Source organism: Miniopterus schreibersii, assembly GCF_964146895.1.
Source record: "Miniopterus schreibersii genome assembly, chromosome: 15".
Classification (NCBI taxonomy): domain Eukaryota; kingdom Metazoa; phylum Chordata; class Mammalia; order Chiroptera; family Miniopteridae; genus Miniopterus; species Miniopterus schreibersii.
Window position 1 is genome coordinate 30,152,068 of NC_138115.1, and position 116,588 is coordinate 30,268,655.

At 49.7% G+C, this 116,588-nt stretch overlaps 1 protein-coding gene and 1 long non-coding RNA gene across 3 annotated transcripts; one reads left to right on the forward strand and one right to left on the reverse strand.

The window, feature by feature from the left end:
* Positions 1 to 25,105: 25,105 nt before the first annotated feature.
* Positions 25,106 to 44,327, reverse strand: LOC308567961. Of its 2 annotated transcripts, XR_014000417.1 has the most exons (4): positions 43,997 to 44,306; positions 29,689 to 29,878; positions 28,065 to 28,183; positions 25,106 to 25,409 (listed from the first exon to the last, which is right to left on the reverse strand). It is a non-coding gene; the product is annotated as an uncharacterized lncRNA (long non-coding RNA). The 2 variants fall into 2 exon arrangements; XR_014000418.1 differs by lacking the exon at positions 25,106 to 25,409 and having other exon boundaries at positions 27,299 to 28,183; positions 43,997 to 44,327.
* SLCO2A1 (solute carrier organic anion transporter family member 2A1) lies at positions 44,280 to 109,342 on the forward strand. The gene is made up of 14 exons (XM_081160204.1): positions 44,280 to 44,513; positions 73,448 to 73,585; positions 75,137 to 75,299; positions 92,389 to 92,616; positions 93,517 to 93,615; positions 95,123 to 95,259; positions 97,030 to 97,105; positions 97,617 to 97,781; positions 98,843 to 99,032; positions 100,654 to 100,819; positions 103,088 to 103,251; positions 105,405 to 105,469; positions 108,032 to 108,155; positions 109,096 to 109,342. The coding sequence occupies exons 1-14, from the start codon at positions 44,418 to 44,420 to the stop codon at positions 109,214 to 109,216; spliced, it is 1,932 nt and encodes a 643-aa protein (XP_081016330.1). The 5' UTR covers positions 44,280 to 44,417; the 3' UTR covers positions 109,217 to 109,342.
* Positions 109,343 to 116,588: the final 7,246 nt, after the last annotated feature.

Here is a 116,588-nt window from a genome sequence, read left to right on the forward strand (position 1 = left end):
GCATGGTGGTCGGGGGTAGGAGCGTGGGTAGCTGACTGAACTGGGCACACTCTGAGGGATCCAGGGCTATGAACCTGGCCTTAAAGGGTGAGACAGTGTTACAGGAGAAAAGAAGGCTGAGACAGGAAGATGTTTAAGCAGAGGGAACAGCACGTGTGGTGTGGAGCAGAGCTGGATCCAGGTGCTCACTGGCAGTGGTAGGATGCAAGCCAAAGAGAGTGGTAGGATGCTGACGTCCCTGAGCTGTTAAGTTATAGCTGACACTGGAGTCCTGGTTGTCTGTCCCAACACCCCTGGCCTGTGTGCCTGCCACACCTTGAGCAGTCTGGTGTTCTCAGTCATCAGACATGTTTGAAAAGACTCCAGGTTTCTCTTCACTCAATCAGCAACTCTCCATTTCTCCTCTGGGGGAGACCTGAAGCTCAAAGGCTTATCTCCATTATAAAATCCTCTCCCACTGTATTGCAATAAAGCCAGCCTCAACCCCATCCCATTCCATCCCATGGCCACCTGCATGAGTACTACTAGGAAATTCTGTTAGGTCAGGTTTGGGCCCTGATGGAGCTCATGAGGGAATGGACTGGTGAGGGGGTATGGTCTTTCACATGGAAGTAGAGGTCAAGGACCACCCCCTTCCTGGACCAGGCTTATAGCGGTGCATCCATAAGGCATCAAGCTTTCATCTCTTGTGGCAGCCCCAGGTGCATTCCTCCTGCTGACCTGGTCCCTGCCTGTCCTCGGCCAAGAGAGCTGGCCTTGGGTCAGCCTCCTAGTGCAACTTGGAGTGGACCACATGACACAGACAAGCAGGACTGATATGTGGCAGGTACACTTTATTGCTTCCTTTATCTTTGTTTGTGTCTATTTTCTCTACCTTGCTCAAGATAATACCTCCTGCTATCCCAGTAGCCTAGTCTGGTAAGGGCCAAAGCACCAGAAGGAAAGTGGGTGTGACCCCTGTTTCAGAAAGGGGATGAAGAGGAAGAAAACTGGAAAGCTCCGCTTGTCTACATAACAGTCCTGCTTGTCACACAAGATAAAGGTGGTGGTGACTTGTTTTCGGACAGAGGGCTGTGCAGGCCACCACGCAGCAAATTACTTGCTGGCTAATTAGCTGGAAGGCCCATGAAGGTGGGGCCTCTGTAGATCATGTTGGATCCTCTGCACCCAACAGCATACCTGGCACATACTAGGTGCTCAGTAAATTTGACAACGGTTTAGTAATTAAGGAACTGCTGGGTGAGAGAGGGCTCTACGCCAGAGCACAACAGGAAGGCTTTTTTGTATGAAGCCACTGAGGTTTAGATTTATTGTAGCTGTAAGTCTATCCTGACTGATGCAGAAATTGGTAAAGGAAGTGGAGTCTTGCTTAAATAAAATCCTAAGATATGTGGCATTGGCTTAGTAGTAGGTGATAAGCAGTGAGGACACAATATTTTTTTTAAAAAATTGTTCATTAATTTTAGGGAGGGAAGGGGGCAGAGATTTATTGTTCTGCTTATTTATGCATCCATTGGTTGATTCTTGTATGTGCCCTGACTGGGGATCAAACCCACAACCTTGGTGTATTGGGACAATGCTCTAGCCAACTGAGCTACCTGGCCAGGGCCCAAGGAAGCTATATTGGGGCCTGGAGGGTCCATGTTTTAGAGAAAAACCATTTGATAAAATGATTGCTTTTGAAATGTGAGAAGAAGACCACGTGCCTCATGAGTCCTGGGTACCGTGGGAAAGGATGGGGAGCAGAGTTTCAGTAGGTGTGGATGTTACTGGCTGTGATGACAGGGAATTACAATGGTCATATGCATTGAGGGAAGACTCCGCCACTATAAAAGTAGAAATGAAAGGAAATTGAGAGATTCTAGAAATTTGGCACCTTGAAGGAAGGGAAAGGTTGATATTTTAAAGCACCATGTAGGAAGAGATGGGATTTTTAAAAGCTTTGAGCAACAAAGGCTCAGTAAAACATATCAGTTAAATAAAGCACTCAGGAAAAGCATTTTAAGTTTGGTCTTTTTGTTCAAACTGGATAAGCTCAAGGTACCTGCCTTTACATTGAAAGAGGCGAGGGAGGGGTGTGAGAAAGCACTTTGAGATTTGAGTATTATGACCAAGAAAGAACCTTGGTTATGATTAAGACATGGAACTGAAAGCAGATAGATTAGTAGCCCGTAAGTGTTTGGAGGAATTAAATTTTGTAAGCTACCGCAAGCCCAGACAAAAAACAGCTTTGACTATTCAAGACTCAAAACAATCATTAGAGTGGCAGGTGGTGCAGTGAGAGGTGAGCCCGAACCCTACATTCCTCCACGCACAGAACATCCTGGGATGTTCTGTCTGTCAGCAGCTAAGGTGTTGGCAGCAAGTTCCAAGGAAACAGGCATAACGGACTGAACATGTTGGCTTCCCACAAAGCCTCTGACTTATAAAATCATGGGATCTACAGCTCCACTTGGCTCACTAATAGACATTTTAAATGTATAATATGAAAAGGTAAACATTTGTGACTTCTGATTCTGACGAAGATGGATTAACAGATCAGATTTACTTCCACCCAAAATAACTAAAACCTGGGCAAATACAAGAAACAGTGTCATTAAAACATTGCATGTTAGGCAATGAAGAACAGTGATTCCTGAAAGATGGGAAGCAAGTGAGATGAACCTTGTTGTTGGCCACAGTTTAATGCCTGGAGGGGAACCCAGGGAGAGCTTAGCAGTCTCTTCAAGTTGAGAAGATGGAGTTGGGAGACAAAGGTGACTTGAGTTCGCAGGGCAGATCATGAGAGAGGAGGAGTTGCAGAGAGAGCTCTAGAAATCTGCAGAAGTTCTCTGGAATATTCAGCTGAGTACTGACCATGCATGTATATGAGGAAATGTCACAAGGCAGAGGAAAGTATCACATAAGGGACCAGAGGAGATAGCCCTGTAGTTCACAAAGGGACAGACATAATGCCTATTCTCATCATCTAGAGAGGAAAATTTCATAATTCACAGGACACCAGGTAGAATATACAGACGAGTTTGCCTCAGTAGTAGGGAAAATTAGCCCCAGGATAACACTACTTGTGTTCTATCTAGTAAAGATTAAAAGCAAGATCTGAAGAATTAAACTGGCTCCAAGTAACTTAATCATGTCCCATAACAAGAGGCAAACATTTTATAAGAATACGAAAACATCTAACACCCCAAAAAGGTAAAATTTAAAATGTCTCCCATACACTCAAAGATTGCCAGGCATACAAAGAAACAAAGACATGATCCATGATGAAGAGAAAAGTCAATCAATAGGAACTGACCCAGAAGTTACATAGATGATAGAATCAGTAGGTTGGGACCTTAACAGTTATTAGAACTATGATTCATATGTTCAGGGGAAGACAGATGAAAGATCAACATGTTAAGTAGAGTCATAGAAAATATAAAGAATATTCCAATTGAACTTACAGACATGAAAACTACAATGTATGAGATTTTAAAACTACACTGGATGTTACCAAAGTCAGATTAGACGTTATGGAAGAGAAGATTAGTGCATTTGAAGACAAAGCAATAGAAACTATCCAAAATAAAACACAAAGAGTAGAAATACTACAAACAAATCATCAGTGGGCTATGGAACAACTTCCAGCATCCTAACATACATGTAAATCAAGTCCCTGAAGGAGAAGAGAGGGAGGAGGTGAAAGAATTTTTTCCAGCTTTATTGAGATATAGTTGACATATAACATTGTGCAAGTTTAAGGTGTACAATGTGTTGACATATGTATTGCAAAATGATTACCACCATAGTGTTAACACCTTTATCACATCACATAATTACCTTCTTTTATGGTTAGAACATTTAAGATATACTCTTAGAACTTTCAAGTATATAATACAGTATTATTAACAATAATCACCATGTTGTACATGAGATCCCCAGAACTTGCTCATCTTAAAACCAAAAGTTTGTACCCTTTGACCAACATCTCATCTCAACACCCCTCCCCCCACTCCCCAGCCTCTGGTAACTACCATTCTATTCTGTTTCTATGAGTTTGGCATTTTTATTTATTTTTATTTTTCTGGTTACTCCTCACCTGTGTTTATTTTTTCCATTGATTTTATTTAGAGAGAGAGGAAGGGAGGGAGGGAAGAAGAGGAGAGAGAAACATCGATGTGAGAGAGACGCATCCATTGGATGCTCCCTGCACATACCCTGACCGGGGTGAGGGATTGAACCTGCAACCCAGGTACCTGCCCTTGACTGGGAATCGAATCTTTGACCCTTCAGGGCTCAGCTGATGCTCTAACCACTTAGACACACCAGCCATAGCAAGTTTGGCTTTTTTAGATTCCACATGTATGCGAGATCATACAGTATTTGTCTTTGTCTGACTTATTTCACTTAGCATAATGCTTTCAAAGTCCATCTTTGTTGTTGCAAATGGCAGGCTTTCCTTCTTTCTCATCACTGAGTAATATTTCATTGTGATCATACACACACAGTGAAGATATCACATCTTATCCATTCATTGTTGACAGACACAGGTTGGATCTCTTAGAGATCCTATTTTCATTTCCTTTGTATATATACCCAGAAGTGGGATTTCTGGATCATACGATAGTTCTATTTTTTTTTTTTAAAATGTTTTTTGAAGAATTGTCAGTTATTTTCTAAGCTAGATAAACACTACAAACCCAGATATTCAAGAAACACAATGAACCCCATGCACAAGAAATGAAGAAAGTGACACCAAGGTTCTTCATAATCAAATTGCTCAAATCAAGAGATAAAGAGAAAATCTTTAAAAAGGCTAGAAAAAAAAAAAAAGACAGATTTCTCATTAGGATAATGTAAGCCATAAATAGTCTAATATCTTTAAAGTACTGAAAGACAAGAATTGCCACCCTAGGATCTTTTACCCAGTGAAAATATCTTTCAAAAATGAAGTGGTATGACATCGCTTGAAAGTAAACTATGACAAATATACTTTTGCTACAAACTCTAAAGCAACAACTAAAACAGCAAAGAGTTATTATAAATCAACCAAGGAGGAGACAAAAAATTCTAAATTGATTCTAAAGAAGGAAAAAAAAAAAAAGAACAATGGCCAGATGAGATCTGGTTCTATTAGAGCAGAGAGCCTATCCTGCATAGTACAGCTAAGTAGGCAGATGGGGATACAATATAAGTGGCTGGGTGGGTGGTAGGTAGGCAGCTGGTGATGAGTTGAAGGTAGGTGAGCAGATACCGTTATCCCTAGGTCTCAGATTCCTCCGAGCTTGGAGCCCTGATTCTTGGTCCCTCATACTCTCCTTGACTAATGACTATTTCATTCCAGCTCAGTTTCTTCTCACGAAGATTTGTAAAGAGCTGTGTCATGAAGGGTGGATAACATTTAGGCACATAGGAAGGGGAAGGGATGATGTTTCAGAAAAAGATAAACATGAAAAGATATAGAGCCAAAAAAAATTATTCGGAGAGAGCTTAGATACCAATTAGTATTGAATAAAGGGGTAGGATCAGGAAGCTATGAAAGCAAAAAAGTTGAATGATGAACCCTTGTACAATGATTGAAATGAGTGCTACTACTGTTAATTTATTGAGCATATACTATGTTCCAGGAGATATACTAGAGATGCTACATGTTTTGTAGCTACCCTCTGAAGTTGGTAGTATTATCCCAATATTATAGGTAGGTAGATTGGCAAAGAGAGGCCAATTAACATGGCCATGGACATACAGAGGGTGAATGTCTCATCTGGAGTTCAAACCCAGATCAGGGTGACCCAACGCTGGCCTTCGTTGCTGCCTCATGGAAATTACCTTCTCCCTGGGTGGACCATGCAGTGTTTGGAAGGTCTTACTGTCTTCGAGGTGCCCTTCCTGGGGATGCAGCTGCCTTCGCTTCGGAGGGAAAGAGGTGTCTCTCTCTGCCTCATGTAGGGCAGGGTCCAGCCTGGTGTGTGAATGTTCTCACTCCGTGTTTGGGGCTCCAAAGGCCGCACTGGAAGGACTCTTGTGCTGGGTGCCAGGGACACAGTGATGAACAAGACATAGCCCCACCCTCACAGTGCTCTTCATTTAGTGGTGAGATAGACATGCAAATGGCCAGTGGGCAAGGATTGAGCAGCAAGAACTTGGAGGAGGGACCCACCCACCCCTGGGGGTGTGGCAGGCAATCAGGGAAGGCCACAACCCAGTTTCTTAGGAATAAAGGTTGTACCAGTCTTGACTGGTTTTTTAAGGGGGGAAGACTCAGAGGATTTCCTTTCCCAGTTCTGATAAGTCGAGCGTTGTCATCCACTTCTTACCAGACCCACACCGATGTCACCTGGCCGTCCTGGATGAGTCAGCATGGTTGGATGGAAGACTGGCTCAGAGCTGTGGCTGTCTCATCCCCAGCGCAGCACAAAGGAAGGGGCCCTGATGGGCACCCAGCGTGCACTGTGTGCCCCGTGCTGTGCTGGCCCCCCAAGTGTGTGATTGCTTATTGTCTGCAGCACTGCTCTGTAGGTCAGTGTTATGACTCCCATTTTAGAAATGAGCAAACTGAGGCTCAGAGGGGTTGCATTTTGTCCCAGACCATGCAGCTAGGAAGAGGCCAATCCTGTATTTATTTGCACAGGACTTGACAGCAGCCTCCAAAGTGTGAGCGCTTCCCACAGAACTCAGCATCTTTCTTTATGCGCTCTGACACTCTCAAGCACGGGAACAGTGACATTTGCTGTGTCTCCCTCACAGTCTCTGGGCAGTGAAGTGTCCCAGAAACCAGGGCTGTGACTCAGAGTTCTCTTAGGCATATTTCTTAGCCTCCAGGGGAGTTTAGGGGGGGAGGCCAACTCCTATGACAAACAAAACTCTCGGGGTGGGGGGCAAGCCCCAGGCCCCTCACTGCCTGCCTAGCAGGAACCACACTCTTGTTGGCCAGTCACAGGGGAGTCAGCCAGACTGACCTAGAGCCCCTCCCCAAAGAGCCTCCCCTTGCTGCTGGCAATATTCTAAGGCCCACACCAGTGCTAATGACAGTTTCCTTATATCCAGCCCTTCCTGGGCGCCAGGCGAAGTCAGGGACTCTCTATTAAGTCCCTCACCTCAAATCTCTGAGGACGTCAGAATTTCCATCCTTATTGTATAAAAGAACAGGAGGCTCAGAGAAGTTACTTTTTCAAGGGTACAGTGTCTGATTAAACCAAACTGGCCCCAAGTCATGTTCTGACCCTACAGTCTGGTCCTCCCTCCTCCCCTGCTCCCCTGACCCCATCAGGAGCGGGGGACCTTCATGCTCCAGAACAAACACTGCCCCCTGAGGTCGTCCTCTGGACAGTGGGCACTCTGCCCTGTGCCAGGCTAAGCAATCTGCTCTCTCTTGGAGACAAGAACTATTAGCAGGACACTGGAGTGCGCAGTCCAGCAGGGATAACCGGAGAGTTTAAATCAGGTGGCCGGGATGTCTCATGGCCAGAGGCTGACCTCCCAGCCCCGCCTTCGAGCCACCTTTTCACATTTCCACTGGAGAGAAGGTGAGGTGGGGACAGTTAGAGCTGGTGCACATTGTAATCCCCTGATCGTGTCCCACCCCAGGGCTTCTGATTCAATTGGTCTTGGGTGGGGCAGAAATATTATTTGTAAATATCTCCCCTGCCCGAGGGGACCCTGATTTGCAGCCCAAGGGGAGGTGCAAATTCCTGCTGACGTCTGTCCTCCGGCTCAGGCTTACCCACCAAGCAGGAGGCTCTGAACTGGAATCCAGTGCGGTGTAGGAGCTGTGGGGCCTCTGCCGAGTCCACTCCCAGTGCCCATGCTGGCGGGCTGGGCCATCTGGAGAGCCAAGGGGTGCCTGAGACCTGGGCTCTTCACACAACTGGACAGAGGCTGAGCATGTCCCGGGAAAGCCCATTCCAAAGTCCCTGGCTAGCCTCTCCCTCTGGGACTGAAGAATTTTGGTGCTTTGAACTTTTTGCCCTGGAAGGCTGGCTTTGCCACCCTCTTCATTTGGCTGAGTGCCCTCTCCTTTTGCAGCCATGAAACCAAGGACCAAACAAGCAGGGCACTCCCAGGAGGGCTCCTAAGGTGCCAGGCATCATCCATTCCTTTCTTCCTCTCTCCATTCATCTTCTGTCCCTCAGGCCTCTGCTGCTTCTGCATCAAAGAACTCACGGGTGGGGACATGCACATGACACCCCTCAAGGGTGGCAGACAGCTGAGAAGCTGTGACAGTGTGTGCAGGATGCAGCGGTGTGGCGGGAGCAGGCAGGCCAGTGTGTACACAAGTGTGCACATTGGCCAGTCTGACCTGAGGTTCTGCTGGAAGGTCTCAGATCTGACGCTCGGTCTGTGTCCCTGCTCTGCCCTAGAGACACCAAAAGGGGATGCAGGGGGAGTGTGAGAAAGGCTAGGAGTGTGTGTGGGTCTCCGTGAGAGGTGGTGTGGTTCCTGCACTAACAGGTGCCAACTGTTTCACTCACGGCCCCTCAGGTCCCTCACGTAGCAGGGATTTCCTGTCTGGTGGCTGCTCCTCCTTTGCCGGGGCCCTGCTGGCCCAGCTGCTCACAGAAGCAGGAATCCTGGGGAGACCCTTTGTTTCTTCTCACCTGCCTGATCTCCCTGTACTCCAGCCAGACTTTCCTGGATGGGGGCTTGAGTGCGCGGGGTTGGGGGAGGGTTATGGCCCTGTAGTCAAGAAGGTTTGGAAATGCTGGGATGCTGGCAGGTAGCTTCCTGCGAGTCACGGAGCTGTTGGGCCAGCCCTGAGGAGCCTGAGCCCTGGTGGGGGTCCCCTAGGCTCTGAGCCCTGATGCAGGTTTCCAGGCGGGTCCCTCCGGCATCAGGTTCTGTAACGTTTAACTAGAAGCCTTCAGCAGTGGGACTTTGTCTCAGGCACTGCAGTTCAGCCAGGGTGATTTTCGGAATGAATGAATCAGTAATTGCCTGGCTCCCTCCTCCCTGCACCCCTTGCCCTGGCACACTGACAGTCTCTGAATGAGTGCCTGCTGACCATCTGCTGACCATCTTCTGCATCCACCCTTCACTTATTTGGGTATTTGTAGACTGTGCCCTCTTTGGGGCTTCTAAGCCCACTCTTTTCCTTTGGCCACATGCTGCGCTTACTCTCCACTTGGTCCCCCCCATTCCATGTGCACCTCCTGATTCTTCTTCCATCAAGGGCAGTGGCCTGCAAAGGACAGGGCCACTCAGGTGGTTCCAGGCTGGCCAGCGTGCCCGGGAGGCCAGCACGTGGCAGGAACTGATGTGGGTTTGCTGCTGGGCCCTCGGGGACACACTGGAGGCTGCCTTTCCAAATAGGGGTGGCGAAGCAGGGCCAATCTGGAGACCCAGAGGAGGAAAAGTGAGCACGGAGGGGAGGGGCCATGGGGGTGAGGGCATCAAAGGTCACAGCCCTTCCCTGTGGTCTGGGAGGACTGGAGCCCCTTCCTTGTGGGCAAATTTACAGCAGGACCAGGAGTCTGGCCCCTTCCCACACTGTCACATACCCGTGGCTGCAGGCCTGGAGAGAGATGGGCAAACAGAGAGGGAGAAGAGGGGAGGGCCGACATGAGACAGCTGGGCCCAGGAGGGCGCAATGGCAGGGTCGGTGCAGGCTGAGAGGTACCGTGCGGGTCCCTAGTGGATTCAGAGGTGGCCGGGAGGCTGGGGTCCAGAAGCCGGACAGCCCCCGAGAGGACACGCTCCTGCTTCCTCCCAGCCCCGGGGGTTCCAGTCTTCCGAGTGTCCTGGCGCCCTTTTGATATCCATAAATCTGATGTCTTTCACATGACTGACAATATTTTACCTTCTCTTTCTGCTAATAACTTCCAGAAAGTAAATTAAAAGCAGATTGTCTCCTTAGGTATGGGTGTGGGACAAAATGTTCCCAAATGTTGTTTAGGATGAAATTCCCACAACCTTTAGAAAAATCAGCTTCGTTTCAATAGGATTAAGTTTTCTCCTCACATATGCTGCACTGTTCTCATCCTGTCAAATACATAATTGTTATGTATTTGGATTTCCTTAGTTAAATTTAAGAAGGCCAGGAATAGTACCATGTTGTTTAAAAATACTTTTTTACTATGGAAAATTTCAATCACAGAAGTAAAGAGTAAAACAAATCCTCATGTGCCCATGACCAGCTTTAATAATTACTAACAGACGACAAATCTTGTTTCATCTCCAACCCCCACTCCCACTCCTTCCCCTGACTCATATCGTTTCATCTGAATACTCAGTCTTTTTCTTCAAAAACATAACCACATGCTAGTATAACACCTAAAAGCTGGCAATTATTCCTTAATATCATCAAATATCCCATCATGGTTAAATCCCCCAGTTGGCTCATTAATGGCTTTTACAGATGGTTTGTGTAAATCAAGATCCAAACAAAGTTCACACATTGATTGCATCTGGTTGACATGCCTTTAATGTCTCCTGTCATTAATTCGGAGAAATTCCCTCTTTTTTTTTCTCCATCTGCTCATTTATTTATTGAAGAAACCAAGTCATCTGTCCTGTAGTTTCCCGTATTCTGAACTTGGTTGATTGTGCCTTCTTGGTAACATTAACAGATTACTCTGTTCTCTGTCTTTCCTGTGAATGGTAGTTAGAGCTGGAGATTTAATCAGATTCATGGGCAGTTTTCTATAAGAACATTTCATAGATGGTATAACTTAATTCTTATGTTATCACAGCAGGAGTCACATACTATCTGTTGTCTCTGTTTTTGTGAAACATTCCTTATAGAGTGATGCATTGTAAAGTTTGCATCAACATTTTAGCTAATGGTTTTAAAAGACAGTCATTAATGAACATTGCCCAGATTCATTATGACATTAAACTATGCAAAATGATGGTTTTCAATTTCTATCCACCCCTTCTGAATTTATTCAAATTCTTCTCTAACCAACTTTCCTACATCAATTATTGAGTTACCCTGATATACAGTATGTATAGAAATTGCAATAAATGCTTGTGTGTTGTTTTTGTTTTTTGTTTTTTTTTACCAATTTTCAAAATAATGAGCTCGTATCCTAATGACTGCCTAAGGTGACCAGTAAGATGGTGAGAGTCTGGGATCTTGGCTTACTAAGAGCCACCAAGTTAGCCTGCCACATTTATGGATGTCAGCGGAAGACATGCAACTCCCGGGTCAGAGACAAAGGACCTTTACTCAGCATGCAGAGTGAGCTTCATGCTTAAATCAGTTCCCCTTGTCTCTCAAGCGCCCTGGGGGAATGCTGTACATGCAGTGTGGTTTCATCGAAGCTGAAAAACACAAGTTTGAAAGTGAGTCACGTTTGTCCTGGAGGAAGACATTGCTCAGCTTTGGGGACAAAGTTCCTCTCTGCTAACATAACACTAATAAAGAGAGGCCAGGAACTTGCATTCTTTGCATACCCAGTAAGAACATGGAAGGGTGATCAGGGCCATGGCCTGAATTCAACTGAGGGTTTTGTTTTTGCGCTATGTATGGACTCAGTTGTTTTAAATATATTTAACATATTTTATTCCATTGCAGTGATTATTCTATTTCATGCTCAAATTGTCCCATCTCTGGCCACTGAGACTGGGGTCCTGTGATCTTTTGACATGACCCCAATGGTCTTGGGTGGCACCCTTGCTTTCTAGTTAAGCAAAGTGTTACATGCTCACCTTGTAAATTCCCTGCTTTAGACCTAGACATTTCTCTAAGAAGCCCTTTATTGGAGGATGGTATTTAGAAACCAAAATCTGGGTGCTGGGGATGCTTGTTGCTACTGGGTGGGCCCTTGATTCTAGGTCTTTTCAGAGGACAGAGCTAGGAGAGGTGTTTGTTCTAAAATATAAAAATAAATTAAGAGTTAATATAACAGATTAAACTTTAAGATTACAGAATTAGACAAGTTTTTGCATTTTGTATTTGCATCTCTTTTATGCTGAAAATTTTGACTGCTGTTAACACTAACAATTATTTTTTTATCCTAATATATAATAGTTTCAAAAGAATACTAATATCATTACCACAATATGATTACAGAAGTAACCAGTTTAAAATTTCTTTGCAATTATGTCTTATTTGGAATATTCAGCCAGATTACTGCATTTTAATTTTTATTTATTTATTTTAAATATATCTTTATTGATTTCAGAGAGAGGAAAGGAGAGGGAGAGAGAGAGATAGAAACGTCAATGATGAGAGAGTCATTGATCGGCTGCAGCCCACAACTCAGGCATGTGCCCTGACCGGGAATTGAACCCTGATCACCTGGATCCTAGGACAGAACCCTGATTGCCTGGATCCTAGGTCGATGCTCAACCGCTGAGCCACACCCAGCCAAGCTACTGTATTTTTAAATTCCCTTTAATAATTCTCTGTATGGTTAAGCCACCAGTTTTATATCCAGTTAGGTTCATTTGTTTTTGTTTTTTTCCTGTGTTCATTTTCTCCTGACTTAATTTTGTGTAATTATTCTGTAAAACATCTACATGATTTAAAGTCAAAGGTATAAGTTCTGGTAAATTCAGAGAAATTCAGCTTCCATTATCTTCCCCTCCCCTAAATCCTTTACACTCTCTCCCCAATAGGAAACCACTTGCATTCCCCCTTCAACTGTTCCTGCTTTTGTTTTAAAATATAGACAAATATGAATATATACATGTATATTCCTCAAGTCCTATATAAAAGGTAGTATATTATACCTTATCTTTTTAAAAAATTTTATACCCTCTAGATTATACCAAGACTGTATTTAGAAACCCTGCTTATTCGTTTTTATAGCTACATAGCACTCCATTATATTGACACACTGTGGTTTGTTAAACCAATCCCCGATTGCTGAAAATGTGGATTTCCAGTCTTTTGCTATTATAAACCATGCTTCAGGAAATAGTCTTCCAATATGTTATTGTGTAATTTTTCTTAGTATCTTGCTCATAGATTCCTAGAAGTCGGATTGCTGAATAAAGGCATAAACATGTAATTTTGCCGGATATGACCAAATCCCCCTCCATTGGGTTTGTGCTGTTATCATTGAATACATTTAAAGGGTGATGTGATAGTTTTATTTGATATCAGATTATATATATATTTAGAGCAATTTAGACATAGGATGAAACACTTAAAAGTTGAATTTTGAGAAAGTACAAAGCTTTTCAAGAACATTTTCGGGCTTCTCGAGCAAAATTTTAAGACAGGTGGTGCAAGACAGTGTAGAATAATTGGTTTATGTTCATGTTGCTCCTGGGTGAAAGGTGAGGCTTTGCTATAAGATAGACCTGTGGTCCCTGCCTCTCTATCTATTGGCCGAGTAACCCTGGATATGTCATTTAATGTCTCTGGGATCTTGGGGAAGCATTTGTGGGCAGTGTGAGATGAGATAATGCATGAAAAGCCCCTGGTGCAAAGTCTGGAGCCGGTGGACCACCATGTGGAAGAAATTATCACTGACTTGTTCTTGCCAGGGCCACACTGATCCTCCCAGTTCTCACAGATCTAAGTGGAAGAGCAGCTATAATAGGACTGAATGATCAGGGAGTAGATTGAGCAACTTGTCCTGCTTTGCCCCGAACCTTTCTGGGTTTAGCTCTGAAAGTCCCGTGCCCTGGGAACCCCCTCAGTCCCAGGAAAACTGGGACAGTTGGTCACCCTCTAGGGAAGACGGGCCTGGGCTGAGGGCCGCAGGGACCTCTGCCAGAGGCTGGAGACAGCTCTGCCTGCTGTTCTCAGAAGATCGTGTGGCAGAACAAAACGAGCTGCAGTCACAGAGGGGGCCAGAAATGTTTCGAAGTTAAATGGGGTCCTCGTCTTGAAAGGGGAGCTCAGAGGTCTCCAGCTCCTTTCTCCTAGTCTATGGCTGGGAATAGTTTTTCATAAGGCCTTTGGCCTTTAGGTGTCAACCATGACTGAAGACCCCCTTGCCTGTGTCAGAGTGATTGAGGTTAATATTTTTTTGATGACAGTAATGAGGGGTATGTTTAGCCTACTCACTATTTCAAAATGTGGATTTTAATGTCATAAAAATCGATTCCATGAAACCATACTTAGCCATCCCTCTTCACTGGGTAAGTCATTGTTTAATGTTGACCAATTGAGAACACGGGTGTTTGGCAGCCTGAGATTCGGGACTCACAGCAGGACTTCTCAAGCCAGATTCGTGTCATTCAGCAACAATTATTTCAACATTTTCATGAAAGAAAAATGTCCTTCCATACTGCTGGGTGCCCCAAGATTACCAAGAAGTAGGCCTCTCAGCCAGAAATTCAGGAGTGTCCTGGGATCCACTGACCCACCTCCGATGTTCTGGGACTGCTAAGCCTCCCCAGGAGCATGGCCTGCCTTCAGCTCTCTCCTTCCTGCTAAGGACCAAGGAACAGTCTAGGGTGTGGCACACCGGGCACTCAGAAGTTTTAGCCCTGATGGACTTATGACATGAGTCATACACCACATCTCGTTAACTGCCTCTGAAATTGTAATTTTCGTATTCAGAATAGCTTAACAGTTTCTTCAAGGACGCTCTGTCCACTGGAAACCCATGCAGTCGCCTGCGGCCCGTTACCCCCTCCCCTGCTTCCTTTGATCTGACCATCCCCATTCCATTTCCCCCCGGTTTCAAGTGCATTGTGTCCCATCATCCCTATGGGGTATGTTTGGCCAGTTGGTGGCTTGTCACCTACAGCACCCAGAAAAGTGAGGGAAACTTTCCTGTGGAGGCAGCCCTGGTAAGGATAACCCCAGGCCTGGGCAGAATGCCCACCCCCAGCCCAGGTCCACCCCAATATCACTCAAAGGAATTTGTCTCAAGGTGGGAGGCCGGCCCCCAGGGGCCTGTAGGACAGGAGCCAGCACAGCCTGTGGGTTGCCCTGTGGACCTATTAGCACGGCTGCCTGCCTTCTGGCGGGAGAAACAGTTTCAGAGGCCTTGGAGCTAGATCTCATTCAAGTGTCTTCTCTGTGAGTGTGAGAGTGCATGTGTGTAAGTGCAAAAACCCGTGTGCGTGTGATGCTGGCTGCACACGTGTTTCTGACAGCACGCCTTGTGCATGGTGCGAAAACCAGACCTCATTCATCTTCTAGCACTGAGCACAGGGCCCGGCAGGCAGACAGGAGGTGCTTGAGATCATCTCTCCTTGGTCCTCCAGCATGAATCCTGCACTTTAGCCAATCTCAGGGATTGTTTCCTAGATTATCAGCGGTTGCTCAGGAAACAAGTTTGTTGTTTCTTGTTGAATTTCGTTTCTTCTACCTGGAATATCGTCCCAAGCTCATCTTTGCCTGTTGAAGTCAAGGGCATGCTCTCTGGCCCTCCTTCTCTGGAATGCTTTCCCTGACCAGCCGGACTGGCCAAAGGCCACAGAAAGCCTTCCTCTGTCTCACGCAGGACTGCCTGGACCCTAGCACTCACACAAAGTTATTCCACCCTGACCCTAGCCCCCATCCTGACATCAACACCAGAAACATGACATTGTACATGTAGAACAGTGCCCCACCCTGTCCCAGTGGCTCTCGGTGGCACCTGGAACCAGAGGGCTGGGACCAGCCTGGAGTCTCATCCATAGATCTGTGGTCTTCCATGGTGAGTGTCTCTCTCTGAGCTGGGAACCCTCAGCGGGAAATCTCTTTTTCTTGCTATCTCCTGGGTAATCTTCTCTCTAAACTCCTGAGAAAGAAGGAGCTAGCAACAGGCATGAGATTGGCCCCCAAATCATCCCCATGCATGTGGGCTCCTTCTTTCCACAGCTGTCCCGAGCCCGTCAGCTGTGAGCAGAGAAGAGGCACTGTGGCCACCTGGAGCTGCCCTTTTGGTGTTTACTCACTTATCATCACCTATTCAGCTGATTCACGGAGCTCCTTCCGTGGGCTGCTGGACACTGGGGATAGAGCTGTGAACGACACCATGTCCAGGCCTGAGGAGCTGATTTCTAGGGAGGGAGATCAACAATAAACAAAGAAGCAACACACATAGAGCTCATGTGTCAGCACTGCTGTGAAGCCAATAGAGGTGACTAGTGTGCAGTGGGGAGGACACCGCAATTTCTCAGGATGGTCAGGGAGGGGTCTCTAATGAAGGGGTGCCTGAGAAGGACTGAAGGAAGTGGGGAGGACTATTTGTGAATAGGGCCCTGGGCCAGAGGGGACAGCTGGGCTGTGCTAAGGACCTTCAGGGGAGAGGAAGGGCCCAGTGTGCTTGGGAGGGATGAGCGAGGGGACAGTGGTGAGATGAGGTCAAGGTAAGGGTGCTGGGGTTGGGGAGGAGTGAGCAGCAGATTGTACAGGCCGCAGAAAGGACTTTGGATTTTACTCTCTGTGTACTGAGAAGGGTCCTCTGGACTCTGGAACATTCTAGAAGAGTGACAATATCAGGCATACATTTTAGAATGAGCGTTCTGCAGCTGTGTAGAGAACAGAGTGTAGCTGGGGCAAAGGCAGAAGCTGGGAGGCCAGTGAGGAGCCGCGGCAATGACCCAGGTAGGAGAAGGTGATGCTTGGGCCAGAGTGGCAGCCAGGGAGGTGATGGAGTTATCTGAAGAAGTGACTGCTGCTGGGCTGCTAACATTCCTGGGCTGAGCTACCTACCTTTTGGGGCTCAGGCATTATAAAACTCTTTCCTAGAGTGGTTAACCATGAACTTGAGTGGGGAGGAAGCATGAGTGCCATTGACTGTTGTGCTCACAGGCCAAGCATGGGACCTGGCACATTGTAGGTTTCTGGTAAGACTCAAATGAACAAACAACATGGATTGTTGAGGGCGGGGCGAGGGAGCGGGGACTGCTGTACCATCAGCACAGCGACCCTGCACCTGGGCCGCCTAGGTGAGGCTGTAGAACACACAGGCGGGTTCTGGCGATGACGCACCGGGGCCTGTCCTGTGCCCTGGGAGGGGATGGTACTTTGGAAATAACCCTTAGTGTTAGAAGCTGTGGATCAATGTGCCTCTGAGCACCAGCCCAAAGCCCACCCGATGAGGCTCTTCCAGGAGTGCAGGGAGGCTGGGAGGACCCTTCGAAGATGGATGGGAAGACTGGGGGCCACTCCAGGTGGTGTCCAGACTGACCAGAGGACTTAGAAAAGGGAGCTGTGCCTGTGATGACCAGAGGCTCTTTCAAAGCAGCCAATCTCCTGTGAACAGGTGATCAGGACTTTCCCAGGTGTGATGAGCCCAACCTGGCCAAGATCAGTAAGGCAGCACAGGGCAGGGGTTCCCATGAGAGCCCAGCCCACCTTTCTGCCCTCCAAAGGGGTCAGGGAGAACCTTAGTCCCTAGAAGACATTGGGAATAAGTCTCACTTTCATTTAATGAATATTTAATGAGCACCTATTTTGTGCCAGGCACAGATCAGACCAAACTCCTGCTCCCATGGAGCCCACGCTCCAGAGCATTATACATCTTCTTCCCCCATACTTGGGGAAGGTTCACCTGGAGGCGGCTGTGTCTCTCCTGCAGCCAAGAGGGTGATTGAGTAGGACAGACAGGAACGGAGAGGCAGGCTATCGGGAGCACTGTGAGCATTAACCAGGCCAGCTGGCCACAGACTTTCTTAGCTACAGATTTTTGTTTTTAAAGAATCTTACCTGGAATCCTATACAAACTGTGTTTTATTAAAGCTTAACTTTATTTGATGCCTTCCAATGTGTGGTATTTAATTATTAAGCCAAATGGTGAGATCAATAAGGCAGTTTTGATCAATATAACCACTTGGAATCCAGGGTTAGAGAAATCAGTCTCATGTTGACCTGGGCATTCAATGCCTTCCCACGTATCAGGGTTTCTTAACCTCAGCACTGTTAATATTTGGGGCCAGGTTCTCCTTTGTCATAGAGGCCTGTCCTGTACATTGTAGGATGTTTAGCAGCATCCCTGGTCTCTACCTACTAAATACAAGTAGTAACATTCCCCTCAGTAGTGAAAACTAAAAATGTCTCCAAGCATTGCCAGGTGTCCCTTGGGGGCAAAATCACCCCAGTTGAGAGCCACTGCCATCTATTTTGATTGCAGAAGTACTTGCAATTGGCAAGAGTGGGTTTTGTTTGTTTGTTTGTTTGTTTTTTCATCAGCTCTCTAAACACTCCTAGGACCACCTTTAGTTAAACAAACCTTTCGCCCAGCTGGGAGTGGCTCAGCGGTTGAGCGTCGACCTAGGATCCAGGCAATTGGGGTTCGATTCCCGGTCAGGGCACATGCCTGGGTTGCGGGCTGCAGCCGATCAATGACTCTCTCATTGATGTTTCTATCTCTCTCTCCCTCTTCTTTCCTCTCTCTGAAATCAATAAAGATATATTTTTAAAAAATAATAAATTAAAAATAAATAAATAAATAAACAGACCTTTCACTCTAATGTCTGTACAAAAGGCAAGTTAATGCAATGGCCCAAGTTAATGTGTTGGTAGTTTTCAATGTACTAGATTTGTATGTAACACAAATGTGTTACATTTGTGTGGGTGTGTTGTTTTTATTACAGTTTTGAACAACAGGCAAATCTTCATATTAAAAGCATTCAAACCAAATGCTGGCAGACCCCTAAGCCCTTGGGAGGCGGGTTGGTTCAGAGACACTGGTTTCGCATTAGGAGGCGGCAGCAGAGAGGCCGAGAGTTGATGACTGCGGGAGAGCAAGGTCACAGCGTCTTACTCCCCGGGTTCATCAGACAAAGCCTGGAGGGCACAGGGAGCCAGAGGACTGAGGGCCTCTCGAGACAGGACCCACAACTGGAGAGAAGACAAATAAGACAGAAGGAAAAAAGGGCCTCCCTCCTCATGCAGTTTTAAGAAAGAGCCCATAATCTTGGTGATGCAGGGCCAGGAGGTTAAACCCAGAGTAATCATAATGAAAACAATCTGTGCACTACTGATGCTTCCAGAAATTCCCGGGAGCAGGTCCAAGGTGGAGAACCCCAGCGGAAGTGCTGCTGGTTGGAACGGAGAGGGTGCTGGTGGATGCGGGGCTGGAGGGGAGCAGCTTTCCCAGCTCCCCAGAGCGGGGGGCGCCGGCCACTCTGGGGGTGGTAGGGTGGGGGCCCTGCAGGCTGCAGAAACAACAGCTGGCTTTAATGTTCCAGAAAAGAATAGGTTTTCACTGGAATCAATTTGTTCTCTCTCCTCCGAAATTGGGAGCCAAGTCCAGGGTTTGCTCCTAGGAAGTCGGCCTCAAATGTGGTGGGACAGCTGACCCAGGCCAGCACTCACCATACCCATGGGGTTTGGTAACAGACACAGCAAAGCGTAAGGGAGGCCTGACTGGGGGACCGACAGCTACCCACTGACTGTGGCCTCGGCCTCTGGGGCAGCTCTGGAGGGAGCTGGGACACTGTCCACAGGACTCCCGAGCACCTTCCTCCCCTCCCTCACAGTCACTTTGAGGAATCTCATCCTTGTGACCTGACTGACCTCTTTCCACAAGTCAGATTTTGGTGCTGAGAGAGACCTCAGTGGTAACGTGCTCCAACTCCTCATTTAACAGACTCTGAGGCTCAGCCGGGTTACTTTCCCAAGGTCACTGCCGAGGTGTACTGACCACCAGCTCGGTGCTCCCTAAAACCACCACCTGCTTTCTGATGGGGGAGGGTGACTTGTCCAGGGCCTTTCAGCTTTACCGTCCACCCTGCTGGCTCCTGAGACAGCAAGCGTGGGAGCGAGCGTGTCCATGGATGTACACATGGGGGGTGGTCTTGGCATGACCGAGAGAGTGAATATGGTACTTGACGTGTCTTTGTAAACAGCTGGCACAAAGTGTCCAGACAGACACTATGTGAAGTGTTGGGACCAGGGGACGGGCTGGACAAAGGGTTGGGGGCGAGTGCTGAGAGTCAGGCAGTCTTGTGTGGGACCCAGGAGAGTCCTTGGTGGTCTGTGACTTGGGTGGTGCTGGGCTGGGGTCAGGCCGCTCAGAGGAGTCCCAGGAGAGGAGGTTCACAAAGGATACTCAGAATGTCGGCTGGTGCTGAGGGGCCAGGGAGGACTCCCCCACCAAGAACAAGGCTGGGAGGCTGCGAAAGGCTGAACAGTCCACATGGACTGCAAGCAAGGTTTATTTGGGGACTATTTAGTCAACTGCCAGACATTTATTGAGCACCGACTGTGTGCAGGTGCTGTGCTAAGTACTAAGGACAAACTTAGAGGAGTCTTGAGAGTTTACCAAGAGTTGGTTCTGTTCATTTCCCAGCAGACTTGCAGAAACCCAGTTCTGGGGTACACCATGGGGCCTAAGAGGAATGAAGCATGGTCCATGCCCGGGAGAACTCCCTGACCTCAGGCAGACACAAAACAGCTTGCAGAGGGCAGTGGTAGCTGCCTGGGAGGGGCCCCTGCCTCGTTACCAATCCCAGCCTAATCCTAACTCCCACATGCCCACCACCAGGGGTCCTGAAGCCCGATCCTTGCGCACCCCCACCCCAGGGAGTCTCTAAACTCCCAGAAAATGCGTGTGCATTCCCTGTTCCCATGAAAGTTTCTCCTTAAGGACCAGCAGCCCCTGTGCGAGCCCGAGTGTCTGTCTGACAGGGGAGTTCAGAGCTCAGTCTCTCTGAGCTGTGACCCTGCTCTCCCGCACTGCCACCTGTAGTTCACAACCAAGGGTGCGCAGAAGGTCTTCAGCCCTTGCCTGACTCGTTCATTCTCTGGGGGCCCCTGTGCTTTATGGCAGAGGAACCCAAGCTTAGCAACTTCTCTGCTTCACATTGAGGGCTGTCACCAGCTTACCTAGGCACCAGCTACAGTTTCCTCTGTACAGACCAGACCACTGAGGCTTGGAGAGGGTACCTGTGATGCTTCAGGTTGGGATCCCTCTAGGTGGTGTCCTCCCCACGCCCAGGCCCTGCTCTGCTGCTTTCCTCACAGCCCCCGCCCCTTCCAGGGGAAGACTTCCCTCCGAAGGCAGGCCACGTGTGCTCTGCTCCTTTATGAAGGGAGTGGTTTCCAAAACCAACTGTAGAGTTTCCTGAAAGCCGCTCCAGCTGCCCCCCCAACTTCAAGGGCTCAGCAGGGCCCTGTCCAGCAAGCGCTGAGCCATCACTTCCCCGGTAACGGCAACCGCAACGGCAACGACCTGTGCTGACCCTGGCCTCAGGGGTCTTCCTCTCCTCATGGGGAGAATGCTGGGAGGAGGCTGTGAGGAAAGCCCCAGCCCTTCTGTGAATCATCCTGAGAAAAGTGGACACTCCTGTGTGGCCCACTCAGCGCTGCGCTGTGACCACCTTTGCCTTCAGCAGGGCCTTGGTACTGGAAAGAATGTGTCTTGGCTCCTGGGTCTTGCAGGAGGCAAAGGCCAGCACATTCCCGGGCTCAGCCCTTCCGCCTCCCAGCAGACAGAGGCCTGGGTCTCCTCCTGAGCTGTGCAGGGAGCTGGCAGGGTGTGGGGACCAGCAGCCTTCTCTCTGCCAGGCAAAGTTCCTGGTCTGCTTGGTCTCTCTTGGAGCTGCTGAGTGGGAAGAGACCTGGGAGCCTCCCTCCTCAAGGGTGCCGCTGGGCCCCATACCACCGCCAGCTCCCAATGCCTCGATGCCAGCCATTGAACTGGCTGGTGAAAGAGCCTATTTCTCTGCTAGTGGAAAAGACACACAGTTCTTGGTCCTGCCGCCCTCTCTGAACATCCCAAGTCACCCTGCCTGGTCTCCCCTCGAGGCACATAGGCCTTCTCTGTCCTTCACAGCCTCTCCCACCTCTCTCCTCATGCCTTCCTCTTGCCAATTCCTGCCCCAGCTCTCTCCTCACTTCCCTGGGAAGCCTTCATGCACCCAGGATGGCTGGTCCCTGTGTCACGTGCCCTGCCCTTTTTTCCTCCAGAGTGCTTTTCATGGTCATGGTTACCAACCTGAGACTGATCCATCAACTGCCCCTCTCTAACCACAGGAAGGCTAGGACAGTGCCTATTGCTGGTGTGCCAGGCCAAACCCAGTAGGAGCTGCTCACCTGTGTTACTGGGAAGTGGAAGGTTCTAGCAAGATTGGGGTTTCCAGAAGGCACTGCAGTGAGGCCCTGCTCATACTCGGGGTGGGAGGAGGCATGCATGACCCAGAGAAGGTCGTGTGGGAGGGGGCAGGGCAGGGCGCAATGTGGGGCTCACACTGAGAGGGCTGGCTAGCCCAAACGGGACAAAACATCTTAGAAATTTGCCGGGAGAGGAGAGACCTGTGAAGGGGGTGTCAGTGCCCTGGCGGGGGGCAGCCAAAGGTAGATTCCAGTCCTTCGTGCAGTGCCCCGAGGGTCTCTGCCTTACAATAGAACTTCTTCCTTGCGGGGAGATGGCAGTGGATTCAGAGGCAGTGGGTTCAAATCTGCTTCCACTTTCTCTCTGGAGACCCACTTTCCTCACCTGTAAAGTGAGGACGACAAGACCTAACTGATGGGATGATTGGGAGGTCAGCTGAGGAAACACTCTCAGAGGGCGAATCAAATGTCATTTTGCTTTTATCTTCTCTACAGAATCTCAGGCCAGAGGGGAGGGCCAGGAGAAGGGGGCCCTCCTGACCGTGGACAGCCGCCATCTCTGTCTGGGCAATTGTCCTCCAACTGATGGTAAAAGACTGCAAACCCTGCTCCTCTGACTCGTGGCTCTGGGAAGAAAGCAGAAGCAGGTGCCCGCTAGCTTGGCAGAGGTGGGCAAGTCCTGGTCCCTTCCCGCCCTGCTGCTCACAAGCGCTCACCTAGCCCTCTCCTGAGACCCCGCATGGGGCATGGGGCATGGGGCATGGGGCATGGGGCATGGGGCACGGGGCATGGGGCATGGGGCATGGGGCACGGGGCATGGGGCATGGGGCAAACACACACAGATGGACCGACACGGCTCTGCCCTCTGCAGGTTCACTTTCCAGGGCCCAGGGAGGCCTGAAGAGAAGCGGACTGGGGAGCAAGGGTGCGTGTTCTCAACAGCTGAGTGCGGGGCGCTGCAGCTGGCCGCGGGGCTGCCGAGCTGCGTCCGGGATAAGAGCTCGCTCATCAAGCAGGCCTCCGGGCTGAGCTGTGCCCTCTGAAATCCATACACTCAGTGCACCACGGACCGTGATCCTACTGGAGACGGGGTCTTTAAGGAGGATCTACTCCCCATACGGCTGGGGCCTTGTAGGAAGAGGGATTCGAGACACAGGCACATCCAGAGGGAAGACGATAAAGCCAGGAGAGGCCTCGGAAGAAACCAACCTCGCCACCTTATGTCGGGTTTCTAGTCTCCAGAATTGCGAGAAGATAAATTTCTGTTGTTTCAGCCCAGCCTGTGGTGCTTTGTTAGAGCAGCCCCTGGAAGCTAATGCGGTGGGTCTGAATGGATTCAGTGAGCGTTAGCAAGCCCAGAGAACCGAGCTGCTCTGCTCCTCTCCCACCCAGAACCCCCCTCCCCCTCTCATGTACACACGGGCCCCAGACATCAGTGCCCAGTGCCCCCTGCTTTCACCCCCTACCTCCCCGGGACTTGGGGACGTTTGGTTAGGTCTCTCAGCCTGAAAGTAGCTCACGAGGAGTCCTGCTGGCCCCTTAGGGAACATCTTTGGGCAGAGACTTGCAGGAAGACACTCTGTTGAGGTCCATGAAAAGGGGGTTTCTGGAAGGGTTTTGGTCACATGGATTGAGATGGAAAATGCAGTTTCTGCTGGGCTTTGTTCCTTTGGCAGTCAGAGGAGAGAAATCTGTATTCTCTGGAAAGGGCCCGGCAAACTCCCAGGGCCCTGTGCCCAAACCCCCTCTTCCCTCCGGTGCTCTGGAGGCCTGTCTGGGCACACTGGGCTGTCGAGGTGAGAGAGCTGTTTGTGTCAGGTGCTTGCCTGAGCCACTGTGACTCAGGTCATCCCTCTGAGAGCTCAGGCCTCCAGAAGCTGCCAGGGATGTCCTCACTTCTCCTCTCAGAGATCATGTCCATGGAGACAGCTCATTTCCAGACCCTCCTTCCTTGTACTGGGCTTACTTAGTCATGAGATACACTGGGATCTGCTCCCCTCTCCCAGAATCACCCAACCTTGTCCCCCATTCAGGCCCCCGTGCCCCTTAGCTGCTTTGGTCAGTAATACAGGCTAATGGTCAGGGCAATGAGACCCACATATCAACGTTGTGACTATTGACCCTTGTGGAAGAATTTCCAAGTCAGATGCTGGGGTAGAAACCTTGGTAGAAAATCTTATTTCTCTCATCTGCAGAGTAAGGGGGAGAAAAGAAACAAAACAAAGTCACCCACATACACTCCCCTTTAAAATCTAGGCCTGCTTGGCATAGGTGGGGATGTGTCACCCTGCCGTAGTGTTTGGAGGCCATCTCCTCACTTGACTTGCTCCTAACTTAGGAAAGGGGAGCTTTCTTAGCACACACCCCATGCCAGTGCACCCTGGGGCCCACGAGGAGAGGGGTCCAAATTCCAGCCCCACAGCTTTGCTCCCAACTGCCTTCTGCATTGAAGGAGACTGAAGGGCAGCTGCTTTTGGGCAGCTCAGGGGACAAGCTCCAAAGAGACTGTTTTGTCAAAGCACTGGCTCCATGGTAGCTGCTGGGTGCAGGGTCTCAGATCCAGGGGGAGCCTGTGTGTCACTGGACCGTGTTCAGAATTCAGACTGTAGCTTTGGGTGTGAATATTCAGTCCAGGTCAAGCACTTTCAATGAAAGGTTTTGGACTTTGCTCTTTCCTTCATGCTTCTTCATAAATACGGTTGTTTTCTAACAGAAGCTGGACAACATGCAGATGTCAAGGTCTGTGACCTCTAATATAGTTGTGCAAAGGATCAAGTTGAAATGGGCTTTTCCTGACAGATCCAAGAACAGATTAGTAGCCCTTGCTCATGGGTGTTATGGGGCTGAGTGACCTTGAGACCCCCTCTGTTCTTCTGGCAGCAGGAAAGGCTCCTGGGAAGGGAGATGACCAGGAGCTGGTCCAGGTCCCCGCATGTCTCAGGAGTCCCCCGAGGCCTCTCAGTGCAGACAGCCTGGGCAGCCCAGGCTAGGAGGTCCCAGAGAAGGGAGCCCCATCTCCTGTAGATCTGCCGGTATTTGCAGCCAGAGTTCACTGGAACCCACTCCCAGGGAATTTCCTTCTTATTTCCTTCTTCGCTTATAGCGAAGGCAAATAACCAACTAGGAATGTAGTCCAAATAGCTGTTTAGGGAGTTTCCTCGTTGACACCACACATCAGCTCTCCACACTCCCTGATGTCCCAGGAATCAGAAAATCCTGACTAATTTTGTAAAAATCCAATTATGCTTACTAGATGAGTCTTACAAAGTTGGGAAAATGAGAAATATGTCCAGCAAAGATTTCCAATAACAGCAGTTGGAACCACACTGGACAATCTGTGGTCAGTAGAGTGTCTGCCCCACCCCCAGAGGCACCTATATTGACCAACTACGGTCGCTGTCCCAACCACAGCTGTCTGTCCCACCCAAGGCAGCTGCTCACTGATAGAAAAGATAGGAGCTAGGCATGCAGGTCCAGTTTGGTCAGTGCTGGGAATTTCCTTCTCATTTCCTTCAGAGTGGATCCACGCTGGCTGGAAGAGAGAGAGGGAGAGAGACTGCAGAGGTGTGGGGAAGTCATCGTGAGAGACTGGCCAATCCAGGTGGAAGCCCCACATGCCAGCTTGTAGGAGCAACAGGGTGGGTTTCACCTTGGTAGGGCAGTTTTCCTGGGCTACCTTTATACTGATGCGTTGGGCTCCTGACAACTTGGGATGGCATCCCAGCCCTGCACTACTAACTATAAGGCTTTGTGCAAGTCACAAACGTCTCTAAGCCTCAACATCCTCCTCTCAAAAGGACAGTGATGAGAACCTATTCCACAGGCTGCTGAGCGTCTCATGATAACGCACACAGAGCACCTGGCACCATGCCTGGGACCCAGGCAGGGCAAGCCCTCAATAAATGCTCACTATCATCATTATTAGGGCTGCCTTAGTATTAAACCCAAACCCAAGCACTGACTGCAGGTCACTGCTGGGGTCCTGCCCATGTATCTCTGTCTGTCTGTCCTTCCTTTCTTCCTTTCCAATGAACAGCCATCACTGCACTAACTCGAGTGTGTCTGTGTTGCTTGCATCTTGGAAGAGCCTCTTTAACATTGGAAATACGAAGAACTGTATTGATGTGCTGGAGCCCAGGTGGTTAGGATGTCCGGATCCTCCAGCACTCTGTGTGTCAAACACATGGGAAAAGCAGCTGGCCGGGGATGGCCTAGCCTCTGAAGGGCTGGGTCTCAGTGCCCGTTGGGTCAGTGCAAACCATGAAATGTGGTTATGGGCACTGCCCCGCTCGTGGAGAGAGAGGCTGTGGAGGCCACTTCAAGACTGGAGTGGAAGGAGGGAGCCGGTGTCCCGGCCATCAAAACGAGGAACGGCAGCACCCCAGGGCCTGATGTCCATCAGCAGTGAGGCCATAAATCTGTGTGTGTGTGTGTGTGTGTGTGTGATCTGGACATGAGTGTGGACATGCGTGCTTGTGCCAGGATGGTGTGTGTGAGGGCGGGCTGAATGGATGGGGTGTGTGCACAGTCTTGTACCTGGGAGAGCTGTGATGGGGTGTCTCGAGCGTGCGTACCTGAGGATGGGTGATGTGCACAGGTGTGAGTGTGGTCCTGTGTGCACAGGGCCACGTGTGCCCAAGCATGTGTGAGACTCTGTATGTGGCTGGTGGGTGAAGACACAAGCCTTTGCCTCCAGGGACTCGGCTGGCCTAGTGCTGACTGGGGTGGGGTGGCCCACTGGTCACCTGGCTGACACGCCTGTAATGACAACCTCTATGGGGCTCACTGTCCCAGGAGCCAGACCATTCAGGACAGAAAAGGAGGAATGAAGAAGTCCCAAAGGTTTCTGAGTATTTTCATTTCAAAGGACACACAGTGACCTTTGCCTCTGTCGCTGGGGCTTGCTGCTGCTTCTTTGTCCCTTCCCCCAGGGGCCAGTTTCACTTTTGTTCCAGTTGTTTTTACTTTCAAATTCCCTTGATTAAACACCGAGAAAGGTGAGGCAGCGGTGGGGTGACGTGCAGCGTCCTCTCAGGTGCCTTAGTGAAGGCCTCGGCCAAGAGCCACCCTGTATGGAGACAGCAGGCTCAGGAGCCGCCTTGGGTGGATATCTGGCTGTCATGAGCCAGCCCGGCCGACCCCGTGAGGGAGGCTGTGACTTCCCAGGGCACACAGAACTGTGGCTCTCGGGGCCTCCGCACTGGTGCTGAGAAAACAGCGCCCGAGAGGAGGCGTTTGTCCAAAGTAACACTGAGACTGGCGCCAGAGCTGGGACCGGATCCAGCTGCCAGGCCCAGTGTTGGTGGAGGACATCTGGCTGATTGGCCAACAGCAGGTAAAGGTGGGAGCTGACAGTCTGTGCCAGAAAGCATGGCTCCCAACACTTTTGTCTACCCATGTGACATTTGGGACATACTTATTACTGAAAAATATTTGTGGTTTATTGGAAATTCACATGAAATGGGGTGGGCATCCAGTATTTTTTCTGGCAACCCTAACCTGGAGCCTACATCCCCTGGTGTGTGCTGTCCGGTGTCAGAGGCTCTGCAAGTAACTTGTCACTAGTAGTAAAGAATTTAGGCTTGTCAATGATGGAATAATGCCTCTTTCTTGGATTCTAGAAAGTCCATACAGTCTCTGGCCAATCTTATCGATGCCCAGGCCCTCAGTGTCCTGGAGGTCACGTCAGTGCATTAGCTTATGTGGCAGTTACCAGCTGCATAGTGCTCCAGGCTTTATACTTTCAGTTTCTTTTGCTTTTCTTTCTCTTCTTTGCTTATTGTTATGGACTGAATGTGTGTGTCCACCCCAAATTCATATGTTGAAACGTAACTCCCAAGGGGATGGTATTTGGAAGTGGTCATGAGGGTGGAACCCTCATGAATGGTATTAGTGCCCTTCTACGGGACCCCAGACAGCTCTCTCACCCCTTCTACCAATGAGGCCATGGCAAGAAGGCAGCTGTCTATGAACCAGGAAGCAGGTTTTTACCAGATGCCAAATCAGCTGGTGCCTTGGTCTTGGATTTTCAGCCTCCAGAACAGTGAGAAATAAATTTCTGTTGTTTATATGCCACCCAGGCTGTGGTATTTTGTTATAGCATCCCAAATGGACCAAGACATTCATGAATACATCCTTAGCAAGGAAGAAGCAAGCCTGATGAAGGCAATTTGGCAGGAGCACCCACCTTGACATTGAACACAGATGAGGATGATGCTGTGAACATCTTTGTGAGTGATTCCCACATAAGAGCAGAGCTGGACTTCAGTGTGACAATATCCAGGTTAATGACACCATCATACAGGTCTGTAAAGTAAATAATAAATAAGGTTTCTTCATTCTCAGTCTTCAATAGCACTTTGAAGCCTTATTTATAACTTGTGGATTGGAGATATGCAAACAAAATCAATGTTTATTGCAAAATATTCCATATTTGAAAACTTAGATTAATCCTATTCATTTATCCTGTAAAGGGTCACATTTTAAGCTGATTTGTTTACTCATCTGCTTGTGAAATGCTTTGGGACAACTGTTCCAAATATGATGTCTGTGGCACGCTCTGCTCCGTTTTCCTGCACAGTGTTTTGGGGATGTGTCAACACCTCGGTCTGTCCTGGGAGGGGGTCATAGATTGAATTTCTGCCTGCTCCCCAACTTGGAGCATGTCTGCAGCCACATTTCCCTTGACACTAGCCTTGGCTGAAATCAATGGCAGGCTGGCTCACAAACCTGCTAGAACGTCATGTTTCTTCTTGTCGTGGTTTCCCTAAAGATGCCAGGTCACGAGCTGGGTCAGGTGTTGCCAACGCTAGTGAGAAGAGGGGAGCTGCACTGCCTTTTATTCGTGCAGGCAATGGGCCAAAACAGGAGGGCCACGGGCAGATCCGAGCCTTGGTAGACTGGACAGAAAGACTTCCTGCTGGCTCTGCCCTCAGGAACTCTGCTCCAAGAAGTCACTTTGGCATTTTAGCCCAGAAAGGGAAACCTGGGGCTGTGACTTGGGGCCACGTGGCCCAGATGGGCAGCACTGCCCAACCCCATCTAGCATGAGCTGTGCCCTGCCTGGCTGGACAGGGGGGACAACAGTCATCTACTAGAAAAACACATGGGGATCCTTCATGGACAGGGACCTGGGACAACATTGCCCAAAGAAAGGAGGGGTAGTTGGCATAATTTTAAGTACACAAACAGTAGCATTTTTCTAAATGGTTATGAATTTTTTTCAAATTTATTCAAAACTAGAAAAATGAGACACCAGACGCCACAATAATCATTTATTATATGATCGAGCCTGCAACCGAGGTACATGCCCTTGGCTGGAATTGAACACAGGACCCTTCAGTCTTCAGGCTGACGCTCTAACCACTGAGCCAAACCTGCTAGGGCTATTTAGTTATTTTAAGTAAGATGGCTTCATCTGCCCAGATAGCCCGCAACTTCCTTAAGGGAAGGGCCTGTGCTACATTGGTGTGGATCTGGCCTGAGAGCCTGGTCAACAAGGTGAACCAGACATGAAAAGAAGCAGAGCTGCGAGTGGATCTTTCTAACTCTTGGCTCCACAAGGCAGGTTTGTTTTACATATTGGTGACTAAATCAATTCTTTTTTTAAAAAAAATCTTTCATCTGCCTTTTATGGACCCCTGGCCCCCACCCATTGCCCCTTTTTGTTCTCTAGTCTTCCTTTGAGGCCCCAGATCTCCTAGGAACTGAGGGCACCACTTGATGGGACATCTACAAGGGGAGTGACCCCCCTCACAGGAATCAGATGCCTGTGAGCCTTAAGTCTCCAGAGAAGGGGGGGCAGCCCTTACATCCAGGTGACCAGCCATCAGAGGGTGGGGTGGAGCCGATGGAGGGGAGCGCTGGGTCGCCTGAGTGGGCAGGGAGCCCGTGTCCACGGCCTGGGAAGTTCATTTGTGAGTCGCTGAGTGAGCACTCCATTGTTCCCGAGCCGCCAGCTGCAGGCTGGAAGACGATTTGTTGTTTTGCCCCATCTGAGAACTTTAAAAGGGGAAGGATTAAAAGAAACAGGAAAAACTCAGTTTAGATAAGAGTAGCCAGGAACACATTAGGTCTTCTGGAATGCACAGATTATCCTGGAATAAATGCATTCATTTATTCAACAAATATTTGTCAAGCATCTTTTTTTTTTTTTAACCCTCACCCAAGGATATGTTTTTACTGGTTTTAGAGATAGAGGAAGGGAGAGAAAGAGAGAGAAACATTGATGTGAGAGAGAAACATCGATCGGTTGCCTCCCATACACACCCTGACCAGGATCGAACCCACTACCTAGGTGTGTGCCCCGATGGGAAGCAAACCTCAACCTTTCGGTGTCCAGGATGATGCTCCAACCAATGGAGCCACCAGTCAGGGCGCTGAGCATCTTTTGAGTGCCAAGCAATGATTCATTACTGCTCCCTGGGCTTTATGAAAGTGTGGCTATTTTGAATGGTTGAATCAGACCTGGGTCTGGCTAAGGAAGTGAGTACCGTTTTATTACAGTATTTACCAAAGAAAATATCAAGTATTTTTAGACTCCGTCCAAAGAAATTCAACCCCTGCCCCGGCAGCCTCATGCGTTCATGAACACACACGCGTCAGATCTCCGAGAATGAGCCCCTTCTTCCTGTGCAGATACCATCAGCCCTCGCAGGCTGTGGGAAACAGGGCAGACGTTTGGCAGGGAGCTCGTTTATTTAGTCCCTCAAGCAGGCAGAGGGCAGAGAGGCAGGAGCCGGGAGGCTCTGAGGCTCTGCCCCTGGGGACCGGTGCTGGCCTCACCATTCAGGTTGTCCTCACGTTACTACATCAGCAAATGTGTTCGCTCCGTTTCCTCTCCAGGGCTGGTTTGTGCCCCATGTGGATACTCTGTTTGACTCTCAGCCCCCAAATGTGGGTGTTGGGGAGGGAGCTCAGGGGTGCTAGAGGAAACTGAGAAAGTATTCCCAATGTGATTGGTAACATTTTTAGGCCTTTGCAGAAGAATGGCTATGTCCTTTTAAAACACCCATGGATAGGGCATAGAGAAAATGCAACAGTCAGAAAGGAACGCCTTGAGTCTAACCTGGGAGCAGGCGGAGCACCCTCTGATGGCATCGCTGCCAGCCACCTGCGCCTCGCACACCGTAATGATCATTAATACCTATTTACTGCTCTCTGGCCATAGAAACAATGACCAAGAGTGAGTTGGAAAATGAGCCAAGAGTGAGTCCAGGCACAGGAACAAGCCAATGTCAAGGGATGTGCCATTGTCACTGAGCCACAGTAGAGATCCAAAACCAGCCCTGCAGCTCAGGTGAGAGTGTTCATGTTTGTAGGAGCCTGCTGAGCACTTGCCTCTAAAACAGTGCTCCTCAAGGTGTGGCCACCAGGCCAGCAGCAGCCTCACCTGGGAGTTTACTGGAAACACAAAGTCTCAGCCCCAGGCCAGACCAAGTGCCTGAGATGCTCCAGGGCAGGGCCCCAGGGATCTGTTTCCAATGACACCCATATGTGAAAACCACCCCTCTACAAGGACACCTCCCATAACCCCCTCCCCACCCCCCATCACCTTCCCCACCACAGCCTGCACCAGGACTGTATTGTCACATGTACACTACACGTGAGAACAGAAGATCCCAAAGTTCAGCCAGTGACCCGAAGCGCTGGACTCCCAGGGCGCTGATGCTGCCCATTGGCCTCTCTCTTTACCAACGTTCACTAAAGCTCCTCGGTGGTGAGAAAAGCCAAGCGGCAGAGGTGACTGGACCCTCAGATGTGCTCCCACAGAGACCACGTGGGCCAGCCTTTCATATGACCCGGGACAGTCTCTCAGGGACGGATGGAGGAAGGAGGGCTTCGCAAGGTATGCCAAGGCCAGGGAAGAGACAGGTGCCTGCTTGTAGTGAGATCAGTGACGCTAGCTACGCAGCTAAATCTCCCATAATTGGCACATGAGCTACATAGGATTCGAGGTGTTCAGACACACCAAAGGGGGGGAGAAGCAGCTGGAGGAGAGGAGGCTCTGACGGCTTCCACCCTCTTCCACCAGCAGCGTCTAAATGCCCCCTCCCCTCCACTGGAGCAAAGCTTTTGCACAAAGAAAGAATGGCCAAGACTCGCACCCCACACAGTCTGTGGAAGTTTGCAAGGGCATGAAAACGTGGGCCTTGCTGACTCGGGGGGGAATGGGAACTTGAAACGGACAGAAGAAGTTTTAAAAAGACAGAAGTGGAGAGGAGTGATTGAGGGTAGCGTGAGGTACAGAGCGGGGGCCATGTGGTCACGTAATGCTCATGGCGGGGACATCACATCTGCGCAGTGAGGCTTTCCACTCCTGACACCGGAGCCTGGCTCCAGAGAATGAGTCACCTTAGTCTGGGATGCACAGTGCCAGGATCATTACCGCCGCTGTTTCCCACTATTGTGGCTGCTTGGCTGTGAGGAGTGGGGGAAACGTCTGGCAAGACTGAGCTTTCTGCCTTGGAGTTGCTGGTGGGAAACAGGAGGGGAAGGATGCGGCTCAGGGAGGAAGAGGGAAGCACTCGGCTCAGTTCCAGGCATCTGTGGGCTGGCAGGTGAGGCCAGGAGGCCCGAGTCACAGAAAGTTGGCGTGAGCCCCTGGCGGCAGCAGGTGGGCACAAAGGTTGCTGAGTGGGATGGGGAGGATCACAGCACAGGAGCATTGGTGTCGCATTGGTGTCGGAGGGGCGTGTGGAGCACGCTGGTGCTGTGCGGGTTCTCACACCTGAACGTGCATCAGAGACAGCGCGGTGCCCAGAAGCAGCCGAGTGTGGGCAGGAGGGGCCGGAGGGTGGTGTGTAGACTGAGGGAGAGAGAGGGAGGGAGAGAGGGAGGGAGGGAGGGAGGGAGAGAGGGAGCGCCCCCGGGGAAGAGCAGGGCTTTGGCGGAGCGCCCACCACGATCTGAACCCGGGTGTCCAGGGCATATCAAAAAGGCCCTTGGTGAGCTTGTCAAGGGCAGTTCCACTGCGCTGGTGAAATCTCTGAGCCAGTGTGCAGTGGTCTGAGCTGAGAATGGTAAGTGAAAAAAGCAGGGACAATCTCAGGAAGTTCGACCATAAAAGAGTACAAAAAACAGAACAGTGGCAAGAGGAAGCTGGGGGAAGAGTCGCTCTGTTATTACCGCGGGGAAACGTGCAAACGTACGTAAGCAGACTTGCCTGAGGAAGGGGTTGGAAACAGAAAGAAAAAGAGTTGAAGATGCCTGGGAGAGGGTGGAAGTTTGAAGGAGCAAATGACTGCCCCCAAAAGCGAAAGGGAGGGACCTGGAGCACAGCCCAAGGGGTTGGTCACTCTCAGATGAGAAGAGGGACAGCCCTTCCACGGGGTTCTCTGGGTTCCAAGTGGAAAGGAAGTGGAAATAGGTGGGGACGGGCAGATGGGAGAATTGAAGGCATTAAAGCACTGTGCGCGTCTGTGACGCGAGGTTGGAACGAGGCCAGAGCAGCAGGTGGGCGGGCCAGAGGCGGAGCGGCTCCGGCCCCAGGAGGAGGCGGCTAGTGTGGGCACGGGTGACCGATGTGGACGGGAGGTAAAGGTCTCCAAAGGGGAGGAGGTCAAGGACTGAGGGTGTGGGGACAGGAGGGTGATCATGTGGTGTGGGTGGAGGCAGAGGGGAAAAACTCGGGGTCAGAGCAACAGCCTTAAAGAATGGGGAGCGGGGCTGGAGAGGGTGGATCACAGAAATGACGAAGGGGCCGAGGGGGGCTGGGCTGGATGGCTGAGCCTCACAAGAGGTGGGGCTCAAGGAGCAGAGGCATGGAAGGGTCCTTAGGAACCCAGGAGAAAGCCCACCCCCGCCCAGCCACTGCCTGGTCCAGGGTGTAAAAGGAGCAGCTCTGCTCAGGGGGCACAAGGAGTGGGCCTCAAGTGCTGCCATTTCCAGCTGAGATGCTGGTGGAGGGAGCAGAGGGGACAGAGGCTGAGGAGGTGGGGGGTGGGGACAAGACCCAGGGCTCAGGGTAGGCTGGGAGGGGCTAGAAGGCACTAGGCAGCTGGAGCAGTGGGTCTGGGAGGAAGCACAGAGTGGCCTGGGGGTGGAGGAGGCAGAGGGTCTGGATCTAGGGTTGAGCTTGAGCCATGTCCCCGACCAGGGTGGGTGTCTGGCTGCTGGACTGGCTGGGCACAGGCTGGAACCACAGGGGCCCAGAGGCTTGGCAGGGCTCACTGATGCCCTGCAGGCCCCGAGGCTAGGAAGGAGGCAGGGGCAGAGGGGCCCCACCCTGTGCCCTGAGTTATGCTGGGCATACCCTGAAATGAAGCCCTGGTTGGCCATGTTCTCCTGTTGCCCTGGATGCCCTCTTCCCTCCTTCTGCCTGGATAAGACCCCGCCTCTGAATGCAGGTCCCACCCTCTCGCAAGCATTTCATCCTCATATATAGTTTCGTATATATAGTACTCAAATAAAATTTGTCGGTGTTTTCTAATTATACACCAATCAAAGATGTATCACATATGTCTTATGTGGGTGTTGCTGTATCAATATATTACGCATATTATAAATACATAAAAATAAAAATTAAAAATTATAAGACAGCCCTGGCTGATGTGGCTCAGTTGGTTGGAGCATTGTCCTGTCCACCAAAAGGTGGCGGGTTCAATTCCCAATCAGGGCACATACCTAGGTTGCGGGTTTGATCCTGGTTTGGGCATGTACAGGAGGCAATCCATCGATGTTTGTCTCTCACATCCATGTTTCTCTCTCTCTCTCATTCAAATCAATAAGCATGTTCCCAGGTGAAGTTTAAAAAAATTATGAGACAGAAAATAGCTATAAGTAGAAGTGGAGATGTATTCTGCTCATGCCCTCGGGATGGTCCTGTGCCCAGGGTAGGCGTGCTCCCTTTTGAGACTGCTGAGGTGTGTCGTGCGCTGCCGGATATGCTGGTGTCTCATTTTTCCTCCCTGTCTCCTCTGTGAACAAGCATCAGGTCATGTGCACACCAGGTGCTCAGTAAATACTTGTGAAAGGGACAAATAAACAAGTCACCCAAGAATGTTTGCCAATAGAAGCAGCATCCCAGCATGGCCAATGGCTAGGTCTTTGGAATCAGATGGGTTGTAGTTCAAGTTCCAGCTCTGCCCCTCACTGGCCCTACGACCGAGGGCAAGTTCTCAGGCTCCCTGAACCTCAGTTTTCCCCCCAGTGAAAGGGGCACAGTGACTGGAGCTCCCACAGGCTGTTGTGAGGATGGAGCACGCAGCACAGGGACTGTGTTCTCAGTGAGGGGACCCCCCAAGGAGCAGCAGCGGGTCAGGTTATCCATGGCAGTGCTCCAAGTTGGACAGGAGAGCTCCAAGTAGAGGAGCCCTCGCATGAGAGTCCAAGGTGAATATGAACTTCAGCAGAGTTTAAGGCAGGGCTGGACCAAGAGCAGCTTCCCTGACACCCATCCAGCCAAGGGACCAATTTGGTTTCAATTCTGAAAATGCTACTTATGGCCCGGCTGGGCGTGGCTCAGCAGTTGAGCATCGACCTAGGATCCAGGCGATCAGGGTTCGATTCCCGGTCAGGGCACATGCCCGGGTTGCGGGCTAGGCAGCCAATCAATGACTCTCTCATCATTGATGTTTCTATCTCTCTCTCTCTCCCTCCTTTCCTCTCTCTGAAATCAATAAAGATATGTTTAAAAAAGAGAAAAAAAAAAGAAAATGCTACTTATGGAAAATTGTTATGTGACCAAGTGATTTCTTCCTTCTCTTGTTTTATACCACGTTTATAATATTTGCTTCATTATAAAGCAATATTTATCATAAAAATTAGAAAAATATTGAAAAATGAGGTTTTAAAAAACCCTCGTATTCCCATCATGGAAAGATCATCTTTATTAATAGTTTGGCATATTTTCTCATTAAAAAAATTCTATGCATCAGCTTTTTGAAAAATATAGTTACAAATATTTTATGTTTGTGTAATCCATAAATCTGTCCGATTTTTTATTTGACTTCATGACATAACCGTTTTCGTCATTATTACAGATTCGTCATGAGTATGATTTTTAGTGGCTATGTACACCCCGAGAGCTGTTTCTCCGCATGTTTTCAGAGCCCTTTGAAGCCCAGCCGTCTCCCCATGGTGCTGGGCAGTCCTGCCTCTGCGCTTGTGTCCTCAAGGCCTGACCCCAGCAGAAAGGCAGAAGCAGCAACTCCATACGTGTCCCCCAGCACAGGGACAAGGTTTGTGTTCCCAAGACCTGGGTGCCAGGCCACACTCACCTCTCACAGGATGGGTAAGCCCCTGACCTCCTAACCTTAATTTGCCTTCTTTGAAATGAGGGTAGTAACAACCCAGACCCCCTTGTATGGCAGCTACGAGGTTCAGGGAGATCCCGGCTATGAGGCCACTCTGGGAACTGCCTGGTGCTGACCCAACCTTGGTTTATTGGATTCTTCGAAACTGTGATGCCAGCAACAGGATGACATCCAGCTCAATAAAACTCGAAACATAAAAAGAACCTATTGGCTCACAGAATTGCGAAGTCCAGGTGCAGAGGCCCAATGGGACCCAGCGCCTGAAGGACTTGGTCACAGGTCTCCGCCCCACATTCCTGCTTCTTCAGTGGCCAAATCCTGGGGCAGATTCTCCCTTGAATGCTCCAGACCCAACCCTGAGGAAGGTGCCCACACTGCTGGCAGCACTGGGAGAGAGCACCCTGTCCTGACTGCTGCAACAAAGGGCTCCTGAGTGACCTGGCTCCATGCCTTCCCATCTTGGTGACATCAGCCGACCTGGCCTCAACACCTAAGAGTGAGGGCATGGTACCCGAAAGGAAGGTCAGGTGCTTTCACCTGCAATGGGACAGACTCAGGGAGGGGCCAACAGCAGATGTCCATTTTATGGACATCTAATACTGGGGCAAAAGGGAGGTTCTCAGAGCAGGTGAAGCCAGGTGCACCTGGGCACTACAGTCTCTGCACATCGGTGTAAGAAAGGTTCTGTCTCCCCAGCCTCAGCCTCCTCTCCTGCTGGCGTCACAGGGAAAGCCTTGAATACTCTCTCTCTGAATCTGAATCTGCACCAGTGGGGCCACGCCCCCAGGTGCTCCCTCCCTGTGACCCATGAACTGGGAGGAGGCCTGACTCCCAGTAACCTCGTCAGGTGACTCACTGCACAGTGAACACAACCCAGGGTGTGTTAGGGACCCCAAGCCCAGGGCCCCATAGAAGGTCATAGGCCCCAAAGTTTGCAGCTGAGAAAGCAGAGTTGATGGAACTTCCTGGGTGAGCCAGCAGGGAGGCGCGGGGGGGTGGGGGGGTGATGACAAAGGGGGAGAACAGAGCTGCAGAATAAATAGGTCATTATCAGAGTAATCATTGGCTGCTGGTCTGGTCTGGGAGCTGGGTAGGTCCCAGCATCCTCCCCCCCAACATTTATTCAATTGGGAAATAAAGTATAGGTGTCATAAACTCATCCCCCCCAGTCCCTCACACCTGAGGTGGGGAGAGGCAGGCCCTGACAGTGGAACCCCTAGTCTGTCTCCTGCCAGTGGCATCCTTCTATCTGCTCCTGTGTTTGCACTTGGTCCCTGCCCTGAAGGCTCACAATCCACTGATATGGGGTCAGTCCAAACAGCACAGGGAGGGTGTGTGCGCTGCAGGGCAGGCCACCCATTCCCTTTCCCGGAGTGAGAAACAGGCTTTGGAATACCCTTGGGAGCGAGGAGTGGGTGCTGAGAGTGCAAGGGAAAGAAAACAGAGAGCAGTGACCTTTCCAGTAAGTGAGGAGGCCGCAGACGTGGGCATATAAAGGGGGGGGGGGGTGACACACAAGACTGAGGAAAGAGGAGATTCCTTCCAGAAGCAAGGGGGGATGTCAGGTGGGAGTGGGAGCCCAGACCTAGATTCAGGACCAGGGAGAGGGTACAGGGCAGGAAACAGGTGCCCCAGAGTGATTATCAGAGTAATACAGGGTGTGGGGGAACTTTAGAAAACGAAAGAGATGCTCAAGCACCTCCCTCCTTAGGGCTCCAGTGAGCGAGCCCTGCTATGGGACAAGGTAAGGGAGAGGTGAGGGAGGGAGGGGCACCTCTGAGCAGGAAATGCCAAGAGGGCTTTAAGGAAGCCTGTCTGTGGTATGCGTGTCTGGGGGGGGGGGGGGTGTCCATGCCGCAGCCATGGACCTGGGCTCCCAGGGAAGAGGACTGTGCACACAGAGGGAAGGCCCTGGGAGGAGGTGGAATCCCAAAGGTACCCCCTGATCCGCAGCTCCATCCCCAACATTAGGGGAGGGTGGGGCTCCAGCTAAGCTTACTTTGGGATGGGTTCAGACTTGGCCCCTGCCTTCTGTGACCCCCATTGCACCCTTTATGCCTTCAACAACCTCTGGCCTGGGATGGCAGGTGACAGTCCTGCTGCCACCCCACCCCTCATTCCGCTTCCTTAGAGGGGGCTTGGATTAACTGTCTCCCAGGCTCTACTAAGCAGAAGCCTTTGGGGAGACGTTCTTATGGAAGAAGCAAGGCCTCCTAAGGAGAAAAGCAGGGAACAGCTGAGAAGGGAACAGGGGACCATGAGGAAGCACTGCTGAATTAGGAGAAAACAATTGTAATAATGCTGACCATTACTGAGGACTTGTGAGTCCAATTTGTTCCTCTCACAGTTCTAAGAGGCAACTGCTGCACAGAGAGGTAAAGCGACTTGCCGTTGATCACACAGCTGGTAACTTAGAGCAGGAAGAGAACAAGAGGATACCCTCCCCTTTTGGACCATGCAGTCCAATGCCTTGATTATACAGGTGAGGAATCCAGCTCTCTCCGGGAAGGTGCCTCCAACCTATGGTCCTAGGTGCTGAGTTCCTTCTCCAGAACTAGAGGTGGAAGACTGGGGTTTAGATCAAGGCAGCCACGCCCAGGGCATCCTTGGGTCAGCCCCTAGTTGGCAGTCTGAGCTCCAGGGCTTCTTCTGGGCTACAGGGGACAAGGAAGACTTCAGTGCCTGGGTGGGCTCTGCACCTGGAATAGTCATTCCATTCCCCTGGGGCACTGGTCTCCCCCTACAGGCATCAGGAGGGGTCACTGGTGAGGGAGAAGAGACCAAAGTGGTGAAAATTCAGCATAAGGAACAATTTTTTAATATCACAGGGAAAATTTTCTAGAGGCATTCAGATTACCCTGCTGGCAAAGAACTTTTTGCAAAAAGTTAACTATCGAGTCACTATTTGTTAAATATAGATGTTAGAGATATCTCCAACATTCAATACGAGCGGAGGTTTAAATAACTCCTGGTGGCCCACACAGCCACTAAGAGAGATGGTGACGAGCCACTCTCAACATGTAACAATGCTTATTGTAAAAAAAAAAAAAGTAGGACACAAGTGGTATACTGTGATTTTTCTAAGTAAAAACATGCTTATGGGAAAGAATTAGAAAAAATAGAAAATTTAGCAGCACTTAATAGTGGCATGGAATAATGAGGGAGCTGAGTATTCTCTCTCCCAGGAGAGTTAAAACACAGTTAAATCATTTTAGAAAGGGTATAATATAAAGATTAACAAAGTTGAAAAACAAGCATTGTGGCAAAGAGACAAAGCACTGATTTTCTGTTTACTTGGCAACATCCACATGACGGGATCCAGCAGGTCCCAGGCCCACACGTGGCCAAGGACAACAGCTTAGGTGCTCGCTGACTGTGTGTCCCGTGACCCCAGCAGGATCTGGAGGTGGAGGTGAAGCCCCAGCTCTCTAGGAGTGGCAGGTTATCTAGTAGGGTTGGTGACAAGCCAGCACAGGAGGACAGGCTTTGATAAGCACCCTTTGGGATGACCTAAGCTGGGCAGGCAGAGGACAGGGCCAGGCTGGGCTCCTCACCCACAGAAAAGAGGCTGCTGAGAAAGTAGCCATGGGAGAGGTGCAGGGCCAGGCCTGTTGGGAGTTCTTCGTTTCCTGCCCTCACTCACCAAAGCTGTGAGTGACCCGGAGCTGGAACAGAACAGCCACGCCTTGAGTAGTTTTTCCTGGAGGAAAATGGAAATCTCATCCCTGTGTGCCCTGCCCTGTGCCAAGCATTGCAGAGGGGTTGGGGTCCCAGGAGGCAGGATACCCTGGTGCTGCAGCACCCGTCCCCCCCTCACTGCATTTTCTCAGGGCAGGGAGCAGAGTCAGCCTGAAGGTGGGGCCCTGGGTCAAAGTGGAAGAGAGAAAGGTTGATGCTGCAGGCATGGAATGTGCACAGCAGAAAAGAGCAGGATTGAGAGTGGATTCAGAGCTGGATCCTGGAGGGCCCCAGGGGCCAGTGCTAAGACCCTCATTTAGGCGGAGTTCTCCAGGCCCAGGTTCCCAGGGGGCAGGGGTGGGCACCAAGGTGGACCTCAGACCCCTGAAGGGTCATCCTGTGGGTGGGGGTTGGACTTGGCCTGCCTGAGGCTGCGGCTCAGGCTGTGAATCAGGAGCCTCAGACCCTGAGACTCTGCACCTGGCTTCATAGGGCTTTGAATCCTGGCTCTGCACCTTACTACTTATGTGGCCTTGAGCAAGTTATTTTACCTCTGTGTGCCTCAGTTTCTCCAAATAGAAAATGGCACTAATAAAAGTAACCCACTTTCATTGGGTTGTTTTGAGGATTAAATGAACCAACATTGCACCAGTCCCAGGCACAGGCTGTCAACATTGTGTGTTTGTAAACATAAACTAGTGGCTAGGGCAGCCCACAAGGAGAGCAGACTGCCCCACCAGTGTCAGTGACAAAGCGGTGGAGCACTTGGCTGCACAGGTGCCCTCTACCTGGCAGCAGTAACAGTCACTGTGGAACCCCCCCCCCCATACCTGTTGGTGACATTCAAGTATTCAAATTGCCAAAGGACCTTCATCAGCTACTGCAGGAGTGGAGAGTGTGACCCATGGACTGATAAATACATCCAGGGGCCCATGACCAGCCACTAGCGGGGACAAGGCTGATAAAGAGAGTCAGAAGGAATGGACTTGGGAACCCAGGCAATGGGGGAATTGACAGAGACAACAAAGGCCTGGATGCCTCAGGACAATAAGGCCTTCCCCAGTCACTGGGTCTTTCTGGAATTCATTTCAGCTCAGTTCCATTTAGTAAAAATTTGAAGCAATAGGATATGCTGGGCCAAACAACAGACACAAAGAGAATTAACACAGAACCCTGGCCCCCAAGGAGCTCACAGCTGAGTTGAAGGAGAGAGAAAGGGTACTTACTACAGTCAGTACCGCCAACCACCATGGCAACAGAAGCCGCCAGCACTGACAACTCACTACAGTCCTGGGACATGGACAGTAATACCTTCACCTTAAAGAGAAGGCACTGAGGATCTGAGAGGTTAAGCAAGTCATCTAAGGTAACACAGCTGATGTGAAGGGCGGTCAGCATCTATGTCTGACTATAAGGTCTGTGCACTTAGCCACCACACGTATTGTCTCCTCTGTGACCTGAGATAATAAAGGCAGGAACAGTGTGCTAGGGACGAGCCGTCAGCCTGTTTATTCATCCATAAAATGGGGATAATGACCTCCAGTTTCCTGAGTGACAAGGGCTCACATGTGTAACAGGTCCGTACCACTGCAAGACATGTTTCTACTCTTGTTAAGGGGGCCCCAAAGAGGTAGTAACAGGAGCTGCTCTTGAAGGGTAGAAGCCAAGCAAGCACTCTGAGGCAGGCAGCACAGGCCGGGAACAGCATGAGCAGAAGCCCGGAGGAGTGAATGTGCCACTGGTCCAGAATGAGACCTGAGAAAGCTGGAGACGGTTTGGCAGAGAGGAGAGCCGAAGTTGCTCAGCTCCTCCCTCGCTTTCTCCTTCCCCTCTGCAGCCTCCGAAAGCTGCTGATGGCTTCTGGGTGTACTTCCTCCTTTCTGGTTCTTCCCCAACCCCCATAATCTGGCCTCTGCACTCATCACCCACTGGAAACACTCTTGCCATGGTCCTCAAAGCCAGCCTGTTGCCAGCCCAATGGTCATCCTCATGTCTCATCTTCCCTCCTCAGCAACCTAGAGGTTCTCCTTCTCTTTGAAACACCGCCCCTTGGCCGCTGTACTTCTCTCCACAGTGGACTCTTCCCTGTCTCCTTTGCTGGCTTCATGGCCTGTGCCACCCCTGGATGTTGCTGTGGCTGGTCCTGGATCTACTTCTTGTCAACACATGCTCACTGGGAGACTCATCCTTGCTCGAGGCTTACCCACTGCCTCTGTGTGGGATGTCCAACTTTCTTTCTCTAGCCCAGTGTCCACCTGAGCCCTTGACCCACATACACACCTGCCTGCTGGGGATCTTGACCTGCATGTACTCCAGGCAATCTGAACTCAAAATAAGCCCAGCATTTCCTTTGAAGATGATGATGGTCCTGATAGCAGGAGGAGGGCAAGGTTAATAGAGCAGGATGGATTGAGGGTTGGAGAAGTTGCCCCTGCCTAAGATTCGATCAGAGGACCTTGGCAAGGCTTCAGGGTTTGAGGAAGAATCTCCAGCCGTGGCAACCTGTGACCTTGGCCTTCTCTGTTCTCCGCTTGGTTTCACTTGTGAAATGAGGGTGCTGGAATAGACTTTTCCAAGGGCATAGTGCTCCAGTCTGGGCCTTGGAGTCAGACAAAGTTGGGTTCAGGTTCCAGCTCCATCATTTAGTAGCTGTGTGTCTTTCTTTTTTTTTTTTAATTGACCTCTCTCTAGCATTGTCGCCTATAAAATCCAGACTATAATAGTGTCTATAACTCTTGGGCTAATGCTGGAGTTCTGTGGAATTGCACATGTGGGTGTCCAGCAGAATGCCTGACACAATCCACCATGGGTTGTTGGCCCAGCTACCCCCTCTCCCCATCTTCCATGTAGTATTCCAAGCCAATCCAGCCGAGCCGACACTTCACAGCCCAGTGCCCGGCATGCTTTGAGTGCTCTGTGGTGGCAGTCGTCCTTGTGTCCCAAATTCTCTAAGAGGGCAGACTGGTGACCTGGAGTTTCATGCCTGCTCTGGCTCTGGAACTGGTGCAGGGCTCAGGAAAGCCTCTCCAGATGCCTTGTTCTCTGTGGGTGGGCGAAGTGGCCACAGTCCATCCACTGTCCAATAACTTTTCCTTCAGCACCGCATGCTGTTGTGTCCTGGGTCCTTGGACCACAGGACACAACAGCATGGTAGATAGGAGACAGGAGAAGCCCTAGGACACCAGACAGCCCAGGCCAGGCCAAGAAAGGCATCAGGCCTTGGTTAGAAACAAAAAAACCTATGTGATCCATCTGTCTTGTGGCCTTTGTTGTAGCCAGAGCTTCCTGGGTATTGATGGTGGGCTCATGCTTTTTCTGAGAGTAGGGTGGGCTTGCCAGGATTGGCTCTGCAGGGGACTACCCGAATTAGGGAGCTGGAAAAATACCTCCAGAAATGGATTCCTTACTGCAGCTGCTTTTAATAGAACTTTCTTATTTTTCTCTTGAAAAGCCTCACCTTTCTCTTGGCTGCAATGGGAACCCTAGTGGAAAAAAATCTTGCAGAAAAATAAAGCAGTTCTTCTATTCCAGCCCCAGGAAGGAGGTTAGTGGGGTGCATCTGTTTGTCCAGCCACCCCCTCTCCCCATCCTCCCCTCAGTACTCCAGGCCAACCCAGCCGAGCTGACACTTGACAGCGTCTGCAGTTTACCTTGGCTCAGGTCCAGAGAGTTCGGCCCAGCCCCGGCGGCCCCCACCTCTCCACCTTGTTACCAGCCCCCTCTCCAGCGCAAAGAACAGTTTAAACATAAATCAGTCCTTGACACAAACAGAACCTCAGCGAGTCTCAGAGCCATCACCGGAACTGAGCGTCCAGGTTTTCTTTGGCGAGTGCAAACAAGCAGAGACTGGCTCAGTAAATCTCCCGGAGCGCGGGGGCTCCCCTCTCCTCCAGAAACCCCAGCTCTCCTCCAACAGCCCTGGCTCCCTTTGGCCCCTCCAGAGCCCCTAGGTCCTTCTCCTGCCTTCTCCTGCCCCAGTAGCCCTACGGACCCCTTCCCTGATCCTCTTCAATATCCCGCCAGCGGGTTCCTGCTGCACCACCCCTGGCCCCCCAGCCTCCCAACCCCCCAACCCCCCAAGCCCCGGCGCCCCCACCCTCCTGCAGCCTTCGGGCCCCCTCCAGCAGCCACCTCCCTTCCCCCGGCCCGCCACGCCGCCACCCCCTCCAGGCCGGCGGCACCTCACCTAGAGGCGTTCAAGGCTCCGGGTCCAAGCCCAACTCCAGGAGCAGAGACTCATCCCGGCCGGGGACCAGGTCGAGCGCGACAGGCCGCCGCGTCACACCTGTCCGTGGGGGCGGTGGGGGAGGGGGGCCGGGGCTCGCCGCGCCGGTGCCTTTGAGTTGAAGAGGGAGGAGGGAGGGCGCGTTTCATCATCGGCGGCGCCGGCGGCGGCCACTTATAAAACTTCTGGGCGCGCACTCTCCCGATCAGTCCCCGCGCCGCGCGCCGCCTCTGGCCACCGCCGCACCGGCCCGCCGCCCGGCCCTCGCTATACCGGCCTCCCGCCCACGGCCCCGCCGCCGCCCTGACCCGGCCGGAGGGGACGCCGCCCAGCGCCGCTGCCGTCCTTCGGCCCGTGCCCGCCCCGTCGTTCGCCCGCCACCATGGGGCTCCTGCCCAAGCCCGGCGCGCGACAAGGCAGCGGCGCCTCCTCGGGCTCAGCCCGCCGCTGTCCCGGCTCTATCTTCAGCAACATTAAGGTGAGCGGAGAACCCAGGGCCGCCCGGGCCCGAGCCACGCCGGGTGCGTCTCTTTCGCGGAGCCCGGGAGGCTCTGGATGCGCCCGGGCTCCCTGCGCCGCCGAAGGTGCCGCGCTCCGGGGCGCATCCCGCGGACCTGGCGCGGCGGGCGGGGGGACGCCTGGACGGGCGGACGCGTGCTGGGTGTGTGCGCGGTGTGTGCGTGGTGTGTGTGCGTGGTGTGTGCGTGTGTGTGCGCGCGCGTGGTGTGTGTGTGTGTGTGTGTGTGTGTGTGTGTGTGTGTGCGCGCGCGCGCGCGTGGTGTGTGTGTGTGTGCGCGCGCGCGCGCTCGCTCACACGCCCTCATCAGTGTAAGAAACAGGACAAGGAAAGGACCTGCTTATCGGGACAACTCTCTTCGGATAGTCCTGGCACTGGCTCAGGGAGTGTTCTGTTCTTTGGGGAAAAACAAACCGCAAACAAACAAACATCCCCCGGGCACTTTTTCGATCTCCTGCAGGCAGTTACTTCCTTAAAGAGGTGCGCTTGGAGGTCTCCTGGCCTCGCCTCCTGCAGGGGAAGGCTGTGGTCCCTCTGCCCTGGAGATGAAAGACCAACTCCTCCGTGGCGGGTGGCATAAGGGATGCTCTCCTGCCCCAGGCTTTCCTCCTCCCCAAGAGCAGCAGCGTGGAGGCTCTGCTGCCTCCCGCCTGCGATGTTCAGGATTCCCCAGGCAGGGCTCTCAGTCCCCTGCACTGCGGCCAGCTTTCCAGGTCTGGATCTGGCCCCAGGACAGCAGCCGGTTCTCACCGTCTGTTAGGTCAGGGCTAGACAAGTTCTGGGGAGTGGGTGAGGAGGAGATGGGGTGGAGGCAGCTGCGTGGTGAGGACACTTTCTTCTCAGGGCGTCAGGAAGACTTCCCACTCCCTCGCATGTCTAGGAGGACCCGGAATGGTTGAAACCACACTCAGGCTTTTTTGCCCCTTCTGGCCAGTCAAGGCAACTGAGAATGCATTTCCTGAGGGGGCAAAGCTGGAGATGTGGGAGGCTGCAGAGCCCACATCCTGGGTCCTTGGGGTAAGGGTGGGGATTATGGTGCAGAGCAGTTGTTTCAGACAACCATACCATCACATGGGGCACGGTAAAGCCTCGAATGGTGCAACTAAGGGGAACCCAGATATACGTGTCCAACAGAAAAGGGTCTGGAGGTCACAGTGGATCTCACCTATACACTCATATTGTTGGCCATGGATCTGGATTCTCACTCCTGCTTCTGCTTCCTCCCCACACCACAATATATAAAGGCTGAGTTGATGCCACAGTTGAATATAAACAAGACACAGACATTTTGAGATAATTTAAGATAATCCTCAAATCTCCTCATTTTGGGCTAGACCTGGAAGAGAAAGAACACTGTGCAGTTTGGGTCCCACCACTGAAAAGAGTCTTGGAGAAGTTTCAACAGAGAATGGCGAAAATTTTTGTGTTTATAACTTAGGAGTTGGGAGGAAATGGTGGGGGAAATGGCTGGGTGGTCTGAAAAGAGGGTCTCAGGAGGGAGCCAGGGTGGGGGCAACTTCCGATATCTTCACCAAGAAGGGCAGGAAGGATGACAACCCAGAACAGATCTTTGGCAGTGAAGGTAACCCCAAATGAGACTGATCCACTTAGACCCTCCCCAAGTCCCTAAAATAAATGCTTTCATGGCCACAGTTTCTTTGAAGATCTGTAAAAATAAGACAATTTATCACGTGTTGATGATTGAGCCACACGTGCCTGAGACCGGGGCCCAGGCCAGTTGGCCTCTTAAAGTCTCATACCAGTTGAGAGTTTTTCTTAGCTCTAAAAACCAGATTTTCTTAATTATTGCCTCCGTTGATCCATAGTAATTCTTAGAGTTTGGCGAGACTTCCAGTTGGCTTCACGTGCCAGCCTGAAACCAGGTACAAAGTTGGATATCTCCAGGCAAATATGGGGTCTGAAATTTTATTAAACTTACTTCAGCCTTTTCTTCCAGGGGATGTTACTGGCCATCTGGGGGCTTTGCTGTTTGATTGTAGATTTCCTCTTCGCAATGAGAGGTTGGGTGGCTGCCCTACACCCTCCTAGAGGGGTATGGACTGCACATGTCTTGTGATATGTGTGACATGGAGGGGGAACAGGAGACACCCAACCTGAGAACCCAGACTTTTTCTAGGTTCCTTGTTGCTGGGACAGATTGACCAGTTGACTTTATGACATTCCTGCAAAACCCCACATACCATATCGTTCAGAGAAGGGATGAAATCAGGGGACTCAGATCCAAGTCCTAGTCTATCCTTTTACTGACTAGGTGACACAGGGAAGCATTTCTCACCTGTCCTGGGCCTCAGAGTCCTTACATGAAAACACTGGGTAGTATGAACAATTCCTACTTCATGGGGCTCGGTAGGAGGATGTGGGATGAGGCATAGGGGGAGGTTTTGTGAACCACTCTGGGCTCTCTGGGATTGGTATCAATGTGAGGCTAGTTCTTGCTTCAATGAACAGGACTATGCATTCGAACATCATTCAGGACCTAGTGTTCCACTAATTATAGTTAACAATTAAGAAAAACTATGGTAATAATAACAATGTCCAACATAAGAGTAGTGGCTAACAGTAATGGAGCTGTCTGAATATACCAGGAACTATGCAAGTATTCGACCCATACTTAATCTTCATTATAACACTCTCAAGTGGATACTATTACGGTCCCCATTAATAATGAGGAAAACTAGGCTTAGTGAGGCTGGTCCCCTGTGCGTGGAGGCAAAGCCAGAAAGTGGGGAATATAGAGGAACCAGGTATGAGACTGCAGAGTCGGAGACCCCAAGGGCTGTGCATCCTGGGCCCTCACCGTCACACAGTGCTGCTCAATTCTGGGTGAGCAGGTGGGGATACCATGGGTGGACTTGTTCCCAGTGGTCAGAGCTTTCACCAGGCCCCGGTGGCCCACACGCTCCAGCTATGACCAGAGGTTGCCGAGGCGGCTACAGCATGGTTGCCCCCAGTCCCCGACAGGCTCGTACCTCTCACTCTTCACAACTCTCATCTAAAGAGCCAGGAAACTCTCACTCTAGCGGTGAGGTTTTTTCTCCCTCCTTCTGCAGGAGCAAATACAATGGCATTTAATCTAGAGACAGTCCCTATTGCTTCTGGCTTACAGGACTCTTAAGGAGTAGAGGACCCGCGGACCCAGTCATTGTTAGAGGGAGCAGTTTGGCATCCGGAACTCTAAAACTCTAAATTAAAAACAGGTTCATTCAACAATTATGGGGGCGGGGGTGGGGGAAGTAGGAGGGAGCCTTTGTGGCTAACCGATCCTGGCAATCTCACAGAGATCTGTTTCTTCTTAAAATGAAACTTCTGGGGCCAAACTGAGGTTATCTTATAAAAGGAGTGGCCAATTGGTGCCTGCTGCCCAAATTTCAGGCGCTTACGCACCCAGAGCCCCAGTGTAGTGAAACAATGTATATCCAGTGAGTGGGGGTGTCCCATGGGGGTGGAGTGCTGGGGAAGAGCAGTGGGAAGAAAGGGATAGACAAATCTGGCCTGAGTGGCCCCAGGGACCTCTGACCTGAGAGGGAGGCCCCAAAATAAGGGAGAAGTACTGTGCTGGCCTGTATCCATAGCTTCCTGAGGTCCCTGAGACCCTCCCTGGGCTTAACTTCTCAGTTTCCAGAGGAAAGTGCAATATCCCAGCAACCTGTAATTTGTGCTCAGAAACATAGTCTCAATAGCATGCCCGGGACCAAAAATTCCTTAACTGACCCCATGGGTTCAAACGAGCCCTCTCCTCCTCAGGAGTGGTGTTTCTCTGTCTCCAGGTCAGCTTTTCTTCTGTTTTCCTGGAATGTGGCCCAGCCTTTCCCAACTGGAGGAGTTGGGCAGGAAGAACAATGGGAATGGGAATGGGTGGGGTGGGGTCGCAGGTCACTCAGACCCTTTCCTCCTGTCACCGTGCTCCAAACCTTTCTTTGCTTTCATGTTCTCTCTCGGTGATGAATTTGTGACCTATGCTGCCACAGAACAAATGGAAAAGCAATTTGGGTCTATAACACAGGCAGCTCATCTCATCTCTCTGACCATTCCCTTTGTCTGTGACGGGGACTGCTTTTCATTCCACTCTGGGGCGCCCAGATGTTGGGATGGGAGCGTGGCTTTCCTTCCCCTTCTCCTGCTCTGCTGTGGAATAGGTCATGGCCCACGCAGAGGACGGTGGGTGGCCCCCCAGTCCAGGGGTCACCCCTCTTTGTTCTTCCTCTTCACACCCCTGCTTGATATTATCCTGTCCCGTGGTTTTAAGTACCTCCTGTCCTTATTTCATCTCCCTTTCTGCCTGTGGAAACACCGGTCTGCAGAGAGCTCTAGTTATGTGCCAAAGCCCAAGAGATGGTAATAGTGGAGCCAGGGGAGCGTCTGGGTCAATGGGTCCGTCACAGGACCTTGTGTGGGGTGGGGATCCTTTGTCTCTCATTCTACTTTGTAAGTTCATCGACGAGTCCTTGGGCATTGCACTCTCAGTTTCTGTTGAGGAAGGATGTGAAGGAATAGCTATGTGAAGTTACACCTGTCTGTACCCCACAGGCCCTGCAGAGGTGGTTGTCACTATAACACTTGGTCCCCTTATGAGGGCCCATGGGAGAAAGCTGGGTTCTTAGTATCAGACAAAGCTTGATTTATTTTTGAGTTTTTGAAAAACTTATTTTGTAACAATTACAGATTCATAGGAAAAATAGTACTGAGAGGTCCTGCGTACCTTTCCCCCAGTCTCTCCCAATGGTTCCATCTTACAAAATTACGGTATAATGCCCAAAGCAGGAAATCGACTTTTCTATAAAGTATATGTAGAGTTTCATGCCATTTCATCAAATATATAGATTCACGGAATCACCACCCCACCACTTCAAGACACAGAACTGTTCCATCACCACAGAGATCTCCTTTATAGTCACACCCATCCCCTTTAGACTACCATCCCTAACACCAATCTGTTCTCCATGGCTACAATTTTGTCATTTGGAGAATGTTAGAAAAGTGGAATCATACAATGTGTGACCTTTTGAAATTGGCTCTTTTCATTCAGCACAAGGCCCTTGAAATCCATCCAGGTTGTTGTGTATCAACCTTTTTACTGCTGAGTAGTATTCCGTGGCATGGATGTACCGAGATTTGTCTAATCACCTATTGAAGGACATTTGGGTTGTTTCTAGTTTGGGGGCTATTACAAATAAAGCTGCTATGGACAGTAAGTCGTGTACAGGTTTTTGTGTGGACATAAATTTTCATTTCTTTGGTGTAAATGTCCAGAAGTGTATTTGCTGGGTCTTACGTAGTTGCTATTGATTTTTTTTTAAAGAAACTGTTAAACAGTTTCCAAAGTAGCTTACCATTTTACTTTTACTTTTTCAGCATTGTGTGAGAGACCCAGGTTCTCTAAATTCTTGCCAGCATTTGGTGGTGTCGCTGCTTTTTATTTTAGCTTTTCTAATAGGTGTGTAGTAACATCTCATCATGGTCTTAATTTGCATTTCCCTAATGGCTGGTGATGTTGAACATCTCTTCATGTATTTATCTGCCATGCACATATCCTCTTCACTGAAATGTCTGCTCATATTATTCTGTTCACTTTCTAATTGGATTTTTTTTACTATTGTTTTGAGAGTTCTTTATATTTACAAGATACAAGTCCTTTGTTGGGTATGTGGTTTGCAAATACTTCCTCCCAGTCAGTAACTTTTCTTCCTCTTAAGAAGGGTTTTCACAGAGGAAAATTTTTGATGTTGATGAAGTCTTATTTATTTTTAAAAATATTCTGGATCCTGCTTTTGGTGTGATGTGTAAGAACTCTTCACCAAACCCTAGTCCCTGAAGGTTTTCACCTAAAAGTTTCTAATTTTGCATTTAAATCTATGATTCACTTTGAGTTAATTTTTGTAGAAGTGTGAGGTTTAGGTCAAGGTTAATTTTTTTCCCCTCTATAGTTATCTAGTTATTCTGCACTATTTGTTGCAAAGATTAACCTTTCGATATTGAGTTGCCTCTGTAACTTTGTTGAAAATCAGTTGGCCTTGCTTATGTGGGTCTGTTCTAGGTTTTTTATTCTGTTTCGCTGATGTATGTGTGTATCTCTGCCAATACCACACTGTCTGCCTTGATTACTGTAGCTATATAGCAAGTCTTGAAATCAGGTAAAAGCTTGAGTTTTATTCTATAATGGTATGTGTTTATTTTATGAATGCCAAATTTTATAACCCATTCCATTTCCCTACTACTTTGCCTTTTAGGAAGATTTAAGGGCAGATTTAAAGCTCATTTTTAGTAACTGGATGGGATTTTACACACATATGTGCTCCAGCTTTTCTTCTGACCTTTTCCCTTGAACTTGATTTTTAAGTCTATGTTCCTAAACTTCTCTACGACAGCCCTGCAAGGGGAGGTATCAGCATCTCCATTTCACATTTGAGGAAATCAAGGCTTTTCCAAGACCACATATCCAGTAAATGGCAAAGCAGGAGTTCCCACTGAGTATCTTATCACTTCCCAGATCTCTTCTTCCCAGGGCCACAGAATGCCTCTTAGTTCAGCAATCTCTAGTATGCGAACACCTGGTCCTGAGCTCAGTGATCTCTGATGTCCTTTCAAGTTCTCAGATTCTCATCTCATTGCTGTTCCGTTGCTGATTGAGATGAGACTAGGAGCAGGGCCAGTTGGGTCTGGGCTTAGCTGGGAGACCTGCCTGCTACGAAACCTTTGCTGAATGGTTGATCAATGCCCAGCTCTCGCTCTCGACTTAAGGACCTTAATTCCCTTGGGTGTATCTGACTCTTTGGGGTGGATTAAATTTGATCAAGGGTGGGGAATGAAACCAAGGCAGGGCACCTCAGACTCCACTGCGGGGTTGAAAAATGGAATGATACTAGCCAGTGGGCAGCCCTCTTTCTGAGCTGAGCTGTCTTCCTGGCCTCTTCACTCTGTTGAATGGAAATGTTAAGGATGCCCAGGGGGAACTGCTAGAGGTTCTGACACAGCTGGGAGGCACTACTAGCCCAGGATTTGTGACCTTTGGGACTAGCCCAGGATTTGTGACCTTTGGGACACTCAGTCTGGTCAGCATTGGCACTGAACCCCACAGGGCTGTCCCCCTGCCTCTAGAAATGTGGACAAACTGACCCTTTCTTAGAGATTTAGTGTGCACCCGAGTCCTGTAGGAACCTGGGAGTCTCAAGACAAGTCTCATTTTGTTTACCCAAACATCAATAATACTCATTTATGTTCTGAACAGTGTTCCATCCGACACCCTTGGGAGGTGTGGGCAGAGCGCACAGCCTCGGTGAAAATGCGGATGTCACGGGAAGGCTGCAGTGGGCCAGTGCTGGAAGACTGCCCCACACCATGCCCTGAATCCTAGAAGGCAGTGAACCAGTTTCCACATAGCGTTAGGACAAGGGGAGGAAGGAAGGTGTCTAGAGATGCTTCTTGACTAGCCATGAATATTACATGTCTGTGATATTTTATGTTTTATCTTAAAATCAAATGAATGTTATATTTTTTCCACAGTATCTATGTGCTTCCAGGTAGTATATTGTCTTTTCCCTCGAGCCTTGGAGTAGCACTGATACTTCAGGAGGCTGTCCCGTGGAGCTCACTTCTCCCATATGTGGCTCCCAGGTGGAGCATTCGGGAGTTCTGGAAACACAGCACAGGCAGACCTCAAGTCAGAACTAGTTTATCGGATTCGTTCTCCTAGCCAGCTTGTTCGGCGCAGAGGGAACAGGTACCTAGAGAGTTTAAGTGGGACCGATTTGGGGTGTGGATGTTAGACAATTCTTGGCCTGAGCCCTATGGGACACTCTGGGAGAGGAGCACCCTAGGGAATGCAGTGAGGCCCCTATGGACCCGGGGAAAAGGGATATTGGCAGAAGGGAGGGGGAGGGAGGACAGCAGGCTCCTAGAGTCACCTTTGCCATGCCTATTGCCTGCCAGAGACATTGCCAGAGGATTAAACTGACCACTTTCTCAATCTGTTTTCCAAGTCATTCCTGCCTGATGCCTCAGGCCCTTTTGAAATCTTTCTGCTTTGCCTCTGAGTCACACAGTGCATTTGAGAGAAGTGGCTGGGAGCTGAGAGTTGATATGGGATCCTGGGCCATAAGCCTTTATTGAGTATCTCTCATGTGAGGCCCTTTATCAGGTGTCATTGTTGACACTTGGCTCCCTGAGAGGCTCCCCAGTTTCCAAGAATCAGTTACCTCTAAGTTCCCTGCTTCCCAGCATAACCAACTGCCTCCATTTACCCAGGACTGAGGGGTTCCTGGGACACAGGACTTTCCCTTTTAAAACTGGGAAAGTTCGGGGCAGATTGGGATGAGTTGGTCACCCTACTGCATTTCTTGCTGTGACAATTTACAAGAACAGACTTCTACCCTCTGGCTGTGGGGCTGTGGAGGCTCTGATGGAGGGTCAGGATGGTGCCCAGGAATGGGAGTAAACCTTAGGGATCCACAGCAGGAAGAAACTGGAAGTTTCTGGAGAGAGGAGAGTGAGCAGAGCAGCAAGGCCCACATCTCCCTTGTTTGTGCAGGGAGGTCCTCTCCTCCAGTCCTGCTTTCATTGCTCATCATGGTTTGTATGACATTATAAACTTTTCATTATATGGAATCTATGCAAACAATGATATAACTGAGCTATAGAAAGATGGTGCTTCCTGGCTTATAGAATCATTGAATGTCAAAATTGAAAATGACTAGAAAGCTCATCTGCTCAAAGAGGCAGGAATCCTCTTTATGATGATATCCTAACCTCTGCTTGCATAGCCCCCATGATGGGGAACTCACCACATTCCAAGGCAGACCCAGCCACTGGTAACACCACAGGCTTTTAGCAAGTCTTTCCTATGCTGGGCTGAAACCTGCCCCTGCTCTTCCATGGAAATCCCCCAGAGTGAAGCTAGCAGACTCCTCTCTTCTGGTTACTCTCCTCACTGTTTCTAGTAGAAAGCAGTCTCCCCTCCCCGCTAAGCCCCTCTAACCAAGGAGCTGCTCAGCAGGGCTGAAACAAAAAGCCACCCTCCTCTAAAAGCTGAACCTGGTTCTGAAGGTGGGCATTGCTGAGGGACTTATAACACAAAGTTACACAAGGAGGCCCTGGCTGTGTGGCTCAGTTGGTTAGAGCGTTGTCCTGATAAGCCAAGGTTGTTATTTGATCCCAGGTGAAGGCACAAACAAGAAACAACCAATGAATGCATAAATAAATGGAACAGCAAATCCACGTTTCTCTCTCATCTTTCTCCCTCCCTTCCTCTCTCTCAAATTAATTTTAAGAAGTTACAAAAGGAAACGATCCACCTTAAGCAATAAGCAGCAGATATATCAAAGAGGAAGATCAGCACCACAAGATTTTGAGATAACGGGACCTTCAGAAAGAGACTATAAAAATCCATTAAAATGTTTAAAGAGGTACAAGAAGAAATGGAAAACACCAGGAAAGAACAAACACTATGAAAAGGGAACAGGCAGATTTGAGAGATACGTGGGAATTCTAGAAATGAAAACTACTGATATAGAAAATAAAAACTCAGCGAACGGTTAAATAGCAGGTTAGATGCCACGACTGGTTAAATAACAGATAAGAGAATTTCCCAGTTTGAAGTCCTCAATAATCACATCTGCACTCAACAATTATTAGTAAGTGGAAGGGAGGGTTGAAGAAGTCAGCCTGCGTGGAGCACGGGGGAACAAAGAGGTGGGAACTGTGAAAGACGGGCTCAGAGAGGGAGCAGTAAGGACAAGTCCAAGGTGACTCTGAAATGAGTGCGAATAGAATGACTACGTGATAGGTAATAGTGAAAGAATTATAGAGAGTTTCCAGAATTCATAAAACATATGGTACCTCGCTATAAAGACAGGGCAGTAAGTTCGGACAGGAATTTACCAAAAAAGCACACCTGCACATGTCACAGGGAAACTGCAGAGTGCAGACAGAGAACTTTTAAGCGCTACTAAAGTGAAATCTCAGATTAGTTACGAGAATCTGTAATTGGACCAACAAGGGGCTTCTCAATGTAAATAATAGATACTAGAAAATAATGGAATAATTTTCAAAATGCTAAGAGAAAATGAGACCAAATTCTAATTTTATAAGTAAATAATAATTCAAGGGGACAAAATAGAGATTTTTCAAACCAAGGCAGAGACTTTGGTAATCGCTTCCTCACAAAAATAAACGGCTAGAGGATGGAACCTGTAACGTGAGAAATCGAACACAGAAAAAGGATAGGATGCTAGAAGTGGTAGTAATTATTAATTGCAAAGAGACCAAAAGAAGGCAAGTAATGTGCGCTGGTAATATGAAAAATTGGAAGGGAAAATTGGAGTTAAAATCTTAAATCCTTGGCTTGTTTGGGAGGGGAATGGAATAACTCATTAACTTTAGCCTTTGTTAATTTATCTATGTATGTGAAAATGTACAGGTAAAAATAATAATAATAAAAAAGACATTGACTGCATGCTTTCCAAAGCAGTAGAGGGTAAACAGTAGAGGCCTAATCCAACCAACAGAAGCTGGAAAAGAGTGAATAAAAGGAAAAACGAACAGCAGCTGTCACAATAAACTGCAGAGGGAGCTGAAGAAGATATAATTCTGTATTTATTAGAAATGACAACCCATGAAAATGGACTGCTGTCACCATGCCGAGGCTAGAAAGGCTCAGACTGGACAGAGGGGGAGGGGATTTAATTACATGTTCTTTGAAAGGAAAGAAAGAGGCTGCCTGAGTGAGGGCATTGGTCGTGGGGAAAGAGGGGAGGGTTGGTGTGAATCAGGATGTGTGGTTTGTTTTCTTTTGCTTCTCTAACAAATCACCATAAATTTGATGGCTTAAAGCAATACGAACTTACTATTTTACGGTTCTGGAAGACAGGAGACCTAAAATCGAGCTGTTGGTAGGGCTGTGCTCTTTGTGGAAGCTGTAGAGGAGAATCTGTGCCTTGGCCTTTCCTAACTTCTAGAGCCGCCTACATCCCTTGGTTCATGGCCCTTTCCTCCATCTTCAAAGTCAGCAGCTTAGCATCTTGAAGTTCTCTCTTTCCTTCCCTCTCTCTCTCTCTCGTTTTCCTGAACAACTCTCCTGTCTCCCTCTTATAAGAACCTTTGTGATTACATTGGGCACACCCAGATAATCCTGGACAAGCTCTATTCTAGAACCTACAGGTATGATTACACTAAGGTTCTGAATATTAGGACATGGATGTTAGTTGGGGATGCCACTATTTTGTCAACTTCAGGGTTCAATCAAACCAAAGCCAATAGAAGATACACACACTGAGACACACACACCATGTATGTATATGTATGGATATTAAGAGTTTATTACAAGGAATTGGCTTACATAATTGTGGGGGCTGGATAAGCAAAACCAGTTTTCGTGGAGCAGGCAGCCAGGAAAGGATGATCACAGGCATGGGCTGAAGCTGCTGCTTTTAAGACCTTCTGATTGATTGACTCTGGTCCAGGCAGATTTTCTAGGACGATCTTCCTGACAAAGTCAACTTATTATATATATATTTTTAATTACATCTGCAAACTCCTTCCATAGCAACACCTAAATGAGTCTTTGGCTGAATAATTGGTAACAAATCTATCCCAGGGTAAAAGGGCAGTGACATTCAGGTCAAGTATAGGACAAAATATGGCAGCAGCTGGTAGAGAACTCCAAGAGAGGTGTGCACCACTGGGCAAAAGGCAACCCCAAAAGGAGGGGCGCAGGGACCAGAGGAGCTTTGCTGAAGTCATTGATGGGAGGAGGGTGTGTTTAGAGGTGAGCTTCTGCTAGGAGGCCTGGAATGGGGCATTCCATCTAACCCTCCCCAGAGTTTGAAAGCCCCATGATCAGGGTCTGCTCCCCTCCTCTACACGGCTCAGACACCCAGGATACCACCAGTGTCTACGAGTCCCTGCCTTATGTTGCTTTTCAGTATTTGTTCTGGGATCTGCTCCTGAGGTCACAGGCCCCTGGGCTGCAGACGTGAATTGACAGCAGTGTTGGAAAGCTGAGTGAGCTCATGTCTGCTGCTCCTAGGGCTGCAGCTGGTAGGTGGTATTTGTTTAGCTAATCTTTCCCCATCTAAACCATCGTATTGATGATTTCATTCAGGAGTCTCAAACCCTGCAGGTAGGAACCCCAGCCAAAACCAACCAGGTGTGAATGATGAAACCACATTCCCTCGCACTTGCCTTCAAGAGCTCTAGGTGCGGCTGTGTGGAGTGTTCAAAGGAATTGGGAGCTGGATGGAAGCACACAGCCAGGGCCAGTCCTGGGGCGGGGCAGGGGTGGGTGGCTCTCAGCCCACCCTGACAGTGCAGCCAGACCCTCACTGAGTAGGGAGACCCTGTGCCCAGGATGGGTAGATGGCCAAGGGAGGGCAGAGATTATCTCAGTTTTACCCCATTCCTTGGGGGTAAAGGTTGAGCCTTGTCTCTAGGAAAGAGATGTCTGGAAGGAAGGGTTAGGTTAGAGTTTAGGAGAATCTACTTGAGCCTAAGATGTTGTTTCCAGAGTGTGGTCCCCCTGCCAGCAGCGTCAGCATCATGAGAGAGAGAGAGAGAGAGAGAGAGAGAGAGAGACTGTTAGAAATGCAGATTCTTGGGCCCCATCCCAAATCCAAAACTGGAGGTAGGGCCCAGCATGATGTTTCAGCAAGCCCTCTAGGGAATTCTGATGCACCTGAAGTTTGAGAACCTTGAGGCGAGGCATGTATCAGGGTACTGATTCACATGCACAGGCCACTGAGGTAGCTGTGATATTCTTGTCCCTGAGACATTGATTAAAGCTGGGAAATAATCGTATTAAACTGAAATGGTTCCCAGGGGATGGGAGTCACTCATGTGGAGCTGTCATTCATGGAGGAACTTTGAGGAGCATCCTAGATTGGCCAGTGAAGGCCTCCCAGAGCTTCCTACTGCGGGTGGTGGGACCAAGCCAAGGGCTGTGAATCTCAGGCCCTGAGACCTGCATCTGGGCCAGGAGAAAGATGGGAAGGGTATGGAGGGCAGAGCCTTCTGAGCGAGGAGGGGCTCCGAGGGCCACATGTTGGAATTCAAGGGCTCTCTGGGCACGCAGGGTCGCTGTGCTAGCCTGAGTTCCATGTCAGTCACTTTCTTCCCCAGGTAGTTTAGTGATGGCAAATGCGCTCCAAGGTTGAGGTCAGGGGTGCTCTTACTACTGATATTTATAGCTTCAAGCTAAATACTGTAGGTAAACAGGAGGTTTGGGAAGTTGGCTTGCTTCCCCCCTTGTTCCCACCGGTTCCCTCATTTCCTGTGTCTAAACTGGACATTTCATGATGCAGAGAAGACCTTGACACCCTGAATGACCCTCTCCCAGCAATGGTGGAAATCACTGTGGCCCCCTCCCCTTGTGGCTCCCTGGGGCTCTCGGCTTAGGGAGTGCCAGAGGGTGTGGGTACCAGGGAAGGCTGTCCCAGCTGCTTTTATCTAAACGTGGCTTTCTGATGCGAAAGAGGCTAGCAAGCTTTGCTTGACCTCCTGCCTTGACCTCTCTGTTTCCTTTCCTCTGTCACATGAGCTGGGGACTTGAGGAACTGTTTCCAAGAAAAGTTCCGGGTCTGGCCTGAGTGGCTTAGTTGGTTGAGAGCATCATTCTGCACATGGAAGGGTTGTCGGTTCCATTCCCAGTCAGGGCACATACCTGGGTTGCAGGTTTGATCCCTGGTCGGGAAGGGTGCGGAAGGCAGCCAACTGATTGATGTTTCTCTTTTACATTGATGTCTCTCTCTCATTCTCTCTCTCTCTCTCTCTCTCTCTCTTTCTCTCTCCCTCCCCCTTCCTCCCTCCCTCCCTCTAAGCATGTCCTCAGGTTAAAAGAAAAACAAAAAAAGGCTTTGAGCATTTTCTGTGAACATTTCCAACTGAAGCCCTCTCTCTTCTCTCTGTCTGAAGACTGGATCCCACTCAGGGTCTTTACCTTTCCTCACCCAGCCCCCTGCAAAAGTTCCTCCTTCTCTCTTCCTTTTTGCCCATCTGAGGAGTGGAGGGAGAGGAAGGCATACAGAGAGGAGGGGGGAGAGGGACCACCTTGGGAGACACATAGGAAAGTCAAAGCCATGAGGCTACAGAAGGCACAGCCTTTTGTCTGGAAAAGTCCAGAAATAAGTTGAAATGATGGAGAAAGTGGAGCTGGAATAGAGGCTGGCCTGGGATGACCACAGGAGACCAAACATATGACCTGATGACCTGCATTCTGGTGCCACCTTCACTGGTTAGCCGCCCACTGTGGGGTAAGGGCACGGTGGCGGCCGTGGGCAGACTTCTATCCATCTAAAGACTAGACAGAAGACTCCATGTGGACCAAATCCTGTATGTTGTTAGAAATCAGTCACCAGATCCTTCATCTTTCAAATCAACCTCAGACCTCCCAGAGAGCCTTGTCAGAGTCGTTTGTTCTCCTAATTCTTCTGCAGATTTGGCAAGTGGAGTTCTGCTGGGGTATCCCTGGGGCTACATTTCAGGCCCACCCTCCAGGATAGTTCCTTGCAGCTGCATGGAGTCTAAGAAGGCAGGAGGTTCTGGCCTGAGGGAGCAGGAACAAAAGGCAACAGCAATAAAGTGACAAGACATCTTCCCACAGCTGTGGTCTTGCACCAGGAGAAGCAGGATTGCATGAAGCCCAAAGGGGATTTATTGCCAGCCCCCAAATGCAGCTTCTGAGTCACTACCTTAATTTGAGAATTGGTCCTTGGATTCCACAAGGTCCTTTCTTCCTAGGCAGGGGATTGACTAGCCATCAGAAGTGAGGCTCTCTTTCCCTAGAGACACCTGCTGGTTAGCTCCCTGGATATCCACTTGGGCCTTCCCCAGCCCATAGTCTAACTTTGCCTCCTACCACTCACCTTGCTCCCCACTGTCGGTTGAGTTCCTTGTTTCCTTTTCCTTGGTCTTCAGATACTCACTCACCATACCGCATATCTCCTTAATCATTACATCATTGCCCTCCAGAGCTTCTCTCCAGCTGACGTGTTCTGGTTCACTGCCACCCTTCTGCCTTGTTCCAAGACCTTTCATTGACCTTCCTGCCTCTAGTCTGTCATCTCTTTATGTCTCGCCCTGTTACAGATAACCTTTCTAAAAAAATGTTCGATGTGCATTATCACTGCTCAGAAATCTTTAGGGATGAATAGAGAGAGAATGTCTGTGGCTCCCTGTGGGCACCAACCCTCTTTCTGGGTGTGGTTTTCTCCTCTCACTTAGCCAGAACTCTTTCAGACTACCCAGGCCAGTTTTTGAGCCCTGATCATGCTTGTGTTTTTCCACCCCCATCTTGTCTTCTGGGCCTAGGATGACCCCTTTCTCCCTCTATACTTTTTTTTTTTTCTTTAAAAACTTTTAAAATTGATTTGAGAAAGAGAGGAAGGAAGAGAGTGAGAGAGAGAGAGAAACACAGATTTGTTGTTCCGCTTATTTATGCGTTTATTAGTTGATTCTTGCATGTGCCCTGACCAGGGCTCGAACCTGTAACCTTGGCGTATTGGAACGACACTCTAACCAACCGAGCTACCGGACCAGGACTCCCTTTATACTTTCTGACAGTCTCCTTGCCCTCAAAAACCTAGCTCCAACCTCACTTTCCCTAAGGCCCTCTTCTTCATCCTCTTATATTCTTAGTGCCTCTAGCACATCACTGGTATTGCTCCTCCGGCTGTGTTGCCTTGAGCATAGTTACTGCTATTGTGTACACATACCTCGTCTATTGTGTACACACACCTCCTCTATTAACAGACTGCCTTCAGAGGGGTCTAGCTCTGTTTGGCCTTTGGTCTGCCCTAGAATGTGCTTGGCTCATAATGGTTTTTAATAAAACCATTTGCTTATCACATTATTTTAAATGTTCCTTCTGGGAAAAATTAGCAATAATGCACCCCCCACACACACTGCACGCGCACACATGCAGCTCCCAGGAAAAGCTGTCAAAGTTGGCAGGCCAAGGAAATAGTAAATTGTGTCTGCACCTTTGCCAGAGGAGGGTGTCCTTTCAGCCATCGCAGGGAGACACAGCATCCAGTGACGGCGAAGTCTTGAGTTGTGTGTGCTCTGAACTAAGTGAGGTTTCCAGAAGTGGGTCCCCGTGTAACCACGTCTGCCCTGGAATCACAGGTGTGATGACGTTAGAGAGAGAGGCCCCCAGGTTCCTGTGGGAGTGTGTCAGCAAGGGAGTGGCCTGCTTTTGACTCTGTTACAGGTTCTTGAAGCTTTGTTCTGAGCTCTCTACTGTGGCTTCGATGGGGCTGGGTGTGCTGTGGTTTATCAGAAACTCAGCACCCTGCGGGGGGACCGTGGGATGGTCTTGTGTTGCTGAGGCCAAGCTGGTAGTGGGTGGGTACAGGCTGCTGGGCAGGGGTTTCCTGGGCCAGGCCTTCCTTGTCCCACCAGGACACCCACTTGTTCCCTCCTCAGTCTCCTTACCGGCAGCCCCTGGCAAATACCCAGACATCCTCCCTCCTCACCACCCAGAGTGAGTCTCCAGCCCCTTCTCTGCTAAAGAACCAGGCAGGACCAAGGACCGAAATGGGTCCGGGGTTTCATTTCTCCAAATGGAGATATTCGGGAGCTCTGATTTGGAGAGGGCCCTGGGCGTGATTCTGATGAAAGTGAAAGAATTTACAAGGGTTTGCTAAGTAACTTGCTAGCCTCCAGAAATTTGGGGGGCAATAAGTGGATACAGTAGAAGGGAAAAATTGACCTATTTCGACAAGGACTTTGCAACGCATTTGGATAATTTTGCATCTGCTTACTTATGGGTGCCTAGGTGACTGGTGGTGTCATTCACTGAAACATTCTTTCCTACTGGTTTGTTCATCATCAAATATTTACCCAGCGGATTGTCTCTTCCTCATAGAGTAGCAGCCGTGCTGCTGTGGTCATGTCCTTTCCCCACCCCGCTGGCCGACTAGACAGGTACGCCCTGGGTGCCGAGATTGCCGCACTCGAGGCGCACTGACCTTGCAGTCTAGGCTCCATGCCCTGAAGGAACAGCAGAGAATGTGTAACAGGAGGGACTTTCTTTGCCACCAGAAGGATGGGTGAGTAGGAGCTAACCAAGGGAGGGGGTGGGGTGAGGAACCCCAGGTGGAAAGGATGGCCCCACCCCAGAGGCCCTGAGGCCATACTTTGTCTCCCACAGCCATGGATGTTCCATTCAGCTACAAACTGCAGCTGCTTTTGTCAAGCTATGAGTGTAGGGAGCTTAGTACCTGAGAAGAGGCCGTTGCGGTGGGGAGCTCAGGGAGAGCTGAAGTGCATGGGGCTGGAGCGAGGCGGGGCTGGCGACAAGGGTTTGGGTCCTCGGCTTGATTTTCACCTGAGATGGTGGGAACTCACTGGAGGATGTTTTACAAGCTCGTGACAGGCTTTTCAAAAGATTGCACTGACATACTATAAGACTGTATTTCCATAAATACAGGCAAACTCACCTGTGTGGCTAGAATTCAGGAGAGTCGTTACCCTGCAAGTGGGTGGTGTGTCCTGTTTCTTGATCGGAGTCTGGTCCCTCGGGTGTCCCCAGCTTGTGAAATTTTATCAAGCTGTGTCCTTATGACTTGTAACTTTGTTGTTGTTGTTGTTGTTAATCCTCACTGAAGGACACTTCTTCCATTGATTTTTAGAGAGAGTGGAAGGGAGGAGGGGAGAAAGAGAGAGAGAGAGAAACATCAATGTGAGAGAGACACATTGACTGGCTGCCTCCCACACGCGTCTCGTCCAGGGCCGGGATCGAACTGGAGGGTCACGGGCCGACACTCCAACCACTGAACCACACTGGCCAGGGCTACTTGTAATTTTGTGTGTGAACTAAGTTATACTTAACGTTTCTTAAAAGGTTACTCTGGCTGCTGGTTAAAGAATAGATTGGAAGGAGGAAGGAATAGAATTCAGGAAAAGGTAGGAACTTGTGATGGTGGCCAAATGGGACCTGACGGGGACCTGGATTGGGGGGCAGCAGTGGAGATGGAGAGCACGGGGGGTGGATCCGAGGCTTGGTTTGGAGGTTGAAGCACCCACCAGTGCAAGGACCGGAATTGAGAGGAGGAGACGGTGAGGGGTAAAGGAAATGGTTGAGGGCAGGAATTTCAGAAACTGACCGGGATGCAGTTTACTGCAGGGCCTGGGGTTGAGGACGGCGCTCTGCACTCTGGCTGTGGCCTGGCAGTTCCAGCGTGCCACCAGGGATGACCCCGTGCGTGGATGAGTAGGACACCCAGGACAAGAGTGTGTAGAGAGACAGGCAAAAGGACTGAGGACAAGCAGATACCGTTGGCATCTGGTGGGGAGACAGAAAAAGGCTCCCACAAGGATTTCTAAAAAGGAACAGCCAGAGAGAGCAAGAGCCCAGGGATGGCAAGCGACATCACAGATGGGGAGGGGGAGACCAAGAGTGTCAAATGCTGCCGCCCTTGGGTAGAGCGATCGTTGGAGAGCCCACTTGCTTGGGCAGTTAGGTAACTGGGCATCTTGGTGCAAACAAGTTCCGTGATGCCTCCTTCCCCAAACTCCATAAGATTGGGCAGCACAGTGGAGCAGAATGATGGGCTTATTGGGAGTCAGTTGGCTGCTACCACTTCCCAACTGTGTAATATGAGAAAATATTGTAAGCTTCCCATTCATAAACAAAAAGAATTTTACCTACCTCTCAGGGTGGTATAAGGTTTACTTTATGCAACAAATATTTATGGAACATTTATTGTATGTCAGATAGTCAACCAGATGCAGAAGGTATAGGGCGACCAAGACTGACAAACAGGGAAACAGAAATTAATAAGTAAACAAAGATGATGTGAAGAAAATACACAGCCCCTCAGTGCCTCCCTGTGGCCATGACCCTGCCTTCTTGGACAATGGGGCCCCTCCTTCTTGGCCAGCTTCCTGGGCATCAGCTCCCAGGGTCCTGGGCTCTTCTGATATGATGTCCCCAAGCCCCACTTTCTCTCTTTCTGAAAAACTAGCTTTCCCTTCCTGGAGGGCAGGAAGGAAAGGGCATGATCTTCAGACCTTTTGGGGGGGGGGAGGTGAAGGAAAATATTAACATCGTATCTTGTTATTGCAAAGATTTGGAAGAATAGCCCTGGCCAGTGTGGCTCAGTTGGTTGGAGCAGCATCCTGTACACTGACAGGTGGCAGGTTCTATTCCCGGTCAGGGCACATACCCAGGTTGTGGGTTTGATCCCTGGTCAGGGCACATGCGGGAGGCAACCAATCAACGTTTGTCTCTCTCTCTCCCTTCCTCACTCTAAAATCAATTAAAAAACATATCCTCAGGTGAGGATTCATTTTTTTAAAAAAAGAACTGGAAGAATATAAAATAGGGGAAGTTTCCATACAGTCTGAATGTTCTTTTTGTGCCATAAACGGATTCAAAGCAGCTTCCCTAATGCTGCCTGATCACAACCTAACAAATTATTCTTGTGATGACTTCCAAAAAAGACACGCGACACTTGTCTCCCATGAAGTCAGCTTTTCTGACTTCAAAAAAAAGAAATGACTTTGGGAATTTCGGAAAAAGAGTTTGGACATGTACTTACAAAAATGTCAATGATAAGTTTCCTTTGAAATTCTTTTTCTGGGAAACCTTGAGCACCATGCTTCTGGCTAATCAGATAAGCTTGTTTCATCTCATGCACTCATGTCTCATCACTTGCAGAATTTTTTTTTTTTTTTTGTAATTTGTGATTTCTAAAGCCCAGACCACAGGTCCTGGTCACCCCAGGCAATCTGTCACCCTGTGCTCTTCCTTCACCAGTGTCACCAGGTGATCCAGACATCTGCCTTCTCCATCTCTAGGGCTGGGCTTCAGACAGGCACTACTAGGAGAAAACAACAACAAAAAACACACGACCAAAAGTGGTTGAGGATGGCTGGTGTTAAAAGCTAGAAAGCTCACCTGCTTCCTTTTATTTGCCCTCTGTCCCTTCAAACAAGGATGCTGCAGGGAAAATCCACATGTTTTTGTCCAGGTGGTTCTGATCTTTACTCTTCTAAGGGCTCCCAGGACTCTGTCTTATCAAAGGCCTTCTCTGACTCATAATAATACTAGATACATGTGCACTAAACAACAACAAAAACTACAGAGTTATGGAGATTGGGAATCCCAGTGACCATATTAATGTTATGTTACATAGAAACCTTCAGGTGATATTTTATCTACACTGAGTAGATTAAACTAAAAAATGGCTGAAAGATCCTGATCTAATCCAGTTTATTTGGGACCTGGCTCCAATGACACACCTTGGCCAGGACTCCCCAGGCAGTGTTAAAGGTGAGAGAGTCCTACTTCAGCAGGTGCCCCTCGGTGCCTTTAGTGTTTTTCTATGGCCTCCTGTCTCGATTAGGTTCCAGTTGTCCCTGACACAGCTGTCACAGGCCTCAGACAGTGGCCTTTCTTGGTCATTTTAAGAGAACCCTGATAGACAGTAAGGTCGCTCTGCAGACAGTAGAGGCTGGCAAGGGGATGCTGGAGAGAAAAATTATACTGGGCAGTGAGAACTGTCGGGCCTGGCTCACCTGGCCTCCCCTCCTAATCCCAACTCTCCAACTTCCCTCTTAAGGAACAGCGAAGCTGTGATGGCAATCTATGTTTTTATTTTTCGTTTTAGATTGTTCTAATTTTTATAATTCCAAGGCCCTCAGGACCCTGTCTTATTAAAGGTTTTGTCTAGTTTATAAGAATACTAATAATACCTAGAATACTAAAGATACCTTTTATTATTGCTGCTATGAATACCAGCAACTTTGACCCTAGGCTGGCTATTTTGAATCCCTGAACTTTATCTCGTTCAGGCATTCTTCCTGCGCGGGAACATATTTGATTCCCTGAATCACTTCATAAAAGACACATTCCCCTTTGGGGCTACCAGGCCATGATTTCCATCCAAAGTCACACCCTGGCGACAGACTGAAGGAGGCCTTCCTTCCAGGACATATCTTGGCCTTTGCTTTGTTTCTTTCTTCTACTGGAAGGACAGGGGAAAGGATCCCTTCTTCCCTCCAGCCCTGAGGGGCCTCTCGGTTGGGCCTCAAAGGAGCCAACCCAGACACCCTCTTCCCCTTTCAGATGCCTGCATCCCTGAGGGCACTGGGAAACTGCCAGAAGTTGCCCTTTCTGAGTTGCCTTTGTGTCCTTTGCCTTAGGGCCTCTTGAGCCCCAAACCTCACCTCCCAGGTCTTATCCATTTGGTAAGCTGCCAGCGAGGCCTGAGAATGGGCTATGAAGGTAGAGATACTGAAAAATATAAATATAAATGGAGATGGGCAGATGCCCAGAGCCAGCACCGCTCTGGCCATGTGCCTTCTCTTGGAGACACACCAACCACTTTGGAAGATTCCAGCCAAATAAATGCGTTGTCAGGATGCATGAATGTAGTGGGGGCAGGGCGGGAAAGAGGGTTTCGGAGAAGGACCTGGGTACACTTTTTGGTTTGTCTACTTAGTCCACTGACAAGTGTATGCTAGCTTTTTCTCCCATTGGAAAAATGGAGACAGAAGTATTAATTTGTTTGCTAGACTAAGCATTATGAAATAGATTGGGTTTGTACAGATTAGCACATGTTTGTCTTCCCTCATCTCCAACACCCTGATTATAATGAAAGTATTGAGTGAAAAGATGGTGAAAACAAATAACAGGAAAAAGAAAGGGAGAGAGATTATGAGTGGATGAGTCAGCTATAGAGGGTGTGTGCACCCAGGAGGGAAGCCCCCTCCTTCAGGCTTCCAGCTTGCTGCCACCAAGTGAAGTGACCCAATCATGATATAAATACCTATAGAATGATTGGAAGTTGGGAGGAGTAGGGAGAGGGGTGGGAGATGCAAGAACAAGTGACTGAAATCCTCTTCTACAATGGTGTCAGTCTAAACGGATAAATCAAGAAATTGCAGAACAAGCACATTGTTTTGAGATGTGTGCATGTAATCAAACTAAAGACAGGTGATTGTCCCTGAACTGCAGTACTGTTGGTGGGCTTGAGCTGAGTCTTGTCATTCTAAGCCCTTGTATATTACTTGATTTTTAACACATATGCATATAATTGATTGGGGGGGGGGGACGAAACTGTGAAAAGAAATGTAAATGGGTTTATGACTTCACAGGAGGGATTCCAGCTGACTGTGAAAAGCGCTGCTCAAATGGAGTTGTCAGCGTGGCTGTGCTGTTCTGGGGTTTCCCAAGAGATATGCAAGCCTTGGAGATGTTCCTGCATGTCTGGGGTGCAGTCAGCACCAGCCTAGAGAGAGAAGGAGCAGAATGGATTCTGGGGCCAGATTTTGACTCCCACAGGTTGGAGAAACTAAAGCAAGAGGCACCTCAGAGTCACCTCCCTGACTCAGAGGGCTGCAGTGGCCCTTGGCACACCATACTCTCTGAACTCCCTTTGCATTGCTAGGCAGGGTGACAATGAGGTTTCATTGTGCTCTTCTCCCTCTCCCTCCCTCTTTCCTTTTCTTTCCTCCCCCTCTCCCTCCTGCCCTCCCTCCCCTCCTTCCTCCTGTCTTCTTTTCCTACCTTTCTTTCTTTCCTCCTTCCTTCTTTCTGAAGAATACTTCCATTTAGATTGCTGACAGATGTCATTTATGGATAGAAGCAGTTGTTTCAGACTAAGAGGCCACAGCCTGTGCTACAGTCCAGCCCCATCTCTTGCTTGTGAATGGTTTTCCCCCCACTCCTGGGCTCTCTCAGTATATTAAGTTATCTCTGACATCACATTCTAGTGGGTGTAAGGCATCAGGTGAATGTTCTAGAGCTTTGCTTTTCCTGGGACGCATGTGGACAAAATCAGAGTTGGTTGACAGCAGCATCGGTGGTTAAACTGGTAATGACCTTATGGGGATCACACTTCAGAACTTCTGTCCAGTGTCCCTGTCACCATGATTAGAGGCCTCAGGTCATAGTTTCAATCCTGAGTTTGGAAAAGAGGGTCATAGAGGTGGAGAGCAAAGGAAAGCAGGTCTAGGCTGCACATTGACACTTCTCGTTCATCCTGCGCTGCGAGGGTTTCCCTCCTGTCCTTACCATTTCCCCTTTATGGCGTGACTTGCACCTCTGAAGCTTGACTGGGGCCTGGGGCCCCGCCCTGAACCTTCATTTGACATTTCAGCATCTTTTCAGCCTTTGTTAGCTCTCTGGCACAGATGGAAAAAAAGATTCCTCCTTATTAAAAGAATGATCTTTATGACCGCTCCAATTTCCCTGCTTCCTTCCTCTCCAGCTTCCTCTTTATGTTCCCCAGGACTGTAGACAGAGTGGAGCTGTGAGCCCAAGCATTTGAAGTCTTAGAGCTTCCCACCCACCGTGTCAAGCGGGAATGTTGTTCCCCCAGCATTAACTTTCTCTTTGAGCTTCTTTCTCTTCTACAACATGTGCCTAAAGACGTGTCATTTTAACACACGCACACACTCCTAGATGTTTACATTAGCGCACACACACACACACACACACACACAACTTAGATACTTGCATGGATTTTGACCTTTTCAAAGTAGGCCCTTTGAATAAACAAATTTATTCCAATAACATTGCCAACGCTCATAATATTATTTTTGTTAGATCTGTGGAAGTCCCTTCAAAGCCGCAGACCATTATTTTGAATACCTTCATGGCTGCAAATATTTTTAAAATTAAGTTTTCCTTAGCTCAACTTTATTGAGGTATAGTTTACATATAATAAAGTGCACAGATTTTAAATGATTGGTGAGCTTTGACAAATGTATACACCTGAGTAAGTACCACAACAATCAAAATATAAACATTCCCAGCATCCCAGAAAGTCCCTTCCTACATAAATACAAATATTTAAAACTTTTTAGTTTGGGTTTAGAAGTATCCAAAAATAAGTTAGAGTTGATCCAAGTAAATAAGTGGGGCAGCTAAGCTAACAAAAGTTGTTTTGTGCCTTATAAATTTTGTGGTGTGTAGACTGGCGGAAGGCAGCACTGAGGGGGGAGTTCATAAATGATTGAGGACAGATCATTGAAACAAACAGCTACTCCGATGGCTGAATATTCTGGAACAAGGGGTCATCAGTTAAAGTATTTAAAGACACATTGGCTCACTTAACAATGACTGAACCCCTATTACGGACCAGACAATGGGGATGTGATGTCCTAAAAAACACATTATCTTTCCTCCATGCAGTCTACATCCTGGTGGGGGGAGATGTCAAATAGCATGATGTAACTGTCATAAGCAATAGTCCTTTTAAAAAAAGTAGAGCGAGGAGATAGAAAATGTTGGCATGTTATTTTAAAGAAGATAATACAGCCCTTGTAATATATCTTTATTTTATTTCCTTTTGGGAAGAAATCACAAGACTCAGATTCTACCATAAGTTGCTTTCTGAAAGGGACATGGTATCTTTCCCTGAAGTATATTTTGCAGAATACTAGTATTTGTTATATATATATTTTAAATGTGTATGTGTTGAGGGGGTCCCATAGTTAAAGTATGGAGAAACTTGGGTAAAACAAAGTTAATCAGGTCTTTACTGAAGGTTTTCTCAGAACCTTTAATATTCAAATATGAACTATAAATATTCGTGAAGGGAGATTATAATATGCAGAGTTTTCCAAACCTTTTTCTCCTGAGAATCCTTTCAACTTGGAGCATCTCAAGCAAGTGACTCTGTATGTACGCACTGTGGGAACTTCTGTCCTAGAATTCTCATGCAGCAGGAGACCTGGACGCATCAGAGAGGTTCTGTTACTTGGGCAAGAAGAGGAGGCGGTGGAAGCAGCCTCAGCTTAATAAATATCCCTCCAGTGTGTGAGCCAGGCAGGGTGCCCGGTGCTTTAGACACGTTCTTGCGTGTAAGCCTCACAGCAGCAATGAGAACGGGTGTTATTATAGCTCCCCTTTACGGGGGGGAAACCACTGTCAGAAAGGACAGATACGTAGCCAAACATCAGGATCTGAACTCCCAAACCCAAAACATCAAAACCCATGACACTGTATTATCTAAATGATGGTGGATGCAACCCAACCAGCAAACCTGTCTTCCCATGAGTCCATCTACATGGATTCTGTTGCTGTTAATCTTCACTCGAGAATATTTTCTTCCATTGATTTTTAGAGAGAGTGGATGGGAGGACGGAAGGGGGTGGGAGAGAGAGAGAGACAGAGAGACAGAGAGACAGAGAGAGAAAGAAACATTGATGTGAGAGAGACATATCAATTGGTTGCCTCCCAAACTCACCCCGACCAGGGCCAGGGATCAGACCTGCAACCCAAGTACCGGCCCTTGACTGGGAATTGAGCCTGTCACCCTTCAGCACATGGGTCCATGCTCTATCCACTGAGTCACACTGGCCAGGACCATCTACATATACCCTTAAACTCCATGTTCTTCACGGGTGATTTCTAGTTCTGTGTTGTGTCAAGTGTTTGTCACTTCATCTCATGCAGGCCATGGATCTGGATCTCGGTAAGTTCAGGGAGCCTGGGTCATGGTCACAGGGCCCTGTCCACATATGCTCACTAGGCAGTAGGTGGGGTCAGATGGCTGTGACGACCCTGAGTGGCCCTGTCCCATTCACTTCTTTCTCTTTTCCTGGCATTTTCTCCCTGTTCTCCCCTCCCTGTAGCCACGTGTCTCATTCTCTTCCATCTGCTGAAGCCACTGGAACCCAAGGGCCCAGATACATGCCAGCACTTCTGCCAGGGCACACACAGGGCACCCATACCTGAGAGGGCTGCAGTGGCCAAAAGCTGGTGGTGCAGTTAGTTCTGTGAAGGGGTGTGGGATGTGGAAAGGTGCTTGCTGACTCTAGGTGGAGTTCCGCCTAGTACTTGGAGGGAGAAAATGGGGAATTTCTGTATTTACTGGAAAGAGCAAAGGCATAACTTTCAGGAAAAGATCTGAGACAGATTTGTTTTTTCTTCCACTGTCCTCACCTTCCTCTCATGAGACTGCTGCGGAATTTGGTAAGGATTAGTCACTCCTGTTAATTCGTTACTAATTTGGTTAGAGGGAAACTGGCCTTTTTAAGCTTTATGCTCAGAAACTCAGGTGTTCTGAAACTGAACTCACTGTTTTCCCTCTCCATATATACTCTTCCTGGGCCCTCTGTCTCCACACATGGCCTTGTCCCCTTCTTGGCCCTCAGGCTGGAACACTGCCCCATTTCTTCTCGAATCAGGGATGGCTTTGTCAACTCAACCTCTGCAAGAGCCCCTGATCTGCACCCTCCCCAAATCCCCACTGCCCCAGCCTTTGGTCCAACCCTCATTGTGTCTCCCTGAGGCTGTTAAGATGGCCCTCACTCCTCCACTGAATGCTGCCCTTAATGCCAGCCATGTGCCAAGCCATTAAGACCCCTCTGTGCAGAAGTCAGCAACAGAGTGCTGGGATTTTTAGAAGCAACCTTGAACTAGACTCATAACTGAGCCCCATGCTGGGCAATGGGACCCCTGAAGGGCAAGGAAGAATTATCCAGACAAATTAGGGGAAGATGATTTTGTGCAGATTGTGAGCAACTACACACACAGTGAATGTGCTGTGGGGAACTTGAGTAGTATGACCTTGAAGAAGTTTGAAGGGCAAGGTGTGTGGCAGCAAGTGTGGCAACTACCTAGTGCTGTGTAACAAAGTGACCCCGAACTTAGTGCTTAAACCAATGACGGCATTTAGTTTGCTCTCCAATCTGCCATCTCTCTAAGGCTCGGTGGGGATAGGTCATGTCTACTCCACTTGGCACTGCAGGCTGGGGCTGGAATCCTCCGAAGGCTCGCTTAGTAACATGATGCTGGCTGCAGGCTGAATCTAGCTGGAGTTGTCAGCTGGGACACCCACCTGTGGCCTTTCCACCCGTAGGAAGAACTGGGCTCCTTACAATGTGATGTCTGTGTTCTAAGGGTCCCAAGAGAGAAAGAGCAAGTAGATTTTCTATCAGCTTTCAGGCCTGAGCCTCAGAGGTCACACAGTATCATTTCTGTTTTGCTTTCTTCATTAGAAGCATGCAGCTAAGACTGCCCATATTGAAGGGGAGGGAACAGAGACCCCATCAACGTCACTATCACATTGTAAGAGGTGTATGTGGGACAGGAGATAATGGTGTAGCCATCTTTGTAAAATACAGTCAGCCACAACCTTATGGAGCCAGAGTCAGCCATAAGGTCTTAGATACCATGCCGAGGGCATTAGTTTTTATCTTGTAGGAAGTGAGGAGCCAGTGAGAGATGTCAGTTTGTATGTCACTTGCTCACGTTTGTGTTTGAGGAAGCTCTTCCTGGGGTAGGGGATAGAAGGCTTGACAAGGCTGTTGCAGTAATCCGGAGAGAGAGAAGAGGGCATGAGGCAAGGCATGGCATGGGGATGAAGGGCAGGTCAAGGCTGAGACGCCAGGAAGAAGTCACAGGGCTTGGCAACAGCACCAAATGCCAGGGGGTGAGAAATAGGGGCGTCTAGGAGGATTTTCAGTTTCTGGCTTGGGAACTGAATGACAGTGATGGGGAATGAAGGGAAAACAGGAGAGGTTTGTGGGGGAAGACGTTATGCCCTATTTGGAAAGTGATTAGTCTAAAGGGTCTGAGAGTATCCACGTGGACACATCCAGCAGACAGAGTTTTGGGGGCATTAGCCTTTAGGGGGATGGTCAGAAAAAGAGGATCTGGCAAGGCATTCAAGATCCAATTGCCTCTTTCCTGGATTTGGCCTGGGCCAGGGACTCAGGGCTTGAGCATGCTCAGATGCCCTGTGTGCATGGAAAACAGTCTGACCTGGGCAAACCCAGTTACTCTCCCCTTCACTCCCTGTTGGGAGCCCCAGGCTGGCCTCACAAAGGCTCTGCCCTGGCAGGTAGGAGAGGAAATGTCAGCTCTGATCCCATAGCCTGGAGCAGGGCCCCTTCAGAGGGGGCAGGATTAGCTTTGGGAGGAAACAGAAATGGAAGTGGAGCCCCTGTTGCTCTCCTGAGGCGCCAGGCCTTCAATTAAGAGAGGAACTTTGGCAGACTATGAAACGTAACGGCGCCCCACCCTTCCCTGGAAGAAAAGTGCAGTCTCCAGAAGGGGCACCTTCCAGGGGACTCGGGGATGTACAACTCCTGGCTCTGAGCCTGCTGTGGCCCCACCCAACAGCCAAGAACCCAGGAGGGCCTGGAGTTCAGCCTGGAGCTCAGCCTGGAGCTGATTCCAGATGCCACAAACTCCTCTCCACTCTCCCTGCTGTGTATCTGTCCCCATCAACTGCAGAATTCACATTTACTCATACCCACATGACGGATATGGGGCAGGATGGGATGCAGAGACGGTGGCCTAGGCCTTCCCCAGGCCCTTATCACCCATCCAGGGAAAAAGCCAGTACAATCACAGATATCACAGATAGGAAGTGATAAGAAGCTTAAGGACATTTATTAAAACCAGGTACCTATCTTGGGCACCTATCATGGTGAGTCATTGGGGTATTAGAGGTGGGCCTTGGTGGACAGGTGTTGTAGGAGTCAGGGGAATGGAGGACAGGCCAGGAGGAGTGGAATATTGTGGCCTAGGGTGTGATAGTGCCCTGGGAATGGCCTGACTTGGCTGAAGAATGACCTCAGCCCTCAAAGTACAGGAGAGACAGAACAGCAGCCTGCAGGGCACTGTGATGTCAGAAAACAAGTCAAGTGATGTGGCTGATTAGTCAGGCCTTTCCCAGAGGGTACTCCTCTACCTCGGTAGTTGACGGGGCCATTATGGCAACAGTGCTAAGAATGGCAGGGATGGATAGCTGATAACGCACTGAGTGAGTCCAGGGGCACCCTGATATAACTATGATGGCATTTCACCCTCAGACCACCTGAGGAAATCATTGTTTCTAAGTAACAGGTGAGAAAACAGAGAAGAAACAGAGTGGAAGGCCCAGGTGGGCAGCCAGGTCTCATGAGTCAAGGTGTCTCCCCAGGTGTTCGTGCTCTGCCATGGCCTCCTGCAGCTCTCCCAGCTCCTGTACAGCGCCTACTTCAAGAGCAGCCTCACCACCATCGAGAGGCGCTTTGGTCTCTCCAGTTCCTCCTCAGGTCTCATTTCCAGCTTGAATGAGGTAAGCAGGAGGTTCTGGTCCATCAGACCCACTGGTGCACCCTGGTTGCAGGGCCTGGGAGGGGGCTCTAGGAAGAACAGAGCAATGGGGAGCTAGGATAGACACATGGGGAAAGGAGACAGCCAGATTCAATGGGCATGGTGGAAGCAGCAACGTTTCCTGACGCTTCCTGGCACCAGGCACTGAGAGCCTCTGGTGGCTCCAGGTAAGGAGCTGGGATTCCCAGGCTGAACTTCTCTCTTCTCCTTCCATGAGACCCACTATTCTGGATGAGCTCACCAAGATGACAGCAGAGGTACAGGGACTGAGCTCTGAGAGTTGAGAGTCCAGAGAGGTGAGGAAGAACCAGCCAAAAAGACTGAGAAGGAGCAGCCAGGGAAAGGAAACTAAGAGGAGGTGGTGTCATGGAAACCCAGTGAAGGAAGTGTTGCAGGAAGAAAGAAATGGTGCACTGAGTCAAATGGTGCTGAGAGGTCAAGTAAGAAGGGAACTGAGAACAGACCAGTGAATCTGACAATTAGGAGGTTGTTGGTGATCTTGGCAGGAGACAGGTACCAAGACTCTGGCCCTTATTTCCTGAGACAGGTCACCTGCTTTTCCGGCCAGGAGGAGACTTTGGTGTGGACAGGAAGGGACTATGGGTGCTGACATTCAGGGCTCCTCGAGTCCAGGTGAACGTATGTTCTGGGGCAGAGGGTCATGTCTTTGGATGCAGTTATAGTCAGAGACCTGCCAGCACCCCCTTTTGCCATTTGTGACCTTGCTCCCCAAGCTGGGGCCTTTGGTTCCCTTCCCTGGCTCTGGGTGGGGCTCAGAGAGCACACCTTCCAAGGAGCACCAGAAACATGGAGTTACTGGTGTGTCCAACTGAGAAAGAACTTAAGGGAGCTTTAGTCCTGGTCGCTCATTGACGGAAGTGGAAGCAGGCCCAGGGAGGGCCAGAGGCAGGTTAATAGTGGAGCTGCTAGGACAGAAACCCACTCCTCCAAGAAGCAGTAGACTAGTTTGGTTAAAACTTAGACAGTATCTGTTCAAGCCACCTCCAAAGCTTGAGGACCTGGACAAGTTACTGGATATCCGAGCCCCAGTTCTGCCATCTGTGTGATGAGAGGAGATGATGTGTGTTGCCTGGCGGGTATTCTGACTACCAAGCCCAGGTTCTCAGGGAGTTAGTTAGGCAACATGTGCTGTTTCCAGGGCCAGCTAGAACGGGAGGCATGCTTGGATTTTGCCCCAAAGGGTTTGGTCGTAAGATGGTTGAAATTAAGGCTGTGAGTTTTTCATTGTCTCTGGATACTTCCCTTGGCTTAGCCTTGAAGGCTGAGGCTGGGAAGGGTTTCTGATAGCAGGGGCAGGTTGACACTGCGTGTACTTGGCCCGCTGAGAGGCTCTCTGGGCAAAGCTGACCCTGGGACTCTGCCTGGGCCCGGGCTGATACTGGGCAGCCTCTTCCCTCTCTGCTTTTCCTGGGCAAGGTCCAGTCAGGTTTCCACTGTGGGTGAGTAGGGATGGAGTCTCCGGTCTCACTCGGCTCCTCTGCTCTCTCCGCAGATCAGCAACGCCATCCTCATCATCTTCGTCAGCTACTTTGGCAGCCGGGTGCACCGTCCTAGGCTGATTGGCATTGGGGGTCTCCTCCTAGCTTCGGGTGCCTTCATCCTCACGCTCCCACACTTCCTCTCAGAGCCCTACCAGTACACCATGGCCAGCGCCGGTAAGTGGCCTGCACCCCCCTGCCCCAAGGGGTTAAGGAATGAGAGGCATCTCCCCAAGCTGGTGACGGTGTCCCTGGGGCAGTGGATACCATGCTGAGCCCATGCCCTCCTCTCCCACTAGAAAGTTTCCTTGGATTTTATTGTTTTGTTTCTCCCCAAAGCACACCTGAAAGTCAGAACATGCAGAATTATGTTAGGAGGCAGCTATCCAGCTCTAGTTTGCTGAGGAGGAAGAGTGCAGCAGGTGGCTCCCCTCTCCTGTGATCCTCTGGGATTCCTTGTGCTTCATGCCAGGGACGGTCCATTTCACACAAGTGGAGACTCTTGTGAGCGGTGCCTGTGATGGGCTTGGCAGGGTGAGGGTCAAAGCATTGACTATGATGAGGTCTGTGGAATTTCTCCTTGTTTGATCACGTGTTTAACACATCCAGACATTGGTATATTTGCTCACTGTACTTCAGGTTATAATACACGATGACCTCGTTTGAGTCCCCTGGACACCTGTGAAGGGGAGAGAAGAGGTCTAAGATGAGTACATGGCACTCGAAGATGTCTAGTAACTTTCCCAAGGACACCAGCCCATTAGGGAGAGACAGACTCAGGCTTCTTGATTCTTAGACAAGTGGCCATTCTGTGTCACAAGCCTCTGGTTCTTGGTGATGTGCCCTGTGGCATAAGTCTTACAATTAGGTAGTGTGACTCCTCCAACTTTTTCTTCTTTATCAAAACTGTTCTATCTATTCTTACTCATTTGCCTTTCAGTATAAATTTTAAAATCAGCTTGTCTGTAGCTTTATAAATCCTTCTAGAATGTTTATTAGAATTGCATTAAATTCATAGATCAAGTTGGGGAGAATTAACATGTTTACTAGGTTGAATCTGCCAGGCCGTGAGCACAGTCTGCCTCCCCATTACCCTTACATTTTAACATTAACCTATGATTTAACAAACTCTAAAATTGATAAATGCCTTTATTCTCCAACAGAACAAAATAGCGCCCACCATCCTTTCCCATCTTCCATGTATTGTTGATTAGTATTTTTAGTCCACCTTTCTTTAACCTCCCTCCAATTGTCATTATTATTATAGTCATTATTTATAAATAAGTCAGTGCTTATTTATACTTACCCACAAGTTTATGGGTTTCTTTGCTCACCATTGCTTCTTGCATTTCACTCACCCTTGTTGATTTAATTTCCTTTGTCCTGAGGCAGATCCTTTAGTTTTACTCTCAGGTTGGGCCCATGAGTAAAAAAAATCTCTAAGTCTGTGTCTGAAAATGTCTTAATTTTACCCTTGCTACAAACAGGATTTAATTTAATTATTTCCTCTTAGCACTTTGAAGGTACCATGCCTCTGTCTTCTGGCTTCTCCTGCTATTGGAACTTCTCCATCAGTCTAATTGGTTTCCTTTTCTAGGTACTCTGTTGTTTTTTGTTTTTCTTCTTCCTCTCTAATTGTGTTTAAGATTTTCTCTCTTCTTTGTTGTTTTGCACATCCACCATAAAGTGTGTAAGTATGGGTTAATTGTCGCTTATCTTTGGAAGTCCCATGTGCTATTTCTTTTGAAGATTAAGGGGTTTTTTTCACTTCTGAAAATTTCTCAGCCAAAAATGTTCCCAATATTACATATCCATATTTTCTCCATTCTTTCTTTTAGAACTTCATATATATATATATATATATATATATATATATATATATATGACATTTTTATTTCTAGCCTCCTTGTCTCTTAACTTCTCTTTCATAGTTTCTAGTGCTTTATTCATCTGTGCTGCATCCTTGGTGACTTCCTCAGGTACGCCTTCCTGCTTACTTAGTCTCTCTCTAGCTATGTTAATCTGATATCTAAGCCACCCTTTACATTGCAAATTTTAATGGCTCTATATAGTTTGTTAATTTCTAAAAGTTATTATAATAGTCCTAACCTCTCTGTCTTAGTTGCATGATTTCTTGGTATTTCCTTATGATTTCTGTTTTTCCTTTGGTCTCCTTAATTATTTTAAATATATTTACTTTATAGACTTTTTCCAATTATTCTTTTAGCTCAAGTTTTAAGAATGCTAATCTTCCCAGTGCTTTGTGTCTGCTTGCTCTTCTTCTTCGTGGTAGATTATTTCCTTGTATATTCTATGATATTTGACCATGGGTTCATTTGCAAAGGGATTCCCACCCCCACCCCACCCCCCGTAGAAATTTTGTGTGGTCTGGGTTGGGAAATAGCCTTACAGAATTGTTTTGCATTTGCATATTCGGAACCCCCAAGAGCATCACTGCTTTGGAACTCATTTTATGATAATTTATTGGCTTGGGATAAATTTGCACTTGTTTTAAGGGATACAGAAAGTGGCAGTGGTTTTGTGATGAGCAGCAGTGAGAGGCCCAGTTTGTTAATGTCCTTCTTTAGTCCACTGTATTGGAGCTGAAGATGTCTGAGGATAAATGAGCTACCCAGGGATGTGCTGAGGCAATAATTGATCCTTGTGTGTGTAAGTTCCAGACTTAAAAAAAAGTCAGATGCACAAATCAGGCTGAAGAGATAAAGCACTTAGAATAGTAAAAGGGATTCCTTTGTAGGTTGTGAGACCTATAGTGGGGACAGATAGGTGACTGGAATGGAAAAAGATGCAGCGAGAACAAGGATGTCTAGGTATGAACTGTCTATTGGGGTCTGGTCATGGGAACTTTCTCTCCACCTCTCTGTAAATCGCCTGTGAATAGTCATTTCTCACAAATGCACTGTGGCCTTGGATCCTTCTGGACTGTTTAAGGGCTGAATCCTGCTTCAAGTAGGCACAGGGGGAAGACAGTCCTGAGCCTAGAGGTCTGCCATGCTCTTTCTCCCCTTCAGTTTAGACCGAGGGCATGAGGCCAGCTCTAAAGGAGAGTCAGGAATTGCTGGCCACCTTCTCAGAGAGGGTGGCAAGCCCACTGCACTACTGTCTTTCTAGAACCAAGGTCCTTGCCTGTCTCCATTAGCATGAAGACTAGAATAATGAAATCAGCAAGGGAGCTTAGGGCACTTTTGGCCAAGCCAAGGGCAGGGCATCCTGCCAGGTGCCACACATGGTGGCCTGCTTAGCCTGGTGAGTTGTTTCCCCACAGCCATGGCCACATCCCAATGGCATTTGCTTCACACAGAGCAGCTACTACAGAGGGTGGTTAGAGATGGGGTGGGCTTCTGAAAGCAGTCATTCTGCTCCTTGTTAAGGATGGTTCCACATGATCAGCCCACCTGATCTTCCCCACTCTCCATCATTCCTGCCTTGACCTCAGTGCTCGGAGCCAAACTCCACTGAGAGAGAAACCCAAGGGGACTTTGTAGGGGGCCATGGCTTGCGTCTCAAGCCTGCAGGGAGGAACCACTAGCCAGGAAAATGAACATTTTTGCTGTTGCTCATTTGGTTTGTGTAAATTCTGTTTGCAACAATAGGACACAGCAGTCTCTGTCACTTTGGGGTCAGATCAGCAACTGGAAATGCTAGGGTTGAGCTACCTTCAGGACATCTTCCTGGTGCCAGCAGCTGGCGTGAGGAGGACCTTGGCCTAGGAGTCATATCTGTGGGATATAGTTGGGGCTGTGCACCGGGTGCCAGGGCAACATGGGTGTGTGCTCTGCTAATATGTACCAAAAAAAAATCATACAGTCTCACTTCAGGGGAAAAGTTTGAAATGCAACTCCCACTTCAAATATAGTACCCTGGGAACTTGAGTTTTGAATTATGCAAGGTTATCAGAAACAAATGCATTTCATTAAAAGCACCACCCTGAATGGCGTCATGAATCTAAACGGTCTTCTGGAGTCAGGCGGTCCTGGTCTGAATCTGGACATTGCGATTCCCCAATGGTGTGACCTTGGCCACCTCGATCGCAGCCCTGATTCTCAGTTCCTCCCTGTATGAGATGCCCCCACCCCCCCACCCCTTGCAGAGCTTCGAGGGCTGAGAGAATACATATTCAGAATTTAGCCCAGTGGCTGGCACTTGCAGCAACCATTAAGTGGTGGTTCCCATCACTGGTGGTGGTAGGGACAATCCGTATTATGCTGGGCAAACTAGGATCGCAAATGAGGAAGCCCTCTGCTTCCTGTGGAGAGCGAGTCTGATAGCTCCTGGCTGACCAGCTGGGCGTCCTGGGACATCGAAGGCAACTTCTCCCTGGTCCTCACAGTAAGTTCTCTTCTCTGGTCTGGAGCAGGGCCCATCCCTTGGCATAGTTGCTGCCATGTCCTCACAGGTGAGTCCATAGCATTTCTCTCTGTGGAAGCTTAGGCTACTGTTCTGCTCTGTTCCCAAATCCTCAGGTTGGACGAGGCTGGTTTGATGGGTAAGAGCATGGACTTTGACATCCAGTTCCCAGCTCATTGTAACATGGGGACAATAGCTCCTTCACTTTCGGATGCTCTGAGGGGAAAATCCACACAAAATAGTTTAGGTGAAGTGCCTGCCTGGCCAATGTCCGCTGTTCAACAAAATTCTCTCCGCCTGCCCTTGTCGTGGTATTTGAATCTGTTACTCATAAGGAATGACCCCAGACTATTAGGATGTGTTGACTGAGGATTTCTTTCCTCCAGAGCAGAAGCACTCCAGAAATGACCAGGGGAAATGAAGAGTAGCTATGTGTTTTAGGAAAAAAATAAAATTAAAGAGGGGACAAACATTGTGGGAATGGCAGAGACCTTTAACAACTAATTGGCGATTTTAAAAAGGCCATGCAGACCTTTCCAAATGCTTAGATTTTCTAAATGTCAGTGGGGCCTGGAAATGTGTCCTGCTGGCGCCTTTGGATAAGAGACGAGCTCCCCAGCCAAAGCCTCTGAGACCACTTCTGGAAGACTCTGGGAGGTTTGGGTAGGTGGGAAACAGGCCAACAGGAGATCAGCTCTCCCAGGAGATAAGAGAAGGGTCTTCGGAAACCAGCGTCTGGGAGGACTAGGTGTAACCTGTGCGAGCCCCCCGGCCAAGTCCAGGGGGAAGTCTGCCGCACACAGACAATGGCCGTGTGCAGGCAGGGAGCTTCCTGTAGGGTAAGCAGGGGAGGGAGTTCATTGTATTTTTAGAACAGCCAAGAAAAGAAAGGGAAGAGTCACTTTCTAGGCCTTTGTTCCTGAAGTGGCCAGCCCCTCATGCATGCTCATTCATCCCAAGGGTGTCCTAGAGAGGAGGGTGGTAGGAGGGGAAGCCTGGGGCTCCTGAGTGACTGTGTCCCTTCCTCTGGTAGGGGCGGGCAGGACCCAAAGTCAGGTCTCCAACCCCCGGAGCAAAACCTACTTCACTGAACCATGGGAGCTAAGCAGGTCCTTCCGTGGAGGGAACTGCTCCCGGACAGTGAGCTCAGGGCTGTTCAGTGGTGAACACCCAGCCGAGGTGTGGGGTGAATGTGTTCAGAAGTGTGAGTGTCTTTGTGGGGTAATGTGTGTGTGTGTGTGCGTGTGTGTGTGTGTGAGGCATTTCTGCGTGTAGGAAGTGGAGTGGTGAGGAGGTGTACAGGTACAGAGAGGAAGTGGGTGTATGTGGAGATGCGGAGGAGGTGTGGGGAGAAATTAGAGAGAAGTGGGTGTGTATGTGTGGGTGGGGGGTGGAGGGTGGAGATGGGGGTGTATGTGAGAGGGGAAAGCGTGTGTGGCAGGGGTTGGGGGGTGTGGGGAGGGGGAGGTGTATATGGGGGTTAGGGGAGAGAGTGTGTGTTGGGAGGTGAGTGGGTAGAGGGTGGTCAGGGTGAGAGCTACATAGCCTGGCCAGTTGGATCTACTTAACCTGAAAAGGAAAACAAGAGGGGTAAAAAAATTTACAAGACACATGGGTGTTATTAAGTCAACGGAGAGAAAAACAGCCTTGGACAGATGAGTACAACCGAGCCTAATGAGATTTGATGGGGAACATTTTTTAGTGCACAGTACAGGGAAGAAGAGAAGCCAACCTGGAGAAGTGATAGAGAACACTAGGGTGCGTTGTTGAACGTGAGGGAAAGGCCAGGGAAGGAGCTGGGGCTCCGCAGGAGAACTCGTCGTCTCCATGACAATGGCATGCGGCCTCACTGAAGGCCCCAGCAACTAGATGATATGAGGGTAGTTGACTCTGTTAGGCTATCTTAACATCTGTTTTGTGGGCAAATCATAATCCTCCACTTGGCAGCCTAGAAACATGCCCTCTTGTTCTGGGTCTCCAGCTCAGGTCTGAGCAGAAACATGAGCGTGGCTCCCCCTCTGCATGGGCCCCTCCAGGCTTGTTCAGTCATTTCCCTTGCTCAGGAATAAGTCTTGGGTGGCAGGCCTGCTTGGAGTCTGGTTGGGGAAGGGAGGCCTAGGCAGCAAGCTGCATCCTGCATTCTGCTCCCCTGGGGAGAGTGACTTCTCTGGACCCCTGGCAGACTGTGTGACTTGGGTCCACTTATGGCAGTGGGGAGAGTCTCCTTGGGAGAGTCAGCACCCAGGGTAGAAAGGGAAGACCTATTACTATTCCAGTGGCTTTGGGCAGCCCAAGAAAACTGTTAGAGAGTGGGGGATAGCCCCACAGAAACAGGGTGCATACCCCTGTCTTTCTGGGGAATGAGGTTTTGAAGAAGCCATTGATCCCTCCTTCCTATAAGAGGCCTTGTGCTCCCCAAGGGTCCCCAGAGGACACAAGGAGGAACTTTCTGCTCGTCTCGCCACACTTGGTAGAGCTGAAGCTGCTCGCTGTGCCCAGATTCCTCCTGTGGCCCAAAGGCTTGAAAGGGGAACCACCAGACATATCTGGGCGGTTTGCTACCCATCAGAAGACAGGAGGCCAGCGGGAACAGGTTTTTTCTGTCAGGAATAAAAAGAACTTTTCAGGATTCAAAGTTTGGATTGGCCACTGTCAGAGAGGATGTGAGGCTGAGAGACCTAAAAAGAAGAAAAGCAACAAAGAAAAATCAGGACCAAAGGGATGGTATTTGAAGTTGGGTCTTTGGGAGATGATTAGGTCATGAGGAATGGAATCAGTGCCCTCATAAGAAGAGAGCCAGATCACTCTCTTATGTGAGGAAGCCGGTAGTCTGCCACCCACAAAAGGATCTCAGCAGAACCCAACATGCTAGCATCCTGATCTCAGACTTCCAGTCTCCAGAACTGTGACAAATAGACTTCTGTTGTTTACCAGCCACACAGTCTATGAGACGTTGGTACAGCAGCCCAAATTGACTTCACTAGATTCCTTCTTTTTGGTCAGAGCCCCTTCTTATAGTCTTGGGTCTAATTTTGAGTTTTCAGCCTTTGGGCTATATTATTAGCCATTCCTCCCAGCTTTGTGTCATCCATAAATGTGTCTGCTTTCACCCAAGTCCATGACAGCGATGAGTGGCGCAGTTTGGCCGCTGTCTTCTAGGCCACACTGATCCATCACCTTCTGCACTGGGCAGGCCTGGAGCCCGTTCTCCCAGAGGACTCTCCAGGCACGTGTCTGCATCTTGTCTACCAGGATATCGTAACAAGCTTTGTCAAAAGGCTTCCTCTAGTCAAGTAATACTGTGTTACAGCTTCCTGTGGGTTTGGGAGACCCATTAACGAAGGAAATGAAGTTGGTTTGTCATGAATGGCTCTTGATGAACTCATGTTGGCTCAGCTAATTGCACTTTTTCTTCTTCAAAGAGCTCCACATCAGGCAATTTAATAAATCTGTGAACAGTAAGTTCTACTTCACTTCCAGTTGGGAGGTGCAAATTAAGCACACATCTCCGAATATTAAAATTAAATGGCTGTGAGCTGCATCCTGCTCTCTCAGATATGCCTTCCTCCTCTCCTATCCACTAAGTTACAGTTTTGATGATGAGCTGAGACAGGCGATGCCTCCTTCTTTGGCCTAGTGGTAATTCCTCACAGGGTGCAGGGGCAAGAGCGTGGGTGGGGAAAGCCCCTTGCCAGCAGTGTAACGCCCAGCCTTGTGGCACAGTCACAGTGGACTGCCCTCTCACACCGGCTCATTGGTCACATGGACACCTGAGTACGGATGGGAATTGGCAGTGTGGGAAGGGGTGTCCAGCCTCAGCCTCAGAACTAGTCTTGGAAATTCAGTCTTGAGAGCGAGCAGAGGAGCTCTCTCCTTCCACCACCAACCCCAAGCTTGCTCTTTTCTGCACAGATGTGAATGAACCCTTTCAAGCAACCCACATGCCTCATGACTTTTATTACGATCATGCATTGCTGGTGACCAGCACCTATCTTACTTGTCTCTAGTTTCTGGACCCAGTACCCTGATTCTTAAAAACCTGGGCAATATTTCCTGTCTCCAGGGTTCTGTCATTTCCTTTATCCATTTAAATTTCTCAACATTTCTGGCTTCTTAGAATAAAAATTGGTTTTTTTGTACGATCACTATGTCCCAACTTATAGTATACTCATTATTTTTAATCTTAATAAGAATATTGCAAGGTAGGTATTATTATATCTCTTTTGGAAATGAAGACACCAAGGTTCTGAGAGGCCCCCAACCAATAAGCAGTAGAACCGAGACTTGAACCTGGTCTGTCTGGCTTCAAAATGTGAATTCCTTCCAAAATGTGAATTCCCCATGATGTGACCGAGGCTGTCAATCCCAATTCTGTTGGTTTCTGCTGGTACAGAAGAATATGTTCTCCTACTTCCCGAAAATGAAACTCCATGAGCATGCCCATAGAAATTATTTTAAAGGGGATGCTTAGTGTAGTTGGAAGAGAACACGTATCATTATAGAAGCATTATGGATTAGTAAGGCTTGGAGAACTCCGCTGGGAACTCAGTCACTTCTGACGTACATACAACCCACTTGACAAACAACTTTGAGGTCTCAAATCATGAGTGAGATCGGGACAGCCTGTCCCAGGCCTGCTGGTGGAAGTTGCCAGAGTTTCTGGTAAAACTGTTGAGTCGCCAGATTTCGGAGGATGAGGAAATAGGTCCTTCAGAGTTGAACATTCTGAGTGAGATTCCAGGAGTTTGCTGATAGCCCAAGGGCTTGGCACCTTGGCCATGCTTCCAGAAAGCTCTCCGGAAGCACCCTTGCCTTTTCCTATTGTTCTCATGGATTGTTTCTGAGATGTGGGTTTTGCTAATGTCCACCTCATTTGACCCTACTCACCCACAAGCCTAGGCCCTCTTGAGAGGTAATGGTGGCTCTCAAGAACCATGATTTGAAGGAGAGGTTGCTGCTGCCTTCCTGTTTCCTGGCAGAATTCTCTCTTTTCTTTAGCAGAATGATGAGACTGACTAGTCAAAGGAAAGTCCCACTTGCCATCGCCTTCATATGTTGCTTGACCTTTCTAGGGATCTCTCTGGGCCTCATCTTTGGAACTTTGTGCAGCGACATCGTATTATATATACCCTGACAGCCTCCCAGCCAGCCTCAGCCTGGCCACACCTGGAACGTGTGTCCTTGAACAGTGGGGTGGCTAGACCATGGTTGGCCCAGATCTGCCCCATGTCCGAGGAGTCCATTCTAGGGAAGTAGTCTCCTATCTTTTCAAACCCGCAGAGGGATCCAGAAATCAGAATTGAAATTCTGCATATTTAAATTGTGGGAGGATGAATCAGAGGGTTGACTCTATGCAGCCAGGGTGGTGCTGGGGTAGCTGGAAGAGGGGAGCGGTCCCAGCCTGTTTCTACTTAGCATTTCATAGCCCTGCGAAAACTGGCACAGCCAGACCTCTGGTGTCTTGAGGGTAAAAGAATGTGCTCTGATGAACTTGAGCCTTCCAGAAGTCTGCCTCGGGGAACATGAGAAAGACTGACATCCGGCTAATGAACAGACTCCCTTCCCTCCCTTTCCCAGGGCCCTCCAGGACCGAGACAGGCAGCCCTGGGTGGGTAGGCGGCCTGTGAGTGCGGTCTGGAGGCTGGAACAAGCTGGCATTTCTCTCAGTTTGCATGGTGGGGTGGTTGGAGCTAGCAGCCTCTGAGGAGAAGGGCAATGTGCTTCTGTAAGTTAATGGAGAGTAACTGGGCACCGGGTTTTTGCTGGAATGCTTGGGAAATGTGGAGAGGTTGCTCTTTCTTCCTCCACATGGGCCCAAGCTCCTGAGGAAAGTGGAGGAATCCACTCCAGGGAGAAGAAGGTGCAGTGAGGCAAAGAAAGCAGAGCTCCCCGATTCTACGAAAGGCTCACAACATAGGTATTTTTCTCCCCATTTCCAGCCCTTGGAGTCACCTCTCCCTGTCCTCTTATTTTTAAGAGAAAAGCCTAGTTAGTGATCTAATTTCTAGAAAACTCTGCTCTCATCAGAGGGAGCTGGCCACGCCTCCCACTGCAGGGAGGCCCTGGCACCAGTTCTTGGGAAGCCCACAGTGTCTGTCCTCCAGAGGCAGACCTCATTTTATGGAACTTCACTTTATTGAGCTTCACAGATGTTGCATTTTTTTACAAATTAAAGGCAAGACCCTTCCACCAGCAAAAAGATTACATCTGGCTTTATTGCCATTCTCACTTTATTGCTGGTGGTCTGGAACCAAATGCGTAATACCTCCAAGGTATGCCTGTACCTGCACCACATCAAGCCAGGGGACAGCAGGCCCTACCCACTGCGGAGCCCTGCTCTTCCTGGCTCCAGGCTCCCTGCCTCCAGGACAGCCAGCTGCTGCTTCCCAGGGACAGTGCTCCCAGGGGAAAGAAGCCTTGTCTTCTGAGGGCGATTAAAGCCCTTTCCCACTCACGTGTCAGAGCCTGATCTGGGATGGATTTGGCCCCATTCACCGCTGGCATAAGGAAAAGAGAGTTCGTTGGGAGATCTTGTGTCAATATGGAATACAAAATAGCCAAAGAGGAACTCAGGAGACTTGGATGTAATTGGGGCAATTAATTATTATTTAAAATACTTTTCTTTAAATCCTCACCCAAAGATATGTCTTTTTATTGATTTGAGAGAGAGAGGGAGGGAGAGAAACATCGATCAGTTGTCTCCTGTGTGTGCCCCGACAGAAGATAGAACCCACAACCTAGGTATGTGCCTTGACCAGGAATTGAACCCACAACCTTTTGGTGTATGGGATGATGCTCCAACCGACTAAGCCACCCAGCCAGGGCTAAAATACATATTTTTTATAAAGGCAATTTCTGATATGGAATCTGACATTTTAAAAGTTAATAACAGTTAAACAATCTCCAGAGAGTTTGACCTCCTGGACACTTCATTAGATGAAATTTCAGGAGGGTTTTTATGGCACTGGTGGAGCATGCAACAGGCCATGTAAACGATTAATGGGGGAGCATTTGAGATCTTGCTTGCTGGCATATGTCATCGGTGTGGCTCAGATAAACTCATAAAAATTCTCTAAAAAAAAAAAAAAGACTTAATAAGCCAGTCAACATTTTCACAATCTTTGATGAAAAAAATTTAGCCTGCTAAGCCAGCAGCAATGTTCTAATAAGTGTGACTTTAGTAAAATAATAAGAATACGCGAAGGCAACTAGAATTCTTGAAAGCAACACCTATTGTCTGGCCCTTTGATTCTCATGCACCTGCTGTCCTAGGACACTCCTGGCTTTTGCGTCTTACACACACCCGATCTGGGCTGTGTGTCACCATCCGCATAGCCGTGGAGCCCACCATCACCCCTGCCCTTTGTGCAATGCACAACATCACTTGCGACACCACAGAAATGTCTCTTGACTGGGTCATTTCTCCTCCCAACTCGTGGGCTTTGAAAACAGGCTTTAATCTTTCCAGTGTGTTCATTGCACTGCCCTCCGCCCCACCCCCGGCCGACAAGATCTTCACCAATCTGGTTGTTTTTTTTAGGATACAATCTGAGCCCCTTCCCAGACCCTCCAGGAGTGGCCATGCCTCACCTTGGTTGCATTTCATGCCGACCACTCTGAACTTCTTTCTGTAATATTGAGGGTGCCTTCCACACCTCCAAGCCCCTTCTTAGCCTGTTCCTCTCTCCTCCTCACCATGGATCTGTCCACTCCCATTGCTTCTCAGCTCAAAGGCCACTTTCTCCAGGAACCTTTTCCCAAACCTTCTCCCCAACAACACTGGGTTTGCGGTCCCTCCCACATGCTCCTTCACACCCTGTCCTCTCCCAATTCAGCGTGTACCAGCTGGGGTTTTTTATTGTGAAAAAATATGCATAACATAAAATTTACCATTTTAACTATTTTTAGGTGTACAGTTCAGTGGCATTAAGTACATTCACACTGTTGTACATCTATTATTGCCACCCATCTCCAGAACTTTTTCATCTTTTCCAGCTGTACCCATTAAACCTTAACTCTCCACTCCTCCCCCACCCCCAGCTCTTGGCAACCACCATTCTACTTTCTGTCTCTATGAATTTTTCTATTCTTGGTTCCTCATATAAGTGGAATCATGCAGTGTTTGTACTTTTGTATCTGGCTTATTTCAGTTAGCTAATGTCGTCAGGGTTCATCCACTTTGTATGTAGCATGTGTCAGAATTCCCTTATTTTTACAAGGCTCAATAATTTTTCATTGTATGTATATATCACATTTTGTTTAGCCTTTCATCCATTGATGGACATTTGGGTTGTTTCCACCTTTTGGCTATTGTGAATAATCCTGCTATGAACACTGGTGTACAAATATCTGTCCAAGTCCCTGCTTTCAATTCTTTTGGCCATATGCCCAGAAGTGTAAATGCTGGATCATATGGTAATTTCTTTTTGAGGAACTGCCATACTGTTTTCCACAGTGGCTGCACCATTTTACATTCCTATCAGCAATGTACAGGGCTCTAATTTCTCCACATCTTACCCAACACTTTTCTTCTGTTTTTTGGGAGTTTTTTTATAATGACCATCCTAGTGGGTGTGAAGTGATAGCTCATTGTGGCTTTACTTGGACCAGGCAATATTGTGGTTGCCTCTTGGATGATCTGTGTTCCACAGTAGACTAGAGGTTTGTAAGGTCAGCGCCGGTGCCTATCTTATCTCAGTCACTTGCATGTCTTCTGCCCCAGCAGAGTGCCTGCCCACAGTCAAATGTGGCCAAATAACAGAACAACTGAGAATGAATGAAATCTGATCCAGGTTCAGAACTCAGCATCTAGGCTTTCTCCCTGGGGAGCAGGCATCTTCCCATTGCTTATGGGCCTGGGTGGGCTCCCTCAGTGGCTGACCTGGGAGCAGGGGCCAGTTCTTTGCACCACTTTCCCAGTATGGCCATTTGCCTTTCAGGTGATCTTTAAACCACTCTTGCAGCTAACATAGACCTGGCCCTGCCACCTTATAACCTACGAGAGAACATACATGCCTAGACAGAGGAGACAGGCAGCTCAGTCAAGCACATTTGCAGGTAACAACAGCCCACAGTTTTAGGGAACCTCGAACTTTTCTCACTTCCTTGTACAAAATATACTCAAAATTTGTTTGAATCTTCTGGAAAGAAATGCCATTTGAAAACTTTGCATCCCTTGTATTTATGGGCCCTTTAGAAATGCATCAACTCAGACAAAGTTGGTGCAGGGAAATGAGCAGAGAAGTGTGTGTGCCCATTTGTGTGCGTGACTGCACAGCAGTGTTTGGCCAGTGGGCAGTGTGGGTCAGGGAAGTTTCCTAGGCCCTGCAGCCTGCTCTGCCCTCATTCCTGAACATGCCCATTTGGTCTTGAGAAGGGCATAGGGGTCTCGATACTTGCCCATCACTTTTTCTAAAGGCTAGCATAGCTCATAGCGTGTAAACACTCATCTGCCTGGGGTGTCCTGTGTGGCTGCTGCACTGAGGGCAGGGAGTGAGCAATGAGCCTGACACTGCCTACTGGGCTCTCCAAGAGCCTCCCATTCCCTGCAGTGCTTGGCCCTCCAAATAATCCTCTGAGGTCACTGGCATAGGGACTCATGGATTTAGGACTAGAACCCAGGTCCCAAGCTTCCAACATCTGTTGGTCTTGCCTGCCCCATGGCCACCTGGGGAGCAGCGTGAGTCTGAAGGACCACACCCTTGTTTCTGGGTGTTGGACACAAGTCAGTGTCAGTGGAAGGATTCCTTAGTGGGGTGGAGAGTAGGCTACGTAGCCTGCATGGCCTCTTTCTCAGCAGGAACATTTTACAGTTTGGGGCTTCTAGACTAAAGTGACTGCCCTAAGACTCAGACCCTTGCAGTATTACTGAACCACACCAGCCTTCCTTCAAGAGGGCAGGCACTGCCTTCAGACCTGCTGACGGAGCTGTAAGGTCCAGCTTTTCATGCTTGCACCCCTTTCTAGAACCATAGTCTTCTAGTTCTTTAATGACCCAGAGGGAGTTTCCATGTCCAGCCACCTTATGGTCTTTGCCTCAAGGGAAACTGAGGCTCAGAAAGGTTTAGGAACTTACTCAAGTTCACACTGCTACTTGGGGTTAAAATCGAGTTCTTTCTTTTTCTTTTTAAATCACTTTATTGAGATATGCTTGACATGTAAAAAGCTGTACATATTTAATACATACAATTCAGTGAGTTTGGGGATAAGTATATTTGCTTGAAACCATCACCACCATCAAGGCATAGACATATCTACACCTCTCAAAGTTTCCTCCCACCCCCTTTTAATTAGGGGGGGGAGGGTGAAGAACGCTTAACATAAGATCTGCCCTCTTAGCAAAGGATACAGTGCAGTACCATGCTATAGTATAGTAGACTTCCAGAACGTATTTATCTTGCACACCTGACACTTTATACTCTTGTACTCTTACCTCCTCATTTCCCCTCCCCTCAGCCCCTGGCAACCACCATTCCATTCTCTGCTTCTATGAGTTTAGCTATTTTAGAATCATACAAGTGAGATCATAGAGTATTTGTCTTTCTGTGTCTGGCTTATTTCACTAAAACCAATTTCTTGACTCCGTATATTGTGTGTTTGTTTCATCTCATTGTCTCCGATTTCATCAAGTCTCCCAGCAGCCGGCCCCTGTCCAGGACACCTCTACTGGGGAGGAAGTAGGTGGAGGGTCTCAGCCACCTACGGCGGTCAGAGAGCCTGTGTGTTTGAATGTGGCTAGGAAAAGCGAAATCTCCCCAGGCCCAGCTCCTCCGTCCCTGCAAAATATCACCATTTCAAATTTGACTTCACTGTGGACTTTGAGTCAGACACATGCAGGTTCGAATGCCAGCTTTGCCTCAAACCAGCAGCTTAGGTAGACCAGTAATCGCTGTGAGCAAGAGACAATGTACGTCACAGACTTGGCAGAATCTGCCTGTGCAAAAAATAGATGTTCCAAAATGCTGGCTCTAGAACTGGGGTCTCTACAGTAGAGCCTGTAAGTTGGGAAAAGGCTCAACACCCCATAGGGGAGAGGAGGTGGGACAGAGAAACACAGCTCTGGTCCAAGGCCTAGGCCAGAAAGAAGGACAATGGTTATGGAACAAAGACAAGAAATGGGAGAGACGCTGTTAAATTTTGGCTATATTTACTAATGAAAATGTTTTTAAATTAAAAGCTTTTACTGTTGCTTTATTTTAAAAGTATCATATGTTCATTATAGAAAAATTAGGAAACACAGAGGCAAACACACACACACACACACACACACGAGCGTGCGCACGCATATCACCACAGTCCCATCACCCAAAGAGAGCTGTAGTTTTTCTCTAGTTTTCCTCCGCATATTCAATTAGTCCACATAAGTTTTCTGAATTAGGGCTCATACTCTTTTCCAAACCGCTAGTTTTTGTTTGTTTTTTTGAACCTACAAGATATAACAGCAGTCTTTTCATGTTAATAAGGCTACATCTCCACCCTGATTCTAAGAGGCTGCTTCCTATTTCACCATGAGATTGGACCACTTTCTATTTGAATTCTGCATTGAAAGATGGGATGATGGATGTGGGATGAGAGGAGGAAGGTTCAGAACCAAAACCCAGGGCTAGTCACTCTCCAGGGTGCCCTGTTCTCTGCACACAGCTGGTGTCAGGTTTGGATGACTTTGACCAGGCAGATGTTTTGGCACCCTTTGCTTTCCTTGGACAGGCCTGGTCCATGGAGGAGCCCCTAGGCCAGCAGTTTTCCAATGTGTACTGTACAAACACCAGTGGAGAGGACAGGAGATGGTGGGGCCAGGCTGGATGAAGCACGTGCATCTGGGGGAAGAGAGAGGACCAGGAGGTGGGCTGATCCCTTCCCAGCCCCACGGTCCAAGGCAGCCCAGAGCTTAACAGCATTGGGCAGAGTCCAGTGTGAGGGGCAGATCTAGTCCACAGCCCTCCATTTTCCTCTGTGGGATTTTGAGGCCCATCCAGTTCAGGGCTATACCCTCCTGGGAGCACCATAAATGAGAATTAAACTGAATCCCATTAGTGCTAAATGAAAAAACCCACAGAGTAAGATCAGAAATGCCAGTGGTTTCCATTGGCCTGGACAAGGCAGAAAGAAAAGGCATCTTATGGAAATGAGCCCTTAAGAACCTCCAAGATCTTGGAGAGCTGACAGTGCTTACTGTTTAGTGTGGGCCAAATTAAAAACAGCCTGGCCATATCCCCACAGCCAGCAGGCAACACAGTGCCCACAGTCTCTGGGACCCTCACAGAAAGGTCTCAAGGTGCAGCCTGGCTCCTATGGGTGCAGTCTCAGCTCTCCATCTGCCATAGGAGGGGTTGAATTAAAGTGTCTCAAAGTCCCTTTCTGTTTCCCAAGTTCTGTAATTCTTGGGAGCCGCCCAGGTTTCAGAAGGATATTAAATGCCTTTGGCAGTAAGCTCTCCAGTGTGATGCAGTGTTAGTCCAGGAATGAGGGCTCCCAAGCCAGGGTGACGCTGCCTTCTGTGAGACAGAATGGCTTCTGTCCTGCTAAAGAGAACCACATCTTGGGGTCCCCAGTCTGAGGCTAAGCACAGGGCACTGAAGGCTGACAAACCTGGGTTTTTATCTCTGATGCCTCTTTCCCAGCTGTGTGGCCCTCTCCTCCAGATATGAAGATACTGATCCCTCCCCTCTCATCTACCTGCCTGGACCCATAGGGGAGAAAGAATGGATACCCGTGAGAAGAAGAGTCCTCTCCCACCCCAAAAGGAGTGCACATGGAGCAGGGAGCCCACCCTCTCACCTTTCTCTCACTTTTGTTTCTAGAGTCACTCCCGAAGGCCTGGGAGAAAGGCCAGGCTCAGAGGCCAGTGGTGGAGCCAGGAGACAGGGGTGGTGGTGACCGGCATGCACTCTCATTGCAGGGAACAGCAGCCTCTTCCATGCAGAGCTTTGTCAGAAGCATTGGAAGGATCTGCCCCCCAGTAAGTGCCACAGCAGCACCCAGGACACCCGGAAGGAGACCAGCAGCATGTGGGGTCTTATGGTGGTCGCCCAGTTGCTGGCAGGCATTGGGACAGTGCCCATTCAGCCATTTGGGATCTCCTATGTGGACGACTTCTCGGAGCCCAACAATTCGCCCCTGTACATCTGTGAGTCACAGGCTTGAAGAGGGCTGTGGGGAGGGGTTGGATCCTGATATGACACTTACTTAGGCCCTGAGGGACTGAATCCAGGTCTTAACCTTCTTTGTTCCACAGCATAGCAAATGAGTGCAGAGGTTTGGGGATCAGACCTGGTTTGAATGGCAGTTCTGTTAACCTACCAGCTGTGGGATATGGGCAAGTGGCTAAGCCCCAGGGCCCCAGGTTTCTCACTTGCAGAATGGGGCTGACAATATTTGTGCACTGGGCAGCTGTGGGATTACATGAGGTCATGTATGTGACCATTTAGCCCATGCCAGGCACAGGGAAGCTCCTTGACCAGCAGTAGCTACTGGTGCTGTCCAGTCCTCCAGGCCTCGGTCTGAGCACACGTCTCTCTGAACCGTCCACTTATGGACAGATTGACCTCAAAGAAGCACATGCAAAGAAGATAGAAGACTATCTGACTGCTTGACTGCTCAGATCCTTCCCTTAGCACAGACTACATCAAGCGTCCTCAGGACCTACACCCTAGACCAGACAGACCACACCTACTGGCTCTGTGGCCTCAGGAGCTTCTGCCAAGGCCTCCAACACTGTCCCTGCAGAGAGCTTTGCCCACTAGCACTGCCCTGGGCCAGCACCTTTAAATGCCAGGAAGACCATTTACCCTCCTGGCAAGAAGATCTCTCTGGCAGCTGGCTGGAGGAGAAACATGTTTGTCTCTGCACATCTTAGAATCTTGAGTGGTTCTGGCACTGTCTGAGGGAAATGCCATAGGTGTGGACTTGTCAAGGTCAGGGAGCAGATGGGGTGACATCTTGGGAATCCTTCAGCTAGGGAAAGAGCCTGGGGCTGCCACACCCTCTCAGTCCTCCTCAGCCTTCTTTCCTCTGCTTTCCTTGTCAGCCATCTTATTTGCCATCTCCGTATTTGGACCGGCTTTTGGGTTCCTGCTAGGCTCTGTCATGCTGCAGATCTTTGTGGACTATGGCAGGGTGAACACAGGTGAGTGTTTAATGATGCCCATCCCATTGCCAGTTTCACGAAGCAGCCTCCCTGTTCCTTCCTCCAACCCTCGCTCCACCCTGCCAACAAGCAATCAGGGCAGAGAATGAAGCTTCAACTGCAAATGCTCACTGCCATTCGCTCACTCCCATGCTCACTCCTGCTGTTCTTCAGACAGCCAGGAGCAGATGGCAGGTGCCTCCCCTCCCAGGGCCCATGTTGGATGCTAGGAAGAAGGGGGGTGCACTGCTGAAAAACACACACATACTTTCTGCCCTCAAGAAGTTTGCAACTCAGGTCAACTGCAGGGAAAACTTGAGACCTTGGGAAGGGCTTCAGGTGTTGCTATGACAGCTGCCCATCTTGGTGGTGGTCTTAAAAATTATTCCTGCCCATCAGAAGATGTGACTGGAAGGCCATGTGAACCAGACCCTCAGGAATAGCACCCATACCTGTGCCAGATACACAGATCAGAGCCTGCTTGTCTCACAAAGAATATGGGCAGGCATTGAACCAGACCATGCTGCCAGAACCCACAGACTCCCGTCTCCGGGACCATCAGACCATGAGGTCATCTGCATGGCGTCTTCAGCCTATACTTCAAACCAAAGAGGAAAGCCAGGGGGAGCTTCCTGCCTCAGGGTCAAACCATCTTTGCCCTTTCAACTGGCACTTCCTGCATTGGTTCCTGGCTCTTGGTTGACCAAAAGACTATCAACCGAGCTCCCAGTCCACCAGGGGCAGTGCCTAGGGATGCCTGTTATTGTTTGCCTGAGGTCCATTCTATTCTGTCTCCTTCCCTCCATGCCTAGGTAGTTTCCTTAGAAAGGGAAACACAATGGCAGACTCTTAGATGTAGACGGGAGACTTGCCAGGAGAAAGCATCTCCTTTGGAGGCAAGGCGGCTCACTCTGTGGATGGTTGTTTCCTCGGGTTCCTAAAGATCATGAGGACTCCTTTCTTAGGGAGCGATACAGTTGGGCAACAGTAGCATTCAGTGGTTAAGGGCTCAGATGTGGACATCAAGGAGACATAGGTTTCAAATTGATCAATAACTTTAACTTTGGACAAGGGCAAGGTTAACCTCTCTGAGCCTCAGTTTTCTGATTGGCTGGAAGTGGGTGGACATAGCTTCTGCCTCATAGACTCACTGGGAGAACCCAGCAGGATAATAGACGTAAACACATGGTCTAGTGTGTGGCCTGTGGTAAGCCTCGAGAGAGTCACTAGAGCCAGGGCTTAGGACTAAAATAAGGTGAGGCCAAGGTCCTGATCCCTTCAGCTTGGGGATTCTCTGATGTTCTGCTTCATGTGCAGTGGCCTTCGTTTTCTGGGAAGACCAGAATGGCCAGGATAGGGAATGTCACCTTGGGCAAGGTTCTATTTCATGGCTTTATCTCTTCTCCATTGTGGGGAGAAAACCCCCCTAATTAGAGAGCCTCTTCCCCCAGTAAGGTGAGATCATGCATTCATCCAACAAACCTTGTGTCCTTTGCTTTCTCTTCAGCCTCAGTTAACTTGAGCCCCGAAGACCCCCGATGGATTGGAGCCTGGTGGTTGGGCCTGATCATTTCCTCGGCCTTATTGGTTTTCACCTCCTTCCCTTTTTTCTTCTTTCCTCGCACAATGGCCAGAGAAGTGGAGGTAAGGTTTTGAGAGCCCATAACTCTACCTACAGGAATTTACAGAAGGGAGATAAGGGTGGAAAATAAACAGAGCAGAGATGCTGCAGCAAGTTAAGTAAATTCTGGGTGAACTCTAAATAAATCTAATGGTATAGGACTTCTCAGAGGCTTTGAGAGGTGAGAGTGCTGGTGAATTTCCAAAAGATGGTATCTCAGTGTGCCCTTCCCATGGTAACATATAGGGATGTAGTTCAGGAAACACTGAGCTCATCTAAATTGGGATAAAGAGTGAAGATCCAATAAAAGCTGAATATGTGACCTGGTGCAATTGACTTTCACATTTCATAAGCCCATCATGTCTGAGCCTGAAAGACTGGGTAAGAAGGGAGTCCTAGTGCTTAAGAGAGTGAAGGTGGTCTGAAAGCGAAGCATAGTTTGAACAGACTGACCTTCCACATATTTTTCACTCATATCTTTTTGGGAAAGAAATCAAGGAAAGATGAGAATGGAAAACAGAGACGAGAATTCTGGGTGGGGACTTTGATGGTAGGTTGATGGGTCTAAAACCTGCTCTGATCCCATGAAATTCTGCAGTGATGGGGCTACCAGTCAGGTGGCAATATGGCAGTTAGGTTGAGGTTGGGAATCAGGAAGGAAGACTGGAAATCTGAAGAGATCAGTGTAGACAGAGGCGATGATGGCTGAGGCCAGGGCAGGGATAGATGCTCCTGGAGGCGGTACTGAGAAGGACTCAGCAGCGACCTGGATTGGAGAAGAGGGGCTACAGTTAGCACCAAGGTTTTGAGCCAGACACAGAGCTCGATGTTAAGCAATGAGGTATATGAGGTCTTGGCCCAGTCTTGGGAGGAGGGGCAGGGGTAGGAGGATATGGGCTTATCTTGGAGAAAATTTCCAGAGGCTGGCAACACATCACGGTGGTTTTGGAGTCAAGCAAACCTGAGTTTGAATCCAGCTCTGCTACTTATGAACTAGATGAGTGATCTTGGGCAAGTTCCCTTGTCCCTAAGTTTTCTCTCCTTTAAAATACTGGAAATAGAGTAGGTATCTCAGAAAGAGACTGTGAGGAGTGGGACGATGCATGTGGAACACTAGGAACAATGCCCAACATGGAGTTAGCGCTCAATGAATGGCAGCTCCTGTGCCTGGTAATGAGTTCCCCAGAGGATCCTAACCATGTCAGAGCTCAGGGCCTTGCATCTGAGTGGTGGTTTAGAGCTACATCTGATGAGTTCAGAAGAGGTATGCGAGTTCACCAAGGTGATATGCACAGAAAGTTCAGGCACAGGGCCAGGATAGGGCTTTGAGCAGGACTCAGTTTGGGGCCAGAAGGAAGAAGGGACTCCATAGAGGAGACTGAAAAAGAGCTGGAAACAGAAGTCATTCTGGACTACAGTGTCTCAGAAGCCCACGGCCTCTGAAATCCGAGGACAGGGAAGAAACATGGCCATGACAACAGGCAAGGGGTGAGATCTGGTCAGATCCTTTTTGGAATCAGTTGTGGGAAAGTTAGATATGAAGTAACATGCCCAGAGGTCTCTTGGGAGGCATTGGCCTGGCTGAATTCTGGTGAGCAGCCAAAGCACTGGGCTCACTAACATGCAGATGGCATTTACTTCAAGAGAGCATTCTCTGGACACCTTCCCATAATACCTGGGTCAGCTCACTGCTACCTCACCCCAAGCCACTGAGACCAGAAGGGTCAAGGGGCCGGGAAGCGTGGCCACAGGGAGCCTGGGCCATTAACACTCGTCTCCTTTGCTACCCTCAGAGGTCTCCTGCCATAGCAGACGAGGCGAGGAAGATGAAGGTCAAGCCAAGAGGCTCCCTGGTGGATTTCATTAAACGTAACTGACTGACCCAGCAAGGCCCTGGGGGGGCTGGCTTGGGGGGGGTCAGGGGAGGGCATCAGGGAGTACCTAAGCCCATGTGGTGTCGTGTATGGTAAGAGGCATTAGGAGCAAGGTGGTCTATAATTGGTCCAACTCACAGGAGGGGTTCTGCCAGTAGACACAGATTCAAGCAGAGCCAGCCCCAGCCCATGCTCTCTCTCCTCCCTTCACATGCAGGTGGCTGTCATGTGAGGCAAATGTCCCCACTGTTAGTCTTATTTCTATCCACCCGCTGCCTGATCTCTTCCAGACACATTCTGATTTTATTAAACCCGTGAGCATGTTGAGTGGGGGTCCGAGAGGCTGTGTGGCCCTGGAGGGGCCACTGAACTCCTTGGTGCCTCAGATGCCATCCTGAGGAAGAGAGGGGCGCCATCTGGGGGAGAAGGAAGGGCAGCGGCCAGGCTCACAGCACCCGTGATGCTGCGTGGGCAAGGGCCCGGCCCTGACTGTGGCCCGTTTGCAGGGTTTCCCCGCATCTTCCTGAGGCTCCTCATGAACCCGCTCTTCATGCTGGTGGTCCTGGCGCAGTGCACCTTCTCCTCCGTCATCGCCGGCCTCTCCACATTCCTCAACAAGTTCCTGGAGAAGCAGTACGGCGCCTCCACGGCCTATGCCAACTTCCTCATCGGTGAGTCCTGGCAGGGGCTCCCAGGTGGATTTCACTAAACGTAGCTGACTGACCTGGCAAAGCCCGGGGTGGGCTGGCTTGGGCAGGTGGCATCAGGGAGTCCCCACAGGAGTCAGAGGAGGACTTGCCCACAAGAAAGAATTCTAGGGACAGTTTTCTTGGTTGGCAATCTAGAGTGGTCTGAACAGATTTCTGGGACCCCTGTCATTCTAGGCAGGAGTGGGCAGAGGCGGGGGGCTGCCTTCCTCCCATCAGAGGGGCTGGAAGCCTGACAGCCTCCCACAGGCCCTGGGGCAGCAGAGGAAAGAAAGAGCATCAGTTTGGGGTTAGGTAAAATGCTCCTGGTTCTGTTCCTTCCTCTCAAGGACTTGGATTCATTTGCTTGGGTAGGGAGTCTGTGACCCAGGGATTCTCAGCTCAGGCTGCATTTTAGGCTCCCCTGGAGAGCTTTAAATATTAATGCCCAGGCCCCACCTTCCATCAATGACAGTGGAGTCTCTGGGAGGTACCCAGCATTGGGGCTTTTTGCCAGTGAGGTTGAGAAGCACTGATGTGGTCCCACCAAATATCCAAGTGATTTACTGAGCCAAATCCACAAGTGTGCTTGACCTTATAGATGGGGCAAGGTGTTCAGGGTGTGAACCCTGACCTCCTGTGTGGCCCTTGGCTGTGACCTTAATTCTCCAGTCTTAGACCTCTGACTAGCAGGCAGGGGGCACCACCAGAGCCTTGCTAACCCCATGTGGTCACAGTGAGGATGCAATGAGGGGTCAGGCAATGCAAGGTGCTAAATAAATGCACATTCAACCCACATCCTTCTGGCTGCAAGAGCCCCACTTCTTTTATTTGCATAGGCAGGGTAATCCTCTAGGTCAGGATAACTGTGTAGATGTGCCCGGCAAACAGTAAATGCTCAATTACTGTCAGGTATTGTTACTGTGATGGAGCATATCAAATGTTTCTTCAGGAAGCTGTGCCCCTTCTTCATGGTCCAGGTGGATGTCTGTGCCCACACACACTCCCAAGCCTGTGCACACAGACCAGCTTCTTTCTCTCTCCAGGTGCTGTGAACCTCCCTGCGGCAGCCTTAGGGATACTGTTTGGAGGAATCCTCATGAGGCGTTTTGTTTTCTCTCTGCAAACCATTCCCCGGGTGGCTGCCACCATCATGACCATCTCCATTATCTTGTGTGCCCCTCTCTTCTTGATGGGATGCTCCACCCCGCTCGTGGAAGAGGTCTACCCACCTAGGTAATGGGAATGAGGGGTGAGAAGGTACCCTTCGCTAAAGGCCAGAGCCTGGATCTGGCTGCCATACCTCTTCCTTTCTGCTTCCTCAAGTCTCTTCTCTCTTTTTCACTTTTTGACCAAATCTTTTATGTGGATACTTAGAAAATCAGGCCTCGGATAAAATACTGAATTATAAGAAATCAGAGGGTCCTAGGGTTAAGGGCCTATTTTTTTAAAAAAGCACCAAAAACTAATTAGTTTGGTTTCAGGATGAATCTGTAGGGCTGTGAGACTCAAGAACCAGGAAATAAGCTATGTTTAGCATCAGCTCTGTGCCAGCTAGAATTACAGAGTCTCGTGGAGCTGCTGAAAAAAGATGAGAGAGAGATGGAGACTTGAAAAGATCTGGAAAAGAACAATGCAAGTGATGGCAGACTTTTAAAATGAGGGCAGGTGAGGAAGAAGGTGGGTGAAGTATACCTGTCGGTTTGCATAAAGCAACACAGTCCTAAGTTTTAAGTCTGGGCTTCATGTTTAGGAAGGAGCTTTAGAGGCTTGTGAAAGAAGGGCACCGAGCAGGGAGCATTTAATTTTTTTTCTGTGTGATACCTTTCAACCACCTCTTCTTTTAAATTTTGCTTAATGAGCTTACAACATTTGGAGATGCTGTACCTTTCAGCCTTGGTGTTTTCTTCTCTTTTTCTCTTAAATAACCTCTTCTGTCTTTGGTGGAAGAAGGAGAGAAGAGGTGTGTGGAAAGGAAGGGCTGCTCAGGATGGAAGAGCCCCTGGTTCGTACTGGTCTTCTGCAGGCTGACTATGGATTGAGAGAAGCTGAGGAGGCCCTGGGCCTTTCGGTGGCTTTCACTAGGGGTTAGCACAGGGCTTTGTCATCAGACTGGGTTCTAGTTCTGGCACTGCCCTTACTAGTTGGGGAAAGTTACTTAGCTTATCTAATCTTCCAATCTTCAGTGTTCTTATCCATAAAAGGAGCACAATAATTATAGTTATTGTGATGATGTGCTTGAAAAGCCCCTGAGCACAGTGCCTGGCACATAAGAGATGCCCTATTAATGTTAACACATTAGTATAATTATTTTAGCAAAGCTCTGGACTGTGGTTTGTCAGCCCTCCCCCAACCCTCCCCAAAGAAGATCATGAATATCGGATAGGAAGTGAAATCTCCTTTTTTGAAGCTCAGGGGGATGGAGGGACCTAGGCAGTGTCTATATAGACTTAGATACAGGAACCATCTAGACCCCCAACGGCTTCAAGGGGCCCTGGCCTGTCCCTTGGCTGGAGGCCAGGTGTAGCATCTGCTATTTCTCTCATCAGAGTCCTGGTTGGTTGTTTGTCTTGAGCACTTCTATAGTGGGGCGGTTGCCCACCAAGCCTTTCTGATGAGCCGTTGGTGGGTTTGGGCTTCTAGTAGCAGAAGAAACGGAGAGGTGCCACAAGCACCGACCAGCGGCCAATTCACCATTGGCCCCAAGAGTCATAATTCAAATCCCAGGTGGTGCTGGCCCAAGACACACAGAGATGCACAGGCACGCCGACCAGGCGGGAGCTCGCACTGGGCTGACGCGGAGAGATTTTCTTTGGTCTTGCTTTGTTTGAGTCCCCGTTTCCTGTTTTTCTGGCAGCACATCAAGTTCTATACATCCGCAGCCTCCCGCCTGCCGCAAGGACTGTGCGTGCCCGGATTCCATCTTCCACCCTGTCTGCGGAGACAATGGGGTAGAATACCTCTCCCCGTGCCATGCAGGCTGCAGCCACATCAACATCAGCTCTGTAGCCTCCAAGCAACAGGTGAGGGCAGGAGGAGCCCCACGGGGTCCCCGAGCTCAGTGTGTGCCCTCAAAGACTGCTCCTCGGCCCCAGGATGGGCAGGGCGCCACCCACACCACCCTCATTCCTCCCATCCTGGCCTCCGGGCCACATCCGCCCGCTCTCTACCTCCCCTTCCCTAAGGTCATGACCAGATGCCTACAGCCCAAAGTCAATTAAAGATTGGCTGCTGTTCAACAAATGCACATTCCTGAGGCTCAGAGAAAAAACCACCCAGAGTACTTCTTTAGCGGAGGCCTTCCAGTCTCATCCTGACGGGTCCTAATGAGCATCTTTGGACAGGCCCAAATAAATCAAGGGCAGAGGGTCCTCCTGGATGTGGACCTGGAAGGTTAGAGCTGGAAGCTGTGACCAAGGGCACTAGGTTCACTCTCTCAGCTCCGAAGTGTGGCCACACAACTGGCCTGAAGTCATGCAGTTATTTAGGGGCAGATCTGGGTCTAGAACCCAGGATCCTGCTTCAGTCTGGTCATGTATCTCCTGGCCACCAGCCTTCCAAGTGTGTAGCCCACATTCACTAGTTCACTTGGTGAGGTCCTAACAGCCCTCTGAGCACTGTGGCTCCTGGCCTCCTAGGATCAGCCAGCAGCAATTTAACTTGAGTCATTTGTTCAGTTATGCAACAAGTAATGGACACCAGGTACAGATGGACATGCTGAGGATTTAGTGGTGAACCCATCAGAAAAAGTTCCTGCTCTCATGGAGTTCTCATTCCATCAAATAAATGCACAAGATAGTTTTGGAAAGTGACCCATGCCATCAGGAGAGTTAATGGACAGAGTGTACACTGGGGCCTCCCGAGGAGGTGATGTTAGAACTGAATCATCAGAAGAAAACCCTATGAAGACCTGGCGGGGTGAAGCATTCCCACTAAAGGAACAGCAAGTGCAAAGCCCCAGGGAGTGAATGAGCTGTGGGTAGGAGAAGAGAGAAGGCCAGGATTGGTGCTGGGCCAGGGAGCAGACAGGGGCCAGAGCCAGGCAGGCCAGGTTTAGGAGTTGGGTGTTCTTTTTCCTAAGAGCAGTGGGAAGTCTGTGCAGTTCCCCTAAGGAACAGAATGCACCTTGTTCCCTTAAGCCTGTATGGAGGTCATGAGCAAGGCCAGCCCCCCATTTCCCACCCTCTTCTCAGAGGATAAAGGAAGACTGCTTCCATGGCCACCTCAGTGGACAGAGGAGCATGAGTCTCAGGCAGAGGGGGTTGGCAAGGAACTTGGAGAAGATATTCTCTCAGTTGCCTTCTAGCTGGAGGAGTCTGTGGTGACCTCTGTGGTTTTCTTATCTCCCTTTGCTTACCTCTGACTTACCTACCTCCAGAAATAACCTTGACACGTTTCCAACAGCAGCACAGATCATCATCATTAGCATAATATCAAGAAAAAAATAGTAAATTATAAGAAAAATAATCTATGGAAGTAGTAGCCATATTGTACATAAGCTTATTTCTGAGCTTCCTAGCAGCCAAAATAAAGAAGGTGCATAGTTCTTGCTGTCTGGTAGAAGAAAACATACTTGCTCATTCGTCCCAGACCTGGCTTTATAACTGCTTTGACACTTAAGTGGTCATAGGCTAGTCCATCAGACACTGCAAGGGGGGGGTAAAGACCACCTGGGCAGTGGCTGAGTTGTACAGTAGTGCTGACTTGCAGGCTTAAGAAGGGGACCTCCTTCCCTAGAGACCTTTACAGACAGGAGGAGTTCCTCTCTGGCAAAGGCCTGACAGATGAAGAGCTTAGTGGATTCCATTGTGTTTTCTGTTCTCTCCTATTTATACCTTCCTTACCCTCCCCGCAATAAATATACAAACAGCAAAAACAACCCACAAAGCCACGGCTGCTGGGCATGGAGTAGCCTGGCCCAGAGAGGAAGCCCTCCCAGCCCCTGGTCCCAGGGTGGGTGGGCCTTGCCTGGCAGTGGAATCCTGCATATACTGATGTGGGTGCAACTGCTGGAGGAGCCCAGTCCATGCTGGACACTTGGTTTTGGTGAAGATGGTTTCTATTGCCTGAGCAGTGGTAAGAGGTGGGATCCACAGGGCACCTTGAAACCCTCTGCTGGTCTCCTCTCCAGCCTCTGCATCCAGCCTCACCCAGCTCCCCAGGGGACCCAGAGGGCAGAGGAGTTGAAACCTAAGGGATCGTCTGGCAAGAGCTGGTGCAGGCTTTTGACGTATGTGCGGGCCAAGTAATGACAACGCGTTTCCCCCTTTTTCCCTTCTTTCCTTTTCAAGATCTATTTGAACTGCAGCTGTGTGGTCGGGGGATCTGCTTCAGCAAAGACAGGATCGTGCCCCATCCCCTGTGCCCACTTCCTGCTCCCATCCACCTTCCTCATCTCCTTTGTGTCTCTCATCGCCTGCATCTCCCACAACCCCCTCTACATGATGGTCCTGCGGTGAGTGCCCCTCGCCTTCCCCCAGTTTGCCTCTGCTTTATGCCCAGCTGCCCACTTGTCATCTTTCCTCCCTTTCCTGGTCCTCAGAGTCCTTCGAACACGGTGGACAGTGTTCTTCGGGTGGGATGGGGAGGTGACTAACTCCACAGTGCTGGGCCCACCCGTGCGAGGCTCTGTGCAGAGCTCCTCAAGGCCTCGCCCCCTTCCCCAGCCCTGGTAGCACCTCCATTCTGCATGCGGGACACCACTGGCCCAGGAGGGCAGAGCCATCTGCTAAAGCCAGGCTGCCTGGCTCCGCGCTGTGGAAATTCATGCAGATTCACGTATTTTTAAATCCTAAAAGAACTGAGAGGAGGGAGGAGGATTTCGTTGGATGCATGAAATGGGGGATGGAAAATCAGGAACATTCCAGAGACAGAATGATGAGAATGAGAGAAATCTAGTGTGCTAGGAGCCAGGACTAAGTTCTCAGGTCAGCAGGGAGAGGCCGGCCAAGGCAGGAGGGGAGGGCAGAGGTGTCCCATTATAGTAGCACCTAAATGTCTGAGGTTTCACAGGGAATCATCCTTCCCTCACCTCACTCTCTGCAAAGGGGAAAACAAAATTTCAACCAGGCTCCCCTAACCCACCCTTGCCTGCCTCCCACCTGTCTTCACCTGCCTCACAAGCAGAGAGGGGGTAAAACAGGATTTGCATGCCAAGGTCCAAGGTCCAAGGCCCAGCTCTGCCATAGGCTGGTTGAATGTCCTTGGGTGTTGCCAACCTCGCTGAGTCTCAATTTCCTCATTTAGGAAAGGAGGTTAATGATATTGACCTCAAAGAACTGGTGTCAGGATTATACGGTAAATTGCTTTATAAATACAAGGTGCTCTACATATTGGTTAATTACCACTATTAACCAAATAATAAAAATAATAATTAGTATTATTAAGAACTAGCTAGGTACCAATGACCTATTTTCCCCAGAAGGCATTGGAAGGGATCTGTGGGCTCAAGAGTAGCAGACATTAGATTGAGATGTGAGGCCCTTTCCACTGAGAGTGGAGGGGGGGTCCCAGCAGATGCCTTTCCCCTGCTACACCCTCACCAGGCCACCCCTCACAGACGCTGGAGGAAGGTACGTTTCCAGTTTACATCCAATTCCTTTTCTTGCTGTCCTTGCAACCCCAAATGCTTTTCCCCAACAAGCACCCACTGAAGAGTGTGTGTGCTCACAGCACCCAGAAGCCAGGGGCCTATGCTCCTGTTTCCCCACCTTGTGGGGCAGGGGCCAGGAGCTGGCCAGCAGGAGGCCCCTCCATGGTCACCCATCCCTGGTGCACTTGGAAGTTTTCCATGCCCTCTGGGACTGCAGGACCCGGAGATTCCACCTCCTCTGTCTCTGAATCTCCTTCCTCAGCCAAATACTTTTCCCCTCTTGCAGGAAGAAGGGTAGGGGCAGGAATGGCTGAATGATTTGCAGGACCCAGTGCAAAATGAAAATGCAAGGCTCCCAGTTCCTATAGTATTAAAAATTTCAAAACAGCTTACAACAGAGCATTAAACCAATCAGAGGCCCCTTCTAAGGGCGGATCCCTCTGAGGCTGCACAGGTCGCACGCCCAGGAAGCTAGCCCTAGGTAGAGGACGTCTTTAGTTACACACAGACACTGACAACCCTGGGGCCCTAATTACACTTTGCGTCGGAGCTGCCTTTTATTGCTAGAAACACGTTCAGACCTGCTGCTCTGAAAACATTCTTCAGCATCGTCTCTGCTTCTAGCCTCTTCTGCCCATCACCTCTTGAAGGGGGCTCAGGGCAGCCCTGAAAATCAGAGACCAGTGGTTCTCAAAGTTGAGTGTGCATGAGAATCTCCCGGAGGGCTTCTCACAACACAGATCGCTGGGCCGCGCCTCCAGAGGATCTGATTCTTGGGTCGGGGGTGGGGCCTGAGAATCTAACAAGTTCCCAGGGGATGCTGATGCTCCTGGTCCAGTAATCAAGCTTTGAGAACCACTGATACAAATGACAAAAGCACTCGGCTGAGGTGAATCTAGTCTGCCAGGTGGCTCATCTGGCCACATGAGGGCAGGTTCTGACTGAGGCTGGCTGCCCCTGCCTGAGGGAGGGCACCCTGAGTCCTCCCGCTGCTCAATTCCTGTCTTCCTTTCCAGGGTGGTGAACCAGGAGGAAAAGTCGTTTGCCATTGGGGTACAGTTCTTGCTAATGCGTCTGCTGGGTAAGTGTGTGAGACACCCCCTTCCTGAGGAGTGACCCCTGGACATCCCAGGGCGACAGGGTGCAGGGTGGGGATGGGGAAAGTCCTCTCTCATCTCTCTTATAAAGAGAAGCTGTGCATGATCAACACAACCCCACAACTGCCCCAAAACCCTATATGGGCAGTTTCCTTGTTACTTGTGGTTAGGAAAGATTTCATCTATGGCGTTAATTCCAAACTAAATCATGTAATAAAGGTGAAAGGCGGACACACAACCGAGACTACCTAATAGAGAATTGAAGGCAGGTGTTTTGTTTTGTTTTGTTTGTTAAATATATCTTTATTGATTTCAGAGAGAGGAAAGGAGAAGGGGAGAGAGAGAGATAGAAAGATCAATGATGAGAGAATCATTGATCGGTTGCCTCCTGCACGCCCCCGACTGGGGAATTGAGCCCGCAACCCAGGCATGTGCCCTCACCGAGAATCGAACCCCGATCACCTGGATCCTAGGTCGACACTCAACCACTGAGCCATGCCCTGCCAGGAAGGCAGGTGCTTTTTAATCTCACTCCAAGAACTCGCCATCAGAACAAAACCTTGCATTTCTGTCCGGGCAAGAATGGTAGCTGAGCCTAGCCCCTGGCTTCCCTCTCATTTTACAAAATTCACTCCTCCTATCACCACTTAGTAAATGGTCCTCTGTGCATGTGGGCCCTGTGTGAGGACACCCTGCCTGCCCTCAAGCAGCCCAGAGCCTGCCGAGAAATGGAGCTATGCCCATTTCAGTAGTGCCCACAGGAGGGTGAGCTGCCTTCGGGTGCAGGCACACCAGGCCTCCCAGATGCATGGGCTGAGGGTAGGAACACGTGTGGGTCTCACGGGCACATTGCAGGCTCATTCCCAGACTGCTTACGTTGAACCGTCTCTTCTCAACACATCCTGGCTCTAGATAAACACAAGGCACTAATATGGAGACCCTGGCAGTGACAAGTAAAGGAAGTAGAGGGACCAGGTTCAACTGGAGATGTGTTTATTGGGACCCAGTGGGTGTGCACTGCAGTGGGGGTTATGGCAACTGCAGTGGAGGGACTTCCATTACTATCCAGGTGTACTTTCTGACCCTAAACACTGAACTTCTACAGAGCCCTCTGCGCATTATTACCCAGGAGCCCTGCAGTGTCTCCCATTGTCATTCTGGGGGGTGTTGGTGATGTGACCTCCTGGATCTGCTGAGTGGGAGCCTTTGTGGGGCCCTCACCAACTGAGGTTGAGTGAGGTGTTCAGATGATGAATGAACCAACTTCAGTGGCATTTCCTGGCTTTGGGCCACTTGCTCTTCTCATCCCTGTAGAGCCCCTTTAGACTCTGTATTATAAGCACTTGCTCTCGGGAAAGCTCCACTAGGAAGAAAACCTTGCATCCCGCCCAGCCCAACCATCAGTGGGATGCCCTGCCTCTTACAGCCACCTGGAGAGACCGCCCTCCCACTGCCTTTGTTTCTTTTATTTTAACTCAGATAACTCAGTGTGGGACCTCGTTAGAAAACCCAGGCCTGGAGGGATCCCATTCATTACCCAAGAATGCAATTCCATTCTGGGGTAATAAAAAAGGACTTCATATTTATAAACCCCAGCAAGTTTAAAATTACCTACTTGGACTTGGTTGAAAATTTTCTGGACTTCATTTCTATTTAGGGAGCATCACTGGAGGACAGTCAGTCCTTGTGGCCAGTTTCAGTCTCTCATTCACCTGTATCCAGAGGCTGGTTCTGGAAGTTTCCCACTTACAGGTGGGGCCACAAGCAGAAGATTACAGCTTCTCATAGAGTCCTAAACAGAGTGTGGGAAACTGTTCTCAGCACAGTGTTTCTGAGTGTATCCCAGATGGACTGTGACTGCCTAGAACTGTAGCTAACAATAGAGGGGCTGTTCCAGGGTATTTACTAGCAGGAAGGCACAGCCCCTACTGGACCAGGTCTCACCACTCAGCTTCAAGATAGTCCAGAGGGCTTGGGGCAGGGGCTCTGAGCAGCCAGGGTGTTGGGGTTTTTCTGAAGGTGTTGTCTGAGCTTAGTGGGAGAACATGGGATTCGAACCTCTGTAAACTGGGACTCAAAGTCAAGCCCTGACTCCTCTTACCTATGTGATGGTAAGCTCGCCAAGCCCACCTTTCTCCTCGTTAAAATGAAGGCACCCACCCACCTCCGGGTGCTGTGAGAACCTGAGGAGTCGATGCCCCCAAGAGCCTCCTGCCACACAGTGGAGGCCAGCGTATCTCCACCTGGGACCAATCCCAAATGTGGGAACTGTGTTGTCTGTAGGCTGGATCAAGGTGACCTCTGTGACTTGCTCTGCCTTGAAATGATGGGTGAGGTCCCTTTTCTCTTCTAAGCTCTAGTGAAAGAGGGATTCAGGCTTCACAAAAAGCTATTCTGCTTCCCAAAGTCACAGTGATTCCCAGGGGCAGGCAGAGCTGTTTCTCACACCTGTGACATGCAAGGCATTGGGGGTGCCTCTGCTGGGTGCCTCTGCCTGCAGATCCATGTGGCCTGAGCTCTCTGAACTTTCTTTCCACTGATGCCAGCCTGGCTGCCATCTCCAGCCCTCTACGGCCTCACCATCGACTACTCCTGTATCCGGTGGAACTCGCAGTGCTCTGGGCAGCGAGGGGCCTGTGCCTACTACAACAACGATGCTCTCCGAGACAGGTGAGGGCCCAACATGCCATGTGTCAAGGAGGCCAGGCCCCAGGCCTGTGCAAAGGGCAGTCATCTGTTTTGGTGGCTATCGTGGGGGATGTCAGGCTTCTGAGGGAGAAGACCAGAGGGGTGCTGCTATATAGACAAGCAGCAGGGGCACGGTGGTGGGCATCTCACAGCTCACAGAGAGCCATCCAAGTAACAAGATGCAGGGCCTGCTCTGAGGTGGCCCCCAATCTGCGGTCCCCACAGGCCCTTGGATGGACAGCAGCAAAAGAAGTGTGTCAAAGGGAAAGGGGATGGTTGGAGTCCAAGGGAGAGGCATGGCTGTGTAATGGTGATACGAGGCCAGCCTGTCAGGCCAGCCTGTCAGGCCAGCTCATAAAGAGGTGGCCCCATCACGGCTCCTAGAAGAGGTCAAGGGCAGGCGGGTCCAACCTGCCTCCGTGGGTCTGAGCCCAGCTACCGTGCCACTGAGTTCTGTATTTCTTCCAGCTACCTCACCGCTGCCATCATCATCACACAGACCAGAAACAGTGGGGAGAGGGGGCTCGAGAGGTGGGATGGGACTGGGACCGGGCTGAAGTGCACTGAAGGCTGCCAGAGGGGTGGACCAAGAGGGCAGTGAGCCCCCTCTTCTGGCAGGCTGGGAGGACAGGACCCTCGGGGCTGGCTGGGGCTGCAGTGTTGCCTTTGGCCCTCCAGGGGGCGGCAGTGCAAGGAGGAGGCCCACTGGCTTAGGCTCAGCCTTCTCAGGGGGAGGCCTGCACCCTTGTGGATCAAAGGAATGAGGAAATGGTCCCTACCTGGGTGGTGACAGATCCTTACCTGAGTGGCGACGACGCATTGTCTGGGCCACTGTGAGAATGATGCCACTCTTCCTGGTGGCCCTGGGACGTGGGCTACAGAGCCCCCACTGCCTCTCACCAGTCCTGTATGCTGCCCACAGGTACCTGGGCCTGCAGGTGGGCTACAAGGTGCTGGGCACGCTGCTGCTCTTCTTCGTCAGCTGGCGGGTGACCAAGAACAAGGAGTACAACGTGCAGGAGAAAGCTGCCGGCCTCATCTGAGTCTTGGCCCCTGGCCGGGCACCTCCCGGCTCAAGTGCGGGCCTGCCCTTTCATGCCTGCCTGTATTTACTAATGTTAATATGTCATTTCCTTTTCGTTTTTTAAATAAGAAAACAACCCCAGTCACCATCTGCTTTCCTTGCCTCCTCCCAAAGGCCCCCACTCAGGGTTCCTTAGGGCCGCTGTGCTCCTGGGCAGGGTGGGCACACGGCTGCAGGGCTGGGTTTTCACTGGCTCCTTGGGAGAGTCCCCATGTGCCCACGGGCTCCTCAGTGATGGGCCCTCCAGTGAGGCAGCCTCCGTCCCTTGCCAGGCCTGTGGGGGGTGGTTTCCTAAATGGAGAGAGAAAAGGGGTGTCTGTCCAGAGAAAGAAAGGAGTGGGCTGAGTGGGCTAGAGGATGGGGGAACCTGGCTGTTGCCCCCTTTGAATCAGTTCAGAATCAACATAGCACCCAAGAGGGGCTGGCTCCCCTCCTCTCAGACCCTCGCTTCCTGCCTCAAGAGGTCATTTTGGAAGCTGCCATGTAGGGAAGTAGGGCCAGCTGGTCCCCTCCAATTACCCACACTCAGGCACTAGAGCAAGGACCAGGACACCCCGAGAATGACTCATCCAAACACTGTTCATATGAATTCTAGACCCTTCTGTACATGGGTCTGTGCATGTTTGTCTCTGTCTTTCTGGGAGTACATTTCAAACTAAGGAAGCTGCACCATGGTGAAGACCTGAGGAAGGCTGTGAGGTGGTCATGGTGCCCAACCTCCCATCCCCACAGTGTGGGGACAAGACTCCTCATCTCAGAGTGGTCTGAAGACCCTCTCCAAGTTTCCCTGGGAGCAATGAGGCGGCTTCACACGGGCTTCCCTGTCTGGACTTCAGATACCACAGAATAAAGAGAAGCAGCCCTGGAGGTTAGCAAAACAAGTGACAAAGCTGAGGGAAGGTCCAGTGCTGCCAAGCTGGATGGTGAGCCACAGTCCACAAAACAGAGGCTGGTGAGGTTGGCTTTCGTGGTTTCAAACACTTGTTTTCACAGTTTTCTCTCCTCTTCTTACGGCCTCCGGAGGTGGTGCCCTCTATGGGCCTGAGTTGAGAGACATTGCAGCTGTGTGGCAGAGGTTCAGAGTTAGAAGCCAACAAAGGAGGCCTTTCATCCACAGATATATTTATTGGACTTTGTACAAGGCAGTGCTAATGCACGGTTCTCCACTGAGCTTCCCTGAGATCCCACCTGGCCTCTCTCCATCTACACTAGGGCCTCCTCCCAGAGTGTGCTGAGTGGGCACTGGTGGGAACAGGGAAGGCACAGCAAAAACCCAGAGACTGTCAACAGGATCTTGACCATCCATGCCCCAAGACTGACCCTGTTCCTGGCCCTTTGCCAGACAGAGGCCTGGCTGAACTGCGTCTTCTGGAGCAACTGGGCACTGGTCATTGCCACATGTGGATCTCCTGAGTGCCATTCCTCGTGGAAGACTCCTCCAGAAACATATCAGAAGCCACCTCTGGAAAGGCCAAAATATGTATGTCAATGGCCAAACTGCCATGAGACTGAACTCTGTGAAAGTCACGGTTACCGAGGCCTCATTTCCAAAGCCACCCACCTTATTTCCAAAGACCTCACCCAGGAAGCGAAGCTCCATGCAACCTCAGGGGCCAGTTTCAGCATTTAAAATGGCCCCACTTAGAAACCAATTCCCTGCAACTAACCCTGATCTTTCTTGCTGCAATTTAACCAAATTCTGAAGTCACTGCCTTCAGCTGAACTCACGAACAGTGAATGCCAACCTTCAGATTCTGAAAGATCGGTTGTCCTCCCAAACCTTTATTCTATTATGATATTGCTATTAATATATTATAATTTTGCTATTGATATAAGTTGGTCATGAATTTGTACTGGCATGTGTATCTATCAGGGAGCAGGTGGAACCTGCACCTTCTGGCCAAAGGAAATGCCCAGTGCCACAACTCTCAGAGGCCCGTGGTCACAGGGATCAGAAATAATGTAACTCTCAGGCCACCTGCCTGGTATAAAGCAGGCAGCAGGTGCTTCTTGTTCCTTAGGTAAAGTTCTGCAGGTAACTGTCAAAGGCCCACAGTGCTGGTCTCTCAGGAAGCCTGATGCTGGCCCTTGAGTTTATATACAAAAGTGGGGTTCGTCGCAAACAACCAAGTCCATAATACAAAACAGAATTAATATCATAATCATTATTGATCACTTGGTCGCAGCCAATACTACTGATCCCACACCAAATCTTTCCTCCCATCTGCCAGCAGGGAATGTAACAAATCTGATTTCCTGGGTGGCTGCAATCAGGAGCTAGTGGGCTTGTAAAACAGCCCAAGAGCTCACAGCTATATTAGGTTCTTACCATCACTAAGTGTGGGATTCTCACTTTCCAAGCTTGCGAGTACAAAATGTGTCACAGTCATTTCTTTAAATCAGTTATATCTGACTTCAAGCCCTCATCCTGCTGGCTGGCTGGAAAGTCAATGTCAACCATCCTTGGGGCTGGCTTCCAGCGCCATCTGTGGGCTGTGAGGTCCTGCCACTGTCGGTCTTTGGTTCTTTCCCAGTCTGAGGCTCCCTCCCCTGCTTCTCCCCTGAGCCTGGAGACCCTGCAGAGGCCAGAACCACTTCCCTGTGCACACACCCCCAATGCCATCCTTTCTGGCCAATTCTAGGAAGCCCACCCCTCTCCCAGTCCCTCAGGGCTGAATGAAAAAGCCAGGAAAGGAAGGGTCTGCAGGAACCTTTTTATCCCATCTTTCCTGAAACATTTTTGGCATAAGAGAGGGAAAATGCAATAAGGGTCTAACGCCCTATCTCCATAAATTATTCTTTGGCCCAAAGCCCTCTAGGGTAGCAGTTGTCAACCTTTTTCATCTCATGGCACACATAAACTAATTACTGAAATCCTACAGCACACCAAAAAATGTATTTTTTGCGGATCTGACAAAAAAAAAAGATATAATTTTTATTTCATGCATACCAACAGCTATTGTGTTGACTGTTGTCATTTTTTAAATTTGACATTCTAAGGGAAAAGAGGTCAGTGCCCCTGACTAAACAGTCAGGTACTGCATGTTTTAAAAATTCTTGCAGCACACGGTTGGAAATCGCTGCTCTAGGGTGATCCTCATCAGGGCCCCACAATGGAGACCAGGCTTATCTTAAGGCCCCCATTTGAAGTTGAGGACTCTGAAATCAAGGAAGTTACCATTGTGGACAACTTCGTGCAAATAACTGGTTAGACCTGAACTTAAAACAGGCTGCCCAGCCCTCTCTGTCTGGTTCAGCTCCAACACCAGCCCTATCTCCCCTTCTGAGTCATTCTGAACTTGCAGGGAGGCCCCTCTGTTCCCACTGAAGTTCACAGGCCCATGGGATGGAGGTGGGGGAATCTACTGGGGGCCATGTAAGAGGGGCAATGTCTGAGATGGGGAGAACCAGGTAATATTTCATTTACCCACTTTCTTACTTCTTCAAGTCGCCAGATCATTACGACTGTTCACTAACCAGGGCCACCTTAGCCCTACAGCACCATGAGTTAAAGGAGTTGCAGAGAACAGGGACAAAGAGGAAAAGGCTGCCAGGAGACAAGGTCTCGAGAGGTCTGCACATAGACAGGCCTTCAAGGAACACCCCCACCTGGTGATGGGTTAGCAGATCCTTGCTTAGGAAACAAAGCCATATTGTTATTTTTTTCCAAAGGTTCTCAAAGATGGAGAGATACAGTTAAGCTGGGGCTGAATCCAGTCAGTTTCGAGTTGATGTTAAAATATTATATTACAGATAGATTCCCAAACAGATTGGCAAGGGCTGTGTGTGTGTGTGTGTGTGTGTGTGAGAGAGAGAGAGAGAGAGAGAGAGAGAGAGAGAGAGAGAACTATCTTTTATAAGCACAGGAACTAAACACCTGGGAGAAATGTCTCTCTCCTACCAATAGCACCAGAATCATTATAACCTTTCCTCGGAGATTAAATGTGTAAACAGGTCCTGGGCAAGCCCTTGGCAAATCATAAGGGAAAGCAAGTTTTTCTCTTAGGACATACCCTGCCCCTTCAGCCACTCTTTTTTGTTGTTGCTGTTAATCCCCCCCTCAGGAATATTTTTTCCATTGATTTTTAGAGAGAGTGGAAGGGAGGGAGGGAGAGAGAGAAGGGGGGGAGAGAGACAGAGAGAGAGAAAGAGAGACATCAATGTGACAGACACATCGATGTGACAGAGACACATCGATTGGTTGCCTCCCGCATGCTCCCATTGGGGGCTGGGGATCAAACCTGCAGCCCAAGTACATGCCCTTGACCGAGAATCGAACCCACGACCCTTCGGTGCACAGGCCAACGCTCTAACCACTGAGCACACTGGCCAGGGCCATTCAGCCACTCTTCGCCTCCCCACCTCCATCCCTGCAGTATGGCCACACTACACAGGGGTCACCCTACCTTGCTGAAGTCCTTGCCCCCCAGGCGCCTTGATAACAATACCTAAAATGTGTGCAAAGCCATCCATTTAACAAACTCCTTTAAAGTTAACTCAATAAGACAGGCTTAAGCTGCCATGCTTCGGAAACAAACCGCGTTAATCTGTCGCGTGACTCAACAGGAGTTCACATCTTGCTCACCTAAAGCCCACTGCGGGGCCAGGTGGCTCTCTGGGGCAGTGGCCTCCAAATGGTGGCTCAGTAATCCAGATGCTTGGATCCTGAGGTACCTCCGTTTTTTAGCATGCTGCCAGGACTGGGGAGGCAGGGGCAGGGAGTCTTTCACGGTCATGCACTGCTAAGGAAACGCTCTAGCCCAGAAGCAACATGTTTCATCTCTGCTCCCAGCCCACTGGTCAGAACTAGTTGCATGTCCCTTTGTAACTGCCGCGGGGATGGGGAAGGATGATCCTCCTGTGAGCTCAGGGGAGACAAACATCAGATACGGATGGGCACTGGAACCCCAGACTTGGAGCTGAAAGTCAGAAAGCTGTCTCAGGCAGAGTGGCACAGCTAATTTAAAGGGGCATCTACTCAGGCCCCCAATGTGTTGCTGACCCCCTTCTCTTGGCTCTGGGGTCCATCAATGCGCCATAGCCATACACTGCATTCCCTTTTATGGACACCGAATCCATAAACGTGACTTTGGAGGTCCCAGGTGGGTACTGACGCTTGTTTAAAACTTGGTCCTTGGAAGATCCGGATGAGGCAGAAGCTCTCCCTTTGGGTGGACATTGGGAAAGGGTCCAGGCAGGTTTCGCACTGTCCCTATCTGACCGCTGGGCTGGAGCCCCCGCTGCAGACGCACCGAGTGTCAGGGGGGCTCCTGAAGCCCTTCAGTAGCTCGGGCGTGTCGAGCGCTCAGACGCTCCTAAGTTTGTGCCTCTAATCGTCACCATAGCCCTATGAGACACAGTTATCACGCCATTTCACAGGCCAGGACCCTGGCGCAAAGCCCGCTTTGTGGTCGTGGCCGCGTTTCACTCATCTCCACGGAGAAGGCGGCTGAAGGCCGGCGCTAAGGTCTGCGCGGAGCCGACCGGGCGGAGCGGCAGTCGGCCGCCAGGGGGCGCTGCCCCACCGGCAGGGACCGGGCAGGGAGACGGAGGAGGTGGCGCCACGCCTGCGGGGCGAAGGGACCAAGGAGAGACGGCTCCGCGTCGCACCAAACCCTGTGTTGTTCCCCCCACCCGGGCTACCCGGCCCGAGCCTCAGGCAGCCCAGCTTCCCCGCCCGCTCCCCGCACCCTCTGCACGCCCGCATCCCCCTATTCTGGCCACCCCAGAGTTCCGGGTCCGAGCCCACCTGCACCTGCTCGCCAGACACTATCTGGAAAGATTTTCCTCTCCCCCTCCCCCGAGACAAAGCACCAGTTAATCTGTTTTTATATTTACAGAACAAACGTGTAGTAAGCACATCAAAGAAAAAAAAGTAGAGAAAAAGATGCCAGGAAGCACCAAGAGTGCTAAGGGGCACACAGGGCTTCCCCCTTCCGGCCTAAGGTGGGCAGGGCAGTCACCCAGGCCACAGTGCCCGGTCATCATTCCCTCTCTGCAGGGGGCTCATGTAGCCTCCGATCCCTCCCTCCTCCAGTCCCCAGAGCACCTTCTGGGGCCTGGCCCTGAGTTAGGAGCACTCATCAGCTGGAAACCTGTCTGTATCCCGGGCACTGTCCATCTTGGGGAGTGCCCAAGTGGCCATCCTGTCACAGACTCAGGCACTGGGCAAGCGCTGGGCACAGGCTTGTGGAGTGAACAAGACAAATAGAATCCCTTCCTCCTTGGAATTTACAATTTGTGAAGGAAGACAGACATAACCAAGGCACACCAATTGTGTGGTTGCAACGGGCTTACCCATCACAGGTGCAATAGCGTCAGGAAGGAGAAGTGCAGAGAGGTGGGTGCCAGCAGGGGTAAGTGGGGGCATGTGGTGGTATCACTAAGGCGATAAAGGCTGGTTCCCTAGGAGATTGGGGATCAGGGCTAGAGGAGGTGAACTCCAGCTGAACTTGAAGGAAAGGGCAAGTTTGTTAATTATGGGCCTTAGAACGAAGGTATTGTGGGCAGAGGGGACTGCAGGAGGGAAGACTCAGGTGAGAAAGCTTCATGTGTTTGCCCGAAGGACAGGAGGTGGGTAGTGCACACAGATACAGGTTGATGGAGGTAAAGTGTAGTGGGAAGTAGGCTCTAGAGGGAGGGTGTGCTGTGCATTCCTCCTTTAGTAACTGGGGCACTGCCTGTGGGTAATAGGGAGCCACTGGCAGGCTTTTAGCAGAGGTAAGATACACCCAGATTTCTGGGTTTAAAAGGCCAATGGGGCATGTATACTTGAGAAAGGGAGTCTGGCTGGCAAAGGTAGGGAGGGAGACCTCCTTGTCGTCGTCATGGCCACTGAGAGGGGAGCACTGGCCCAGGATATCAGAGCTGGGATGCTCCAGCAGGTCCAGAGCCAAGGGCAGGACCAGCAAGCAGCAGGAGCACCCCAGGCACCCGCAGGCTCTTGGTGGCCAGGCTCAGTGCTGCCCAGAGGACTGGTATACGGTCCCTGCACCAGAATGTACCTTTTACAAAGTGGACTGTCTGCCCCTGGGCCCAACGCACGGGTTCTAATTGTCCCACATGACACTGTCACTGCAAACATTGGGAGAGTTGGAATCGCAGGCTCTCTCTTTGAAAAACCCTGGGCCAGCACTGTAGCCCGATAACAAGAGACTGGAGCTGAGTAGAGACCGTTCCTTCAGGTGGCCCCTGCACTCTTAGGGCTGCTAGGGTCCCCAGGTCACCTGCTTAGCCTCTGTAGGTATTTGAATTTTCACACACACACACACACCCCTTAAGAGTCAAGCCACGCCGTGAGAAATCCAGGTGAATGTTGGAAAGGACCTGTC

Bases quoted from the DNA above. Each gene is read 5' to 3' on its own strand.
- SLCO2A1 (XM_081160204.1), top strand. From the start codon at position 44,418: ATGGGGCTCCTGCCCAAGCCCGGCGCGCGACAAGGCAGCGGCGCCTCC. The intron at 44,514-73,447 runs GTGAGCGGAGAA...GTGTCTCCCCAG, and splicing joins CTATCTTCAGCAACATTAAG to GTGTTCGTGCTCTGCCATGG. The intron at 108,156-109,095 runs GTGAGGGCCCAA...TGCTGCCCACAG, and splicing joins AACGATGCTCTCCGAGACAG to GTACCTGGGCCTGCAGGTGG.